The sequence below is a fragment of the Ascaphus truei genome, chromosome 4 (genome assembly GCF_040206685.1).
Source record: "Ascaphus truei isolate aAscTru1 chromosome 4, aAscTru1.hap1, whole genome shotgun sequence".
NCBI classification, from domain to species: Eukaryota; Metazoa; Chordata; class Amphibia; order Anura; family Ascaphidae; genus Ascaphus; species Ascaphus truei.
Genome location: NC_134486.1, coordinates 190,692,877 through 190,837,055, shown reverse-complemented (window position 1 = coordinate 190,837,055; position 144,179 = coordinate 190,692,877).

Sequence of the window (144,179 nt, the reverse complement as noted above, 5' to 3'; positions counted from 1 at the left end):
TTGTAGATCCATAGGATTTCCTTCTTGGCTAGTTTGGTTAGTCTATCGCCTCCTCGCCAGAGGGGTGGGATCTGTTCTATGGCTCTATAGGTGAGGCCGGAGGGGTCTCCTTGATGTTTTATTGAGAAATGCTTGGACACGCTGTGGGTCAGAAGCTGCCTTCGAATGTTCCCAATGTGCTCTAATATGCGAACCTTTAATCGTCGGCTTGTACGGCCGACATACTGTAGTCCACATGGGCAGTTTAATAGATAAACTACGTAATCGCTCTTGCAGTTGATGAACTGTGCAGTTTTAAATTGTTCACCTGTTACTTTAGATGAGAATTTTATTTTGTCGCTGGAGCCCTGTTTGCAAGCTTTGCAGGTGCTGCACTTGAAAAAACCTTTTGCTGTTGCTAGCCAATTGCTCTCCTTCTTTGTGTTGTCTGTTCTAAACAGACTTGGCGCTAGCTTTGTTTTTAGATTGTCAGCTCATTTAAAAATGACCCTTGGTTTTTCTGGGAGGTAATTTTTTAGAGTGTCATCCCCTAGTAAAAGGTGCCAGTGTTTGTTTAGTATTTGTTGAATTCTGCCCGAATCCTGGCTGTATTGGGTTAAGAATGGAGCATTGAAGTCTTCTCTTTGTTGTTTGTGAGATGGTTTAAGAATGTCAGTTCTTTGCAGGAGGCTTGTTTTATTAATGGATTCTTCTAACGTATTTTCATTGTACCCTTTATTGATAAACCTATCCTTTAGGATACCTGCTTGTTCTCTAAAGACGTTATTGTCACTGCAATTTCGCCTAATTCGGCGGAATTGGCCTGGGGGTATGTTGGATAGCCACTTTCTGTGGTGGCAGCTTGTTTTTAGTAGGTAGTTATTGCAATCTACTTTTTTGAAGAATGTTTTAGTTTTGAGTATGTTATTCTCAACATAGATGGTGAGATCTAAGAAGTCTATTGAGATTTGGTTTGTGCAAGCTGTGAATTTTAGATTAAGTTCGTTGGTGTTGATATATTCCAGAAAACGTTTCAAATCTACTTCGCTCCCTTGCCAGATGAAGAAGATGTCATCTATATATCTTCGCCATAGCGCTAGATCTGCGCTGAATTCATGTGGGGACCAGATAGTGTCTTGTTCCCAGATATCCATAAAAAGATTAGCGTAGCTGGGTGCAAATTTTGTACCCATTGCCGTGCCGCATTTGTGAAGGAAATGTTTCCCATCGAAGTTAAAAAGGTTATGTTTTAAAATAAAGTTAATGCTTTCTAAGATAAATGTTTTTTGTTCTATGTGCATGTTTGGGTCGTTGCTGAGTGTCCTATCTATAGCTGAGATGCCGTCTTCGTGATTGATTGATGTATATAAGGATGTCACATCACATGTGCAAAGTATGACATCACATGTGCAAAGTATGAAATCTGAGCTCCATGTTACTTGTTCTATCAAATTGATAGTTTGTGTTGTATCTCTAAGATATGACTTCATCTCCACAACATAAGGTTGTAGGGAGATGTCTATGTATTCTGAAAGTCGTGAAGTGAGAGAGCCTATCCCCGAGATGATTGGTCTCCCTGGAGGCGCTGTCAGGCTTTTGTGTATTTTGGGTAGGAAGTAGAAGATTGGCATCACAGAGCACGATCCCCAATAGAACATAGAGAAAACAGATACGAAAGGGAATGTAGCCCAAGGAGAGAACCAAGGTCACCACCCGCACACTCTAGACATTCGGGGCCTTTTTTAGAGAACGCTCCAGGGAGGAAAGCCCCCCCCCCTAACAACACAGAACAGATACCTACTCCTAGAAGGACAGAGAGAACAAGACTCCCCAAACACAAGGGCCAGAAAAAGACCACACGAGGAAAACGGGGAGGAAGAAGTCAGCAGAAAAAGACCAGCGACACAATAGACAATAGCAATATTTTCAACCTGAGCAAAAAGAGTCTAAATGCCGAGCAGTGTAGCCTCATTAAAAAGGGCCTTAATTTCGCACCTGCAGCTGCGGCAAGTGGTTTCAACCTTTACATAGACGCACACAAATTTATACGACAACTCACACTGAAAAAATTCTTCTTATCTAAAGATGCACAAAGTAGGGAAATCGCAAACAACAGTACACCTTCGGTAATAGAAGAGGACACTTTCAAACACACATCCCTAAAAGAAAAATCCAAATTTTACCCAAGCTGGGCTAAAAGCCATAATATAGAGACGTTTCATCAAAAAATACAAGAAGACTTCGACAAACTGACTAAAGATAACAGAAGTAAAATTAAACACAATTTAACACTCAAGGAGAAGACTGCGCTAAAACAACTAGAAGATGATAAATCAATCACGATCAAGCAGGCAGACAAAGGGGGGGGAGTAGTCATTATGGACACCACTAACTAAAGACAAGAAGCAGACAGGATTCTCTCGGACACTACGACATATGAGAATCTCAAAATAAATCCCCACAAAAACTTCTGCACAGAATACTTAAATCACATTGATAAGGGTAAAACAATAGGGGTTATTAATGAAAAAGAATACCAATATCTAAATGTAAAATTCCCCGTGATGCCAATCTTCTACTTCCTACCCAAAATACACAAAAGCCTGACAGAGCCTCCAGGGAGACCAATCATCTCGGGGATAGGCTCTCTCACTTCACGACTTTCAGAATACATAGACATCTCCCTACAACCTTATGTTGTGGAGATGAAGTCATATCTTAGAGATACAACACAAACTATCAATTTGATAGAACAAGTAACATGGAGCTCAGATTTCATACTTTGCACATGTGATGTGACATCCTTATATACATCAATCAATCACGAAGACGGCATCTCAGCTATAGATAGGACACTCAGCAACGACCCAAACATGCACATAGAACAAAAAACATTTATCTTAGAAAGCATTAACTTTATTTTAAAACATAACCTTTTTAACTTCGATGGGAAACATTTCCTTCAAAAATGCGGCACGGCAATGGGTACAAAATTTGCACCCAGCTACGCTAATCTTTTTATGGATATCTGGGAACAAGACACTATCTGGTCCCCACATGAATTCAGCGCAGATCTAGCGCTATGGCGAAGATATATAGATGACATCTTCTTCATCTGGCAAGGGAGCGAAGTAGATTTGAAACGTTTTCTGGAATATATCAACACCAACGAACTTAATCTAAAATTCACAGCTTGTACAAACCAAATCTCAATAGACTTCTTAGATCTCACCATCTATGTTGAGAATAACATACTCAAAACTAAAACATTCTTCAAAAAAGTAGATTGCAATAACTACCTACTAAAAACAAGCTGCCACCACAGAAAGTGGCTATCCAACATACCCCCAGGCCAATTCCGCCGAATTAGGCGAAATTGCAGTGACAATAACGTCTTTAGAGAACAAGCAGGTATCCTAAAGGATAGGTTTATCAATAAAGGGTACAATGAAAATACGTTAGAAGAATCCATTAATAAAACAAGCCTCCTGCAAAGAACTGACATTCTTAAACCATCTCACAAACAACAAAGAGAAGACTTCAATGCTCCATTCTTAACCCAATACAGCCAGGATTCGGGCAAAATTCAACAAATACTAAACAAACACTGGCACCTTTTACTAGGGGATGACACTCTAAAAAATTACCTCCCAGAAAAACCAAGGGTCATTTTTAAACGAGCTGACAATCTAAAAACAAAGCTAGCGCCAAGTCTGTTTAGAACAGACAACACAAAGAAGGAGAGCAATTGGCTAGCAACAGCAAAAGGTTTTTTCAAGTGCAGCACCTGCAAAGCTTGCAAACAGGGCTCAGCGACAAAATAAAATTCTCATCTAAAGTAACAGGTGAACAATTTAAAACTGCACAGTTCATCAACTGCAAGAGCGATTACGTAGTTTATCTATTAAACTGCCCATGTGGACTACAGTATGTCGGCCGTACAAGCCAACCATTAAAGGTTCGCATATTAGAGCACATTGGGAACATTCGAAGGCAGCTTCTGACCCACAGCGTGTCCAAGCATTTCTCAATAAAACATCAAGGAGACCCCTCCGGCATCACCTATAGAGCCATAGAACAGATCCCACCCCTCTGGCGAGGAGGCGATAGACTAACCAAACTAGCCAAGAAGGAAACCCTATGGATCTACAAATTGAAAACGCTAGCACCCCTAGGACTCAACATTAACATAGATATTGGGGCATTCCTAGAGTAAAGATTGCGTTCCATTCAAGATACACTGTACTAATCATGTTTTCCCTTTTCCCACCTTTTTTCCCTTTCATTCTCCCTTCCTTTTTCCGCCTTCCCCTTCCCCTTTTTCCCCTCTCTTTTCCATATCTTATCTCTCTTCTTTCTTTCTTCACCCTGCATCCCCCCCCTTTCTCTACCTCCCTTTGCACTAGTACCGGCGCAACTATGAGGATCCACCAATACTTGTGACAACTTACCTCCCAATGTACCAGCAAACATGGTTTTAAATATCAGCATCTTTGTAGCCTAACCCACTAAGCACACAAGACATAGAGTGACTATGACCCTGGAATCGAATCACCCACAAATCACATACAAGAACACTCAGGTATTTAAAGTCTACAGATGACTTAAATACTAAAACATCATTACAATTCATACTATTTCCAATTAAAACACATAATTCTGATATCATATGTTTTATTGTTTTAAACCCGTATCTTCTTACATTTTTTGATATATATTATTTTTAAAGTATATATTTTATACCTACTATTTCATTTTTAGAACGCTGTGAAGCATTTTAAATTCAAAGCTCTAGTGAAGAGATGTGTGAAGTGACTTAATTACCACGCATGAACTCTGATAAATTTCTCCATCAAAATTTTGTATGAGATTATATACTGTTTTTTATATATATATATATATATATATATATATTTTTTTTTTTCTATGCCCCTAACTACCAAACTATCTTCTACCAAAGTATAGAGCTATGTGAACCTACATGGGGATTCAAGTACAAGGTTTTAGTACAATATAATTAATTTACAGCACCCATTTTAAAGGAACCTGTGTAAAGAAGTATGTATTTTTTCTTATAATTTCTCTCATGTTTTTCTCTTAAAATTTCTCTCATGTATTTTTCCTATGTATTTCTTATGCATTTTGTATTAACTTTGACTAATTGGCACACTCATATATGAGACAATCAAGCTCCATACGAAGGAGTGATATCACATGTGCACAATTAAATGCTTGACTCAATTTTATGACTGTATAAACTTTATATTCACATTGCATTTACCTTTTCTTTCCCCCATTCGCCCATTACAGTCAATGTACATAATAAACAAGACCACCATTTGATGTATAAGCTGTTTTAATACCGTAATTGCATGAATCATTTATTGATTGTAATCAATCAATCAAGCAGCTTCTTTAAACCTATAAAAAGGGAAGATCCAGGGCATCCGGCAGGAACCTGACGAAGCATCATTGCGAAATGCGTAGTTCCCTGCCGGAGCCCATTACCTGAAGGACCCAGCCAGCCTGTTGACATCCGGTAAGCCCTCCCCTTCCGGTTCCCGCCATCGGACGCGACCACGGGGGATACACCGGTCGGAGGAGCGCCATCGGACGATCGGGCTGAGGCTGGGCTGTTGCCCAAGCTGTATTGTAAGTGTTTTTCCTGTTTGCTGTTTATGCACTTAATAAACTTATTTTTCACCCACTCACCGGTTTTTGGCCCTTTCTTTCTTTGAATCGGGCACCCGGGAGAGAAGTCACTTACATACCACCTCCATTAGGAGGAGTAGGCAGTCACCCCTACACCAGAAACTCTATTTTATCTTGTTATAATATATTATCTTTTACTAAACCAGCACCACATACCACCTCAAGTAGAAGGAGGAGGAAGCTACTGCTTCCGGCAACATTTAAACATAACGAACACTGCCAAACCAGCATCACTATTTTAGCCAGACAGCAGGCTGCATAGTACTGCACTAACAACATCTCCATCCCTGTTTGGCAGCAGGCTGCGCAAGAGCGCGCTGATCACCTGCCCCCACCGTTCTTACATCTTTTATTTCACATCCCTCATCCCACCATTAACAACAGAATTCCATTTTAGAAACTTTTTAAATTTATGAAGTGGTTTCTATTTAGACCTTTCCATCCAAGCCCCAATTCAGGCTTTTAACCAAGGTATATACATTTTCCCTTTTTTATTATCTATATATATATATATATTTTATCTTTATTTTAACAAGATTCATTTTAGACAACCACATTGTATTATTGGTTAAATGTTTTGTCTATTTAAACACTAATCACGTGTCCCCCCTTTTTCTCTTTTCATCCTGTGAGCAAAAAACCCGTGCGCTGACCAATCCACCGATTCTACTGCCATTTCAAGAAGATTCCGGGCTTTATCTTCTCTACAGGTCCAGCTGCAGAAAACAACAAGGGCAAGTATACACTACCCCTTATTTTTGGTTATACATAAAAATAGGCCACACCACAAGCCTAATAAATAAGGGAGCGCCCCAGCCTCTATTCCTTACTGAGAGAGTGAGCCTAGCCTGAGGTAGTGCAACATGAGTCCAGCCTAGATCAGGTACACATGTGGTGGTGCATCTGAGCAATCTTTATTGTACTGGTGTGGAGGCTGCCCCGCAGAGCGGAGCCCCATGTACGATAACTGTTACGAGAGAATGGAGGATCCGTGTGGTGCGGAGAACACAAAATGGCGACCAGAGGCTGATGGGGAAGGCACCCGTGGCGTGCGACCCACTGAAGAGCAAACTGTCGCTGAGTTGTCTTTAACCAATCTGCTCTGGAGTGGAGCGAAGGCCGTGGCTGCCCCGTTTTTATCCTGTCTGGGACACCGAGGGGCCACCCTTGAAGAGTGTGAGGAAATTGGGATAATTGGGGGAGAACCCCGCGAGGAGAGCAAACAAACTGACTTTTTGGGCTTAAAAGCCAACCAAAATGACGGTTCCCGCTTGCTAGGGAAACCGCATGGGACAGTCACAGAGAAAATGGCTGATACAGAACTTGCAAAGAGCTGGCCGGGAATGGCGCGAACAGCAGAGCCCCGCCCTGATGGGGGGCATGGCGCGAAAGCTATGGCTGCGCCTTCATGGACAGTGACTCACTCGGCCCCTGTGCTGAGTCAACCGCTTAGTCTATGGGACCCTCCCCTGATTTCCACCAGGGGGAGTGACTTTCAACTATGGCCTGTGGGAATGCACTCACTACAAGAAGTAGTTCCGGCCGCGGAGGTAACGTGCAAAAAGGAGGGATATTTTGCACGAAAAGCAGCAGCTAGGAGAAGGCGGGAACTAGCCGCAGCCCAAGAATCCCACACTGATGAGGAAATTGGCGCGAAAACGCAGACCGCGCCCACCAGGACTGAGAAAGGCGCGGCCTTAATTAAGGGGCATGATATTCCCCTGTGGGATCCGCCCATAATTGCAACCCCTGGGGGCGGGTTCCAGCTATGTCAGCGGAAGGAGGAGCCGAAGCAGGAAGTGTCTGGCCCAGAAGCTTCTACCGGTCAGTTGCGAGGAACCACTGACCTGGAGAGACCCATACTGAAAGTGGTCCCTACTAAAAGAATGGCCTGCCCTCCCGCTGTGGGAACTATGGTCTCCACACAGCCCTACTCGGTACCTGGCGGGGTACTGGTGGTCAGGGTGGCTAACACCGAGACGGTGGTCGGGCTCTGCCTACAATGCGGGCTGCCCGGAGGCACTGTCAATACGGTGGCACATTGCCCACATTGCGGGACATTATATTTGTGGCCCATGCCCACATTCATACCTATCCAGCCTGCTGACTCCCCGGGGGACACGGTTAAACGCTCCGCCGAGTCCCCTGGCGCACTGTGGATAAACCGTACGAGTCCCGGAGAAAGGGACTGGAGTCGACCAAGTCGGTTGGGTCAGTATCGACCGAGGCGGTCGGGTCGCTCCCCGACCGCGCCACGCTCGGTGACCCCGAGATCCGGGAAGGGAGATTACTCAGATGAGGACCTCAGTGAACTAGCGGTGGCGAAATCGGGATCCAAGAGGGACCCAGGACGGACGACACCCCGTGGGGTTAGCGGCAGTATGGAAAACAGGGCGTCCCCCGCAGATAGGCGAGCCGAGAGACGGAGTCCCGCCGTCCCAGGACCGGGCGGCGACGGGAGAGAGACGCCAACGCCCCTGCGGACTGGTAAGAGAAGCAGCCCCATCACTTACCTTGTCCCGGCAGACAGCGCAGCGGAGGAAGGGCCGTGCCAGGCCCGAGGCGCACGTGGAGAGACGGCATCACTTCCGGTGAAGACGACGGCGGAGCTTCCGGATGTCGTCATCGAAGAAGAGATCCCGAATGGGGATCCGACCCGAGATGGCGGCGTTTCCGGTTCCGGGGAGGACATCACTTCCGGTGGCGACAGCGGAACCGCTGGGAACAAAGCAGCGATGCTTCGGCGATCGGGGGAAGGTCCCCGATCACCTCCAAGGCCCAGAAGTTGGATGGGCGATCCGAGGACTGAGGAGGGTGAGATGTCCTCATTGGACCAGTCTACGGACAGCCAGGAACGGGTCGTAACCCCATGGGGTCCTATCACTCGCCCCTATGCCCCATCCCCTGGCCTAGATAAAGCCCCTGCCCCTGTCACCTGTTCCACGGGATCCCCACCTAGCCTGGAACTTATGGACATACCTTTGGGGGGGGAGGAGAGACGGACTGGGGAAAGACAGTGCAGTGGCGCTACGGAGGGCGATTCTCAGGGAGGGGGAGAGTTGAGAGTGGCTGGGGTAGGCCGGTGGTTGCCCCCTGCAGTTCCTGAACCGGTGAAAAAGGCCCCGGGATCTTATAGGTGGTCTGTCGGGGGTATTTTCCCTGGAAGATGATAGGGAGTCAGGGGGGTCACATAAATTCAGAGAGCACCGTTGGTGGGCCCCACTATTCGAAGGGTACTCCACATGGATGGACCGCACTCGGTTCCTCATCCGGCGAGAAGATGTAGTGGATTACTGGTGGGCTGCGGGAGAGTTCACACCTGAGCAAAGGGATAGAGAGTTGCAGGAGCGGTGGCTGCAGATTGAGCATAGGGAGATAGAACCCATGGGTCCTAGCATCCTATCAGACCCCGTGGACCCTGATGAGCCCCTATCATGGGTGTTACCTGGGAGGGCCGGTAAGGCTGACCTGACCAGAATAAGTAGGGCCGAGCGGACCATAATGGCTCGGTATAAATCATCCCACGGGTTGGAGTACCCGTATGTCCCTGAGCCTCTTATGGATGAAATAGAGGAAAACAGAGAGAGGTGGCTTAGGGAGGCCATTGAAATGCATTTAGTCGGAAGAGGAAGTGCAGTGGTAGGGAAGAAGGCCGAGGAGCGGATAGAGCACTTAGTACGCATATGGGGCATAGGAAGGAACATTTACAAACATAGGGTGACATATAGGCCCGAGAGGGGACTGCCTAGGCACTATCACGTCACGGTCCTAGACATGGGCGGTAGAGAGGTTAAGAAACCTGACCCGAGTCACTATTTTTAGGGGGTACTAATGCATTACGCGGGTTCGTGGCTGCTGGTCGGGGCGGGCTTGGCGGAATGTACTGTAGACATTTTGTTATGATACCATGGAAATTTGTATGTGAAGTTAACCTAATTATGTGTTGTATTTCAGTGCTTCCTGGAAAAGGGTATACAAATTTAGGTCCCAGCGAGTGCGATGGGATTCACCAGGGGGAGAATGTAGCGGTCATGTAAAATGGCTACAGTCATCTCTCCTGCTGACAGTAAGGCCTGGTAAGTTGTGGGCATGCCAGCAGTAATTATGGAGGTTTGCCCTCACACCCTGGTGGGGTGCCCTGTGTATGGATGGGAGTGGTCACATGCTCTGACTCCATGGTTAGTGATGTCAGAGGTGTGTCAGCTTCCAGAGTGTACATAAGGCACAGCACTGTTTTCTAAAAGTAGTTCTAGTACAAGTTCAGCTAAGAAGAGGAGGAGTTCAAGTTCTAGTCCTAGCCTGAGTTACTGGAAAGTTCTGGTTATGTTATAGTAACTGAAGAGGAGACTGTGTCCAGGGACCTGGCACAGGGCAGTGATCCCTGCGGGGATAGGGAATCCCTATCTAAGGAGAGATACACCTTTTAAAGGGAGGCACTGACTGAACATGAGTGGCTAGATATCTACTGCGAGGGGCAGCTAGCCCACTCAGACAATAAAGATGTTCTCAATCACAAACCCTCTCGTGTACATGTGTGGAGTGAATGTACAGAGAGGAGCACCACGAAGGAGTTCCTCAACAGGATCATCCCCATGCGGACGCAGGGACCCTGATGAGGTGGAGGCGCTGCACTGGAACTAGGTGAGACTCAGCACACTACCTCAGCTGCCTGTCTGGACGGGTCCTCCCCACACACCATCATGCGGGAGACTCAGGAGTCCTGTTGCCAACAGGTGCACCACCAGACACTACCACACTGTAATGGGGGCCGGTTAGACCACAGGGGCCAATGTGAGATTGGGTGGGTCAGGCCGGTTCACAAAAACCGTTACACATGTTATGTATACTCTGCAAGATTCCGTTAGTTAATCTCAATAGTAAAAGGTCGCCTGTTGCACAATACCGTTGTTATGTTTCTTGCTCAGGGTAGATCCTCTAATATGGGGATCCTGGGTAAGTGGAGGCGCTGCACCATGATAAGTAAGGGTATGACCCCAGGCTCCCCAACAGCGGAGGCTCAGAGCTCCTGAAGCCACAGGTATACACAACACCAGTAGTTCCTTTAAAGCAGGGATTCACAAAAAGGGCTACATAAGTAAATACTGTATATGTATATTGTATAGGCATTGAAAGTATTGCATTCACATCCTTGTATTTATTCATCATTTTTGTAACTCTTTGATGTATCTTATAGTGCTAAATGTCAGCCACTAAATTGCTCCAGATGTCGACCATTCATTCTTTTTTTAAACATATTTTTTACATATTTTAATACTATATACCTCTCATAATTATTCTATCCATTAAACACAGTTAGTGTTTTCAAACAGTATGTTTTTCAACAATTAGTTATAGAATTAAGACCAACCCGTGTTTTTTGCAAACAGAGATGTGAATACAATTAATTACCAGTTCCAATTACCCATTGATGATTAATCACAGATATTAGAGATTTTTTAGTTGCGCATGATATTTAAAGTTGAGATGAGGAAGGGGGCGTCATACTCCTGACGAAGCCACGTTCTCTACTGGCGAAACGCGTAGAGTAGGACTGCCCAGAGGAGGAGAGGCGAGTGCCGAGTGACTGCCTATCCCTTAAGCTGAGCCGGAAGTGATGCAGCGATGTGGAGACCGCGACGGAGCAGTGCTCCGGAGAGCAATTGCGAGGCAGCTAGCCGAACGTGGAGGAGTCCCCAGAGTGTATCAGACTCTCATCGGAGGCGGGGGGTCAGCCACGGCACGAGTCGATCCTTCATATCACAATTGGGATTCATGCGTATTTTATACGTTTTTATTGTAAGTGTGCATTTTTGAATTTGTCATAAATTTCTACCTTATACTATTGATCTGCACTATGGGTATCTCCTTTAATTTTACATCCTATGATCTCGCTGATACTGGAGTTTAATACCACTTCAAACTCAGAAGACCATCTGTGATCCACACCACCTGAAGCTATTTTGATGTTGCCTGATTACCACTGAAATCCTGTGAGTAGGCTGCACATTGGAGCCAAGATTACCATTGAGTTATTTCACTCAACACTATTGTCTGCACTTATATTGTTGTGTTTTGTCTCCCTTTATGCTCCCCTGGGTTACGAGACTTCAATTCTTCAATTTGGGGACCAGAGAAGACAGGCCCTGCCAGAAGGGTTTGAGCAGGGAGTTACAATCTTTATTTATTTACTTATTCACTTGACACGTTAATTACATGTTTATTTATTGTTCACAGCTTATATTGCTTTTATACTGTCACGTTATTATAATTAGTGATCACTTGTAGTGTAGCGCCTGTTTGTCACTATCACAATATCACAAATAAAATTGTCTTACATTCCTTTTTCTTTTTTCCTTCCCCCTTCTTTGCAGGAAAAATTATTATCTTTCACTTTGGAAATTGGCTTAACCTATCAGTAGGGTACTGTCTATAAAGTCGTATATTATATACATCTTGGGTGATATCATTATATGGTCATGACGTTTGTTAACGGAAAATGATTTTGTCACTTTGGGTGCATAAACTTGATGATAAATAGTGATTCATATGGTATGAAATGTATAAATTATGGGATCGCCAATTTAAAAAAATATATATATAAATCAAAGAATGTAATAGGTAGATAACTTGTGGGTAATATGGGATTTAGTTCCAATGGATTCAATGTTTCTATTTTGTTTTGTTTTGTATAATTTTTTTGTTTTAAATACTAAAATGTTATAAATTATGAATATATAAAAATGTATTAAAAAAAATATAAAAATGCTTTCTTAAAAGGGTGATTTTAAGTATGTAAAAAACAATGTTTAAATAACTCGTAGATAATAAAGATGATTAAAAAATTCTTCTCTACTGCTCGATAACCCTGCTCGTGATTAATGCTGGTATACAAAGAGACCATATCACATGTAGCCCATATGAAATTGTCCTCCCAGTTTAATCCTTCAAATATATTAACTTGTGTCGCGTCCCTAATACACTGGCGACACACTTTATTCGAGCTCGGCTAGTCCCACGAATTCGGGTATACCCGGGTGTATTGAGGTTTGTGACTGTTTTCTGCCCGAGTGCATTGGGTTATTTTCCAGGCAGGGATTGAAGCATTTTATTCCCGCTGGCTGCAATACTGCACAGTATATATATATATACTGCATTACAATTCATGAATTTATGCCATCTGGTAGACACGCGAAGCATTGCAGCCTATTAAATCCTAATCATTATCATTTAACAGATCAGCCGCCCGTCAGCCAGGCATGAACCCAGGCTGGGAAGGCAAACGCAACGGGGCTTGTCAGAGGTGAGGAGCGGCGCATTCCAGGTATCTGCCAGGTACATACTGGGTATTTGCTCGAATAAAGTGTGTCGGTGCAGTATATGATGGTAATTTAGTAAAAGTGTTTCTAAAGAAACTGATCAATGTAGTGAGATAAATACGCCTTCAATCAGTTCATCCCTGATTATAAATTGGTCATGCTAGTGGGGATTCAATATTTTTACACACTTTGGGAAAAAAATAGAATTCTGGAATCTTGAATCTTGGCATTTGAATTAAAAATTAAATTGAACTCGACGGAGGCGCATGCGCGAGGTGCTGGAGTATGGCAGTAAAAGCCTTTAGCTCAACTAAAAATACTAAAATGAATAAAAATATACATAAATCAAAACATACACCTCCCTGAATACCAGTTCAATGGCGCCACGGAGCCTAAAGGCAAAAAAGAAGGCCATTCCGCCGCTAAAAAGATTCTTTAGCGGCACCGGTGCGGCGAGAGTGGGGGCTGACATGGTGCCGGTCTCAAGTAATGGCTCTGAATCAGAGCAGGAGGAGGATAGGGGGGGAGCGGGGAGCCAGGAGCTTTTGCCGGTACGCCGGTGTGATTTCACCCGGCTCTACAATGATCTCAAGTCCCTGCTCCAAGAGGAGATTAGAGAGCTCAGGGGAGACATTAATGACCTGGGGACCAGGATGGTGGCAACGGAGACAAAGCTAAACCAGACGGCGAAGGCGGTCAAAAAAATTGAAAAGAAGTCAACGTCCCTGCAATCCCAATTGAAGGAACTACAAGAAAGCAGGAGGATGCCGAAAATAGGGAGTGCAGAAATAATGTGAGGCTGTTGGGGTCCCTGAATCAATTCTGGAGCTGGAAGACTTTGTCATGAGGTGGATGGTGGAAACCTTACCTGAGACTCCGAAGGAGGAACTCCTAATGGACCGGTGCCATAGAGCGCTCAGTGCCAAACCCCTCCAATCGAAGCAACCCGGGGATGTAATCATAAGGCTGCACTACTACAAGACCAGGGAAAAAGTCATGCTGCAGCTAAGAAACCAACCGTCTATCGAATTTGATTGGGTAAAAATCCAGATATTTCAAGATCTATCCCCAGTTACACTGCTGCGGCGAAGATCCCTACAGCCAATCACCAAGACACTTAGAGACAACGCAGTCCAGTACCGTTGGACCTTCCCATTCAGCCTGTTGGTAGTGAGGAATGGGAAGACGGTGTCTATGAGACAGATTGAGGAAGGGGATGAATTCCTTCATAAACTGGGGCTCAAGGATTCGTCTCATAAGCCCAGAGAGGCACAAGTAGCTGCGAAGCCTTCATGGCAGAAAGCAAAGTCCCCAGGGAGGTAAAGCCCAAGGGCAGACACCTAAGCCACATGAAATAAAATAAAATGGCTGCATTTCAATAAGTTCCAGAGTTCCTGTTAAAAGTTTTTACGTTCTGGTTTTAATGATGAAGTGCCGTAGCCCTGCGGTACACCTAAGAGGAGTTTCAAAATCTCACTTACCTGATTGAGGAGAACGGGGAAGATAGCGAGGATCCAGGGCAAGATGGCAGCAGCAGCATGAGGAGGTCCTGCAGCCTGGAACGCAGGACCAGGAAGTAAGGAGACGGCGGGAGAATGAGGCGCGAACACGTCCTTCCGTGGCAGGAACCTGAGCTGGAATTACAGGTGCCGGAAACACGTCAGCAGGACAGAGGTGAAAGATCACGAGACTGGACGCCATCTTGGAAGTGGCAAGTGGAATCAAACAGGAAATCCCATGAGACCACCACGGGAAGATGCGGAGGTGCCCCTAAGCTGATGGTGCCACAGCAGAGGGAGGGTGAAGCGGCCCAAGAGGACGGGGGAGTCAAGGGAAGCAAAGACCCGTCCCGGCACCAAAACTCACCCGAAAGTCGCGATAGGGACTACTGCCATACCCAACCCCCCTTAGCGCAATATGAACAGTGCACCCACCACATTCGGAGTGAGGGAAAGAGGGGGAGGGAAGGTCCCACAGGAATAGGAGGAGCAGAGTAATAAAATAGTAAAATTGGATCCGTCTGGGAAAAGGGGTTACAGGGAGAGATAGGGAAGAACGGTGTGGGAGGTCAGCCTGAGAGGAAATAGAGGGAAGATAGAGAGAAGACAGAAGGGTCCACGGCAGATAGGACATAAGTCAGTTTTATAAGGATACAGGCATTAAGGGGAAGGGGCAAAGAGGGGATAGGGGGAGGGGAAGCAGGGGGGCAGTGGCGGTAAAGTTAAGGGATGGATACGTCAGGTAAGTAGCTCAATAAGACTGGGCAGTTAAGGGCAAATGGACATCAAGCACTATGGGAAATTGTCTGAAAAGCCCTAACAATGCGGGAGGGTAAGGATAGTTAGGCATAGGTAAGGTAGATTAGTTGAAAGTTAAGAGTTATAAGGCGGGGGGGGGGCTTGGTGGTGGAGCCTAGTTCCAGCCCCAGGATGCGCCGAAGCCTGAGCCCTGGAGAGCCTTCTCTCCAGCAGCTCAGGAAATACCATTGGGAGGGAGGCAGAGGAAAAGGAGATGGGAGAGGAAGATTGGACGGGGACTGGCAGGAGGTCACCCAAATCCCAAGGGCGATGGAAGTAGGTCCGGGGAGGAAGTGCCCGGGCGCTATGGACACTTGTAAATACGTGTATGTGTGGTTTTTCCCAATGTTTTTCCCTTGAGTTTCTCCCCATTCCCTTCCCATCCCAGGTTCACAGCAGCACTGGAGTCGGAAGAACAAAGACGCAGTAGGTCGTTGAGATAGAGAGAGAAAGCTCCTTGTTCAGGGTAAGCCAGAGGTGGAGGAGAGAGCACACACAAAATGAGTAGGGACATAGTTATACTTTCACACAATGTGAAAGGATTTAATAGTCCGAATAAACGCCGCCTGGCACTAAGAGACTATAAGAGGAAGAATCCGGACATCCTAATAGTCCAAGAGACACACTTTACTCAGGACAGCTTTCCCAAATTTTTCGATAAAGATTTCAGAGGTTATAATCTAGCCTCAGGTAAGATAAAAAAGCAGGGAGTAGCCACACTTATCCATAACAGACTGCCCCTGACAATAGAACAGACTATAAGAGACAGGGACGGGAGATACCTAACACTAATTGGCACGCTACAAGGACAGTCCATCACATTAGCCAATGTATACGCGCCATGCGAACATGATAGAAACTTTTTTAATTTATTCTTTGCAAAATTACAGAGAGTGGCCAAGGGCCACATAATACTAGCAGGAGATATGAATAAGGCTCTTGACCCAGTACCAAATAGATGCACGACAAAAAACAAGACGCGGGGGCAGGACAGGACGGGACTGACCCAGTGACTGAAAACTGTCAGCTCATTGACAAATGGCGAGAACAACATATAGGGGAGAGAGACTACACATTCTATTCCCACCCCCATGACAGTTACAGTAGAATAGACTACTTCTTTGTATCAAACAGACTGGTCCCAATGATCTCCCACACGGGAATACACAACATTTTGTGGTCAGATCATGCACCAATCGAGCTGCGGTGCGCCCAGATTTTGGCAGCCAGACCCGGAACGAACTGGAAATGAAATGAACTGCTCCCAAAAATGCAGGCGCCCCCCTCCCGGCACAGATGCTCCAGGCGTCGATCGCATTGATATATAAACAGGGCAAAGACCCAGCAGATTGCAGGTGCTACAGACCTATATACATAGTTACATAGTAGTTACATAGTAGATGAGGTTGAAAAAAGACGTAGTTCCATCAAGTTCAACCTATGCTAAATTTAGACAACAGATACTTTATCCTATATCTATACTTACTCTATACAGCTCTTCTCTGCACTCTCCATAATATATTTTCTTAGGATTGGTGCCCAAAATTGTACTCCATATTCAAGGTGTGGTCCTACTAATGCTTTGTAAATGCTTTGTAAAGGGGCATAATTATGTTTACTTCCCTTCCATCCATTGCCCATTTGATGCAAGATAAGATCTTGTTTGCCTTTGCAGCTACTGCATGACATTGGGCACTATTGCTAAGCCTGCTGTCTACAAGCACTCCTAAATCCTTCTCCATCAAGGATTCCCCCAATATATCTCCATTTAATTTGTAAGTCGCCTTTTCATTCTTGCATCCCAAATGCATAACCTTACATTTATATGTATTAAACCTCATCTGCCATTTACCTGCCCACGTTTCCAGTCTCTCCAAGTCCTTCTGAAGAGAAATTACATCATGCTCTGATTCTATTACCTTACACAATTTAGTATCATCAGCAAAGATGGAGACTTTGCTTTCGATCCCAACCTCAAGGTCATTAATAAACAAGTTAAAAAGCAGGGGTCCCAGTACCGATCCCTGAGGTACTCCACTCACGACTTTAGCCCAACCTGAAAACTATTGAAGTCAGGCTTACAGGTCTGTAATTTCCTGGTTGTGATCTAGCTCCCTTTTTAAATATAGGCACCACATCTGCTTTACGCCAATCTTGTGGTACTGAGCCTGTGGAAATGGAGTCCTTGAATATTAAATATAATGGTTTGGCTATTACTGAGCTTAACTCCTTGAGAACTCATGGATGTATGCCATCGGGGCCAGGTGCCTTATTTACTTAAATTTTTTCAAGTCGCTTATGAACTTCTTCCTCAGTTAACCAATTGTTCATTAATATGGAGGTTGTGGCCTCCTCCTGCGGCACTACTATTGAACGTGATTCTTCCCTGGTAAACACAGAGGCAAAGAATTTGTTTAATACCTCTGCTTTTTCCTTATCTCCAATAATCTGCCTACCCATCTCACACTGAAAGGGTCCTATATTTTCTTTTCTCATTTTTTTGTTATTAAGGTACTTAAAGAACGTTTTTGGGTTGACCTTACTTTCTATTGCAATCCTTTTTTCATTTTCCATTTTTGCTAATTTGATTGCCCTTTTGCAATTTTTGTTACATTCCTTATAATTCTGATACGATGTCTGTGTCCCTTCTTACTTAAAGAATCTAAACGCATTCCTCTTCTTGTCCATTTCCTCCCCTACCTGTATATTTAGCCACATTGGTTTTTACTTATTTCTTTTATACTTATTACCCAAGGGTATACACTGATGTGTGCTTTTCTAACAATGTTTTAAAGACTGCCCATTTATCTTCTACATTTTTCCCTGCAAAACCATCACCCCATTGTATTACTACTAGATTAGACATCAGTTTATTAAAATCTGCCTTTCTAAAGTTTAAAGTCTTTGTTGAACCCAAGTAATCTGTTTATTGATCATTTATTTCAAATGAGACCATGTTATGATCACTGTTACCCAAATGTTCCAGGACTTGAATATTTGTTATTACTTCTACATTGTTTGATATGACCAAATCCAGAAATGCTCCTCTCCTGGTTGGTTCCTCAATAATTTGCGTCATATAATTGTCTTTAAGCACCCCCAAAAACCTGTTTCCTTTTGTTGTAATGCTAATCTCATTGCCCCAGTCTATGTCTGGATAATTAAAATCCCCCATTATGCAAACATGACCCAGGTTTGATGCCTTCTCCATTTGTAAAAGTATTTTAGCTTCCTCAATCTCACAGATATTTGGTGGTTTATAGCATATTCCACAAACAATTTCTTTATACTTTTACCTCCACTGCTAATTTCTATCCACAAAGTCTCTACATTTTCATCATTCCCTTCATAGACATCATCCCTTATAATAGGTTTTAGATCCGGTTTAACATATAACATACTCCACCTCCCCTTCTATTTGTTCGATCCTTCCGAAAAAGAGAATAACCCTCTCAATTAACTGTCCAGTCATGAGTTTCATCCCACCATGTTTCAGTAATGCCTATGATATCATACTGCTCCCTTGCAGCTATTAATTCAAGCTCCCCCATTTTATCTGTCAGGCTTCTTGCATTAGCAAGCATGCATTTAAGTTTTTTTTCAGCCTGTACTATTATCTCATCTGCTCCTTCCTTTCTGCTCCCACTTGGTTTAGTCTTTAGAAGTTTTCTAGTATTATCTGTATTTACTATGGGTGTCTCACTGCTTGTCAAACTTGCACTTGCCCCCATTCTACCTCCATACCACCTTGTATCCTCATCTATTCCATTTAGTTCATTATCTGTTTCATTCCCCTTCCCCCTCCATCCTAGTTTAAAATCTCCTCCAAGCTTTTTAGCATTCTCCCCCCTAGCACAGAAGATCCCTCTTCATTGAGGTGCAATCCATCCCTAGAATATAGATGGCACCTCTCAGAAAGGAGTACTAGTGCTCTAAAAACCCAAACCCCTCCTTCCTGCACCACTTTCTTAGCCATGCATTAACCTCCCTGATCTCTGACTGTCTCCCTGCGGTAGCGCATGGCACTGGTAGTATTTCAGAAAATACTACCTTGGAGGTTCTTGCCTTAAGCTTTTGGCCTAGATCCCTGTAATCATTTTTTAGGACCCTCCATCTTTCTCTAACTTTGTCATTGGTGCCAACGTGAACCAAGACCGCCGGGTCAATCCCAGCCCCCCCAACAATCTGGTTGGAAGAAATCACGCACCATCACATGGGTATTCTGAGGTATACACCGCATGAAGTGTTCGAATAATGGCCGCTGCATCTGTAGTATCCCTTGATATTCTCATGGACTTTTCATGATAATATTCCCTGCTCACAATTACAGTCCCCTCCTCCCCCTTTTTAGTGGGTTTAATATCAATTTGTTTATTCTTTTCAAGTTCTTCCAATGCTATATTTTCTTCTTTAGTTCAATTATTTCTGTTTTTATTTTTAGTGTTTGTTAATTTTTCAAAATCATTTAACACTAAATGATGAAAAGTGTCAATGAAATTCCCTTTGCACCTAGTATAGGCTCAAATGCGTTTAAAATGTTCATAGACGCTAATAAACTAACAAAATGTTAACTCCTAAAACGAATTTCCTAATGAGGAAGTTTTATATGCCAAGAGAGGGTGAGAGACTGCACTACAGATAATTTTATACATACTCAACTGAAGAAAAATCTACTTTCTCCCCCTACCAAGAAAAAGGGAATTTCATTGACACTTCATCATCTAGAGTTGACAAACTTTCTAGAATTAGGCAAGCAGAAATGTATTATTAATAACGGAGTTCAAAAATTACTAATCAACACTGAAAACACATTGTAGTACTAATTATCATCATCATCTCTTTATTTAGTATCCATCTATGAAACAGGGGCTAGGTCCAAAGCTCACTCCCACCAAAATCGGCATCACCAGGGTAAAAAAATAATTATACGATTGCGACCCTTTTGTAATATAGTTTATTTATAATTGTGATATGTAAGCTAACACACTTTTTATTTTGCATTCATTTGTGCTCTAAAAATTGGACACTGTATCTCTAAGGAGGGTTTTATGCTTACATTGTTAATCCATTTGGAGAGAAAAAAAGTCAACTTGAGGGCTGAAAATAAAAATTCTTTAAAAAAAACAACAACATTATTTATTTATTTACTAACTCATTTCTGAATGTTCTGGAGACAAAATCCCATACATTTTGCAGATTGTTTGTTGTACAGCAATGTATCCTTTGTTTGCCTTGCTGACACGACAAAATATGTGAAGTAGATAGAATTTCTTCTTCCTTCCATAACTTATTTAATGTGTGGTTGAAACCTCTTCCAGCCTCACATTGCAAAGCCAGTATAACCAGCATCACACTGATGAGACTCAAAAAGTCAATAGCTGTCTAAGTAGATTTACTGTCTACAGTCTGTACTTCTTTAACCCAAACTGTACCAAGAAGCTGTGTAATGTAGCAGGCATAAGCTTATTGGGGTCCATGTTAAAATAGACATGAAGCAAAAGGTAACTCTGTGTGCTCATTTGCATGTCATTACCCAGAATCCATGGCTGCAGTGATAGCATTGTATGCTAAGAGATAATGGGGAAAGATAGGATTGCAGACCTGTCTGAGACATGTGAATGCACCAGTAGTGGTATTTTTAATTTGCTGTATACTGTACTGTAGAGGGTTTTTGTCACTTTTTTACCCACCATAATTTATTTAATCCATCATCTAAAACTATATACGAGTAATCTGAGCCTTACATCCTTTAGAAAAGCCCCTTTAGCATGCACTCAGCTACCAGAGAAATAATCCAATTCATATCATAATGAGCAATAAAAGTACAGAAGGGAAGATAAAAAATATGGTTCCCTGACAAATGGAAGTAAGGATGGATCAATTAAAATTGCAAAATGTAATAGGTCCTTAGGCCGATAAAATATAGGGGACACTAACAATATGAACAGAAAAATCCACCGTGTGACACAATGATGCACCAAACAATGGTGGATACTAAAATTGAACCCTAACCCTAAGGGAATAATTGTTAAGTCAAACAAATACTATGCTAAACAGAGAAATCAGTCCTCGGCAGATAAGTGCAATATAGGCTCAATGTGAGGAGTCACGGATCGCGGCACCTGCGGCCCGGCCCCTCCTCATCTTCTTTAACCCCCGCTGCTGAGGTGCGTGCTCCTCGCTGGTCCCACTTACCTCTTGCTGCTCTGGGGGTTCCCCGTCGTCCCCGGCGGTCTCTCTCTCCTGCTTGCGCTTCCCTCTCCCATGCGGCTGCCGTGTGTCCCGGCCGCGCGCGTGAATAGCGCGCGCTGGGTGAAGATAATTTATTCACTGCTCTAGCAGTAAAACCACGCCCCCAGCAGACGAACAGGACCTCCTACCAAAACAAGAGTCAGCACCTGCCTGCCAATCAAGTGGACCTATCCAGGATAGCTCCACACACTCCTCCAGGCCTGCCTCCACTTCTGATTGGTCAGCCGCACTTTATATTGCCTGTCCTCTCACTCACTCATTGCTCGACATAGTTTCCACTAGGATTACTACTCTGGCATTCTCTCTCTTATTCTCTCAGATTACGACTTGGCTTGGTGGACGTCTATCTCTGGCTCTCGACCCCTGCTTGGACAACGACCTTCCGGAATTCTCCAATCCCTGACCTTGGCTTAACGGCAACGACGACGGCACTTCTTCACCGGTACTGGCAAGTATTGCTAGCTAACATCACCTGGCCTGGCAACGCCTAAAACACCACACTCTGGACACGCTCCTTTTGCTGCGGGTGCGTGCCCATATACGTTCCTCACCTCAGTAGAAGGGACGGGTCTGGTCTGCGGGGAGTACCGGCGTAACATTATGTCGAGCCCACAAGATGCAGACCAGACAGATGTGGACTCTATGATGATGGCCATGTACCAACAAATCCAGGCCTTAACGGATCAAGTGGCTCTCCTCTCCCAACAGGTACAGGACCTTTCTCTACAGGCACCACCTGCGGCTGCACCGCCGGCACAGTCAGATTCCACATCCACTTCATCCTCAGGTCTGAAGATTCCGGCTCCGAAACCCTATGTAGGGGATCCCCACGCTTGTCTTGGCTTTCTCAACCAATGTGAGATCCAGTTCGAGATGGCTCCACAGCTGTATTCTACTGGTCGGAAAAAGGTAGCTTATGTGTACAGTCTGCTCACAGGTAATGCACTGGCATGGGCCTCCCCGATCTGGGAACTGCGCCCCGATATTACTCAAGATTACGCAGCCTTCAGACGAGACTTTTGACAGGTCTTCCATACCCCCGCACGACAAGAGACTGCTTCTGATTCCCTGCTGCAGCTTACACAGGGACGTCATTCTGTGGCCCAATACGCCTTGGAATTCAGGACCATTGCAGCTGAAACTCGTTGGGTCCATGAGGCCTTAGTCTCCAGTTTCTGGAAAGGCCTATCGGACTCCCTGAAGGATGAACTTGCTTCTCGACCCAGGCCAGGACTTCTGGAGGACCTCATCACCCTGGCCATTTGTATGGACCAGCGTCTCCAGGTACGCCGCGCTCAGCGTCAGCAGCCCCGGTCTACATCTTTCCGTGCTCCTTTCTCCAGGTTCTCTACAAACTCAAGACCGTTTTCTCCCCGCTGCCTGCGCTGGAAGCCCCAGAGCCAATGCAAGTCGGAGTCCAGCACCCTCGGGCACCCCTACGACAATTTCGCTCAACCGGAGAGTCGTGCCATCATTGCGGATCTTCTGAGTAGCGTACCCATGACTGCCCACCATCTCTGGGAAATGACCAAACCCAGTGAGTACGAAGGGGCGCTCCCTGGGTGCTAAATCTCATTGTCCCCTATCCAGAAGGGAACTCCCTAAAAAATTGACCATTCCCGTCTCCCTTTCTGGCCCAACCTTCCACACCTCCACAGCAGCATTGATCGATTCCGGCGCAGGAGGGAACTTCATGGATCAGACCTTCTCTGAACTAAATCAGATCCCACTCTCTAAGAAGAAGTCCCCCATTGCCTTGGTCGGGATTGATAATCGGCCTCTCACTCCGGCATTTATCTCCTTGGAGACCTGACCTATCACCCTTTCTACTCACTCTTTGACGTGATTCATGCCCCGGGTACACCGGTCACGCTTGGCCTGCCTTGTTTGCAGAAGCACAATCCGCGCATCGATTGGGTATCCCCTAATCCCATTGACTGGAGGTCAAGGTCAGAGGAATCTTCTTCATCTACGGAACATCCGTTCCACCTACTAGCTAACACATCCAATCATAAGAGGGAGTTACCTTCCCCTTACGCAGAATTTTTGGATGTTTTTAGCAAGACGCAATCTGAACTCGTACCCCCTCATCGTTCCTACGATTGTCCGATTGACCTGGTACCTGGATACACCTTGCCAAAATCCAAATCTTACCCCCTCTCGTTGCCCGAGACAGAAGCCATGGATGAATATATTCGTAAGAAATTAAACCGGGGCTTTATACGTCATTCCAACTCTCCCACGGGGCTGGATTCTTCTTCGTCAAGAAGAGGGATGGTACTCTCAGACCGTGTATTGATTACCGGGGTCTGAGCCATATTACAGTGAAAAATCGTTATCCACTCCCACTCATCTCCGAACACTTCGACAGACTTCAGGGGGCCAATCTCTTTACCAAACTTGACCTCCGTGGGGCATACAATCTCATCCGTATCCGAGAGGGCGATGAATGGAAGTCTGCCTTCAACACCCGTAGCGGGCACTACGAATACCTAGTTATGCCCTTCGGTTTATGCAACGCACCTGCAGTTTTTCAGGACTTTATCAATGACATCTTTCGGGATGTTCTTAATTGCTTTGTAATTGTCTACCAGGATGACATCCTTATTTTTTCCCAAAACTTATAGGACCATATCATCCACACGAAGTTTGTGCTTTCACGCCTCCGAGAGAACCGGTTGTTTGCCAAGATGGAGAAATGCCTTTTTCACCAGTCCACTACTTCCTTTCTTGGGTACATTATCTCCAACAGAGGTTTGGCCATGGACCCAGAGAAACTGAAAGCCGTAATGGATTGGCCACAACCTAATTCCCTCAAATCTATTAAGCGATTTTCAGGATTTTCCAACTACTACCGGAAATTCATTCGCAACTTCTCCACCAAAATCGCTCCTATCACGGCACTAACTCAAAAAGGTGCAGATCCTGCATCTTGGTCACCCGAGGCAGCCACGGCTTTCAAAACACTAAAACAAGCCTTTGTCTCTGCCCCCATCCTTCGACATCCGAACACTAATTTTCCATTCACCCTAGAGGTTGATGCTTCTGGCTGTGGGGCTGGTGCGGTTCTGTCTCAGAAATTTTATCCCCAGGACAAACTTCACCCTTGCGGGTTTTTCTCTAAAAAAAATTCTCCAGCGGAAAGAAATTATGATGTGCGCAATAGGGAACTTTTGACTGTCAAGCTGGCTCTTCAAGAATGGAGGTACATTCTGGAGGGGTCAAAAGAGCCATTCACGATTCTCACGGACCATAAAAACCTGTTGTACATCGAGAATGCCCACCGTTTAGGTCCTCGCCAAGCCCGCTGGTCGTTATTTTTCTCCAGATTTAATTTTATTCTGTCATATATTCCCGGCACAAAAAAACGTCAAGGCGGATGCCCTCTCTAGACAATACTCTTCTGAAGAGAGACCGGAAAAGACCACCGAGTCCATCCTTCCTAAACAAAGGATCATAGCGACTGCGACGTTCAAGAATCTTGAGAAGATCATCAAATCACAAAAACATCTTCTGACCGGTCTTGAGGTTCCGAAAGACACCTTGTACATAGAGCCCAAATTCGTTCCTGAGATACTCGACTGGGGACATGCTGCCCGTTTGGCAGAGCATCCAGGATTCAAGAAAACGTTGGATCTCATCCGTCGCACTTTCTGGTGGCCCAATATGGCCAAAACCATTCTCGAATTTACATGGTCCTGTCCGATATGTGCACGTAACAAGATTCCTCGTCAGAAACCTCAGGGCCTTCTCTTACCCTTACCTATTCCGGAGCGTCCCTGGTCACACATATCGATGGACTTTATTGTGGAGTTGCCTAGGTCGAATGGCATGAATACCATTCTTGTAGTAGTGGACCGGTTTTCCAAGATGGCACATTTTATCCCTCTTAAAGGATTACCCTCCTCACCCTCACCCAAAAGTCTGTGGGTTTGCAAATAAATGCGAGGGTTTAAAATGGCCACCCAGCCGAAGATAAAATACAGATGCTATGACTGAAGTCTGTCCCACTGTGTATATCAGTTGTGCTTCTAGCATACACAGAGAATGTGCGAAGTGTGGATGCAATAGCACCCTGAACCCAAACAGAAAACCAAAATGTTTTGCTGAAGGAAAAATTGCATCTAGCAAGTGCTGTTTGTAAAGCTAATAACAGAAAAGACACAGCGCACAACGCTCATAGTGCATTAAATGATATATTAGCATATACAATAAGGTAAGGTGAGTATTGTGCGTACATCAAAATAATTGAACAAATGCAGTTAGGGATAATGTTACCCAACGCCTCAGGAAACCGGAACAAGTGTCCTCACAGGGGTTTTGGCGCTGGTACCTCGGATGCAGGATCCCAGTAGTTGAAAGGTAAGTATAGAGTCTCTACACAGTTCTTTTACCCACAGGGCACGAGTCCAACGTCTGCTGCTGCCGCATGCAGTTGTTTGCCAGTCCACAGCTCCACGCCGGCTGGATTCTCTCACTCCCCTCCGTGCACAGCACTTCCGGGTCAATGACGTCACCGCGGGGGAGATGGCTGGTATTAGCGCCGTGTAGACTCGATCAGCTCGCGTAATGGGGTGATGGTTAGAGGTAGAGGTTAGGATTGCAGTTCTTGACCAGTCATCCAACGCGTTTCGAAACCCGTAGGTTTCTTCTTCAGGGAATAAAATAAAGTGGTTCCGGATGGATTCTAAATACTACACAAACGTGCCTCATTGGCTGAGCTATCTACACTAACAGCCAATGGGGAAGTAGTGGAGGCGGGTCAAAAGGTCCCGGTTTCGCGCGTCACTGATTGTCAATAGCAACAGAACATAAACATACAAAAAACTTTATTAACAACGACAAATCAAAACAAACGCGATTGATGGTAGCTAAAATACAAAGAAACAGTGTTAAAACATGATAAAAAACATAGTGCACTTGTGCATCAGTGGCCAGGCAAACTAGGATGGCTATCCTAATATATAATATAAACCACAGATGAAAAAGAAAAACGAAAAGTATACAAAGCCGATTTGTAACTAAAGAGCAGCAAGGTGCAGCAAGGTGATTCAGAGCAACCATAATTCGTAATAAAAAAAGCTTCTCATGATAGGTGACTAAAAAGACAAAGAGATAAAAATTAAAACTTCTAGACTAATAAAATTATTAAAATTATGAGGTAGTATGTAGGAACTTAATACAGGGACCAAATGTCTATATCTTCATTTAAACCCCCCGGATACAAGGTATTTAGTTTATGTATCCAGAAGGTTTCCTGTCTTGAAAGTTCTTTTACTCTGTCTCCCCCTCTCCTATTTTGGGGTATAAACTTAATACCTTTGAATAATAGAGAGGAGGGATCACAGTTGTGGGATTGTGCATAGTGCTTTGAAATGCTGTGCTTCATGAACCCTATTTTGATGTTGCGCAGGTGTTCTTGGATGCGCACTTTCAAAGGGCGCTTAGTGCGTCCCACATAGAGAAGGCCACACGGACACTCTAATAAGTAAACCACATGGTCAGTTTTGCAGTATATAAAATCATTAATATTATGTACTTCTCCATTTGTACATTTAAAAGTTTTTCTATCAGGGTGCAAATGTTTGCAAACTGAGCACTTCCCACACTTGAAATTCCCAATTGGTTTAGTACTTAACCATTTGGTATCCACACTAGGATGTTCAGTTAGTTTTATATCACTTGGTGATAGTGTGTTTTTTAAATTTTTGGCTCTTCTGTAAATAAATTTTGGGAATTCCGAGAGGTGAGCACCCAGTAGCAAATCGTTTGATAAAATAGACCAATGTTTTCTTATGATTTTCTCAATTTGCCCCGTCATTGAATTAAAGTTAGTGATAAAAGGGACGTTACATTTACCCTCATCTTCCTGGGGGGTTTTACTTTTTTTATGTTTTGTTAATAGCATTGTTTTTCTATCAAGTTTTCTTATTTTGTTCAGATCTTTATTTAGTTTCTCTAGACGATAGCCCCTCTCTAAAAATCTTAATGTCAATTTCTTAGCTTGTTCCTCGAAGTCCACTTCCGTACTACAGTTCTTCTTCAACCTATAATATTGACCGCTGGGGATGTTCGATATCCATGTTTTTTTGTGGTTACTTGTGGCAACAAGGAGGTTGTTGCAATCAACCTCCTTGAAAAAGGTTTTTGTTACCACAGTCCCCTCAGCTGAGGTTATAAGGTTAAGGTCTAGGAAGTGGACTTCTGTCTCATGCTCTACATGTGTAAAAGTGAGATTTTTATCATTGTTATTTAAATACTGTAGGAATTGGTTGGTTGAACAATGGTCGCCGTCCCATATGCACAGGATGTCATCTATGAACCGACGCCATACAATGATGTTTGCCTTGAAAGGGTTGTTGTTATAAATGTATTCCTCTTCCCATCTTCCCATGTACAGGTTTGCGAAACTGGGGGCAAATCTCGTGCCCATTGCAGTTCCGCAAACCTGTAGAAAGAATTCATCAAGGAACATGAAATAATTATGCTTCAAGATGTATCTGATAGAGTCGATAACAAATTGGCTATTAAGGGGATTTAGAGTAACATCATTCAATAAGAAGGATTGAACAGCATTTAGACCCTCCTCATGTGGGATGTTAGTATACAGGGCCTGCACATCACAGGTAAGCCACCTATAGGAGTCTTTCCACACAAAACCTTCCATCAGATTCAACACTGATGTTGAATCTCTCAAGTAGGAAGGGAGTTGTGTTACAAAAGGTTGGAGGAAATAGTCCACATATTGGGATAGGTTGGATGTGAGGCTCTCTATTCCCGAAATAATCGGTCTACCAGGCGGGTTTGTCATACTTTTGTGGGTTTTTGGGAGATGATAAAATACGGCAATTTTGGGACAGCTACAGTATAAAAAATCATATTCTCTTTTTTCGATTACAGTATTGGTTAGGGCTTCATCAAGAAGATATTTTAATGAGACAAGAAATTCCCCTGTGGGGTCCCTTTTCAATCTTTTATATGAGGTGGTGTCGTTTAGGAGTCTGAGGGCTTCCCCCTCATAGTCCTTCCTATCTTGTAACACGACACCACCCCCCTTGTCAGCTTGCCTAATAATCAAGTTTTTATTTTCTTTTAGGAGTTTTAAAGCCAATGCTTCGTTTTTATTCAGATTATGTCTAATATCACTACTTTTAAAATTATTGGTTAAAAAATTAAAATCTTTGTTGACCATGTTAAAAAATGTCTCTATGTGATGACCTTTAGAATGTGCAGGGTAAAATTTCGACTTTCCTCTAAAGTGAGTGTGCGTGCAGGTTAAATCATCGTCCATAGTTTCTGGCTGAGTTGATTCAACAGTACTGATGTCAGTGATGCTTAAGGATGGAGTATTTTCTATATCGGATTTGATAAAATGCCTCTTCAGAGTTAGATTCCTAACAAACTTCTGAAGGTCCGTGTATAGTTGGAAAGCATTAGGGCCGCAGGACCGGGAGAAGGTAAGGCCTCTGTCCAAAACCTTTTTCTGATCATCCGTTAGGATGACAGTGGACAGATTAAAGATCCCTTTAGGGGATGTAGTTTTTATGACATCTCGCAGTCTCTTTTCTTGAGATCTGGCCCCCCCTCTTGTTCCTCCCCATTGGCTGTTAGTGTAGATAGCTCAGCCAATGAGGCACGTTTGTGTAGTATTTAGAATCCATCCGGAACCACTTTATTTTATTCCCTGAAGAAGAAACCTACGGGTTTCGAAACGCGTTGGATGACTGGTCAAGAACTGCAATCCTAACCTCTACCTCTAACCATCACCCCATTACGCGAGCTGATCGAGTCTACACGGCGCTAATACCAGCCATCTCCCCCGCGGTGACGTCATTGACCCGGAAGTGCTGTGCACGGAGGGGAGTGAGAGAATCCAGCCGGCGTGGAGCTGTGGACTGGCAAACAACTGCATGCGGCAGCAGCAGACGTTGGACTCGTGCCCTGTGGGTAAAAGAACTGTGTAGAGACTCTATACTTACCTTTCAACTACTGGGATCCTGCATCCGAGGTACCAGCGCCAAAACCCCTGTGAGGACACTTGTTCCGGTTTCCTGAGGCGTTGGGTAACATTATCCCTAACTGCATTTGTTCAATTATTTTGATGTACGCACAATACTCACCTTACCTTATTGTATATGCTAATATATCATTTAATGCACTATGAGCGTTGTGCGCTGTGTCTTTTCTGTTTTTATCTGTTAGTTTAGGGGGTCCCTGAGCCCCCCCTCCATCGCAGCTGCAGACGCTCAAATTAAGGTCACGTTATTTTATCTAATCACATTTTATCACGTTATTTTACCAGTAGTTGCGCACCTTATTTTCTTTTCACTCTCTTTGCTCTGTTTGGTGCTGCACTCACGTTTCTAATTTTACACCCCTTAGTGTGGTTAAATATTGTACCCGAACCATGGTTTGGAGCCTGGTAGATTGCCGGAAAAAACGTGACGAGCATTTTGACTCACTGTTTTCTGAGGAAATTACTGTTGTTCCTGACAAGGGAAATGTTAAGGGATCTATTGAAAAGAATTTTAAAGTACTAGAGCAATTACTCCTTACCGAAGGAAAAATCCACCTTGAAAAAAGAACTATTCAAAAGTACGTGGAGTGTGATAGAGTCCCTAGGGGCCTGCGTTTTCGCAAATCACCCACCTTCGGTAAGGATAATGACCATTTTTTAAAAGAGTGGAATAGGATCTTGGATGACTGTTCTATATCACTAATGAAACTCATCATTTATGAAAGAACAAAAACATTAAAAATGATGGATAAAGAGATTTCAGATGTTATAAAAGTGTTGGAGCCCCTAGTAATTGAATACGATTGCTCGGAGCTCGAACACGACCTCCGCATGAAACTTGAACATGCGGAGGAAGAAATCATGAAGAAGAAACATGAAAAGTTTTTTAGAGACAAGGCCGACTACGATAATAATAGGCAAAGGAATTGGGCGAAAGACACTGACAGAAGCAGGTCTGTTAAAACTAATCAAAAAGGAGGGGGTTTAAGAGACTCCTCCCAATCCCTAAATAGAACTAACGAGCAGCAAGGAAATTTTACACCTTTCCCTAATCAAAGAGGTTGGGAAAATTGGAATGTAAGAGGTAGGGATACCCAAGTATATGGAGAGAGAAGGGGCTTTACCCCAAATAATGGTTACCCCCCCCACCACAGACAGGAGGGACAATTCAGAAACCCTAATTATAAAGGGAAGAACTATATTCCTAATTTTAGATATGGGCAAAGAGAATATGTTAATTATGATTCGAATTTTAACCAGAGAGCTTTTAAACCTAGTGCTAGACAGAGATCACCGGCCCAATCCTCTCCCTCGGGTTTTTTAGACTCAGTCAAAAACAGGCACATAGACCCGTTGAGGAAGGGAGAGGGTCAGGGTGCAATACAAAAACCAGAGATAAAAGAAAGGAGGAAAAGGGTCCTGTCAGGAGAGGAACAAGAGGGGGGGCCAGATCTCAAGAAAAGAGACTGCGAGATGTCATAAAAACTACATCCCCTAAAGGGATCTTTAATCTGTCCACTGTCATCCTAACGGATGATCAGAAAAAGGTTTTGGACAGAGGCCTTACCTTCTCCCGGTCCTGCGGCCCTAATGCTTTCCAACTATACACGGACCTTCAGAAGTTTGTTAGGAATCTAACTCTGAAGAGGCATTTTATCAAATCCGATATAGAAAATACTCCATCCTTAAGCATCACTGACATCAGTACTGTTGAATCAACTCAGCCAGAAACTATGGACGATGATTTAACCTGCACGCACACTCACTTTAGAGGAAAGTCGAAATTTTACCCTGCACATTCTAAAGGTCATCACATAGAGACATTTTTTAACATGGTCAACAAAGATTTTAATTTTTTAACCAATAATTTTAAAAGTAGTGATATTAGACATAATCTGAATAAAAACGAAGCATTGGCTTTAAAACTCCTAAAAGAAAATAAAAACTTGATTATTAGGCAAGCTGACAAGGGGGGTGGTGTCGTGTTACAAGATAGGAAGGACTATGAGGGGGAAGCCCTCAGACTCCTAAACGACACCACCTCATATAAAAGATTGAAAAGGGACCCCACAGGGGAATTTCTTGTCTCATTAAAATATCTTCTTGATGAAGCCCTAACCAATACTGTAATCGAAAAAAGAGAATATGATTTTTTATACTGTAGCTGTCCCAAAATTGCCGTATTTTATCATCTCCCAAAAACCCACAAAAGTATGACAAACCCGCCTGGTAGACCGATTATTTCGGGAATAGAGAGCCTCACATCCAACCTATCCCAATATGTGGACTATTTCCTCCAACCTTTTGTAACACAACTCCCTTCCTACTTGAGAGATTCAACATCAGTGTTGAATCTGATGGAAGGTTTTGTGTGGAAAGACTCCTATAGGTGGCTTACCTGTGATGTGCAGGCCCTGTATACTAACATCCCACATGAGGAGGGTCTAAATGCTGTTCAATCCTTCTTATTGAATGATGTTACTCTAAATCCCCTTAATAGCCAATTTGTTATCGACTCTATCAGATACATCTTGAAGCATAATTATTTCATGTTCCTTGATGAATTCTTTCTACAGGTTTGCGGAACTGCAATGGGCACGAGATTTGCCCCCAGTTTCGCAAACCTGTACATGGGAAGATGGGAAGAGGAATACATTTATAACAACAACCCTTTCAAGGCAAACATCATTGTATGGCGTCGGTTCATAGATGACATCCTGTGCATATGGGACGGCGACCATTGTTCAACCAACCAATTCCTACAGTATTTAAATAACAATGATAAAAATCTCACTTTTACACATGTAGAGCATGAGACAGAAGTCCACTTCCTAGACCTTAACCTTATAACCTCAGCTGAGGGGACTGTGGTAACAAAAACCTTTTTCAAGGAGGTTGATTGCAACAACCTCCTTGTTGCCACAAGTAACCACAAAAAAACATGGATATCGAACATCCCCAGCGGTCAATATTATAGGTTGAAGAAGAACTGTAGTACGGAAGTGGACTTCGAGGAACAAGCTAAGAAATTGACATTAAGATTTTTAGAGAGGGGCTATCGTCTAGAGAAACTAAATAAAGATCTGAACAAAATAAGAAAACTTGATAGAAAAACAATGCTATTAACAAAACATAAAAAAAGTAAAACCCCCCAGGAAGATGAGGGTAAATGTAACGTCCCTTTTATCACTAACTTTAATTCAATGACGGGGCAAATTGAGAAAATCATAAGAAAACATTGGTCTATTTTATCAAACGATTTGCTACTGGGTGCTCACCTCTCGGAATTCCCAAAATTTATTTACAGAAGAGCCAAAAATTTAAAAAACACACTATCACCAAGTGATATAAAACTAACTGAACATCCTAGTGTGGATACCAAATGGTTAAGTACTAAACCAATTGGGAATTTCAAGTGTGGGAAGTGCTCAGTTTGCAAACATTTGCACCCTGATAGAAAAACTTTTAAATGTACAAATGGAGAAGTACATAATATTAATGATTTTATATACTGCAAAACTGACCATGTGGTTTACTTATTAGAGTGTCCGTGTGGCCTTCTCTATGTGGGACGCACTAAGCGCCCTTTGAAAGTGCGCATCCAAGAACACCTGCGCAACATCAAAATAGGGTTCATGAAGCACAGCATTTCAAAGCACTATGCACAATCCCACAACTGTGATCCCTCCTCTCTATTATTCAAAGGTATTAAGTTTATACCCCAAAATAGGAGAGGGGGAGACAGAGTAAAAGAACTTTCAAGACAGGAAACCTTCTGGATACATAAACTAAATACCTTGTATCCGGGGGGTTTAAATGAAGATATAGACATTTGGTCCCTGTATTAAGTTCCTACATACTACCTCATAATTTTAATAATTTTATTAGTCTAGAAGTTTTAATTTTTATCTCTTTGTCTTTTTAGTCACCTATCATGAGAAGCTTTTTTTATTACGAATTATGGTTGCTCTGAATCACCTTGCTGCACCTTGCTGCTCTTTAGTTACAAATCGGCTTTGTATACTTTTCGTTTTTCTTTTTCATCTGTGGTTTATATTATATATTAGGATAGCCATCCTAGTTTGCCTGGCCACTGATGCACAAGTGCACTATGTTTTTTATCATGTTTTAACACTGTTTCTTTGTATTTTAGCTACCATCAATCGCGTTTGTTTTGATTTGTCGTTGTTAATAAAGTTTTTTGTATGTTTATGTTCTGTTGCTATTGACAATCAGTGACGCGCGAAACCGGGACCTTTTGACCCGCCTCCACTACTTCCCCATTGGCTGTTAGTGTAGATAGCTCAGCCAATGAGGCACGTTTGTGTAGTATTTAGAATCCATCCGGAACCACTTTATTTTATTCCCTGAAGAAGAAACCTACGGGTTTCGAAACGCGTTGGATGACTGGTCAAGAACTGCAATCCTAACCTCTACCTCTAACCATCACCCCATTACGCGAGCTGATCGAGTCTACACGGCGCTAATACCAGCCATCTCCCCCGCGGTGACGTCATTGACCCGGAAGTGCTGTGCACGGAGGGGAGTGAGAGAATCCAGCCGGCGTGGAGCTGTGGACTGGCAAACAACTGCATGCGGCAGCAGCAGACGTTGGACTCGTGCCCTGTGGGTAAAAGAACTGTGTAGAGACTCTATACTTACCTTTCAACTACTGGGATCCTGCATCCGAGGTACCAGCGCCAAAACCCCTGTGAGGACACTTGTTCCGGTTTCCTGAGGCGTTGGGTAACATTATCCCTAACTGCATTTGTTCAATTATTTTGATGTACGCACAATACTCACCTTACCTTATTGTATATGCTAATATATCATTTAATGCACTATGAGCGTTGTGCGCTGTGTCTTTTCTGTTTTTATCTGTTAGTTTAGGGGGTCCCTGAGCCCCCCCTCCATCGCAGCTGCAGACGCTCAAATTAAGGTCACGTTATTTTATCTAATCACATTTTATCACGTTATTTTACCAGTAGTTGCGCACCTTATTTTCTTTTCACTTGTAAAGCTAATGCCTTTTGCTAAAGTGCGTTCATTTGCAGCTAGCAAGTGCTGTATGTAAGTTGCTGAAGTGAGTGAAATTGCAGCTAGCAAATTGTCCCTGCCGGGTTTCTAAAATGGCCAACGTGAAATGTTTGTTTTGTAATGTACATAATCATGCAAAACAGTGTCCCATCAGGCCATACGATGATGATGATGATGATGATGATGACAACGATTCGTATGTGGCCCCTGGAAGAGAGCCGTATCTACAGATGAATTTAGTATGCTGGGCCTGTCGTGAAGTAGGTCACATGGAAGATGTGTGCCCCAAAATTTTCAAAGACAAAGAGCTGCAAAAGCAAGCAACGCCCTGTGAGTGCAAGCAAGATGTGGAAGCTGATACCAGTGAGTGTATGCCCAGTACCACTGATATCTCTGGAGCTAATAAAGCAAAAAGAAAGAAGAAGAAAAAGAAAACTGTTCCTCAAGTCACAGGGGAAGTGACCGAGCCACTTGAACCTGCGCTGTCAGGACATGCGTCAGAAAGGCGCCGAGATGTGCTGCAGACCGGAGGGACCGGCAGAATTGTCACGGGAACAGTGGCAAAGGAAAAGGAGGAGCAAAGGGAAGCTGAATCCTTGAACCAGGATAAAGAGGCTTTGGTTTCTGCACTCCAAGCTGCCCGCCATGATTATGAAGTCCTGTGGCAGGATTTGGGGAAGGAGCGAGAATGTTATAAGAAGGTGCAAGAAGCAAACGCAGAGTTACAGAGGTGTATACTCCCAGCTTTACAAGAGCACGAGGCTTTGAAGAAAACAGAGTCTCACTTACGGAGTGAGCTGGAAGAGGTGACGACTAGTCTGGAAAAGGCCAACACCGTAATTACTATCCTAAAACAGAAATACGGGAAAGCTCTACAAGAGGTTCACGCACTCAGCACAGAGGTGCAAAACTCACGCCTGGAGGGCCACGGTCTGAACACAGAGCTGGGAATGTTGAAGCAAACCCATGAGGTTTCCCTAAGTGAGTTAGAAACTGTAAAGCAAGATAATGAGAGTCTGAAATTGGAAAATTCAGATTTGACTGTCCAAGCAGAAAAAGTAAAGAAACAGTTGACTCAGGAAAAATTAGAAGTGCAGGAAGCACTACAGAATGCATTGATGCACACTCAGAGCCAGCACCAGGAAGAAATGGACGCTCTGAGAACAAAATTGCGACATGTATGCACAAAACAGAATTCTCTCGTGGAGGAACTTAACGTTTTGAAAAAGGAGTAAAGCATTAGAATAATTCAGAAGCACTGCAAAGCTCTTATCCAAGGAAGAAGGGAAAGAGAAAATTATCGGCGTAAACGCGCTGCAAATATCATCCTACAGGCTGCCTACAGAGGGATGAAAATTCGTCAGTTTAATCGCCGGAATAAAGCAGCCTGTGTTCTTCAATCATTCTACCGTGCCCGCATGGTACGAACCAGGTTCCTCATTATGAAAGGAGCAACTATAAAAATCCAGTCTCTGACTAGGATGACACAGAACAGGATTCGCTATCAAACCCTGAGAAATGCGTCACTGGTTATCCAGCGGTACTTCCGCCTGAATAAATGTAGGCCTCAGGAAAAAGAGGCCCAAGACTACATGCCTGCCGGCTGCAAAGGTAAAATGCAACAGGGTACAGCCGGAGTTAGTGAGAGCCCCATCAAGGTAATCAGTGCTTCATCTTCTAAGTACCGTATAATTGCCCCAGAGGGGAAATCCCAAATCTCTGAGAGTGATGGTCGTGAGAAAATACATGGCAGTAAGAAGTACCATAAAGGTTCAAAGGTTGCAAAGCAAAAGTGACGAAGGTCAACGCTGGCCTTGAATTTTCCGGATCTCGCCACCCTGGGCCACAATATAAAGACAAAGACTATACGGCCCCAGAGTTCAGTCAGAAGCTAAAGAAACATTCCAGTCATTTGCAGGTTGCAGCGGCCTATGAAATAAAGTCAGGAAATGTAATGGACTGGAAGTCAAAGAAAAAAAAAAAAAATGTGTTTGGGGAATTGACCGATATTTTTTTGTTATTACACGTGTGGACTATGTCACGGACACTTAACTATGCAAATAAGCTATTGTAGTTAAGGTATATTAGGCCTCTAGAATAAGCATTTTGTCAATATTACAATGTTATATTGGTTCTCTGTGTTGAAAATGTAGCTAAACTACAAATTAATATACAGGGTTGATGGCCCTTAAGATTACAAGGCTGTAGTATAAGGGAAAAAAAATAGTGGTAGCTTACAATATAGAAAAAAAAGGCCCTTTTCGGTTGGTAAATATATAATGAAGTTCATATTCGTGTCATGTGAATACTTAATGTTGTACTGAGGAGTTAGCGCAAGTATTTCAGGTAGGACGCTCACCCCAGTGAGGTCCATGGCCGCTCACCCCAGTAGGTGTGAGCTGGGGAGGGGGATATGTGACATACTCCAAAGATGTTAGGCAGCTTTCTGCCCAATTTTAGGTCAGAAAGTACAGTACAGGAATAGTTAAAAATTCCATTCCACAGCTTCCCATTAACTCAGGCAGCTGGATGGAAAATCCAGACCACAGATTACAATGACTCTAGTTCTCCCTCACCTGCTCTTCTAATCACATGCACAGGTATTTAGAGCAGAGAGGTTTTGCATTTCACTCTCTCTCCTTAGAGCCTGGAGGCTGGGGGTATCGCTGCTCCCCGGTATGCAGTTTCGGGGTGGACGGCCCCTCCAAGTATCACAGTACCAGAGGATTTGCCTGTACACTTGGGACAGAGTTCCCACCACGAACAGATAAGACAAAAACAAATGTTTACTGCTGTTGCTGAAAGACTGTGCTGTATCTAACTGACCCTAAATGAGAGGGCATTGTTTAAAGCTGGGGAACCAGGTTAGTTGGCAAGCAGCTTTTAGAGAGACTGATTCTAATGTGTAGTTAGTTCCCTGAAAGGGATAGGATTTTGTTTATAATTTGGTTTCTTTTTACTTGAAATAACAGTGTGGGAAATACTATAACACTGAAATGAGAACTGCTGAATGAAAGTATCTGAGTACCTCTAATCTACACTTGTTAAAGCTGCAGTACCTTACTTGGATGAAAATAAAGCAGGCAGAAGCCTGAGTTAAGCAACGTAATACATTGCATGTTCCTGTTTGTTGTATAATTAACCCTAGAAGACTGTGTCGGGAAGAACCCAGACAGACGTCAGCGTTACAAAAGAGGGGGCGTTTGTCACAATATATTCACAAAAATTCACGCACAGCAGCCCCACAATTAATAAATAAATCTAAATAAATAAATACATGAATATAAATAAATATATATATGTATATATTGTGACATAGTCCAAAGATGTTAGGCAGCTTTCTGCCCCATTTTAGAGCAGAAAGTGCAGGAATAGCTAAAAATGATCCGTTCCACAGCTTCCCATTAACTCAGGCAGCTGGATGGAAAATCCAGAGCACAGATTACAATGGCTCTAGTTCTCCCTCACCTGCTCTTCTAATCACATGCACAGGTATTTAGAGCAGAGAGGTTTTGCATTTCACTCTCTCTCCTTGGAGCCTGGGGGCTGGGGGTGTCGCTGCTCTCCTGCATCCAGTGTCGAGGTTGACGGCCTCTCCACGCATGACAGTACCAGAGGATTTGCCTGGACCCCACGAACAGATAAGACAAAACAAATGATTACTGCTGTTGCTAAAAGACTGTGCTGTATCTTGTGTCCCTAAATGAGAGAGCATTGTTTTAAGCTGGGGAACCAGTTTAGTTGGCCAGCAGCTGTTAGAGAGACTGATTCTGATGTGTAGTTAGATCCCTGAAAGGGATAGGATTTGCTTATATGATTTTGGTTTTATTTCTTGAAATAACAGAGTGGGAAATATTGTAACACTGAAATGTGTGAACTGCTGAATGAAAGTATCTGAGTACCTTTAACCTACACATGTTAAAGCTGCAGTACCTTAATTGGATGAAAATAAAGCAGGCAGAAGCCTGAGTTAAGCAGCACAATACTTTGCATGATCCTGTTTGTTGTATAATTAACCCTAGAAGACTGTGTCGGGAAGAACCCAGACAGACGTCAGCACTACAAAAGAGGGGCGTTTGTCACATATGGTGGAGAATACGGGTCGACACTAAAAAGTCTGTGGGTTTGCAAATAAATGCGGGGGTTTAAAATGGCCGCCGAGCTGAACTAAAGTACAGATGCTATGAGTGAAGTCTGTCCCAATGTGTATATCAGTTGTGCTTCTAGCATACACAGAGAATGTGCGAAGTGTGGATGCAATAGCACCCTGAACCCAAACAGAAAACCAAAATGTTTTGCAGAAGAAAAAAATTTTTTTTTGCATCTAGCAAGTGCTGTTTGTAAAGCTAATGCCTTTTTGCTGAAGTGAGTGAATTTGCAGCTAGCAAGTGCTGTATGTAAGTTGCTGAAGTGAGTGAAATTACAGCTAGCAAATTGTCTCTGCCGGGTTTATAAAATGGCCGACATGGAATGTTTGTTTTGCAATGCACGTAATCTTGAAAAACAGTGTCCCTTCAGGCCATACGATGATGATGACGACGACTCGTATGTGGCCCCTGGAGGAGAGCCGTACCCACAGATGAATTTAGTATGCTGGGCCTGTCATGAAGTAGGTCACATGGAAGATGTGTGTCCCAAAATTTTCAAAGACAAACAGCTGCAAAAGCAAGCAATGCCCTGTGAGTGCAAGCAAGATGTGGAAGCTGATACCAGTGAGTGTGTGCCCAGTACCACTGATATCTCTGGAGCTAATAAAGCAAAAAGAAAGAAGAAGAAAAAGAAAACGGTTCCTCAAGTCACAGGGGAAGTGACCGAGCCACTTGAACCTGCGCTGTCAGCACATGCGTCAGAAAGGCGCCGAGATGTGCTGCATACCGGAGTGACCAGCAGAATTGTCACGGGAACAGTGGCAAAGGAAAAGGAGGAGCAAAGGGAAGCTGAATCCTTGAACCAGGATAAAGAGGCTTTGGTTTCTGCACTCCAAGCTGCCCGCCATGATTATGAAGTCCTGCGGCAGGGATTGATGAAAGAGCGAGAATCGAACGCCGAATTACAGAGGTGTATACTTCCAGCTTTACAGGAGTACGAGGCTTTGAAGAAAACAGAGTCTCTCTTACGGAGTGAGCTGGAAGAGGTGACGACTAGTCTGGAAAAGGCCAACACCGTAATTGCTGTCCTAAAACAGAAATATGGGAAGGCTCTACAAGAGGTTCACGCGCTCAGCACAGAGGTGCAAAACTCACGCCTGGAGGGCCACGGTCTGAACACAGAGCTGGGAATGTTGAAGCAAACCCATGAGATTGCCCTGACTGAGTTAGAGACTGTAAAAAGAGAGAATGTAAGTCTGACACAGAAAAATTCAGACTTGACTGACCAGATCAGTGAAGGTGATGAGAAGCTTCACCAAGCAGAAAAAGTGGAGAAGCAATTGATCCAGGAAAAGTTAGAAATGCAGGAAGCACTGCAGAATACAGAATCAGCGGCGATCCAGGCGACACAAACTGCAGAGCTCCAAAAAATGGAGGCGCTGATGCAAACCCAGAGCAAGCACCAGATAGAGGTGAAGACCCTGAGGGAGGTCTGGCACGATCAGGTTGAAGAGCTGCAGAAGCAGATGGCTGAGCGCGAGATACAGTGCGCCAAGAGAGAGGAGATCTCCGTCCATCAGGTGGTCTGCCTGACATTGCGCTATGAAAGCGAGATGGCCGATATCTACAAGCAGCTGGACCACACGGCAAATGAGCGGGCCCGGCTGCAGCTGGAGCTGGACAAGACCCAGAAGGAGCACCTGCAGCTGCAGGTCAAGAATAGAGAAAATGAAACAGAGTTAAACCTCTCTCTGAAACAGATGACGGACATGGGAGAAGCGGCTAAAGTGGTTCAGTCGGGCTATCAATCCTACCTCCTAACCAAGCAAGCTGTACGTTCCTATACGTGTATCTTCAATGCTGTTGCAATATTACGATTTGCTATAAAGATGAAGTTGGAGAAAGAGATTCCAAGGCTAAAAGAGACACGGTCACAAAAGGAGACCAGGGAACGTAAACTCAATGCCCTCACTGATGACAAAGAGGAAGGAGAAAGAATTGACTTTGATTGTGCTGCTGTTATTCCAGAAACAGATAGGCACCCTCCTGAGAATATTCTCCCTGATCTGGGATTCAAAAATCCAGATCCTCAAATTCATTTACGTTGTCCAGAAGATTATCAAACTAGTGGACACACCCAGGACACCACAGAAGATGTTTTAGCCAAGTGGGTGGCAGTTCCTGAAAACACAAACTTGTTGACAGATCCTGATGACGTGGTTAATATGGACTACGTTTGTACAGAGGCAACTAGGTCTCCAAAACCCAAAGGTCTGGTAATGGCCACAAAAGGGAAATCAAAGATTGAAAAGAAAAAACAACGAAGGTTAACACGGCGCCTGAATAGTTCCATATCTCACCAATCTGGACCACACCGTGGAGCCAAGGAGAATCCGGTCCAAGGGTCTCATCAGAAGCTAAAGGAACAGTCCAGTCATTTGCAGGTTGCAGCGGGCTATGAAATAAAGTCAAAGGATGCAATAGACTGGAAGTAAAAAAAAAAAAAAAAAAAAAAAAATATGTTTGGGGGAACTGACCGATTTATTTTTTTTATTACACGTGTAGACTATGTCACGGACACTTAACTATGCAAATAAGCATTTTGTCAATATTACAATGTTATATTGGTTCTCTGTGTTGAAAATGTAGCTAAACTACAAATTAATATACAGGGTTGATGGCCCATTAAGATTACAAGGCTGTAGTATAAGAGAAAAAATATTGGTAGCTTACAATATGGAAAAAAAAATGCACTTTTCGGTTGGTAACTTTATAATGAAGTTCATATTCGTATCATGTGAATACTTAATATTGTACTGAGGAGTTAGCTCAAGTATTTCAGGTAGGACGCTCACCCCAGTGAGGTCCATGGCCGCTCACCCCAGTAGGTGTGAGCTGGGGAGGGGGATATGTGACATAGTCCAAAGATGTTAGGCAGCTTTCTGCCCCATTTTAGAGCAGAAAGTGCAGGAATAGCTAAAAATGATCCGTTCCACAGCTTCCCATTAACTCAGGCAGCTGGATGGAAAATCCAGAGCACAGATTACAATGGCTCTAGTTCTCCCTCACCTGCTCTTCTAATCACATGCACAGGTATTTAGAGCAGAGAGGTTTTGCATTTCACTCTCTCTCCTTGGAGCCTGGGGGCTGGGGGTGTCGCTGCTCTCCTGCATCCAGTGTCGAGGTTGACGGCCTCTCCACGTATGACAGTACCAGAGGATTTGCCTGGACCCCACGAACAGATAAGACAAAACAAATGATTACTGCTGTTGCTAAAAGACTGTGCTGTATCTTGTGTCCCTAAATGAGAGAGCATTGTTTTAAGCTGGGGAACCAGTTTAGTTGGCCAGCAGCTGTTAGAGAGACTGATTCTGATGTGTAGTTAGATCCCTGAAAGGGATAGGATTTGCTTATATGATTTTGGTTTTATTTCTTGAAATAACAGAGTGGGAAATATTGTAACACTGAAATGTGTGAACTGCTGAATGAAAGTATCTGAGTACCTCTAACCTACACATGTTAAAGCTGCAGTACCTTAATTGGATGAAAATAAAGCAGGCAGAAGCCTGAGTTAAGCAGCACAATACTTTGCATGATCCTGTTTGTTGTATAATTAACCCTAGAAGACTGTGTCGGGAAGAACCCAGACAGACGTCAGCACTACAAAAGAGGGGCGTTTGTCACAATATATATATATATAATATATATATATATATATATATATATATATATATATATATATATATATATATATATATACAGTATATATATATAACAACAAACCCTATACATATAAATATATATATATATACAGTATATACACACACATGATGAACCAATATACAAATAAATGTAGAAGGATTATCAAAATCATACTTTACTACAAATAACTCTTCTCCATACAGGCACACTACATTACAATGAATTTCCTTTAATAATCCTAACTGATCTTAAAATCTAAATCATCAAATGCCAATGAAAAACCTCACATTCCAATCAATACATTGCATTTACATTGTATTTATGATGCATAAAATCTATGCACCATATACATTCTGCAAATGAATGTGAACAATATCATTGTAAGCAAAATACAAATACTGTTCTCCAAACAAGTAAACTATTTTAACCAATCAAGTAAACAAAAATCAATATATAAGTACCAACCAGAATACAAATTTAAAAACCAAGGCTAACCCTTACAATACCAAGGATTACATCTATCTAATTGTAAAAAACATTATACTGTACACACATTGAAGCATTGCAATAAACAACATACAGTACAGTACATCCCCTGTATCTCCCTGCCTTGAGTGTAATCTGTGTAAGGCCCCCTCCCCCTAATGTTTCTGTTAAATTTCCCTGCCTTGAGTGTAATCTGTGTAAAGCCCCCTCCCCCTAATGTGTCTGTTAAATCTCCCTGCCTGTGTTGCTGTGAGTGCAGTTTATGTAAATGTGGAGAGGGGGAGTGGGTTATAACCCCACCTCCTTGATTGTGATCTGTGTAAAGCCCCCTCCCCCTAATGTGTCTGTTAAATCTCCCTGCCTGTGTTGCTGTGAGTGCAGTTTATGTAAATGTGGGGAGGGGGGGGACACCCGATGTGCATACTGTGAGGTCTAACCACCCTCACCCACTACCCACATACCATTACCCCCCCCATCCTGGCCATGGCCCCTCCGCTTCTGCAAAACAGACACAAAAATTAAAACATCTAAAGTAATGTCCCCTAACCCCTTAATCACCATAGCGGTTATAACCGCTACAGTCATTAAGGGGTTAACCCACCCTCACCCACCACTCGGGATGCCTACATACCCTCCCACACTAACCCCCCTCCCCGTGAGGCCTAACCACCCTCACCCACTACCCACAAGGGAGGCCTACCCACATACCGTTGGGGAACCCCCCCCACCCCCAGTACCCACAATAAAAACAATACAGTGACCCACAATAAACATCATTATATTTATTAAATACATTACTCACCCCCTGTGCCCCCCCATAAATACAAGATTTATCCTTTTACAAACAGGGTTCATAACGCTGCCCCACGCGAGTCCCCGTTGGGCTGGCGAGGCACCTGACAGACCTACAGGTACCAGCAGCCCTTTTCAAACAGGTTCTGGAGGCCTGCTGGTGGGTCCTGCCAGCACCATGGCCCCCAGGTGGTCTCCTTGAGTCACCATGGGCCACAATTGGGTCCCCACGGTAGGCCCAAGGATGTCTGGGAGCCCCGGGTCAGACCCATAGGTGTCTGCGGGGCCTCGGGTGGTTCCCACGGGGGTCTGGGGAACTCATTTGTGCTCACTACGGGTCCGCGGTGCCCCCACAGAAGTGGGACCACACATCTTCATCCCCGCACCTACGGGTCGGCGGTGCCCCCACAGAAGTGGGACCACACAGCTTCATCCCGCAGACTACGGGTCCGCGGTGCCCCCACAGATGTGAGGCCACCGCTTCATCCCCACATGTGTCACCCGTGGAACCACCAGCCTGATACCCTGGTGGAATGGTCCGTGAGTAAGGTGCGCAACGGGAGTCGGTGGGGCCAAGTAATGGTAAGTGAACTAAAGAAATGTATTTTATTTAACTTGTTAATTTTTTTAAAAGCTTTTTTAACATGTGTATTTTTTTTTTTGTGGTTTATCATTTCTTGCAACTGTATGTATGTATGTATATATGTCTAGAGAGATATATACATACAGGGTAAGAAATGATGTTGTTTTAAAAGCTTTCTTTCAAGTGTTTTAAATTAATTTGTCTATGCTGCTATGCTTTATTGTGTGTTTAAAGTATTTTAAAATTAGATAGATGTAATTGTTGATATTGTATTGTGTGCTTGTGTTCAGGGTCAGCCTTGGTTTTAAAGTTTGTATTCTGGTTGGTACTTATATTTTTTCACATGCTAAATTGTTCTGCTCCAGGCGTGAATTAATTAATTGTTTCATTGTTCAGGATGGACTGTCAATTGTTTAGGGATGTAAATAATGATTGCTAATTGATTTTTGTTTACTTGATTGGTTAAAATAGTTTACTTGTTTGGAGGTACTGTATTTGTATTTTGCTTGCAATGATATTGTTAACATTCATTTGCAGAATGTATATAGTGCATAGATTTTATGCATCATTTATACAATATAAATGCAATGTATTGATTGGAATGTGAGGTTTTTCATTGGCATTTGATGATTTAGATTGTAAGATCAGTTAGGATTATAAAGGAAATTCATTGTAATGTAGTGTGTCTGTATTGTATGGAGAAGTGTTATTTGTAGTACAGTATGATTTTGATAACCCTTCTACATTTATTTGTATATTGGTTCATCATGTGTGTATATATACTGTATATATCTCTCTCTCTCTCTCTCTCTCTCTCTCTCTGTGTGTGTATATATATATATATATATATATATATATAGTTGCATGATGAAGCCACTGTACGAATTCATGGGTGAAGGGTGGGTATCGGGCCAGTGTGGCTTAACCCCTTAATTACCTTTGCGGTTATTATCCGATAGGGTGTTTAAGGGGTTAATTGATATCTGAATGTAATTGCAATGTATTGGCTTTGTTTTGGCAATGTATTTTGTGTGCAAGACAAGAATGTTGCTGGCGACGGAGACTTCTTCTTGATGAGGTCAGTAGCACTTTAATATTTATTTGAATATGCTAGTTAATGTTTTTAATAATGGGCGATTAATCTATTATCCATATCTGGATAATAGTTATTTTGCACATTATTGTACTGTAGATGTTGGGGGGGGGGGGTGTATGTATTGAATGTATAGTCCAGGTTTATTTTTTTTACATTCAGGGTTTGTTCCGTGGTTCCGCGTGGTTCCGTAGTCTGCGGGGATGAAGCTGTGTGGTCCCACTTCTGTGGGGGCACCGCCGACCCATAGGTGCGGGGATGAAGATGTGTGGTCCCACTTATGTGGGTGCACCGCGGACCCGTAGTGAGCACCCGTGAGTTCCCCAGACCCCCGTGGGAACCACCCGAGGCCCCGCAAACACCTGTGGGTCTGACCCGGGGCTCCCAGACATCCTTGGGCCTACCGTGGGGACCCAATTGTGGAACACAGTGACCCAAGGAGACCACCTGGGGGCCATGGTGCTGGCGGGACCCACCAGCAGGCCTCCAGAACCTGTTTGAAAAGGGCTGCTGGTACCCTGTAGGTCTGTCAGGTGCCCTGCCAGCCCAACGGGGACTCGCGTGGGGCTGTGTTATGAACCCTGTTTGTAAAAGGATAAATCTTGTATTTATGGGGGGGCACAGGGGGTGGGTAATGTATTTAATAAATATAATGATGTTTATTGTGGGTCACTATTGTTTTTATTGTGGGTACTGGGGGTGGGGGGGGGGTTCCCCAATGGTATGTGGGTAGGCCTCCCTTGTGGGTAGTGGGTGAGGGGGGTTAAGCCTCATGGGGTGAGGGGTTAGTGTGGAAGGGTATGTAGGCGTCCCGAGTGGTGGGTGAGGGTGGGTTAACCCCTTAATGACTGTAGCGGTTAATAACCGCTATGGTGATTAAGGGGTTAGGGGACATTACTTTAGATGTTTTAATTTTTGTATCTGTTTTGCAGAAGCGGAGGGGCCATGGCCAGGATGGGGGGGGGTAACAGTATGTGGGTAGTGGGTGAGGGTGGTTAGACCTCACAGTATGCACATCGGGTCCCCCCCCCCTCCCCACATTTACATAAACTGCACTCACAGCAACACAGGCAGGGAGATTTAACAGACACATTAGGGGAAGGGGGCTTTACACAGATCACAGTCAAGGAGGTGGGGTTATAACCCACTCCCCCTCCCCACATTTACATAAACTGCACTCACAGCAACACAGGCAGGGAGATTTAACTGACACAATAGGGGGAGGGGGCTTTATACAGATTACACTCAAGGCAGGGAGATTTAACAGAAACATTAGGGGAGAGGGGGCTTTAAACAGATTACATTCAAGGCAGGGAGATTTAACAGAAACATTAGGGGGGAGGGGGCATTACACAGATTACACACAAGGCAGGGAGATACAGGGGATGTACTGTACTGTATGTTGTTTATTGCAATGCTTCAATGTGTGTACAGTATAATGTTTTTTACAATTAGATAGATGTAATCCTTGATATTGTAAGGGTTAGCCTTGGTTTTAAATTTTGTTTTCCGGTTGGTACTTATATATTGATTATTGTTTACTTGATTGGTTAAAATAGTTGACTTGTTTGGAGAACAGTATTTGTATTTAGCTTGCAATGATATTGTTCACATTCATTTGCAGAATGTATATGGTGCATAGATTTTATGCATCATAAATACAATGTAAATGCAATGTATTGATTGGAATGTGAGGTTTTTCATTGGCATTTGATGATTTAGATTGTAAGATCAGTTAGGTTTATTAAAGGAAATTCATTGTAATGTAGTGTGTCTGTATGGAGAAGTGTTATTTGTACAACAGTATGGTTTTGATAACCCTTCTACATTTATTTGTGTATTAGTTCATCATGTGTGTGTATATACTGTATGTATATGTATATATATATATATATACAGTATATATATATATAGGGATTGTTGTTTTATATATATACTGTATATATATATATATATATATATACATATATATATTTATTTATATTCATGTATTTATTTATTTAGATTTATTTATTAATTGTGGGGCTGCTGTGCGTGAATTTTTTTTATTGTGGGTAGCGGGGGTGGGTGAAGGGGATATTTGGCCCTTGGTGTGAGTTTAGGACTTGCGGGGGGGTTGCGGGTGCACTTATCCCCTTCACGACCGTAGCAGTTAATACCGCTACGGTCGTGAAGGGGTTAAGTGCACCCGCTACCCCCCCGCAAGCCCTAAACAACCACCGTTGGGGCTAATACCCCTTTCACCCACCCCCGCTACGCACAATAAAAAAAATTCACACACAGCAGCAGCACAATTAATAAATAAATCTAAATAAATAAATAAATACATGAATATAAATAAATAAATTTAAAATACATTTTTATTCATTGTGTAGATGTGCAGGGGGTCTCCGGACCTGAACCTCTTTGGTTTTAGGTCTGGGGACCCCCTGCTTCCCGAGATACAGGCCCCTTTATGGGGTGCCGGTAACCCTCTGCTTTGTTTACATTCCGCGGTCACGTGATCGGGACCTTTAAATGCAGAGGGATACCGGCACCTCATAAAGGGGCCTGTATCTCGGGAAGCAGGGGGTCCCCGGACCTAAATCCACAGCGGTTCAGCTCCGGAGACCCCCTGCACATCTACACTATGAATAAAAATGTATTTTAAATGTATTTATGTATATTCATTTATTAATTTATTTATTTAGATTTATTTATTTATTTTTTGGGCGGCTGCTGTGTGTAAAAAATTTTTATTGTGGGTAGCGGGGGTGGGTGAAGGGGGTATTAGCCCCAACGATGGTTGTTTAGGGCTTGCGTGGGGGGTAGCGGGAGGGGTTAACCCCTTCATGACCGTAGCGGTATTAACTGCTACGGCCGTCAAGGGGTTAAGTGCACCCGCAACCCCCCCGCAAGTCCTAAACTCACACCAAGGGCCAAATACCCCCTTCACCCACCCCCGCTTCCCACAATAAAGCTGGCACGGTGGGTTAACCCCTTCATTGCCTTAGGGGGTAATAGCTATGGTAATGAAGCAGCATTTCTGTATTTTAATAATATTGTGCAGGAGCAGGGGGTCCCCTGAGCTTTGATTTGTGGCTCAGGGAACCCCCTGCTCACTGTACAATATTATTAAAAATACTGTCATGCTGCTTCGTTACCATAGCACATAGCCGCAAAGGTAAGGAACGAGTGTTTATTTATATATGTGTTTTATTCATACTGTAGATGTGCAGGGGGTCTTCGGAGCTGAACCGCTGTGGTTTTAGGTCCGGGGACCCCCTGCTTCCCGAGATACAGGCCCCTTTATGGGGTGCCGGTATCCCTCTGCTTGGTTTACATGCCGCGGTCATGTGATCGGGACCTTTAAATGCAGAGGGATACCGGCACCTCATAAAGGGGGCTGTATCTCGGGAAGCAGGGGGTCCCCGGACCTGAAACCAACGCGGTTCAGCTCCGGAGACCCCCTGCACATCTACACTATGAATAAAAATATATTTTAAATTATTTTTAATGTGCCGATGTTTGCGCAGAGAGAGCAGCGGATTTCTCTCTGCTGCAAACACATCTCGCCAGGGGACGGCCTATAGTATCATTGATGTGCATATACAGTACTGTATGTGTATGTTAGGGGTTATAGGGGTTGTTGTTATACAGTATATACTGTATATATACAGTATATACTGCATTACAATTCATGAATTTCTCGGCTTCAAAGACAACAGCTCGCAAACGCCCCCATGAGTTTTTACACGGCATTGCAGTATTGCAGCCAGCGGGAATAAAATGCTTAAATCACAGCCGCGAAAATAACGCAATACACCCCGGGAGAAAACGACACAAAACCGCAGATAACCGGGATAATCTGAAATTCGCGGAGCTAGCCGAGTTAGAATAAAGTTGGTCGCCACTGTAAGTATGGCACAGATTGTTTTATATGCACTCATTTTTTCTTTTCAGAGCTGCTGCATTAAAAAATGAAGGGTGGGGGGATGGGGGAGGGTATCATGTGTAAATGTATTGCACTCTGTGTACTGTATATTGTAGCAACAGTCATTCGTTTACACCCCCCCTCTCTTAATTAAAAAAGAACTCCTGAATGCAATGCAGCCAATAGAAAAAAGATACTGTAAAGGCAAGATTGTACATGTGTATTATTCATGATTACAGTACAGTATGTGTTTTTGTCATTTTTAATGATTATCCAGATTAAATAAAAAAAAATTCTTTAAAGTCACGAGAATCATTTAACAGATTAATTTGGTTTGTTTGTAAGGCTTTGTGTGTGAAGTGGTGGGGGGGGGATGTGTGGGACATACACGCATGCGCATAAATATGATAACACACTCGGGAAGATTAAACTATAAAAGTAAGCCACAAAGTCACCCATTACAAATTAATGGTTTGGGGGAGGTGTCGATAAGAAGTAGAAATACTTTAGCCTCGTGTGTGGGGGGAGGAGGGTGGAGAGGGCCGTATACTGAATTATTAGTTCAAATAAATATTTTCAACAGGTCATCATAATGTTTTGAGCCCCACACCCCCAAATAAAAATCACAGTATGCCACCCACCTCATAAAGTACGTACTTGACTAGTGTATTATTAAAAAGCTACAGTAGTGATTGATTTTCAGAATAGCAAAAATTGTTATGCAATTGTTATGCAATATGTTTTTTTTCAGACTTGAAATTCACATTGAATGAGAAGTCATATACGCATGCGCCTAAATGTGATGACACGCATATGCGTTTTAACAAGGTTCCAATGAGACGTACACGCATGCGCATAAAATAAAAACAGTATGAAAAGAAGAGCAAGCCTAGCAAAAGCATTGATTAATAAATAATACATATAGAAATGTGATGACACGCATACAGTATGTGTTTCAGCAAGGTTCCAATCCGCATGAGCGGAAAAAATATTTTATATTCGGAAGAAGACGCAATGTTAGATCTTTGTAATACTGTACACAGTACAGTATATGTCCTCATATTTTTTGATGTATGGCTTAGGAATATCAGACTACTGTATACAGTATGAACTCATAACGTTAATCTCTGCTTCAAATATAAATCTTCAAATTACAATTACTGTACACACACACACACACACACACACACAGACTTGCAGAACTGTACAGCTGTACAGTAGGTTGAATTGCTATTTGACTTTTAAGACAACAGCTCGCGATCGCCCACTTGAGTTTTTAGACTTCGCTAAAATGCAATTTTCTGCGCCCGATAGATGGATTCTGCACCCGATAGAAAACCGATAGAACCCAGAGTCAATTGCTATATGGTTGGAAAACATAGCTCGTCATGACCCGGTATTCAGAGCGGTACACAGGGCGAGGTTTTAGAATAAAGGCTGGCGCCTCTGTATACTACTTAAAAAAGTGCTACTTTAAATATGGGCTGCTTTACATGCAGGCTGCTACTCAGCAATGGCTGCTATGTCTGTAGTTATATAGCACTAACAAGTCACCTGACTGAATTAAGTTCAGCCGAGCCAGCTCAATTAGCACATGTGAGGCACATCTTAGTATTGATATTTATCCCTGTTGTTCTGCAATTCACAATCATTATCCTTCCATTTGGTAGCTAAAAGTATAGAGAAGTAACTCTATAAATTATAAGATGGGGGCTTCATAAGAAAAAGCCAAGATTGAGAAACAAAATCTCATCAAAAAAGATTTGATGGAGCCTATATGATAATTCTCCGCTGCACAACAGAGTGACCAAATGAAAGGTTGTATTTAATCCAAAAACCTGTCTCTCAGGTATCTTGTGCTTCCGAATTGTGCATAATTTTCAATCTTAAAAAATAAAACACCAACGTATTGGTTTAAGATTTTTTACTACAATACATTATTATCTTTTGGAGCTCTTGAGAAGAAATATAGGGTATTACAATAAAACACATGTTGGAAAACACACAGAAGTTCAGCCTGATCTCTGTAACCTGGTTGAGCAAACTTACATTAGCGGAAGCAGCCAAAAGAAAGTAAAATTGACATAGTAGTGTGGAAATAAAAATGTGATCCTTTTCAAGCCTCAATGTTTTTTGTTTTTTACTACAATGGTAGCTTTAAATATTTTATAGATTTTGTATTCTTAAGGCTGGAAAATTTACATAAACAAATGGGAGCACTATTAAAACATTGTATTTAATCATGTAACAGGCGATATGGCTTAATGCATAACAAAGTGGGAGTGGAACTGAGCAAAGCACATTGAATCTGTTCATTTCAATTGACTTGAAAAAAAATAGGAGAGCAATCACTTATTCCTGAATGTGGTCATAATTGGCAGAGGTCAAGTTGGGTGGAATGGAAAAATATTAGTGTCAAAATAATAATTTTGGGATCCTTAAAAGAGCTACTATAATTCATATTCTTTATAACTCAGTCAAGATCGCCTAAAACATTGGACATGCTACGCCATTATTTTCACAATAGTTTAGGTTCAGTTTTGGACTATTTTTAGATTAAGCTTTTGTTCCTTTCCATTTAGACATCTCATGAATAATAAAATATTGACTTTTTTAGAGGTATTTTTTGGCTTTGCAAACGGCACATTAAATCTTGTGGTTTTTTATTTACAAGGTTGTGGGTTACATTTCCTCATTGGTCACCATCAACAATATATTATTTTAGGCAAGTCAACCCTGTGCCTCAATTTACCCGCATTAGTAATAATGCATTGGGCCATACAGAACAGATCACCAGAAATAGTCTGTCAGGATTCCACCTCACAAATATTTCACTATATAAGGACAAGCTATTATGATTTTACATTTTGTTCTGCCAAGGCCCTTTCTTGGCTATAATCTTTACTTAGGAAAGAAACAAATGAGTAGAGCTACATTAGAGGACATTTGCAATTGAAGGCTATTTAGAAGAAATTCGATTAGTTTAGAAAAGCTTCAAATGTAAAGAGAACAAGAAGCTTTAGCAGTCTGTTTAAGAAGTGGAGAAAAAAACTGACAGAAAAATGAAAGGAATTCTTTACATTAGATACGTTTCAAGAGCTCCCTTTTTTTTTGCTGCTCATGTGTTGTTTTTTTTTTTTAGAGAGAAGTATGTGTTACGAGAAGAAAATCTGAAGTCTGAATAAGGGAAGAAAACTCATGCAAATAATTAAAAATAAGTGTCATGGCAAATTGTTTCCACCCTGCATTGGAAATAAATATAATAAAAATTATCAAAGAAGTTACATATGAAAATTGTTTCTTGAGTCTTTCAGTTCCTAGTTGGGCTCTAATGAAATTCAAACCAACTGCATCTGCCGCACTACACTGTTAATTAGTTTTCTATTTATTTAGCAGATCTAGAAGTGGAAAGCAATCTATTGCCACTGAATTGTTTGACTTCCATGCTAAATAGAATGCATTCCAATCATGTGATGTTAAACTAACATGAGCCCAGCTCTCACTTCATTGCCATGTTAAATTAGCACCCAACCGCAGAGAACTTTTTTCGCCAGTTTGGAAAACATCAGTTCATAGAAGTCAATAAACAAGTTTTGAAGGGTTTTGCTTTAGCCATAGTTTGATATTTACTTATTTCTTGCACAGAATAATGAAAGAGCATACAATTAATTAACATTGAGTAAAGGCCATTTTATCTTCTAAGTAAGTACACAAAACTGCTAAATTAACGTCAATATCGAGGAAGAAGAAGTTTAAGTCAACCTGAAGTTTGCAGATAAGCAGGAATATAGAATTTTGAAAATATCTATAATTTTCAAAATGTTCCATATTTTAAAAGGGAATTCCTTGTAAAATTCCCTCCAATTTATTTTTACGATTGCTGGACAGCAATTTTTTTTAAGTTACAGTTTAATTTCAATATAAAAACAGATAGTGATGCAGCTATTTTCTGTTAAATAAAACACACTACTTCACAGTTAAGATATTCAGGGGAATATATGTTAAGGGTCGTTTAGTGTTTTAAATGCACACAAAACCTTAAAGTTGAATGTAAGAAATTACATCAAAGACAAAAGGTTTCTTGGATAGCTGAAGTATTACAAAATAAAACGTGCTATAACACACAAACATTCCATGATCATCAATACCAATCATGCATACAGTACAGCAGAGATGAGTGAGAATGGATTGTTGAATTTGAGCAACCCCTGTCCCCCTCCCTAAACTTCAGTGGTGAGAAGTTAGTCAACGGCTGAGATCTGTCTGCTTGGCCTGGACTGAAAATGAGGTTACACCTCATTTTCGTTTTCCAATTGTCTCTGATCTTGCAGTATTTCCCTCTTCCTATAAAGCTGCCCCACCCTTTCCCTATGTAAGGGTGCTGCGTCTCCTACCTGCCGCAGCGTCCCATCCCTCGGCTCCGACGCTCGCCTCCTCCACTGCCGGGGCGCGCAGGATCCGGCCCCGCATCACCTCCTCCCTCCGCCCATCACCTGCTGGACATGCGCGCCACCTGGGCAGACCCCCGCGCGCACCAACATCTCTCAACTGCCTTCGCGGCGTGGTCCCGTGCAATCGCATGAATGTCCACCTCCATTGCTTCTAATAATTTTGATCCTCCCACACCTTCCCTACATCCAGCCTCAGCCTACCAGCGCTCTACCTACGTCTGACCTCACTGCTGGTAGTTTCCTATTGGCTCCTCTCTGTGTAGAGAGCAACCAGCCCTGAGCTGGTTGCTGAGCATAGTCAGTCTTTGGTTGTGTTTGCTACAAGCCACTTTGCAGTCTGTTCCTTTCTCCTTGTTATAGATCCTGCTCTGTATCCAGACTCCTGACCTCTGGCACCCTTGAACCCTTGCTCGCTTATCGGACTTCTACCTTCTCCTCTCCTCGACCTCTGGCATTGGACTTCGACTACTCTTGACCTCTCCAACCCTGATCCCGGCAAGTACCTCTATGACCTGACACTCTCCTACCCTTACCCAGGCTATCCACAACTACTCTGCTTACCGGACCCGCCCACACGGCTGTAGGGTGGTGGTTTACCTGTATCCCCACCTTGGCCTCACGGTCCAGTCCGGTTTGTGGTGAGCACCCGTGACATTCCCGTGACACCCTGGCATTGATACCATGATCCACCATCTGATCTCTCTACTCCTTCTAATACATACATTCAGAAAACAAATATATATTATATAATTAATTATATCACAGTCAACCAATTGCAGGTGGGTTAACATCGGAGAAGGGATTTTTTTCTCCCGATGTTACATTTATGTCTTAATGCCCTTATCCTATATGTATTATTATTATATGTCCGGTATTGTACTTACTGTATTGTAAATATACTGTACATACATATTTACATCTTTCCTTAGTATATATCTGTTGAGCACTTGAGTAACTATTCAGGTGATCCGAGATAAACCACTATCTCACCTGTCTCCTACTCTCCCATTATATATATATATATATATATATCACCTTTATCCCATTATACCACCTATCACCTCACATCACCTTGAGAAAGTTCCCGCTTGTGGACCGAAACATCGGTATGGTGTCTTGTGAACCACAATATTTTTTTTGACTACCATTTGGAGTGCTGCCTTTGATTTAATCTCACCACGGTATCGTATTGCCTATTTTACCATACAGGATTTGCACCCACCTCATTGACTTACTAGACGGAGTGCCTACTGTTCCATGTTATACATATATACACAAAAGACAGGGGTGCCCAATTCTACAACCAATTGATAAAACATATATGGTAATAAGTACAAAGTTCAAATACTTCAAAAATAATTATAATAATAGTTATTTGGTTATTTAGTTAAACCCTTTGGCAAAGCGTTATAAGCCTACATACCAAATGTCAAGGTATAACCAAAAATGCAGGTCCTACACTACACTGTGAACCCTTCCTTTTACCTCTGTATGAGGGGAAAGAACCATAATAGGTCCTGTTCTTGCAGCAAAGTGAAAAGACTTCCCAAGTTAAAAAGATGAGGAGGAGTGAGCTCTGGGGGGAGATGCCACCATCCTCCATTACAACTGTTACCAGTCAGAAAATGATTAACATACATTCCCAGCTAGCTCAAACTCCAACACCCACCACATCATGAATATATATTTATGTCAAAAAAGAGTGCAACTGGGCTTTGCAAATGTATACAACAAAAGACATGGGTGCCCAATGCTACATCCAATTGACAAAATATATAAATATAGATATAGATATATAGATAAAATCAAAAACGAATCGACGATACCATTCTGTGGCTAACACAATGCTTTTATTTGTGCGAGCTTTCAAGATACACTGATTTCTTCTTCCGGCGATGTTAAAATGGTTACAGCAAGAAAGATTTAACTTAAAAACAGAGCATCTTGGAATGTTATCTGTGACTGAAACCTATCCGCCCCCCCTGTACTTTATGCAATTTAACTTGAGGTGTTAAATGGTCCCTGAATGTTAGTGATGTAAGAGTGAGTGTGTGTGTGCGTGTGTAAATATACATTTAAAAAGTGCCCACAGTGTATACAGCACTTTACAAAAGCTGTGTGTGAAGTGGGAGTGGATACCAATGGTGTGGGTAAGTGTAGAAATGTAAGAGGGTGTTGCAATACAATGTGTTCCTATTGGTATATACCAGTGGGGATGGAATTACATTGAGTATCGTATTGCCTATTTTACCGTATGTATAAGAGACAGCTGAGGGTGCATTCATATAGCGAGTATGTATAGACATGGCCTTTAGCATGGGAAGAGAGTTCTCGTGTCAGTAGTAACTTGTGAAACTGCGGTCTCGGTTTAGGCCACCGCTAATTGTCCTGAACAGTTGCATAAATTTGTATTCATGCAACCGTCTCTTTTTTGGTGTTAAAAGATTAATTTTGAGTATGGCCGTCTTCAGATAATTCATCTTATGGCCAGTCAGAGAAATGTTCGCCGACAGGACTGTCTCTTGTTCCACGTGTGATGCTGTGGCGATGCAGATTAATTCCCTTGTTTAGCCCCTGTCCCATCTCACCTATGTAGTAGCAGCCCCCCTGGGCATTTCATGCACATGATGAGGTACACGACATTGCTGGAGGAACAGGTGAACCTTCCTCTGATTTTGTACTCCAGATTCCTGTGTAGTATTTGTATTGTGCCTGCTGTGGGGAGCATTGTGCAGGTTTTGTATCTTGTGTCGGGGCATGGTCTTGTCCCACATTCTGTTGTAATGTTGAATACTTTACTCCTCACCATAATTTTCTTGAGATTATGAAGTTGTCTGTATGATATTAAGAGTGTTTCAGGGAAGACCTGTTGCAGTCTTGTATCTTCCTGGAGAATGGGTTGTAGTTCCTTGACAATCTTGCATAGGGCTTCTTTGTGTGGGTTATATGTGACCACCAAAGGTACCCTGTCACTTGTCTCTTTCTGATCTGTATTCAAGGAGATCACTTCATGGTATTCTGTTAGCTTTGTGGATTTGCTGGTCTACAATTCTGTGGTTATATCCACGGTTTATGAAATCCGATCTCAAGGCTGTAATCCACTGGCCTCTGTTTGCTGTGTCGGAGCATATCCGGTTGTACCGTATGGCTTGGTATATGGATGGTTGCATGCTTACTGTGTGTCGGGTGGAAGCTGTTGTCCTTCAAATAGCTGGCTCTGTCTGTAGGTTTGCGGTATACAGAAGTCTGTAGTTGGTTGCTCTTTATTGTAATGGTGGTGTCTAGGAAATATATTTAGACCGAGGAATGGGTGAGTTTGCGGTTGATGGTGGCATGGAACGAATTGAAGAACTCATGGAACTGTAGGAGGTCCTGTTCACCAACGGTCCAAATCAGGAGGAATCAGAATATATATATATATATATATATATATATATATATATATATACACACACACACACACACACACACACACACACACACACACACACACACACACACACACACACACACACACACACACACACACACACACATATATACAAATGTAAATACAACTGTATGCTCATCTGCATGTCTTAGGCAGGTCTGCAACCCCGCCTTTCACCATTATCACCCAGCACACAGCACTTCCACTGCAGCAAGGGATTCTGGGAAATGACATGCAAATGAGCACACAGTGCCACTTTTTGCTTCAAAAACCATTTTTAACATGGTTCCCTATAGGCTTAAGCTTGCTGCATGGTCACAGCTTTGAGCTGTATATACACATATACAGTTAGGTCCGGAAATAATTGGACACTGATACAAGTTTTGTTATTTCGGATGTGTACCAAATTAAATTCTAGTTACAGTTAAATAATGAATATGGGCTTAAAGTGCAGTCTATCAGCTTTAATTTGAGGGTATTCTCATCCAAATTGGAGGAAGGGTTTAGGATTTACATCTCTTTAATATGTAGCCCCCTCTTTTTCAAGGGACCAAAAGTAATTGGACAATTGACTCAAAAGCTGTTTCATGGACAGGTGTGGGCTATTCCTTCGTTATTTCATCATCAATTAAGCAGGTAAACGGTCTGGAGTTGATTCCAGGTGTGGCATTCGCATTTGGAAGCTGTTAATGTGAACCCACAACATGTGGTCAAAGGAGCTCTCAATGCAAGTGAAACAGGGCATCATTAGGCTGCAAAAAAAAAAAGAAAATCCATCAGAGAGATAGCAGGAACATTAGAAGTGGCCAAATCAACAGTTTGGTACATTCTGAGAAAAAAAGAACGCACCGGTGAGCTCTGCAACACAAATGAGCCTGGACGTCCACGGAAGACAACAGTGGTGGATGATCATAGGATCCTTTCCATGGTAAAGAATAACCCCTTCACAACATCCAGCCAAGTGAAGAACACTCTCCAGGAGGTAGGCATATCATTATCCAAGTCTACCATAAATAGAAGACTTCACGAGAGCAAATAAAGAGGGTTCACCACAAGGTGCAAACCATCCATAAGCCTCAAGAATAGAAAGGCCAGATTAGACTTTGCCAAACAATATCTAAAAAGCCAGCCCAGTTCTGGAACAGCATTCTTTGGACAGATGAAACTAAGATCAACCTGTACCAGAATGATGGGAAGAAAAAAGTATGGAGAAGGCTTGGAACTGCGCATGATCCGAAAGGACAAGGGAGTGTCATCACGTAAGGCGCATAGACATTACGTCATCACGGAGCGCGGGGTCAGACCGATTCGAGCGCCAACATCCATGAGGCTTGTCAGCAAGAAAAGACACATCACTATCTTTGGAACGTGTTGCTGAACTATCCACTGGCCCTGGACATCTTGTAGGACTGTGGTTGATAGAATCTCGAGATCTGGGATTTCCAAGAACCGGGTGCAGCTACCGGATGGTGGTGATTATTATCACGGAATGCTTTTAAACCTTTTACCCTTGTGAGTGCATTTTTTCCCCCCCTTCCCTCCTTTCCCCTGAATAAATATATGGTTTTACACTATGGGGCGTGCACTCTCTCCTCTCTTTCCTCTCTCTCTCTCTCTCTCTCTCTCTCTCTCTCTCTCTCTCTCTCTCTCTCTCTCTCTCTCTATATATATATATATATATATATATATATATATATACACTGGCGACACACTTTATTCGAGCTTGGCTAGTCCCACGAATTCGGGTATACCCGGGTGTATTGAGGTTTGTGACTGTTTTCTGCCCGAGTGCATTGAGTTATTTTCCAAGCAGGGATTGAAGCATTTTATTCCCGCTGGCTGCAATACTGCACAGTATATATATATATACTGCATTACAATTCATGAATTTATGCCATCTGGTAGACACGCGAAGCATTGCAGCCTATTAAATCCTAATCATTATCATTTAACAGATCAGCCGCCCATCAGCCAGGCATGAACCCAGGCTGGGAAGGCAAATGCAACGGGGCTTGTCAGAGGTGAGGAGTGGCGCATTCCAGGTATCTGCCAGGTACATACCGGGTATTTGCTCGAATAAAGTGTGTCGGTGCAGTATATATATAGCAACTGTAAATATTCCTGTATATTCATTTGCATGTCTTAGACAGGTCTGAAACCCTGTCTTTCACCATTATCACCCAGCAAACAGCACTTCCACTGCAGCAAGGGATTCTGGGAAATGACATGCAAATGAGCACACAGTGCCACTTTTTATCTCATGCTCACATTACATGAGCAACCCTTAGTCAATGCATGCTGCTTTAAACACAGCTTTTAAGCAAGGACTTGGGAGATGCAAAGTCAGTTAACCCACTCACAGACATGTTTCAACCTTGATGGGTATCATCAGTGTGAGGTTGGCTTGCTGACATTTGCTCAATACATATATATATATATATATATGTATTTTACTGTGTATCTGTGTCATTGGAAGTAGCATTGGGCTCTGTCTGTGTTCTATGTTCTGTCCTTGATTTTAACTATATATTGTCATGCCCAGTAGCACTCCGTTTTAACACTCATATGCAAATATATATTGTGGTTACTTTGGGGGTACATAAATTAGGAGCTTACTGGTTTTCTCTGCTTTGCAATCTTGTCCAGCTGGTCACAGCTGATTAAGGGAGGATGGCTCCTCCTTCCCATTTTCCAAACTCACCCCCATCCCACTATGCTCCCAAATGGTTAAGGATCATTCATTTTCCACACACGCAGGTCCATGCATGCAGTTTGGTTGCTACAAATCTAATTCAGAGTGCTTTTCCTGGTATTATACAGGTAAATAAGAGCTTCAATCAAACTAAGAACTATGCAGCTAATCACAACAGGTTTATTATAAAGTTTTCTTCCTGGTATTATACAGGTTATTAAGAATTTGATTAGTGTTCGGACCTGCACAGATTTGGTCTATCTTGGCGTTTGGTGTGCAGGCTTAAGATACTTTGGCCAAAGAATCAAACTAAATGACCATATGTTTTTAGTTTAGACACACGCACACACACACACACACACACACACACACACACACACACCACACACACACACACACACACACACACACACACACACACACACACACACACACACACACACACACACACACACACACACACACACACACACACACACACACACACACACACACACATATATATATATATGTACTTTACTGTGTATCTGTGTCATTGGAAGTAGCATTGGGCTCTGTCTGTGTTCTATGTTCTGTCCTTGATTTTAATGGCGTACAGAGTGTCCAATTTTTTCCGGACCTAACTGTATATGAGTCATGAGGACTCCCCCACTCTCTACCCTCTGATGAAGTCATCGTTACCATAGCGACGAAACACATAAGGTGATTACGCTATTGTGGCTCAGCCTGGTACCTGTCACTACTGACTATCACGGAAGGGAAGTGAATTGCGGAAAGCAGAACTAGGAGAGCAGATACCAGTGTGCCGGGGGACTATAGTGTGGACGCACACCTTGAAGTCATCTGACTGTGCATACGGGAGATCAAAGCACATTTCTAACCACAGGCTGCAATCTCCGTACCGGCAGATGAAAGACAGGATTCTGAGCTTTTGTCCAAGGTGTTTTTGTGACTGAGATTCTGTGAGTGAACTGATTTTAGCATTGTGATAATAAACCATTTACTTTTTACACTATGGAGCCCGCGCTGTCCCTTTCTGTTTTGTAGAAGTATCGAGGAGGGTGGTTGATCCTGCGGATAGCTGTCTGGGAGTTCCAGTGTTCTTTATTTTTATTTCATTTACAAGCTTTATTATTATTTTTATTTGGCTTCACTTTTCCCTTCCCCTATTTTTTCCATTTGTGTCCATCCCTTTTTCAATCCTCTTGTTCCTTGTCTTATTTGGTGTATGTCTGTATGTCTTTTGTGGTTTGTCATTTTGGTACAATTTTATGGTGCATATTTCTTCACTGATATTTACCGTTTAAAACTTGTATGGTGCTGTAAAAATGTTTTTGATTTATATGCGTATGTATATACACACACACACACACACACACACACACACACACACACACACACACACACACACACACACACACACACACACACACACACACACACACACACACACACACACACACACACACACACACACATATTGTGACAAACTCCCCTCTTTTGTAGCGCTGACATCTGTCTGGGCTCTTCATGACACAGTCTTCTAGGGTTAATTAGAGAAATAACAGGATAACACAGAGCATTACGTTGCTTAACTCAGGCTTCTGCCTGCTTTATTTTCATCCCACTAAGGGACTGCAGCTTTAACAGGTATAGGCAGGAGGCACTCTGTTATTAAACTTCAAAGGTTTACTCATTTAAGTGATATAATATTTCACACACTGTCACTTTAAGAAATCAAAAGAAATCATATAAATAAATACTATCCCTTTCAGGGATCTAACTACACAGTAGAATATGCCTCTCTAACTGTTGCTGGACCAACTAACATGGTTCCCCAGTTTAAACAATACCCTCTCATTTAGGGTCACTAGATGCAGCATAATAATATAAACAGTTTTTAGACACAGCTTAACTGATAGATGGGGGACAGCGTCCCCAGAGTCCAGGCAATGCTTCCAGACAGCGAAGGTCATGAAGGGGGTGTCCTCCCCGAACTGGATACAGGGGAGCAGCGTGCCCCAGCCTCCAGGCTCTAGAAGAGAGAGTGAAAAAACAACCCTTTCTGCTCTAAATACCTGATCAAGTCATTAGGTGAGCAGGTGAGTGAGAAACCAGAACCCTTGTAAATCTGGTATGGATTTCCTATCCACCAGCCTTAGGGGCCTATGCAGAAAGGGCCGAAAAATTGCATTCGCCAGGGTTTCAATTCGCCAGGTTTTTGGCGTGTTAACCTCGCTGTATGCAGGGAGGGCCGAATCCCTGGCGAATGAATGCGCCACCTCCCTTTGAAATAATGGCTATTAAGCGATGGCAAGATGGCTGCCTGGCGAGAAACTGCTGAGAAGCCGTCCCCTGACGAGTTATGTCTGCAGCAGAGAGAGATCCGCTGCTCTCTCTGCGCAAACATCGGCACATTAAAAATTATTGAAAAACCATTTTTATTGATATTGTACATGTGCAGGGGCTCTCCGGAGCTCAACCACGTTGGTTTCAGGTCCGGGGACCCCCTGCTTCCCGAGATACAGACCCCTTTATGGGGTGCCGGTATCCCTCTGCATTTAAAGGTCCCGATCACGTGACCGCGGCATGTAAACCAAGCAGAGGGATACCGGCACCCCCTAAAGGGGCCTGTATCTCGGGAAGCAGGGGGTCCCCAGACCTAAAACTAAAGCACTTCAGCTCCGGAAACCCCTTGCACATCTACAGTATAAATAAAACACACATATCAATAAACACTCGTTCCTTACCTTAGCGGCTATGTGCTACATTAACGAAGCAGCATCAAAGTATTTTTAATAATATTGTACAGTGAGCAGGGGGTCTCTGAGCCACAAATCAAAGCTCAGGGAACCCCTGATTCTGCACAATATTATTTAAATACAGAAATGCTGCTTCATTACCATAGCGTATAGCCGCTAAGGCAATGAAGGGTTAAGGCAGAATAGCATGTTTATTTGGGACAATTGCCCCCAATAAACATGGCAATAAACAACATACACCCCCTGTGTATTTAAAATACAAAAACAAGAATAAAGACATTAAATACATATAGCACTTGCCCATTACCGGTTGCCACGATCAAGGCCATCCTCATCTTCATCCTGCCCATGCCTCATCCGCTGCTGAAAAACAGACACAAGTATGAAAACATCCAAAGTAATGTCCCCTAACCCCTTAATCACCGTAGCGGTTATTAACCGCTACAGTCACTAAGGGGTTAACCCACCCTCACCCACCACTCGGGACGCCTACATACCCTCCCACACTAACCCCCCATCCCCGTGAGGCCTAACCACCCTCACCCACTACCCACAAGGGAGGCCTACCCACATACCGTTTGGGAACACCCCCCCCCCCACACCCCCAGTACCCACAATAAAAAAAATACAGTGAACCACAATAAACATCATTATATTTAATAAATACATTACCCACCCCCTGTGCCCCCCCATAAATAAAAGATTTATCCTTTTACATACAGGGTTCATAACGCAGCCCCACGCGAGTCCCCGGTGGGCTGGCGGGGCACCTGACAGACCTACCGGGTTTCCAGCAGCCCTTTTCAAACAGGTTCTGGAGGCCTGCTGGTGGGCCCTGCCAGCACCATGGTCCCCAGGTGGTCTCCTTGGGTCACCGTGGTCCACAAAACCATTTTTAACATGGTTCCCTATAGGCTTAAGCTTGCTGCATGGTCACAGCTTTGAGCACAGCCAGGGTTAAGGTGCATACCCAGAAAACCACTCACAGACAGCTGTTTCGACCTTAATGGGTCTCATCAGTGTGGGGTTGATTAACTGGGTATGCAAAGAAGCTAAAGGATGGGCCAACCATAATACTGTGTTAAGTTATGGTGGTAACTGAGTTATGGTGAGTAAAAAAGTGATAAAAACCCTCCACAGAAAGCAAATATGCAATATATATATATAGACATACTGTACGTTACCGTTCCAAGGTCTGGTAAAGCAAGAGACAGCACTCAATTGTAGAAAACTTCACAAAATGTATTGGTGAAAATAGTGGTACATCAAGAAACCCAACGTTTCGGACCTCCAAAATGGGACCTTCCTCAGGGGATACAAGGAAGGTCCCATATGTGTGTGTGTGTGTGTGTGTGTGTGTGTGTGTGTGTGTGTGTGTGTGTGTGTGTGTGTGTGTGTGTGTGTGTGTGTGTGTGTGTGTGTGTGTGTGTGTGTGTGTGTGTGTGTGTGTGTGTATTAGGACATAGGTACATAAGCACTGAGAATGAGATAGACAGGCCCAATTGGGCTATCTTCTCAAGTCAAGTCATTACTGGACAGTTAATTTAGAGGGTTATTCTCTTTTTCGGAAGGTTCGAACAAATAAAGGGTGGGGGGAGTATGTTTATATGTTAAACCGGATCTAAAACCTATTATAAGGGATGATGTCTATGAAGGGGACGATGAAAATGTAGAGACTTTGTGGATAGAAATTAGCAATGGAGGTAAAAGTATAAAGAAAATGTTTGTGGAATATGCTATAAACCAACAAATATCTGTGAGATTGAGGAAGCTAAAATACTTTTGCAAATGGAGAAGGCATCAAAACTGGGTCATGTTTGCATAATGGGGGACTTTAATTATCCAGACATATACTGGGGCAATGAGATTAGCGTTACAACAAAGGGAAACAGGTTTTTGGGGGTGCTTAAAGACAATTATACGACCCAAATTATTGAGAAACCAACCAGGAGAGGGGCAGTTCTGGATTTGGTCATATCAAACAATGTGGAAGTAATAACAAATATTCAAGTCCTGGAACATTTGGGTAACAGTGATCATAACATGGTCTCATTTGAAATAAATTATCAAAAAAAAAGATTACTTGGGTTCAACAAAAACCTTAAACTTTAGAAAGGCAGATTTTAATAAACTGAGGTCTAATCTAGTAGTAATACAAAGCGATGATGTTTTTGCAGGGAAAATATAGAAGATAAATGGGCAGTCTTTAAAACATTGTTAGAAAAGCACACTTATCAGTGTATACCCTTGGGTAATAAGTATAAAAGAAATAAGTCAAAACCAATGTGGCTAAATAAACAGGTAGGGGAGGAAATGGACAAGAAGAGGAAGGCGTTTAGATTCTTTAAGTAAGAAGGGACAGAGACATCGTATCAGAATTATAAGGAATGTAACAAAAATTGCAAAAGGGCAATCAAATGAGCAAAAATGGATAATGAAAAAAGGATTGCAATAGAAAGTAAGGTCAACCCCAAAAAAATCTTTAAGTACCTTAATAACAAAAAAATGAGAAAAGAAAATATAGGACCCTTTTAGTGTGAGATGGGTAGGCAGATTATTGGAGATAAGGAAAAAGCTGAGGTATTAAACAAATTCTTTGCCTCTGTGTTAACCAGGGAAGAATCAAGTTCAACAGTAGTGCCACAGGAGGAAGCCACAACCCCCATATTAATGAACAATTGGTTAACTGAGGAAGAAGTTCATAAGCGACTTGAAAAAATTAAAGTAAATAAGGCACCTGGCCCCGATGGCATACATCCAAGAGTTCTCAAGGAGTTAAGCTCAGTAATAGCCAAACCATTATATTTAATATTCAAGGACTCCATTTCCACAGGCTCAGTACCACAAGATTGGCGTAAAGCAGATGTGGTGCCTATATTTAAAAAGGAAGCTAGATCACAAACGGGACATTACAGACCTGTAAGCCTGACTTCAATAGTAGGGAAACTACTTGAAGGTTTAATACGGGATAATATTCAGGAATACCTAATGGAAAACAAAATTATTAGTAATAGTCAGCATGGATTTATGAAGGATAGGTCCTGCCAAACTAACCTTATTTGTTTCTTTGAGGAAGTAAGTAGGAATTTAGACCAGGGTAATGCAGTTCATGTGGCCTACTTAGATTTTGCTACGGTTTCACACAAGAGGTTGGTATACAAAATAAAGAAAATTGGACTCAGTAATAATATATGCACCTGGATTGAAAACTGGTTAAAGGACAGACAACAGAGGGTTGTCATAAATGGAACTTTTTCAGGTTGGGCTAAAGTCGTGAGTGAAGTACCTCAGGGATCGGTACTGGGACCCCTGCTTTTTAACTTGTTTATTAATGACCTTGAGGTTGGGATCGAGAGCAAAGTCTCCATCTTTGCTGATGATACTAAAATGTGTAAGGTAATAGAATCAGAGCAGGATGTAATTTCTCTTCAGAAGGACTTGGAGAGACTGGAAACGTGGGCAGGTAAATGGCAGATGAGGTTTAATACAGATAAATGTAAGGTTATGCATTTGGGATACAAGAATAAAAAGGCAACTTACAAATTAAATGGAGATATATTTGGGGAATCCTTGATGGAGAAGGGTTTAGGAGTGCTTGTAGACAGCAGGCTTAGCAATAGTGCCCAATGTCATGCAGTAGCTGCAAAGGCAAACAAGATCTTATCTTGCATCAAACGGGCAACGGATGGAAGGGAAGTAAACATAATTATGCCCCTTTACAAAGCATTAGTAAGACCACACCTTGAATATGGAGTACAATTTTGGGCACCAATCCTAAGAAAAGACATTATGGAACTAGAGAGAGTGCAGAGAAGAGCCACCAAATTAATAAAGGGGATGGACAATCTAACTTCTGAGGAGAGGCTAGCTAAATTAGATTTATTTACATTAGAAAAGAGGCGTCTAAGAGGGGATATGGTAACTATATACAAATATATTCAGGGACAATACAAGGAGCTTTCAAAAGAACTATTCATCCCACGTTCAGTACAAAGGACTCGGGCCATCCCTTAAGGTGGAGGAAAGAAAATTTCACCAGCAACAAAGGAAAGGGTTCTTTACAGTAATGGCTGTTAAAATGTGGAATTCATTACCCATGGGGACTGTGATGGCAGATACAATAGATTTGTTCAAAAAAAGGTTGGACATCTTTTTAGATGGGAAAGGTATACAGGGATATACCAAATAAGTATACATGGGAAGGATGTTTATCCAGGGATTAATCCGATTGCCAATTCTTGGAGTCAGGATGGAATTATATTTTCCCCTTAATGGGGTTTTTTGTTTGCCTTCCTCTGGATCAATAAGTAAGTATAGATATAGGATAAAGTATCTGTTGTCTAAATTTAGCATAGGTTGAACTTGATGGACCTACGTCTTTTTTCAACCTCATCTACTATGTAACTATATGTAACTATGTAAGTTGGGAGGGGGGGTTATGACCATTATCTGTTACCTTGTGGCTTGGCAGATAAGCCTATTGTTTATTTTAGTTTGCACAGTTTTGTTGTGATCTTCTCTTTTTCCAAATATTAATCAGTCTATTGAACAACAGCATCTTACAACTAGTATTAAAACAACAACCAAAGACCAATGCGGGTCTCTCCATCAAGGAATTGAAAAAATCTCTTTCATGTCTGGAGAGAAAAATTGGTATTGATTTTTAATTTGTGAAAAGGAACATAACCAACATTCCATATACCCCACGCAGTGGCAAGGAAAGACTCAATATTACTAAATGTACCACTGCTTCTAGTATTAAAGGGCCTAGTACTGAAGCCTGTGCCCTAGTTCATTCACCTTCTTCTGTCTCTGATGATATTAAGTTTAGGTCTTTCAGCTCCATGTTAACTCTAGACCATTTAGAATCTAAGACTGAGATCAAAGAATGAGCACACAGCTAGAGTTTGTTCCTGTACTATACCTTTAGGTAATAAACATTGGAGAGTCTAGAAATCATGAGTACTGACATTTCTGACATGGTGAAGCAGCTTGCATCGCCTTTCCGGTCCCATTCCCCAATCTCCCAGCCATTTTAGAAGATCGCTATTATCGAAGATGCTTCTGTTGAAGTTAATATGTATATGGAACTTGAAGTGTTTGAAGATGATGAAGATGTTTATGATGAAGATGATGATGTTATTGACGATGATGTTACTGATGTTGATGTTGATCATGAAGCAGAAAGGGAAAACCAGCCAAAAGCCCCACATACTCTTGTCAAATACATAATCATGGCTTACAAAAAGACAAACAAAGTGTTTGCAAAGTATTCTTCCCTAACCCAGAAAATATTTGCCTGGCAATCTGAAGCCTTTGTCATGTAAAAATATGCAGAGGCCGGTACACAGACCACCTTGGCATGCCCTCCATGTTACACCATTTACAGCAAAGTCATTCACTTTCAAAATTACCTATTATCGAGGGCCATAGCTATAGCCCGGGCAAATACCGGGGCCCGAGTTCTTGGGGGCCTCTCTATAGTGTGAACAATGAATATTTTTGTGGCAGCATGGAGTGCAGGATCAGCACTTGCCGGCTGCTTGTGCGATCGGCACTTGCCAATCACACATGCGCGATCGGCAGTTGCCGGTCACTCATGCGCATGCGCAGTCAGAGCTTGTCAATCCCGCATGAGCAGCCAGCAAGTTCCAATCATGCATGTGCAACCATCTGGTGCTGGTCGCGCATGAACAGTAGCACTTGCCTAGTAGGCAAGTGCCGGTCGCGCATGCCTAGTAGGCAAGTGCTGGTCGCGCATGCACAGTAAGCAAGTGCCGGTCACACATGCATTCTAATTGACTGTTTGTCCTTAAGCACAAATAAATTCTATTTTTATGAGGTTTTCCTCTGTTGCGCTTCCCTTTTGAAACGCAACAGAGAAAAACCTCATTAAAAAAGCATTTAATTGTTCTTAAGGACAAACAGTCAATTAAAATGGGGACAGTCAAGAATAAAAGAAACAAATGCTTATCTGGGCTATATCAAAAGTTCATGTGGATGCCGAAACCTCTGAATTGTCTCCCTCCGGTGTCCTATAGAGCACAAGCTGGTGGTAATAAGGGGGGCTCAGAGTAAAGATGTTCCACGGCTTGGTGAGCTGAAGTAGCTGGTGTTGAAGGCAATAGAAGGCAATAGAACTCCCTCCTGTACCCTGTGACCCGCAGACTGATGGTAAAAGCAGGGTGCCGACAGAAGATGCAAGACAATGATTCAGCTCAATCAGCTGTTCTTGCTGGCTATATGGGGCAATGCCTCCTGTGTGTCTCCGATCATGGAGCAAAATGATAGAGATAAAGCTCCAAATGCAGCAAGTGCTGAATGTCTGCTGCAGCAGCTGTTCCTAGAGCCAAAACACTGCATATGGCTCAGAATAGAAGGTAAGCAGCTGTGGAGTTAATCCTGTCCCTTCAATCATTTAGGATAGCAGCAGCACAGGACAATACAAAAATTTTGCCTTGGGATCCACGCATTCCTTGCTACGCCGTTGCTATTATCACTAAAACCTGACCTTACTGAGGAATCCCAAGGAGACGCTTGAAACACAATAGTATAGAGGTTCAAGTTATTACTTGTCTAAAACAATAATTTTAGTGCTCAGAAATCGTACTGTAGCGAAGGGTAAAAGCTACTCGTCATAGTGGTGCCTTATTAATTTCTGCATATGTCAACCGAGTACTGTACATTCACAGTCATGATATTACTTAGAGTTACACAGAACATAGATTATTTTTATTCCTTTTAGCCTGTAATGATAAAACCATAATAAACCTTAGCTAACCCCTTGGACTTGGGGTTTTAATGATTTTCTTATGATTTTCTTATGATTTTCTTATGATGGTCTTTAAAGCCCAGCACAAGATCACATTAACACATTTGGAGTGTCTGTCAAGGCTCACTCTACCCCTGCTGTCGACTAAGTTATAGCATCTAGTTTTGGAACTGCTGTCTTGGTAAAACAAAGTATTTCCCTAATGGTTTAATAATTACTTGTAACACAAAGTTACAAAAAAGGTCTAAAAAAGATTAACCTCTCTCTGCTGGAGGAGGGCAATTACATTTTTGATGGTTAACCCCTTAGTTAATACCACAAACGAAATATAACATTTTCATGGCTGTGTAATGAAACATATATTTTTAGTATTAAAAATAAAAAAAGATGGTGGGATTATTTATATCAGCAATGAAACAAAATTGTGAAGATGGCTTAGTTGAAAGATCAATTTAATAAGCTAGGTTCCTATGAGACAGAGAATCAACTAATGAGGGTAAAAGCAAATTCTATGCCTCTGGAGAAAAATCTAACAAAATCCTGGTTTGGCAACTATGCAAAGATCAAGCAGCAAATAGGATTATTAAAATTAAATTAGCAGAGGAGCAACTATTAACTGATCAGAAAGAAATTAATAATGCATTTCTTCAATATTATAAAATCTTACATTTCATGGGGATGGAGCCAGGATTCTTAAAATCCAGAACCCCAAATTATGGAAGCTCCGACAATAGCATTAAATGAAAAATGACATGTGGGGAAATTAAGCAGTAATATGTAAACTATCTTCTGAGTACAAAGGGGGAGTAGAAGAGCACACAAGAAGCCCCTAATAGTGTTAAATGGATCATTGCAGTTAATGTAGCAATATGATATGTAATTACCAGTAGGATTCCTTAAAAAAATATGTATTGTATTGTATGTCTTTATTTGTATAGCGCCATTAATGTACATAGCGCTTCACAGTCGTAATACACGTGATAATCATATAAATAATAAATAAAAAATAAATATAAATAACAGGTCATGGGAATAAGTGCTTCAGACAAATGTAACATTTAGGAAGAGAAATCCCTGCTCCAAGGAGCTTACAATCTAATTGGTATGTAGGAGGAACGTACAGAAACAGTAGGATGGCATTTTGGTAAGTGCTTCTGCAGGGGGCCAAGCTTTATGTATCATGTGTCTAGTAATATCTACGGTGCTTCTCATATGCTTCTTTAAGCAAGTGTGTCTTAAGGTGGGTCTTAAAGGTGGATTGAGTGGGTGCTAGTCGGGTATTGAGGAAAAGGGCTTTCCAGAGGTGTGGGGCAGTCAGTGAGAAAGGTTTAAGGCGGGAGAGGGCTTTAGGTACAAATGGAGTAGAGAGAAGATATCCTTGAGCAGAACGCAAGAATCGGAATGGTGCATAGCGAGAAATAGTATAAAATATATCTGTGGGTTATCTAGCGGGATGGATCCACAGCATCTGCCGGTCTCCTCCCCTTTGCAGCATCTCGCTTCACATGGTCCGTTATTTTGATGATGTCAGCTTCACCGGCGTCTGTTCCTTTTGGTGACGTCGGAATGATGTCACGTCCGGAATCCTGAGGAGCAGCCACAGAACTTGCTTCAGTAAGCAGCCGATAGCTGCGTCCGTCTTTACCTCAACCCATTTCGCAAGTGTAATTCTTGCTTCCTCAGGAGCATATGAGCTTCAGAGTAAGGTTTAGGGCAAACTAATATACCAATGGGCTTCTACCAAAGATTCTGCAATTTAATTACCCCACAATTATAGATTATTGTTGATAAAATCCAAAACATGTTTGCTAGAAACTTGACAGAAACAATCAACATTATGGATTACTTTATAGTCTAACTAAATCATCTCTAACATACAAGGACTACGTAAGGCAACAGTGACCAACTTTATCGCTACATCAGTATATGTTAGGGATTAAGGGAGGTTTGCGAAAGTAATCAAATACATTATACTTCTATATACATTTATTTTACCATTAAATGCATATTTTAGAATCACTCTTCATATATAACAAAGTCAGAGGTCTGAAATGGAAATGGACTCTTTCAAGCTATATTAGCTGATTGTTCATTTTAGATTAATTCTAGAAATGTGTGTTGCATAATTGTAGTGTTATCTCATCTGAAGATGTTAATGATATAAGGGGATGCAAAGTCTCACAGGACTTTGGGTATCATTAACAGCTCATAAAACTGACCATTCTGAAAGTCCATAAAGCATTGCATTGGGATTTTATTATTATTTAAAAAAAAAACTTATATATTTTTGTGTAGTTAATTATTAATTCAGTAGAATCTGAAAAAAAAAATCCATTATATCACTGCAAACCACACGCTAGAACACAGTAAATCAAAGAATATAAATAAACGAATTCTATTTCTCATCTGGGGTAGTGACGACTGAGTTTGTATCAGTGGTACATATCTGCCTTAATTAGGTTTTGTGTGAGTGTAATGTAAATGTTTCGATGCAATATGCAATTATTAAAATTAAGATTAATATATGATGTGTTCATTATTTTTCTGTTTTATGCAATTTAAACTAATACATTTTTATTTTTAATAACAAAGAAACTAGAATATAATCCAGGAAAAAAGAACAACCCACAGTAGAGATGAGAGAATCAGTTAATTGGAATTTCCCAAGCTGTCCATATAAAATTTGTTTTGCGGTGTAAAATCCATCGGTGGATTGTTCCAGTTTCAATCCATGTGGGATTAATCCAAAACCTTAATTGTATACAATCCGCATGGATTCTGCAATCTGTTGGAGGATTCTAAGTGTACAATTTTATAAAATACGTGTATTGTAAATCCGCATATTGTACTCTTAGATTCTTCCAACGGATAGCAAAATCCACAGATTGGATTGTCAGAAATAAAAAAAATTCTGAAAGACTGATTCACAAAAAGGACCCGTCCAATTCACCGCGGCTCCAAATCCGCAAAGCACCCATCTTTACTCAGAGGTTGAGAAGGAAACAATCCACCACTCAAGTCCACCACTCAAGAAGGCTCACGGTCTGTAAATTCCTTCATACCAGATAGACAAAGTCAATTCTTAGAATATATCACCATTTTACTTCTCAGGAACATGCAAAAAAAAATATTTCAGGCTACACGCAGCCTTCTTCCGAAGAAAGACTTGTGTAGCCTGAAACGTTGTATTTTTTGCATGTTCTTGAGAAGTAAAATGGTGTTTTGAACTAAGAATTTACTCTTCGTTTATACTGTGTGTTGGAATCTACAGACAATGAACCTCTTTGAGTGGTGTGCTGTGTCCCTCTCAACCTGTGGGTTGTTCTTTTTCCCTGGATTAATTTGGTGTGGCCACACCTATGGACACTAGCACCCTTAAATATCTTAAACCTATTTACATATATGCCCTTTATGTACTTTTTCTCAATTGGGATGTATGGTGTAATCTATGTCAAGGGTGCGCAAATTTACCTACATGCGCCCCCTGTCTCCTCCCCCCTCTGGCTCGCGCCCCCCCTCGCACCCGCTGATGTTACATGATGCAGCAGCATCATTTGACGCCGGTTGCCATGGAGACGCGTTGCTGGAACTCCAGGTAAGTGAAAAGTTACAGGCTTAATTTTAAATGCCTTCGGGGAAGCGAGGGGCCTTTATAATAGCCGCACCCCCCCGAAAATCTCAGCGCACCCCCCACTTTGGGCATCCTTGATCTATGTTACAGGCTTACACTCTACATCCTTTCCTCAGGTAATTAAATTCAATATAATTCATAATTGGGTAATTATAAAAGTGTAGTGATTAATAACATTTGCCTGTAAGGCTCTATAAAGGTTAGCGCACTTAATATAAAACGAGTCATTCATTTTTAGCAAACATATCCAGCTGTTTATTTATTTATTTATTTACTTGCCAAGTGTGTTGCAGCGGCAAAAGTCAAGATACAGAGTTTACCAAAAAAATTCTCTCCTTGCTTTGGAATCAAATGAACTAATTTAAACAGCAGAGTCCCCAAGTGAAAATCATAAAGTGAGAGGCCTAATAATAAGACACAGTCATGTATAATCATGTCTTTGATTATTAAGCATCAACCTCTCACAAATAGGAATCGTAATAGGAATAGTAAATAAATGTCCTGCTGTTTGTATCAGACAAAAATAGTTCCTGCATACAAATATCTGTTTGAAGGTGTAAAGGTGTATAACCCTTGGAATTATTTCTTCTGTTTAACATAAGAATGTTGCATTTGTTTTGCCATTGTATTTCTGGGTTTTATTGAAATTTCGGCATTTCTCCTTATTATAATTACTATTTTCATAGTGGGGTAAAAAGGAAAAGTTGATTGCTCCTTAAAGCTGCAGTATGCACTGCTTGTTATATTTTTTGTTGGGTGTTTTTATATTACTTGAACTAGGAGGTCCCTCTGTGAAAATCTCATATGCTTCAACCTCTGGGGCCATCTACTTCTCAAGATACCCAAGATTGCCCAGTGGACACAATATGGAAACAAAATTATTAGTGTTAAAAACTAATACAAACCTTTAAAAATGTGCATCATATTTATGAAGACTTCATACATATGATGCACAATGTGTTATTTGAAATCATTTTTGATGCATCCCTCATGTTGATTACCTGTTTGATAACATTTTTATTAAAATAGAATTATGTTTATTGTTTTTATTTAAAACAAGTATAAGTAAATCTAAATTATTAGTGTACTATTATTTATATTAGCCATAATGTGAGAATCATATATTTTTTTAACCTACTGTATATAATGAAACATCAGTGCTGCGTCAAAAAAAGATTTAGATTGATACATAGCAACTTAATTCTGCGTTATTAACAGTATTTTCAAGATTTGCATCGAGTTGAATTTGGACAACTATTATGCACGGTCTCTTTTTTCTTTCATGCACAAAAACATTTGTTTTCAGTACATACTACTAACATTTGTATGTCTAGCACAGTTTATTTATGTGCACCCAAAAAAAAAAAGTACATAGGCACACACATGCAATTTAAAGAGGCAATGCAAGCGCTTTTTTTTACATTTATGTTTCTTTTGTTACACAGGATTTAAGCAGGGGGTCTCCGCCGCTCAATCCTATTAATTTCAACTCTGGGGGCCCCGTACTTCTGAAGATACATACCCCCGTAAGGGGTGCCGGTAGCCAATCTGGCTGGGTAGCAGGTTTCACATCATGGCTGCTTTTCAATGCTCCTGCATCTTGCGGGCCAATAGAAAGCCGTGACATTGTCCGGTATGGCTTCCTATTGGCTTACTTGAGGCAGAGCTTTAAAAAGCAGGGAGATACCAGCACCCCATTGGAGATAAGAGTCTCTGGAAGCAGGGGGTCCTGAAGCTGAAATGAATGGAATTCAGCTCCAGAGAGCCCCTGCTTCAATCTTGTGTAATAAAAGAAAAAAAAAAGAAAAATCGCTTAGTTTGCCTCTTTAAAATGGGATTTTCCTGCTTCAAATTTGAAACAAAAAGTCATTGGTAAACATGTCTACATAGGCCCTATAGTCTGCCCATTTTCCTAGATGTCAAAAATATCCATTCCTATTTGATTCTTGGCTTTCTTGAATATTTAGGATAATTTCATCTAGCTAAATCATTTTTTTAAACCGTAAAGTGTATTACCCTTTACCTCTGTTAAGAGTATTTTCCACAAAAGCTATTCATGAAGAAGTACTTCCTCCTGCCTGCCACCTTTCAACTTCAGAGCATTATATAGCTTCTTCATTTTTGTTTACAAATAAAAAAAATCTGAAATTCAGCAAACAGCTGCTTGTGACCACATACCAAACGTAGCAATAAATGATAAGTTATAAAATCTTTAAAAGCTTTATAAGAAATTCAGAATTTCAGCAAATTTCCTTGTTCTCTGTCTGTTTATTTTTGATCAACTGCATAAGGAAAAAAACTTGCTTGAGCATAAAATTCCATCTGTTAAGGTACTGTTATGAAGTGTGTATGGTTAGACAAGGGGGATTTGAAAAACAGTCCAACTTTATTGAGTTCCTTCACATTATCATTCCCCAAATTATGTGGTAGAGTGTCAAGCTCTTTAAAATAACTAAAGTACATGGCCAATTCAGAATGTAACCCTTGAAAGGAAGTATACATATGCCACACCCATAGCCACAGCCACAGGTGAATGCACCTAATGTACATTTGAACATAATTTTGGTTGCTTGCCTCAGAAACCTAGTCTGGCTCAGGATCCCGAGGAGAGGTTTGAGAACCACGGATATAGTATATTTTCTTCATGTTGTTGATCTAACCTATTATCTCTGTAAAATACATGTAATTGTTTATCTTTTCAGCTCGTTTACCGTATCACTAATAAATGACGCGTTTACATCTCTCAGGCCCTTTTGTTATATGATTAGTTTGATTCAGTCCTGATTTTTAAATCCACATCCTTTAAAATTCAGGCATTTGTAGGTAGGTACAGTTGGAGTTTAAAACTAGGCTTGAACCAAACTATCTGGAAATTTGGAGTTAATTGAGCATATGCCCTTTCCTATAACCTATAGATCAATAATTCTCATTCTAGTAGCTTCGGTAACCAACTCATAAAGGATTTTGAGCAGTTTTCACAAAATTTGCAAGATTACTATTCAGTAAGCCTCGATGGGTTGGCAAATGCGTACGGGGACTGCATTTTTACGCAAGTTTTCCTTCCTGGCCAAACTCACAGAGTGGGAGCTTCAAATTCAAAATAGCGCCATTTCGAGAAAATAATACTATACTAGTAGCCTCGAGAATCTCATCCGGGCTTTGAAATAGTGAGTTTCTTGAAGATTTAATTTTGCCAATCCTGGGGTGGCGGGATGGGATCTGAGAGTAGAACTTAGGGAAAAAATGCATTTTTCCTGAATCAGATTGATGCTGGGAGTCTCCGGAGCTGATTCACATTAATATCAGCTCCGGAGACCCCGGCTTCTATCCAATGCAATACAAATACATTTACAGGTAGCTTCATTACCTTAGCAGCTAACCACTAAGGCAATGAAGGGGTTGACTACCAGTGCCCAGTTTATTGTAGGTAGCGGGGTTGGGTGAAGGTGGCATTTGGCCCATGGTGGGTATTTAGGCCTTGCGGGGGGTTGCGGGAGGAGTTAACACCTTTATTACCTTATTAACCCCTCCTGATACCCACCCGGTAGGCATAAAAACCCACCGTGGCCAAATACCACCTTCACCCACCCCTGCTACCCGCAATAAACATTAAAAAAGAATACTAGCCAATACACCCATTCATTGCTAGTGTGGTTACCTATGCCCTCAATGAGAGCAAAGATAACCCCAATGGCAATGAATGGGCACCCCATATACCCCCAACAACCATTACAGTTCAGTACAGTAATGGCCAAAATTACTATTTCCCAGATCTGTATAATAGCTCATTTGCCCATTCACAATAAAATATTATCCAGTCAGCATAAAGTAAATAAAACTTCTACTTATCCCTGCCAGGATGAAGGCTGTCCTCATCACCGATCTCTGCGTCCATGTCCTCCATGGGCAGCAACAGTACAATAAAAAAAACTAACACTAACACTAACACAACAATTGGACTGGAGCTGTACCATCTGACACTGAAATGTGACATCACAGACCTTATATAAAGCCTGTCCCATCTCATTTGAGCTTAAGAAGATGACAGGACAACATCCCCCTATGGATTTAATGGATTACAAATACGGAAGATAGAAGAAAGGAGAAAAGAAGAAGTTACCTGAAGCTGAGGATCATTGAGTCGCAGATCGAGAGCTTCCAGATGCATCGGGAATTGGAGGGTGAAGACATATGAAGGTAAGAAAAACATTGATTGTATGTAATTTTGGTTTTTCAGGAATTTTGATTGTATTTTTTAATTAGATTTTTTTTTGCTTTTTTTGCCTATTGACTGCCAATGTATATATCTATGCCCCTTTAGAACTATAGATAAATACAGTGACAAGCAATGCATTTTTTGGCAAATGCTTGTTTTTATTAATTGATTATATATTTTTGTTGATTGTTTTGATTCATTCTTGTGTATTTTTGTTGATTTTTTTATTGTTTATTTTCTGTGATTGTTTTTTTTTTTTTTAAATTCTGGCTTATTTTTGTTGTTTGCTTTGTTTAATTCTTGGTTTTTTGGTGTTTGCGTTGTTTAATTTTGGTTTATTTTTGTTGATTGTTTTTTTTAAGGTTGCCTATTGCCTATTGACTGCCATAGTGGCTAATCATGCCCATATTATATATAAGTAGAAGTTTTATTTACTTTATGCTTGCTGGAAAATGTTTTATTTGGAATGGACAAATTAGCTATTATCCAAATCTGGATAATAGTAATTTTGCCAATTACTGTACTCTATGTGTTGACGGGTGGGGGGGGACTGCTGAAAGGGACTTGGGGAGATGATAAAGGGGGGTTGATGATAATGAGGGGTGCTTTCAACTTATTATGTGAATATGTAAATATGACAAATATTGTTTAACCTATGAAGATATATACCATTTGTGAATGAAGATTGTGATTGTGTAAGATGAAAAGAATTGTGTTGAAGATATTAATGTATGTGTTTGAGTCTGATGAAATATTAACCCTATGTAAATAAATGTGTTTGAAAGTGATTTTTGTAAGATCCACTAAATAACTATTTATGTGTTCTTTACAAAATGTTTACATAAATGTGAATGTATTTAATGAGTTCATTATATAAATAAGAATTCATTGTTAGTATTTTGCATAATGGTATAACTGTGATTGATAATTCGTGAATATAAATGTATTTTAAATGTGAAAAATATATAATATTAAATACTAGACTTTGGACCCACATGAGATAGAACATGGAGGGAACATGTCTAGCATGTTCAACCCAGACCTCTATGTTTCATCCCTGGAGGAGAGAAGTATTTATTTTAAACACCAGTGCTGATATTGATACAGTGCTGATATTGATACAGTCATTAAGACCCTCTGGACTTAGTGTATTTAATACATATATCCAGTATGTTTCTCTTAAACTTAGAAGTTTATGTCTGTCTCCACTTAACAATGTAGATTTGATCGCTTCAATGCCCTTTACTACTAGAGTAGATGGATCTTTATTACAGTATGTCTTAATTTGTAGTGACGGAACAAACTGTGTGTCTGTAGTCCATGTATTATATTTTGTCGATGTTCAAGCAACCGTGTGCTTAAGGCACGTGCAGTCCTTCCAATATATTGAACACCGCATGGACACAAAAAAGCATATACCACAAAAGTAGATAAACAATCTATATGTCCCTTAACTTAATGTTTAGATGCATTAAAATGTGAGCTAAGAGTATTAGTTTTTTTCAAATGTTTACATGAAAGACATCTGGTTCGTTCACATGAAAAATTGCCATTTCTTAATTTTATATTGTGTTTATGACTGTGTGACAGGGTGAATTAATGTCACCAGCCATATACCTGGCAAACCTATATTTAGGCTTGTAGTGCAGCAGTGATGAGGTTAAGTTTCAGTTGAGAAGGGCTGCTTAATTAGTCTGACCCCAGCTGCATAATCAAGGTGTTTTAAAACCCCCAGGCTGTACACACATGCAAGCTAGCTGGTCAGGAGACAGGACTGAAATACTGAAGAGATTACTGCTATAACGTCTGTTTTTCAAAGTACATGTGTGATGTACTGTCTGTGTCCTGCATGCTGAAGAGAAGCTGCCTTGTTTTCTATGCTGAAGAGAAGCTATTTTGTTTTTGTCTGCTGAAGAGAAGCTATTTTGTTTTTGTATGCTGAAGAGAAGCTATTTTGTTTTTGTGTGCTGTATATTTGTAATGCTTAATAAAGAAGCCTTATCAAGAGAACCCGCATGTGTGGTTGCATGTACCCTGCAACATATGGTGTCAGAAGTGGGATTTTGAGAGGCCCCTGCAGTTGAAGGGCCACACACACACAAAAATGAGAAAAATTGAAGAATTTTTAAAAGAGTTTCTGTGCGAGCAGACCAGACAGCCGAGACTGTTAATGCAGGAGCAGACCAAACAGCAGGGACTGTTAATGCAGGAGCCGGCCCAACTACTATTGCAGCAGCAAACCCAGCTCCTAACCCAGCAGCAGGAAGCACAGGATGAACGGATGGCCAAGCTGCTGACCCAATTCCAGGGGTCTGCCAGTCCAGAACTTGCGAACAAACCCCTGGTCCTCCTGAGGATAATGGCCCGAACGAGGATCTAGAGGCTTTTCTACTGACATTTCAAAGGGTTGACGAAGCTCAGGGCTGGGCTACAGATCGCTGGGCAACTGCTTTGGCCCCGCTCCTCATAGGAGAAGCCCAGACCTCATATCAGGGCCTCCCTGCAGATCAGGCAATGGACTACCAATGTACTCGCTGGATACAACCCGAGGAGCGCACTAAGGAGGCAATTCTTGAGTAAGTGGTTTTGGAATAATTCCTACAGATAATACCCCCTTCTGCACACTCGTGGGTAAAACGCCATGCTGCTGAAATCCTAGCTTTGGCGGTCCGACTCATTGAGAACTTCCTTGGGGCCGAGGATCAGGCGAGTGCCCTGGACCCGACAGATCTAACTTCACCAGCACTTGCGGAGACCCAAAGAGGGAGATTGGAACAATGGGGAAACTATGGCCCCTCCATGCTCAACTGCCAAGTGCCATGAAAGGAGGAGTCCTTCCAACAAGGAAGAAGTCAAAATGCCGGGCACCGCCAAAACCCTCATCCCCTTCCTGATGTCGGCTTGTCGCCAAATGAGAGGAACGTCTGAGGACGTCGTCCACAGGACCCACTGGGTGCCTGGTCTCAAGTATCCGGTCCAGCGGAGCGCTATCAACGGACCCCTCCTGCGAGGGAACTCTCTCCATGCTCGCCAGCGGAGAAAAAGGCCACCAGCATGTGGACTTTCCACAGATGGATTGTTCCTTCAGCAGGACCGTCGCCTCGGCCTTCACTGGAGAAAATTACAAGCCCTGGCTACTTCCAGCCCAGGTTGGGGGAAAAACCGTGGCCCTTGTAGATTCGGGCTCTGGGAAAACTCTGGTCTTCCAGGAACTGTTACCGCCTAATGTGTGTTCTTTTGACTCTCCATGGAGTATAGAATGTATACACGGTGATGTAAAACGGTATCCGACGGCCAAAATCCAGCTACAGGTAAAAGGTCAGGAGGCCTACCTCGAAGTAGGAGTCGCTCCTTTGCTCCCTGCCCGCGTTTTGCTCGGCCAGGACTGGCCTTTCTTTTTGGACCTAATGGCTCCAGTCTCTCACGAGGAGCCTTATTGTATGGCTCAGAAGAACCCTGGCAAACTGTTCCCCTTCTCGGCAGACCTTTTTCCCAGTAGACACCAGGTTCCAAAGACTCGGAAGCAAAGACGCTCTGAAAAACAGGACTGGTTGCAGAAATTTGGGTCTCAAGGTGACCATTCTAGTAGCCAGAAGTCACAAGTGATGGCTGGGGATGGTCAGAGGCAGGGGGATATGGTCCCTGGAGATTTACCAGACCTATACCTCCCTGATTTTCGCCCGAGCCAAAGGGAAGACCCAGTCCTTGCTAGACAGTATGACAAGGTGGTAAAAATTGATGAGCAGATATTGAATGCACAGGGGGTGATAGTATTCCCCCATTTTGAATTATCAAATGATATCCTGTATAGGGTGAATAGGCAGACACAAACAGGGGAGGTCACCAGACAGATATTGGTTCCCAAAGCGTTTGTTAAATCTGTGTTCACTCTAGCCCATACTGTCCCTTGGGGTGGTCACCTGGGCAGGGATAAAACATTGGACCGTATTTCGTCCCGATTCTATTGGCCAGGGATGCATAGTGATATTTCTAAGTTATGTGCGGCATGTCCGGAGTGCCAGCTAACTAGTCCGAAGGGACAAAAACCAGCCCCTTTGGTTCCTCTACCCTTGGTGTCAGTTCCCTTTGAGAGGATTGGGGTAGACTTGGTAGGACCTTTAGAACCTTCTATGAAAGGACACAGGTTTATTCTTGTAATAGTTGACTATGCAATAAGATATCCTGAGGCGTTCCCCCTGGGAACAGCAATGGCAAACCAAGTAGCCAACAAGTTGTTGAAGCTGTTTTCACAGGTTGGACTTCCCCAGGTTATGTTGACAGACCAAGGTACAATTTTATGACTATACTGATGCAGGATGTCTTAAAATTACTAGAGGTCAAGTCTGCTCGGACATCGGTCTACCATCCACAGACTGACGGATTGGTGGAAAGATTTAACCGAACTCTAAAAGGGATGCTGAGGACAACTTTAATCAGCCCAGTACCTGCTGTGTTGGCCGTGGAGCGGATGCTGTTTGCTGTGAATACTTTGTCTGACCCTGTGACCCAGTGTGGTCTGAATGCTCTCAAACAAAGGCACTTATGTAAGTGGAAAACTTTGTGTTTTTAACAATAATAACAGTACAATACTATTTTGCTTTTCCCCTCTTTTTGTATATGGATTTTCCCCCTCTCAATGTGGTTCTGGAGAACCTGTCTGGAGACATAAGTTGTTAACTTTGAATAACCACAACGCTCTGATTTCACGTTAAACACGTGAGTGCAAATTTTATAGAACTTCCACCATTGAAGCTAATTTGCTGAAGAAGACAATATTGCACTATTTGGTGTTTTTACTCTCTCTTACATGTCCTGATGTGATTTGCGCACCTGTTTCTCCTTTGTTTGCTGATTGAATTTGGTTTGAATTCTACGTCAGGAGCTGCACTCATTAAGGATAGTATATCCTCTGTGTTACCTTTGATCTGTTGTGATATTATTTGCGCTTGATTTTTCCTTGCACATTCACCCAGAATCCATCCCCTGATGAAATCAGTTATCTGATGAAACGAATAGGGCCACATGTGGTGCTGATATCCAGGAGTTGATCCGCAATATACCTGCATTGCTAGGCCGGTGCTAATAGCTGTTACACTGAAGTTACTCCACGCTCGGAACCAAACACACCAGAGTATTTGTTTCCGGAGGAAAGATCTGTTGGGGACTGATATCGCTAGTACCTGCTGGACAGAGGCTCGTGAAAGTCAGTCTGGATGCTTGGAGCAGTGGAAAAAGAACGGAGTTCCAGCTGTCGGATCGGAGCATGAGTATATCTCATAACATGCTTTATTATTAATTTTGTTTGTGAGTTTTAATTTGTGAGCTTTGGGTGCTATTAAATTTGTATTTTTTATACAGTAATGCACTAGGATTGGACGCTTTTTTCTTTTTTCATACATACATACATACAAACATACATACATACATATATATATAAATAAACAACATGTATAGTAGCACCAAACACTGAGTGATAAACAATCCTAGTAAAATACTAGTCAAATAAAGTAATATGTGAATATGCTTGATACACAAATAATTATACTTTGTGCAATTAATAATAAGTGTGAATACCTATGTAGCCAGGTCCCCTCCGGTCCCGCGGAGTAATTGTGTATTCCCTTTACCTCCGCTGACATAGGGGGTTATGCAGGAGGCGTGGGGGTGCTGCTGTGGCGAGCGCATCGACAGGGGCTCCGGGGTGGCTGAATCTGCAGGGCGCCACCATGTTAGGTTGCGTGCGCTCACTCGTGGAGGTTCACGCATGCGTAGAGAGATTCGAGTCAGCCATGGCAGTCGCGCATGCACAGTAATGTTGGCGCACGCGGCTGCAATAGAAAAGGGTTCAGTGGAGAACTACAACTCCCATGCTGCTTAGGGAGATGGCTCCATGTGACCCACGATGGCCAATGAGACTGCTGTTTCCCCTGGAAGGGGAAGAGAGAGATATATTGCATACTAGGAGTGCAGAGGTCAGTGAAGATCTGGACAGAGAGGGAGCAGGTAGGGTCCAAGGAGCTGTGCTCCATTGGGCTAAGCCAGAATTGTCCCCAAGTTCCCAGATAGTCCCCTGAGCCACAGTAGAGGACTTGATATGTGAGTGCTGTAGGGAAAGTCCTCAGATAGGAACCCTTTTCACTGTAGAAATAGTGAGAGAGATGCTGCAGGACATTGCCTGAGGGAAGTGCCGCCTGTTGCAGAGGAACCTACCCAGACTCCTTGATAGAGACTATTTATAGGTTGTACACTCCAGTGGGAGAACCCTCCAGAGGCATCCGCCTGAGGATCCATCCAAGAGAGGAGCATCAAACCGCGCCACAGAACCATGTCGCTGATCTGCAGATTGCTGCTGTTGTCCTGGTCTGGACTGAGACCAGGGAGGTATTAACAAGTGCACCAACGGGCCCCAACACACAGGGAAGTTTGCTATCCCACACACACACTCTTTGGGGAGGAACTTTCTGGGTGGACACTCAGGGGTTAAGGGCCCAGGCACTCCAGTAATTTGGGGTTCTCAACAGTGAGGTGTTATTGTGGGGTGATAATATGCTAGTGCTTTTGTATTTGTTTTGTTATTTAGTTGCACTATGATCTTTTTCTTTTGTCTTTTCTGTTTTTGTCTTACATGTCTGTTTGTCCTTCCATGAGACTTCATTGAAGATCCCCCCCAGGATTCCTCTCCATTCATATTGGACTTTACATTTGGTCAGGTTTTATTATTTCCATTTGGAGGCGCCGGTTTTTTGTTTTTATGGTTCCGGTGAGGGACCACTCCCACTACGCTGGGATCCCTTATTGGTGGAGGCGGTGCACCATGAAATAAGTGTAATAAGTGTATCCCAGGCTCCCAGTGGCGGAGGCTCAGGCTTCCTGGTATCCACACAGGTGAAAGCAGCATGGGTAGTTCGGTACCAAAGGGGGTACAAGGGCTAAATTTGGAGGCGCTGCTGAGATTCAGACCTGGGGTGCCCTATTCTGCAGCTAATTCAGCTAGACAAATTCCAGCATGTTCTCTCCGTCCAAGCAACAGGTCCGCGATTGGGCCTTAGAACTCAATGAGTCACCCCGCCACATAGTCGCGGTGGGGGATGTGCCATTCGACATTAATCCGCAAGACGTCATAACCCAACTTAGACCCCTGCCTGGTTTTGCCCATGCCAGACAGATAGGTCGGACGTGGGGCTCTACTTTCCACTGGTACATCCTCATCCTGGCAACCCGCCATGAGGTCCGTGAAGACGATACTCCTAGAGCCTTACATCTTCCTGGAGCCCTGCCTCCAGGCTGTCCCCTCATCTTTCCTGAATTGTCCTTGCCAGTGGCAATTTCTGCTCCTACACCCTCGTACACAGTGCCCTCTTGTAACGCCTGTATGCCCGCAGACCTGGCCAGTCCCCAGTACTGAGGTGGGTAAGGGTATAACACATACCCACAGCAGTGAGGGCATGCCCGGAGTGTGGTAAGTTGCGTTGCCGGGCCTGGTGAAGAAAGGGTTAACGTTTATACTTGCAGAGTCCGGGGTGCCAAAAGTAGACGGGTAGATGTCCAAGAGCCAAGGGTCAGGGGCAGGAGAAAGCAGCGTAGTGAGATCCAAAGCAGAGTCCAGGTGTAGAGAGGTACACGTAGTAAAGCCAAGCCGAGATCAAACCAGGGAAATCCAAACAGAGGCAGGGTCAGGAACAAGGAGCTGGAACAGAGAGCTAAGCACAAGTTACTTCACACAGGAGCCACAGAGAAGCTATGCTGAGCGATGACGGAGAGGGCAGACTGTGGTTATAAAGGGCGGAGAGCCAATGGTAGCAAGGGGTGGAGCGGAGGCTTGGCTGAGTGTCTGCAGTGATAGGTCCAGGTAAGCAGGAAGGGAGACAGGGGAGAGATACCTGGTAATAGCCTGCAGCCAATGAGGGGAGGAGCCAGTAGCACAGGAGGGCAGGTAAGAGGATCGGGTGCGCGCGCCTTCTGTAAGGCAGCCGTGCGTGCGCCCCGATCGTGTGCGCGCAGATGCGGCGTGTGCCGCGGAGGAACGGCCTGGCGTGGAGGAGGTAAGGTGAAGGAGCGGGGCAACGGGGCAGGGAGCCGCCGTGGGACCTGAGGTGATGGGGACCCGCTGAGAGGCGTGTGTCCCCCGATCCATTACAGAACCCCCCCCCCTTGAGGATCGGACTCTGGACGATCCTCCCAAGGCTTGTGAGGAACTTTCCGACGGAATTGTTTGAGAAGAGATGGAGCGTGGATATGATGACCAGGTACCCATGAGCGTTCCTCTGGGCCATATCCTTTCCAATGAATGAGGAATTGGAGCCTGCCCTTGACCAACACGAATCGAGAATGGACTGAACTTCGTACTCCTGTTGTCCTTGTATGGTGACAGGATTAGGTCTCTGAGGATGGTCTGGAAAGTGTACATTTTGGACAAAGGGTTTCAGGAGGGATACGTGAAACACGGAGGGTATCTTCATGGTGGGAGGAAGCGAAAGTCGATACGCCACCGGGTTAATCTGTTCGAGGACCTTGAAGGGACCCAAAAATCTAGGAGCCAGCTTCTGAGAAGGAGTTTTGAGTTTGATATTTCTTGAGGAGAGCCAAACCCTGTCTCAAGGTTTGAATACAGGCCCCACCTGACGTCGCCGATCTGCTTTCGACTTTTGTTTTTGGATGGACCCTTGCAAGGCTCTTTGAATCTTTTTCCAAGAATTCTGTAGATTGTAGACGTGAGTGTCTGCTGCAGGAACACCAGATGGGAGGGAGGAGAGGGGAAGACTGCTGGGATGATAACCATAGTTAATGAAAAAAGGCGACTCTTGCGTGGACTCGTTCTTCAGTGAATTAATAGCGAACTCTGCCCAGGGTAGTAGGTCCACCCAATTGTCTTGAGATTCTGATACAAAGCATCTGAGATACTGCTCCAAGGTCTGATTCATTCTTTCTGTCTGGCTGTTGGTCTGTGGATGATAACCCGAGGAGAAGAGCTGGGAAATGCCAAGTCTTTGTGAGAACACTCGCCAAAATTTATAGATAAATTGCGTACCTCTGTCAGAAACAATGGAAAGTGGCACACCATGTAACCTGAAAATCTCTTTAGAAAAAGTGTCAGCCAAGGTGGCAGAATTAGGAAGACCCTTGAGGGGTATAAAATGTGTGTGCTTAGAAAACCTGTCCACTACCACGAGGATCGGATTCATCCAGTGAGAATTGGGAAGTTCTACAATAAAGTCCATAGAAATATGCTTCCAAGGCAGCTCCGGAACGGGAAGGGGAAGGAGGAGACCAGAAGGGTTGTATCGGGCGGACTTGCTCTGAGCACATACTGGGCAAGCCCTGGTGAAGTAAAAAATGTCCTTGTTCCTTTTGGACCACCAGAAAGTCCGTTTGATAAGGTCTAGTGTTCTCTTGAAGCCTGGATGCCCTGCAGATCTCGAAGAATGCCCCCACTCAAGGATTTTGTGGGGCGAAAACGTGGAGCAGTGTACAGACGTCCTCCTGGCACCTTAAGTCTCCTAGGAATATGAGCCTGGGCTTTATTGACTTCATCCAGAATATCAAAATTATTAGCAGAAATTATGTGTTTTGCGGGAAGAATCGTCTCAGAAGATTCATTAGATCCTTCCTCCGTAGAGAATTGTCGAGAAAGAGCATCGGCCTTGATATTCTTGGTACCGAGAATATAAGAAATCGTATATTTAAAGAGAGAGAAAAACAATGCCCAACGTGCCTGGCGGGATCCTAGGCAACGAGCCCCCTCAATATATAATACATTTTTGTGATCGGTGAGAATGGCTACTGGCTCCTTGGTACCCTCAAGGAGATGTCTCCATTCCTGCAGAGCTAAATTGATAGCTAAAAGTTCACGGTTCCCGAGATCATAATTTCTCTCGGCAGAAGAGAATTTCCTGGAGAAGAATCCGCATGGGTAGAGTTTTTCTGTGGAGAAGATCTTTGTGAAAGTACTGCCCTAGCTCCCACGTCAGAAGCGTCTACCTCCAGGGTGAAAGGAAGGGTTGTATCCGGATGCCGAAGGATGGGGGCGGAGACAAAAGGCCTTTTGAGGAACTCGAAGGCTTTGATGGCTTCAGAAGACCATTCTGTGGGATCAGCACCTTTCTTGGTCAGGGCCGTAATGGGTAATGCGATAGTGGAGAAATTACGGATGAACTTTCGATAGTAGTTAGCGAAACCAAGGAAACGCTGCACGGCTTTCAGAGAGTTCGGCAGCGGCCAATCCAAAACAGACTTCAACTTTTCAGGATCCATGGTGAACCCCTTATCGGAGATTATGTAGCCAAGGAAGGCTGTGGAAGATTGATGGAAGAGTCATTTCTCCATCTTCGCGTAGAGGCGGTTAGCACGCAGACGTGAGAGGACCACCCTGGTGTGATGAATGTGTTCATTCAGGTTCTTGGAGAATATGAGGATGTCATCTAAGTATACGATGATGAAGATTCCCAGAATGTCCCGGAAGATATCATTCATGAATTCTTGGAAGACAACAGGAGCATTGCAGAGGCCGAACGGCATCACTAGGTATTCATAATGACCAGAACGCGTATTGAATGCAGTTTTCCATTTGTACCATCTCGTATTCAGATGAGGTTATAGGCTCCTCTCAGGTCAAGTTTAGAAAATATAGAGGCTCCCTGGAGCCGATTAAAGAGTTCGGAAATTAGGGGAAGAGGGTACCGATTTTTGACTGTAATCTTGTTAAGCCCACGAAAGTCGATACAGGGTCTCAGAGAGCCATCCTTCTTTTTCACGAAGAAGAAACCGGCCCCAGCGAGGGAGGTGGAATTACGGATAAACCCTTTCTTAAGATTCTCCTGGATGTAGGTCGTCATAGCTTCGGTCTCAGGAACAGACAAGGGATATGATTTAGACTTGGAGAGAATGGTTCCAGGAATTAATTTGATGGGACAGTCGTATGAACGATGAGGGGGTAAAACTTCAGTCTGGGTCTTGTTAAAGACATCCGAGAAATCGTGGTATACCTCAGGCAGGGAGGAAAGAGAAGGAGAAGAGGCGTTGAGACCGGCGAGCACGGTAACTGGAGGAGGAACCATCTTCTCCAAGGTAGAAGCCCTCTGGATAGGTAGTTCGTTGGTCCAATCAATCCAAACGTTGTGAAGCTGGAGCCACGGCAGTCCCAAAATGACCTGGACAGTAGGAGAGTGAAAGACATCGAAGATGATGATTTCAGTATGACCATCCGTGGTGGTCATGGTGAGGAGAATCGATTCCCAAATAATGAAGGCAGGTTGAAGCGGACGGCCGTCGATAGCCTCCAGGCTGATGGGCGAATTCTTCTTGACTAACAGGATACGATTATTGCAGGCATAGTCATGATCCAAAAAGTTGCCACCAGACCCGGAGTCAATGAAGGCTTCAACCTCTACCTTGATATTGGGACCAACGAGAGTTATGGGAAGAAGGATTCTTTTCGGTAGCTCTTTAGGAAAAGAGGGGGAAGGAGAGATTGTCCCCAGTAGAAGCCCCTCTACCTTTACTGGGCGTTCTTGTTTCCCGGTCTCAGATGACAGTGACGTAACTGGTGTTCCTGGGGAACTGCAGTAGTAGCAGAGTCCCTCATCTCGGCGGCGGGTTCTCTCAGCGGCCCGAAGCTGTTGGCTACCGATTTGCATTGGTTCAGGGGCATCCAATGCAGGAAGAGCCGAGGGAGGAGACCTAGGAGAAACAGGCAAAGGAGACAGTAAACGAGGACGCTGGCGCTCGTGGCGTCGCTCTTGGATGCGCTGATCCATCCGGATGCTGAGAGCAATGAGTTCCTCCAGAGATGAAGGACGAACATGGGGTGCGAGGTCATCCTTGAGGGATTCAGACAAACCCTTCCAGTATGCAGCAGCGAGAGCCTCATCGTTCCACTGGGTTTCTGCAGCGATGGTGCGGAACTCCACCGCGTATCTTGCAGCCAGCCTGTGACCCTGGGAAAGACGAAACAAAGAAGAAGCGGCAGTCTCCCTACGTGCCGGCGTGTCAAAGACTAGCTGGAATTCTTGCCGGAACTTGGGATAATCCTGGGTTAGGTCTGGGCAGTGTTCCCAGAGGGGAGAAGCCCAAGCGAGCGCGTCATTTTGAACTGCACGTCACACTGGTTCAAGAATCCCTGGCAAGTAAGGGGGTCTCCGGCATACCGATTAGGAGGTGGAATACGTGGTTCCAAATTGCCCATAGGCAGTGGGGCAGGAGGGGACGGTACAGTTGGAGAATCCCGCAGGGAAAGAGTTGAAAGTTTTTGCGCCACAGCGGTAACTTGGTCACTCAAAAATTGCCAGTGATCCATAGTGACACCTTGGCCCACCTCAGGGGGGTCTGCGTTTGTTGGACTCAGCATAATGTAACGCCTGTATGCCCGCAGACCTGGCCAGTCCCCAGTACTGAGGTGGGTAAGGGTATAACACGCACCCACAGCAGTGAGGGCATGCCCGGAGTGTGGTAAGTTGCGTTGCCGGGCCTGGTGAGGAAAGGGTTAACATTTATACTTGCAGAGTCCGGGATGCCAGAAGTAGACAGGTAGATGTCCAAGAGCCAAGGGTCAGGGGCAGGAGAAAGCAGCGTAGTGAGATCCAAAGCAGAGTCCAGGGGTAGAGAGGTACACGTAGTAAAGCCAAGCCGAGATCAAACCAGGGAAATCCAAACAGAGGCAGGGTCAGGAACAAGGAGCTTGAACAGAGAGCTAAGCACAAGTTACTGCTCACAGGAGCCACAGAGAAGCTATGCTGAGCGACGACAGAGAGGGCAGACTGTGGTTATAAAGGGCGGAGAGCCAATAGTAGCAAGGGGTGGAGCAGAGGCTTGGCTGAGTGGATGCAGTGATAGGTCCAGGTAAGCAGGAAGGGAGACAGGGGAGAGATACCTGGTAATAGACTGCAGCCGATGAGGGGAGGAGCCAGTAGCATGGGAGGGCAGGTAAGAGGATCGGGTGCGCGCGTTTTCTGTAAGGCTGCCGTGCATGCGCCCCAATTGCGTGCACGCAGATGCGGCGTGTGCCGTGGAGGAACGGCCTGGCGTGGAGGAGGTAAGGTGAGGGAGCGGGGCAACGGGGCAGGGAGCCGCCGTGGGACCGGAGGTGACGGGGACCCGCTGAGAGGCGCGTGTCCCCCGATCCATTACACCTCACCAGCAGAAACTCCAAGTTCTTGTTCAAGTATGACGCTTTACTCATGGGGTGTTCACTACTCTATTATGACCTGCTTGCCCAGAGTGATTTTCAGCCCGGAGACCCCGCCGGAAGCCCTTCCACGAACTGAAGCCCTGCGGTCACCTTACTCTCCCACAGAAGGTTGAGCCAGTCTAGAATTCACCCCTACTTCTAGACCTGATTGCCATCCAGTCCTGCCCCCAGGGAATGCAGTAGGAGGGCCAACAATGCCCCAATTAGTGGAAGCTCTAACCATGGCCTCACAGGCGCAAAATTATAGGAAGCTGAAGGCATTTTCAGGGACACATCCTATTCCTGTGGGCGAAGAGGGAATAGAGTCCTGGAGGGAACACACCCTAAAGGTGATTGACGAATGGCCCTGCTCTGAAGCGGTAAGATGTCAGCGGATAATAGAGAGTCTCCGACCTCTGGCCTCCACCATAATCAGTGCGCAGCGCAATCAGGACCCTGAGCTTTCAGCTCATCAGATGGTGGATCTACTAACACAGATCTACGGCAAGGAGGAAGAAGAAAGTGAGCTGTGGTTCAAGTATTATGGCCTTAGACAAAGAGATAGGGAAGACTTGTCTGACTTTCTACAATGAATTCAACTGGTGTTGTGGAAGATGCGATTGCGGGATCTCATCCCCGCCTCAGCGGTGGACGAATACCGACACAAGCAATTTATTAGAGGGGCATCGCCACTCATCACATCGTGATTATGATCAGGTGCTCCCTACTAAAAGGACCCCCACCTACATTCCAGGGCATCTTGGGATTGGTAAAGGGCCATGAAGCGTACACACGGCTACATACGTCCCCGAAGGGCAAAGACTCCTGCAAGGAAGAGACCAAAGAAGTACCAGCGTCCAAAGCCAAGGGAAACAAAAGCGGAAAGGACACACCCACCTTTGCGGTGTCTGGGTCCGCTCCCAGGTCACCTGGCGGTTTGAGTTCTCGCCCAGAGTTTCGCTGCTTCAACTGTGGTGAAACGGGTCATGTCGCAAGGGCCTACCCACACCCCAGAAAACCTCCTACAGGAGCCAAGTCCCTCACTGTACAAGTACAGCCATCACTCACTTCTTTCCCGGCACTACCCGAGGATGGCGAAGAAGATTTGGAGGCCCCCACGAAAGAGACCCTCCAACCAGATGTCTACTACCGAGTAGGAACCATACACTGGCGACACAGTTTATTACACTGCGGCCAGATCCGCAAGCCGGGAGATTTCCCGGCTTGCTAGTGGCCGCCCCTCGGCGTGCCGCGCGTCATAGACGCGCGGTCACGCGTCTTCGGGAGCGTGCGCCCCCTGCACGCGCGTCCAGGGGCTCCCCGAGGGAGCCCTGGTGTCCCGCGATCGCGGGACAGCGGCAGGGGGTTCCGGGGGACCCGGCGGACCCGGCAGCGGTAGGGAGAGCGCCCCGATCGGAGGGCGCTCTTCCGCTGCTTCGGCGCGCGCCCGTCACTCTCGGGCGCGCGCCAGGCTACTGCTGCGGCACAGAACGGGCAAATGCTCGAATAAACTGTGCCGCAGCAGTAACTATAATAGGAGTCGTCGTGGAAGGCATCTATTCCTCAGTATTAATGGACACTGGGTCCCAGGTGACCATTATTTATTGAGCGTTCTACGACCAACACCTCAGCCATCTACCCTTACAGTCGGCCAAAAATATGTAGTTGTGGGGCCTTAGCAAGGAGGATTATCCCATCGACGGGGTAGTAGCCGTGCAGATTCATATATTGCAATTGAACACCAATCGGACTCACCCAATGAGAGTGGAAGCCCTGATCTGCTCCACGGACACCCGAGTGCTCCCATCATATTGGGAACTAATGCTGATGTAGTGAGGTCGGTGATCCGCGCCTATCTCCAGGAGACAGGTGAATTACCCCTGTCTAAACTGCAGCTCCCTCTTCCCTTAAGGATGTGTTTAAAAGTCGCCTCCCAGGAAGAATATGGGGAGATCTTCTATCACGAGAAAGGATTAATATAGATTCCACCAGGGGGAGTGAGGTCAATGACCGCCGTGGTCAAGTACTGGGGGCGAGACGCTACAGACTCATTTCTCTCTGGAGACCACCCTGCGGAAGATCTCAAGAGAGGATACAAGATGGTACCAGAAATAAGGGAATGGACTTCAACTATTCCTGAGAAAATTACGGTATCCATTCAAAACATCTCCAAACATCCGGTGCCGTTTGAATTTGGGCAGACACTGGGCAGGATATACCCGGTCACGACCGTGGAAACTATAGTACATGTAAAGGCTGCTACTGCACAAGAAGTGCCCGAGGGGTTGCAGTTTGGTTTTGGGGACTCGACCCTGTCTGAGGACTGGAAGAAGCGGCTAAGTGTGCAGCTGGAAGAACTCTGAGAAGTGTTCTCTACTAGCGAGATGGATGTGGGCTGTAGCCGTAACACCTAACATACGATCCGTCTGAACGATGCCACTCCATTCTGAGAGCAATCGACACGTATTGCCCCCAGGGATGTGGACGATGTGAGGAATGTCATAAATGAAATGGAAACAGCCGACATAGTGACTGAGTCACGAATTCCTTACGCCTCTCCAATAGTAATAGTAAGAAAGAAGAACGGGTCCGTCCGTCTGTGTGTTGATTATCGACCGCTGAATCAACGTACCATCCACGATCAGTATACGCTACCCTGGATTGAGGAAATCCTCAATGCGCTGTCGGGAAGCCAGTGGTTCAGCGTACTTGACCTGCGCTCAGGCTACTATCATGTCCCCATGGGCTCGGAGGATCAACAAAAAACGGCTTTCATTTGCCCTCTCGGGTTCTACCAGTTCGAATGCCTCAAGGTATTTGTGGTGCTCCTGCGACGTTCCAGAGGCTGATGGAGAAGACGATCGGGGACATGAACCCACGTGAGTGTCTGGTCTACCTGGACATAATCGTGTTTGGAAAGACCCTTGAAGAACACGAGGCCCGTCTCCTGAAGGTGTTGGATAGATTGGTCAAAGAAGGCCTGAAGCTATCCCTGGATAAGTGCTGGTTCTGCTGAACCTCCGTCACCAATGTGGGCCACATAGTGTCCGCAGAAGGAGTGGCCACCGATCCAGCGAAAGTAGAAGCTGTGATTAACTAGCCGAGACCCGACAATGTAATGGAGTTGAGATCCTTCTTATGGTTCTGTGGCTATTACCGTCGATTCGTCGAAGGATATTCTAGCAAAGCCAAAGCTCTCAATAATCTACTCAAGATTTACCCAGAGGAACCTCGGCAGAAAACTACATCTCCAAGAACACCCTTTGGTGATAAATGGACATCCGACTGTGAAAGGGCTTTCATTGGACTGAAGAAAAGATTGACGGAAGCGCCTGTTCTGGCCTATGTTGACCCGAGAAACCCTATGTCTTGCACGTGGATGCTAGTTTCAACAGGCTGGGAGCGGTGCTACATCAGAAGTACCCTGCTGGTCTGCGTCCAATTGCATATGTGAGCCGAAGCTTAACTCCTAGTGAGAAGAACTATCCGGTTCACAAATTGGAATTTCTCGCCCTCAAGTGGGCAGTAGTGGAGAAACTCCATGACTATCTGTATGGGGTCTCCTTTGAAGTAAGAACAGATAGCAACCCGTTGACTTATATACTAACCACCGCCAAACTGGATGCCACTGGTCACAGGTGGATGGCCGCCTTATCCAACTACCAGTATCCAACTACCACAATCATCCTTATCGACGACAATTGTTTCCCCCCAGCATCTGCAACGCCTTGTCTTGCGATCCTTACACGATGATCACGGACACCTTGGGGTGGATAAGACCCTTGGATTAATAAGAGATCGATTCTTCTGGCCTAAAATGCGGGAGTCCATAGAACAACATTGCAAGAAGTGCCTATGGTGTATTCAAAGAAAAACACTGCCCACCCGTGCTGCCCCAATGGGCCATCTCAAAAGCTTTGCCCAATGGACTTAGTCTGCATGGACTTCTTGTGTAGAGAGCCAGACTCAAGAGGCATAGGCAATGTGCTAGTAGTGACAGATCACTATACCCACTATGCACAAGCATTTCCAACCAAAGATCAGAAAGCTACCACAATGACCAAAGTGCTGTGGGAAAATTATTTTGTGCACTATGGTCTGCCAAATCATAAATGTCATAAATGGAACTTTTTCTGGTTGGGCTAAAGTCGTGAGTTGAGTACCTCAGGGATCGGTTCTTTTTAACTTGTTTATTAATGACCTTGAGGTTGGCATCGAGAGCAAAGTCTCCATCTTTGCTGATGATACTAAATTGTGTTAGGTAGTAGAATCATAGCAGGATGTAATTTCTCTTCAGAAGGACTTGGAGAGACTGGAAACGTGGGCAGGTAAATGGCAGATGAGGTTTAATACAGATAAATGTAAGGTTATGAATTTGGGATGGAGAAGCATTTAGGAGTGCTTGTAGACAGCAGGCTTAGCAATAGTGCCCAAAGACATGCAGTAGCTGCAAAGGCAAACAAGATCTTATCTTGCATTAAACGGGCAATGGATGGAAGGGAAGTAAACATAATTATGCCCCTTTACAAAGCATTAGTAAGACCACACCTTAAATATGGAGTACAGTTTTGGGCACCAATCCTAAGAAAATACATTATGGAACTAGAGAGAGTGCAGAGAAGAGCCACCAAATTTATAAATGGGATGGACAATATAACTTATGAGGAGAGGCTAACTAAATTAGATTTATTTACATTAGAAAAGAGGCGTCTAAAAGGGTATATGATAACTATATACAAATATATTCCGGGACAATACAAGGAGCTTTCAAAAAGAACTATTCATACCACGGGCAGTACAAAGGACTGCTTAAGGGACCATCCCTTAAGGTTGGAGGAAAGGAGATTTCACCAGCAACAAAGGAAAAGGTTCTTCACAGTAAGGTCAGTTAAAATGTGGAATTCATTACCCATGGAGACTGTGATGGCAGATACAATAGATTTGTTAAAAAAAGGTTTGAAATCATTTTTAGAAAGGAAAGGTATACAGGGATATACCAAATAAGTATACATGGGAAGGATGATGATCCAGGGAGAAATCCGATTGCGCCAATTCTTGGAGTCAGGAAGGAATTTATTTTCCCCCTTATGAGATATCATTGGATGATATGACTCTGGTTTTTTTTGTTTGCCTTCCTCTGTATCAATAAGTAAGTATAGATATGGGATAAAGTATCTGTGTCTAAATTTAGCATAGTTTGAACTTGATGGACGTACGTCTTTTTTCAACCTCATCTACTATTTAACTATGTAACTATATGTAAGGGCCTCAAGCACTAAGCGCCGAAAAAGTGCAATCGCCAAGTGTTCCCTATTGGCATGATTTTACCGATTTTTCCTCGCCGTATACAATAAGTGCCGAATCCCTGCCGAATCAAGCTGAAAACACTTGTTCCCACTATACTGGAAATCCTCCCAGGGGAGGTGTAGATGCCGCACAGCCGTGGAGTAAGAACTTCAGAGAAGGCTGATCAGTGATTCATAAAAAACTTTAATGAAACAAAGTGCAAACGGATCCTCTTGACGCGTTTCGGCCCGTCAGGCCTTTGTCAAAAGAGTGATCCGTTTGTAACAGCATGATATATATATAGCCAGTGCAAGTTACAACACCTGTGAACAAGCCCCAAACAAATGGGTAACAGGTGTAACCCCTAACACAGCAAATAATAATCATCAAATTAAAAACAGTGCTGTAATAAAATTGACCAATCTTATCATTGGATAGGAAAACATATACAGATAATTAAACATAATATGCTAAACCAAAATCTCTGATGAATTGGTCAAAAAGACTAAAAATATGTGAGTTAAAAGAAAAGAAAATGCACAAATGTAAATAAAGTTTATAATGAAATACAACATTGATTCTATGAAGTCTACCGGACTAGCAAGATAAAGTTTCACCAAAGATAGTAGAAAGAGCTATCAGTCACAAATCACTTGATATTAAATCTGTGTGTAATAATGCTTTAAATGATAAAACAATAAAGAAACAGCATATGATAAAGCATGTTGGACCATGTGAAAAAAAGAAGTGAAGCAAGAAATTAAGAGGAACAGTGGGGGAAAAGGGGGAGTGAGAAGGGGACAAAGAGAAAGCGTGAAGAAAAAAAAAAAAAGAAAAAAAAAGAAAAGGGAAGAAAAAGGAAGAAAAGAAGGGGAAAGAGAGACAGGACCGGGCGGGGGGAAGAAGAAGAGAGGGGAGAGAGAGCGGAAAGAGAGGGTGAAAAACAGAGAAAGGGGGGTGGGGAGAGAAGGGAGGGGGGGGAAAGAGGAGAGGGGGGCAGAAGAAAGATATGGGGGAAAGAACAAGGAGGAAAGAGAAAAACAATGCTATACACATTGGTTGTTAACAGATAACTCTTGCATACCCTTCCAAGATATAGTATTAATTCCTTGAATGATTATACCTAATAGATTGTGTAGTCACTTTTTGAATATCAATTAGACTAACTCCTGTGATCCTTATGTATTTTGCACATTGTGATAGATGTGACATTATGTATTAAAGTATGTAATGCATTGTTCACTTATAGATCATGTGATGTGATATAAGCACCTAATGTACTATTAATTTGTGAAATAAGTGATGTAAATGAAATGTCATTCTCCATTCAATTTCTAATATTTAATATTGAACTATAAATCTAAATTGACATATATATATATAGGAAGTTGCTATCAATATTAGCTATTTTGTATATTATCTGCCACTGCAGTTTTACTTAAGGGGACTTCACACACACATATATATATATATATATATATATATATGTGAAGTCCCCTTAAGTAAAACTGCAGTGGCAGATAATATACAAAATAGCTAATATTGATAGCAACTTCCTTATTATCTCTTTATTATAGAATTGAGCAATTTGAGCACAGATATTTGTTTTAATGTTGGTGCATATTAAATATTGCTATAAACTATGGCTGTATTGTGAATCCCATTCTTAGAAGTCTAAGTGAAAATATAAGCACCTCTCTTCCATAAGAAATGCTGACTGACAACAGCTACTGCTAGTACCACTTCTATAACTAATCTTTGCAGTATTACCTCTGCATACTCACCTGAATCAATTAATCCCAATTAGTTAGATCCTACTCTAGGTATTATTATCTCATATAACATATAGTATATATATACCAAGTGTTTTAGAAAATCATCATAAATCTATGAGAATTATGTTTCATAATTAAGTTAATAATGTTAAATGAATTTTCATGATGTGATCCAGTTGTAACTTAGTTCCGATTATATATATATGATTATTAACCATAGCGCTGAGATAATTGTTTAGATCGATTGTTTAATTAGACAGGATAGGGTATATGGCAAGTGGATCATCAGGAAGCGCATACCATGTGGGAACATATAAAAGAAAATGCTTTTGGTGCAATATTGTGCAAACAGTGGTGGAGTAAAGTTGCTAGCACAGAATGTATACACAGAATACTCACAAACGTGAGATGGGATGAAGGCACATAAAGGTATCTTTAAGAGCTGGTGTCAATCTGTGGAGTATGGTGTTGCCAGAATAGTGTGGTTCCCAGCTGACCTTAGGACAGGAAAACACTGGACATAGCGTAGACCGTATAACAATTTAATAAAAGAAGTAGTTAAAACTAAGAAAAAGTTCCTACTGAGGACAAATTCAATGCATTTGATTAGAAATTCTACTTGAGTAGTGGGAATATTTCCCTCTTTTTCCAAAAACAACTTAGCGGCTCTGCACCCATCCCCATGTCTGATGGATGTGTACAGAGCCGTCACATCTGTAGTGACCAATATGAAGTTCTTTCCCCATTGGATATCCCTCAGCAGTAGGATCACATCGGTGGTATCTTTCAAATAAGATTTTTGTTCATATTCCTCCAATATTCCCCGTCCTCTACCATCCTCCAGAAGGGACTGCAATTCTTTTTTAAATTCAGCTGTGGGATTGCTACTAAGTTTACGATATGTACTATTGTCCCCTAGGATCCTATTAGCCTCCCTAATATAATAATTATGGTCCATGATGACCACACCCCCTCCTTTGTCTGCCGGCTTTATTATAATTGTCTACCAGCATCTCCCAGTAAATCAATCAACTACTAATAGGAGGGTGTATATATATCATTTACATCTCTCACAACGTCACTCCTGAGGACGCCAAGAACGGTGAAACGCGTAGAGTGACGCTGTCTCTATCCACCGGAACCCTCGGATGCCGATGACGTCACTTCCGGTTGCTGATACGCACTCGTGACACGCACAGCAGAGAAGGAGGGAGACCCGAGAGAGAGGCCCCATCCGGTGGCAGCATCGAGCGCTATTTGCAGAGATCATTGAGATCTAAAATGCTGTTTTTAATTTTTCAACATGTGAGTAGATTGGATTTTAACTACTTCTTTTATTAAATTGTTATACGGTCTACGCTATGTCCAATGTTTTCCTGTCCTAAGGTCAGCTGGGAACCACACTATTCTGGCAACACCATACTCCACAGATTGACACCAGCTCTTAAAGATACCTTTATGTGCCTTCATCCCACCTCACGTTTGTGAGTATTCTGTGTATACATTCTGTGCTAGCAACTTTACTCCACCACTGTTTGCACAATATTGCACCAAAAGCATTTTCTTTTATATGTTCCCACATGGTATGCGCTTCCTGATGATCCACTTGCCACTTTCTATGAGGATTGAGAAAGAAATCCTACACCAGGTCACAGCTGCAATCAACCATTGTGTTTGTCTAAGTATCACCATTATCACTATTGTATTGATTATATCACTGTTATTGTAAATGTATATGAGCGCCAGATTTGGTTAAACACTTCACACACACTAGGATAGGGTATATATAGACATCTATTAACCCCACAACTCACACACTCCTGACGAAGCCATACACAGCTTTCAAGGGCTGGGCGAAACGCGTTGAGTGGTGTTTTGGACCAGTGAGGGATCCGTAGCTGCACCGTCCACTGAGCTGTGACGTCACACGCACCGGAGGACACACAGAGATTGGAATCTCAAGTTGCAGGCGAAGGAGATCCGGAGCCAGAGAGGAGGCGGTGAGAGCTGCGGAGTACCCACTTCATTCACTTTTATTGTGATAAATGCGAATTTTATACTAGCACATTGTCAGTGCACATTTTATATGTTTATTTTTTTTTTTTTATAACTCTCATTTTTATTTGGTATTACAGAGCATACATAATATCACCACCTATTGGCGTACGTTACAGAATACACAATTTTGTCATCAAAACAGTGACACGTAGACAAGACATGAGACAGACGTAACAAACCACACGTAAACCACATCACTAAGACGGACAGGACAAACTAGACTGGGCTGAGACACATTAGGGTGGGTGGGGGTGGGGGGCACCTGTAGCTGCTGCCTCGGAGCAGAGGATCTGTTATTAGCTCTATCTGTACGCTAGGGTGTGTTGTGGATATCCCAGTGGTTCCATGTTCTCCGTCGCTATGTCATCATCCCGTCTGGTCTGCTCTGTCCAAGGAGAACGCATTTATCTATATTAGTGCAAAATTGTGGCGGCGTCCACCCCCGGGATGTCTGTTTGGGCCAGCCATGGGGCCCATACGTTTAGAAATTTGGAGCCAGAGTCGTTGATCCAACTCGTCAACTGTTCCATCTGGCAGACATGCCAAATTCTGTTCCTGATTTTGGCTATAGTGGGTAATTCCTGTTGTCTCCATACTGCTGCGATCTCACACCTCGTGGCGGTTGCGAAATGTGCAACCAATTTGAGTGTCGCGTTAGACACGTCCTGAGGCCGTCTGCCCACGAGGAACAGCCACGGGTCCAGGGGGACCTCCAAGTTGAGGATTCTTTCTAGCCAATCCCTAATAGATTCCCAAATCGGGACCACTTTCGGGCAAGACCACAGCATATGTTTTAAATCAGCCGTTTCCCCACACTGTTTTGGGCAGAGTGGGGAATAGCCCTTGATAAATTTAGATAATTTCAATGGGGTATGGTACCACCGCATTAGGACTTTATATGCGTTCTCCTTCAACGTGGCACAGATTGAGCTTTTGGCAGCTGCCTGTAATATCTGATCCCATTCCTCATCCTCTAGTGTCTCCCCTAAATCTGTCTCCCACTGTCGCATGTATTTCAGTCGGGGGGCGTCGGGAGTCTTCGGACAGACTACCTCCCTGTACATTCGAGAAGTTAGTCCTCTTGTGTCTGTCTCTCTGGAACACAGCTGTTCGAAATTAGTTCATGCTGGGCGAACCGGAAATTTATTATAAAAAGCCCTGACCTGGAGGAATCTAAATAATTCTGTGTTGGGTAGCTTTTTCTCATCCTTAATCATATCGAACGTCTTGATATATTTACGTCCTTCCAGGTCCTTTAATCGTAAGTACCCCGCTTGCGTCCATTTTACAAATTTGTCACCTAACAGCCCTTGAGCAAAATCCGGATTTCCCACCAGGGGGGTCATCAACGACTGTTGTGTGGTCAATTTAGCTTTAAATTTAGATGACTCCCAGACCGCTAGCGAGTTCGCAATTGCACAGAGTGGCATCCCTATTGATTTCTTGCACTGTTTTGGAAGCCAAATCAGATCGTGCAGTTTTACTGGCGCGCAGCATTCTGTTTCTAGGGCCACCCATCTTCTATTTGCTGGGTTCGAGTGCCACTGGACAATTTGGCATAATTGTGCCGCCTTGTGGTATGCCAACAAGCAAGGTACCGCTAACCCTCCTCTTGTTACTGGTTTTGTCAGTATGCTTGTCGCAATTCGTGGGCTTTTTTTATTCCAAATAAATTGAATAAGCGAGCCTGCAGCGTGAGGACCTCAGTCCTAACAAGAGGTATCGGGAGTGCTTGAAACAGATATAATAGTTTAGGCAGCAGGTTCATTTTGACACTGTTGATCCGCCCAAACCACGATATGCCATAGCCCGCCCAAACCCTGAGATCTTCCTGCAGTTTCTTCATTATTCTGGGGAAATTTGCTTTATATAGTGTATTGTAGTCCTTTGTGATATATACCCCTAAATATTTGATAGCGGAGGGTTGCCATTTAAAATTGAAGTTGAGCTCTATCAGTTTTTCGACCGGCTTGGGTAGATTGATGTTAAGCGCTTCCGACTTGGCCTGGTTAATTTTAAACCCCGACACCAAGCTGAAAGTTCCCAAGATCGCAAAGACGTTGGGCAAGGAGGTGAGGGGTTTTGACAGTGTCAAGATTACATCGTCTGCGTATAGCGCTACTTTATGATGCTGCTCCCCTATATCTATCCCTGTTATATCTGGGCTTGCTCTGATATGAGCCGCTAACGGTTCTATGCAGAGGGCAAATATTAACAGTGAAAGTGGGCAACCTTGTCTTGTCCCGCTACGGATGTTGAATATCTCCGAGGGGAACCCTTGGTGTCGCACCCTTGCAGTGGGACCATTGTAAAGGGCTAGTATTGCCTCTAGGAGGCGCCCCCCGAACCCAAACGCCCCCAGCGTCTCCCTGAGGAAGGGCCAGTCAATCCTATCAAAGGCCATTTCGGCGTCCAGACTCAACAACATAGACGGGATATTTTTCTTTTTTGCCAAATCAATCAAATCTACAATCTGCCTAGTATTGTCTGCCGCCTGCCTGCCCTCAATAAAGCCTACTTGATCCGGGTGAATCAACCCCGGAAGGACAATGCCCACCCTGTTAGCTAACAATTTTGAGAAGATTTTAGTGTCCAAATTGATCAGGGATATTGGCCGGTAGCTCTTGACGTCTGCCGGGTCCTTACCGGGTTTGTGGATCACAGAGATAGACGCCTGGAGCATCTGCGCCGGGAGGGGCTCTCCTGCTAGAATCCCATTAAATAGGGACAACAAGTGGGGAGCCAGAATCTTGACAAATTTCTTATAATATAAATTTGAAAATCCGTCTGGACCAGGGGCTTTAGCGGGTTTAAGGGACTTCATTACCTCCGTTACTTCCTCAAGGGTGAAGTCGCCCTGGAGTGCCTCCCTCTCCTCTCTGCTCAAGGTAGGTAGATTTGCCTCATTTAGGAATTTGTTCAAAGTTGCTGCGGTCTTTTGTGTGTGACTGACCTTATCTCCGTCGTATAGTGTGGCTTAATAATTCTTAAACACCTCCACTATTTGTCGAGGATCGGAGGTAAGGTCCCCCCCCTGAGATTTGATGGATGCTATACGGTAATTTGGAAGCTTGTTTCGGAGCTTATTGGCTAATAAGGTATCTGGCTTGTTGGCTTTCTCATAGAATCTGCGCTTTGACCATGCCAACTCCTTCTCGGCCTGAGAGGTCAGGACCAGGTTAAGTTTAATTTTAGTGTCGCTCAGTTCTTTCCAAACCAAATTATCCTTGTGCGTTTTGTGTTGAGCAGTGAGATGTGCCAATTTCTCACGTAGCTCTTTTACTTTCGCCTCTTTTGCTCTCTTTCTTTTTCCTGCTATGGTCATCAACACCCCTCTCATGGTAGCCTTATGAGCCTCCCATAGGGTGGATTGAGCCGACACACTGCCTTTATTGTCCTTAATATATTCTTGGATTCGCTCACCAATCTCTTTTGCAGTTACGGGGCATTTAAGGAGGAGTTCGTTGAGCTTCCAGTTTGCTCCAGGTCTGTCTAAGGCGTCTAATGTGCACCGCAGCTCTACCGGTGCATGGTCGGACCATGAGATTCCATGGATCTTTGTGTGCCCTACCACTGGGACCACTCTATTGGATACCAGGAGGTAATCTATCCGACTGTAGCGATTGTGTGGGTGGGAATAAAAGGTATATTCCCGTGCATTAGGATGTTGTTCCTGCCAGATATCAATTAGCTGACAGTCTTGCATACCCTTATGTATGGTTAGTACGTCCTGTTTGTGGGATGGGTTAGGTCTCGTACATCTGTCCAGGTCAGAGTCTAGTGTGCGGTTAAGATCGCCTGCTATGAAGATATGTCCCTTCGCGACAGTGTGTAGTTTATTAAAGAACTGTGTAAAGAATGTAGCGCTCGTCTCGCATGGGGAGTAGACTGACGCTAATGTCAGAGGTTGACTTTGTACCATCCCCGTAAGGATGATATAACGACCTTCCGGGTCCGCATATTGTTAATTTATATCTAACGCTAGTTTATTGTGTACTAAGATAGCCACTCCTCTTTTCTTTGCCTTGTTAGAGGCCAGATAAAAAGTTCTGTAGTTTTTGTCTAGATATTTCGGGTGATTGGAGTGTGAAAAGTGGGTTTCTTGTAGAAAAAGTATATCGGCTTTCAGGCGGCTATACTCTTTAAATGCGATTCTACGTTTAACCGGGCTGTTAAACCCTTTGACATTGTGTGTAATCATTATTAGCTTGATATAGACAAGGGAATGAACCCAAAAGCTGATGCTACCAGAGTCAAGTATATAAGGGGTTAATGGGAATAATCCATAGTCCGCTGTACCGAAGATGGCTCCTCACCATTGACATGAATGATAAGTCATATAAGAATAATATGAGGATAATGTAACTCACCCGTGGCGGGGGGCCCGTTTTGCAGTGTGGGGCTGGGTCCAGGAATGTGAAGTATCCAGAAACACCGCACTCCTGTGTCCCTTGTGCCGTTAGCTGCTGCCCTTACCCGCCCGGTGTTTGTTGAATCCTCGGGAAGTTGCTGAGTACGTTGAGCTGTGTATCCCGCTGGAACGTCTCCCCTGGCGTCTTTCCTATGACGAGGGAGCTTGCGGTGGCGTCCTAGGTGTTTTTCCGCGCCAACCCAGCTTCCCTGTGGATACCAGCTGATTCCAAATCAGCGCACGCTGTTTCCCTCAGAGAGGAGGAGCCGCTGGTGCGTCCTTGCAATCACTGCGCTCCGGCGTGCCGATGGTTGGGGGGTATGACGTCAGCGCTGTCGGGATGTATCGTGGTGAGGAGTCTGCGTGCACCAGCCGATTAAATGTAGATAAATAGTTGGGTGGAGGCGGTCACAGCACTTGGAGTCCAGTCAAAGGATGAAGATAAAATCAGCTTTATTAGAACATGCTGTACATCGCAGATAACATACTCTGACGCGTTTCGTCTCTGTCCGAGACTTTTTCAAAGAGTAATTTGCCGTTATCACACAGGTTCCCTAAATAGGTCCCAAACAAATGTGATTGGATGTTCTAAATGTGAATATATGGAACCCAATCAGCCTGATGGGCTGATGACCTTTGATGGGACCCATACAAGGAGTCTGTGCGAGAAAATACAATACATGCAGATAAAATATATATATAATAAAGGAAAAAATCATATATATTTTAAAACACATAACATACATTTTAAAAGAAAAAGAAAAAGAAAAAGGCGATCACTGCGATGTAAAGCATGATATAATGAAATAATTGAATGTTACAAATATGGAGTTTAGAATGTGAAGGGATGTGAATTCTTTAAATAAATATATATATAAAGGAATTGTATAAATTGATATATATTTCTTCAAAAAAATAATAATAAATAAAGTCATGGTGATGCTGATAATAATCATCATATAAATCTATAATTATAAGTACAATAATAGACAATACTCAATTGTGCAACAATGTTGATATTAAATAGTTATATAATATTTGTTGATGATGACTATACAATTAATTAAACAAATGGAACAATAAAACATATGGAGTCAAAGAGTTATAAATATAGAGAAGGGTTGATGCACTGGAATACACCCTCCCTACCCCCACTCACATGGGTATCACAGGAAGTGTTTAAGCTCCCAATCCGTGTTGATCCCATGTGGGTGGAGAGTACTGAGGGTGTATCCAATACATCTCCTGTTTGTTTAATGTGTTCTCTCTATTACCCCCCCTGGGGTGAGAATGAACATGCTCAATGGCTGCAAAAGAAAAATTAGCGATGCCTCCTTTGAGGCATCTCGTAAAGTGTCTTGATACCGGATGAAGTAAGTCGCCTTTTCTGATTAGGCGTACATGTTCCGCTATCCTTGTCTTGAGGGGCCTGATGGTACGACCCACATATCTTGATCCGCATTTGCAAAATTCTTCATTACTCATCCTTGTCTGCAGAAGAGGTGTGCTCCATTGGCGAGGTCATCTGGGCCGTTCGTTGGTCCGCATACTCCAACTGCTTCTGGGGATCTGTAGTTCTCCATCTTCCTGTAGTTTGGTGCACTATGGGGGGGAAGATACATGAGGGAGGGGGGGAACATCCATACAGACATAAACAACACATATAAACAGTGGTCTCAGAGTCTCGGTACCAGTACCCCGGCTGTGAGACCATCGCCCTTGGGTACTCAGTGTAGGCGGCCAGGTACTCCCTCTCCCCCTGCCCCCCTCCCTCCCTCACTGGAATCCCCTCCCAAGGGACTTTGCCGGTCATTGGGGTTGATGTCCTTTCCCGCTCCGGCTATCGGTCCATGCAGGAACAAAAGCAGGCTCGAACCCCGCTATCCGGCCTCCCTCCTATAAAATCTTCAAACAACAACTAGCAAACAATGCTTTCCTATGATCATTCCTTTGCCCTACGTACTCCCCTTTACGGTAACCTACCTCTCCCCCCTGTAATACATTATCCTTGTACCCCTAATTGGAGCTAATAATCACGCCTCTGTGTCTCTGTGTGGCGCCTCCGGCCTTTGCTTGGTCTGGTCCTATATATCCCTCCACTTTCAGTGGCTGTTGACCTCAATGAGCGGGACCCCCGCATATAGAGACGAACTGCATCTGGTTAGTTGACTGCATCGGAATCAAGTGTATTTTGTTTACCTGAGGCTTTTTGATCTCTTTCCTATTCTCACTCTCTCCCATCTACCTTCCCGCGAGTGCATTACCTTCTCACCTCTGACTTTCTCCTATTTAATCTCTTCCCCTTCCCTTATCTCTCTCCAGTACTTCCATAAATCCTTCTCTTAAGCTAACGTACTCTTACCTTCCAATATATCACTTCCCCCTCCTTTCGCAGAAACCTACTTACTCCTCTCTGCTTCTCCTCCCTACTCCTCCCCTCTCTGATCCCTCCTCCAACTCATCTACCTACTGCTCCTCTCATCCTAACCACTTGCCCTGAACACCTACTTAACCTACTTACCCCATCCTGTCTCGCCCTATTACCCTTCCCCCTCCTTCCTTCTCACCTCACTTTCCCACTTTCACTTTCCCTCCCCTCCTCTGTATTACCCCCCCTATCTGCGCTACCCATGCCCTTCTTATCTGCCTCTCCGGCTTTCCGATCTCTCACCCCTCTACCCCCCTTAGCTCCGCAATACATCAAGACCACAACAATTTCTTTTAATGTCCTCCGGTGCAGTCGAGCCCTGCGCCATGCTCCGTCGCCTTCTCCTTCCGGCCTGTGTGTAGGTGTCCGGGGTCTCTTCCTCTCGGTGGCCGCTCCCTCAGTCGCTGGCGCTGTTGCATCCGGCTCTTTAAAATGACGTCACCGCCAGGGTTTCCTCTGCTCCGCGCCACCTCCAAGATGGCCGCTCCGGGTCCCGCCCCTTCCGGTGACGTATTTCCTCCGGACGCCATCTTGGATTTGAAGACCCGCCAAGGCAGACGCATCTTCTGCATGGCCTCCCGCTCACCTCGATCCTCCCGCCTTCCTGGTTCTGCGTTCCACGCCGTCTGTGCTGTCTCCGCCATCTTGAGAGCCATGCCACCGCCACGAGGTGAGTCCAAAAGATTTTTTAACAGGCGCCTGACGTCCCGGGCATGCAACATCCACCGGCTCTGTCAACTTTATTAGAATTCAAACTGTGGTGGAACATAGTAATTATACGTTTCTTCCTCCGAGAGTGGCCCCTTCATCAGCTGTGCTTCCGACCGTGGTCCAGGATGGGCCCGGGGCCGGTTCTTCCGTCTCGGAGCCCGTGGGGGTCAGCCGCAGCCCCAGCTTCTTCAGAAATGCCTCACCTTCTCCAGGGGCTTTCATGCTGATTGGGCGTCAATTTTTAATCACCATCAGCCCGAAGGGAAATAGCCAACGGTAGCGGATGGCCTTATCCCTGAGGCATTTAGTTATGGGCCACAGCTCTCTTCTCCGGGCTAATGTAATTGGGGCAATGTCCTGGAATACTGCAATTTTGATGCCCTCAAATTCTCTCAGGGGTGCATTCCTTGCGTGCTGCAGCACCGCTTCCCTGGTCTTATAGTGATGGAGCCGCACTATAATGTCCCGCGGTCGTTCTGTTGGTTGTGGCTTTGACCGGAGCGCCCGATGGCATCTATCCATTCCCAGTTTATCTTGCGGGGAATCCGGGCACATATGGGCGAGCCACCGCGCCACGAACTCCTCACAGTCTCCCACAGTCTCTGGGACGCCCCGTAGGCGGACATTGTTGCGCCGGTCGCGGTTTTCTGTGTCTTCTTGTCTGTCTTTTAATTCGTTAGTTTGCGCCTGCAGGTCCGCTGTCTTTTTTGTATTGCGCAGGCCAACCTTGGCGTTAGCATCCACCCTCACTTCAAGCTCCTGCGTTCTTGCCCCCAGGCTCCCTACCTCCTTTCCCAGGGCTCTAATTTCAGACTGCAATATGGATTTTAAGTCTGTATATAGTCTTTCAAAATCGCAGCGTCTTACCGGCAGAAGACCCTGATCCTCCCCTGTATCCCCCTCCTCCTCTGATTCTGATCCAGTGCGGGAGGTGGGTGCCATTGCTGCCGTGGCTCTGCTCGGTTTAGCTCCGCCAAAATACTCTGGGAGCCCCTTTTTTTTAGGGGTTTTAGCTATCTTTTTTGACATCCTGGATGTTTAGTTAGTATAAGGTGGTGTTTTTATTCAAGTCTTGCCAGTTTTGTTGTTCGTTTTTTTAGAAAAACAGGGAGTGAGGCACAGAGCTCTCAGTTCAAGCTTCCATGCTCCTTGCTTCCCAGCATGCACCACATATGTCTATTTTTTATAAAGTTTATTACATGACAGATTGCGCTATGTAGTGCTGTGTTTCTCCTCTATATATACCATTGTCACACTAACGAGACGAGCCTGGAGGGAATCCCAAACAATACATCATCCTTTATGGGTGGCAGCCCTATCTGCTAACTGCGCATATACCACAAACATCTTGTGAGTAGATTGACCAATTGAGCCAAGATTTCATCATTCAGACCAATCACTTAATCTCAACGTCTGCACTTAAATTTGCACTGTTTGTTTCCTTTTTCCCCATATATGCTCCTCCTGGACTGTCTGAACTAGATCTTAAATGTAAGGCAGGAGGTATTTTTTTTTTAATTCCAAGCAGGAATTACTTGGACATCCAGCTGTGATATGGGTGAATGAGCTTCGGTATTTTTATGACCAAGCCTCAAAGGGCTGTAGTTATTTTTATGGCAGAGCCTCAAAGGGCTCTCACAGATTTAGAGTCCCCCTGTGTAGAAGAGTGTCAATTATGAAAAGACCCAGAGACCCATAATGTATACAATACTGGCATACTGATGCACAGCAGATGTCAGGCTAGTGACACCTTTGAGTCAGAGACCAGACACAGTGGCCCCAAGTTATGGGTGTAGCCCAGGTATGCTAAGTGGCCTGGGCATCAACCTGACCCATGCGCCCTGCCCACCGGACAGCCCTTTTGACCGGTCTTATGAATTGTGGGTCACTTGGCTATTCGTGGGTTTTTTTTGTTCCCACGAGGGGATTGGATCCACATGTTAAAGATAGCTTTGGGCAGTCTATAACTGTGGCACCTCAAGGATCCCCAGTGTGATTCCTGAATTTTAATCCATGATGTAAAGATGGAAGACTTTGTTCCAGTACAGCAGCAACCAGTCCAGGAGTAAAGGGGTTAATAACCACATTACCACAGGACTTTTAAAACCAAGGCTGCATTTCTTGCGCTTGCAAGCAGAGGACAATTTCTTTTGTTTCAAAGGACAATTTATTTCATTCCCTGATTCCCGTAAGTGTTGTTTTCAAGTGTATTCTGTAGATGTCGTGTGTTTGTCTATTAAGGAAATAAATCACCCAGAAATATAAATGTGTTGATAAAAGTTGGTGTCATCGTGACAAGCTTTTAAAAAACTGGTGGCAGCTGGTGGGATATTGATTGAACTTATATTGCAGTTTCCTGCAGACTCTGTAATATAGTGAGGACCTTGTAGCTTGCGTGCTCTTCAGAAAAGTAGCAACTGACACACACTTCTAAAGAGCACGAGAGACTTCACTGTTCCCTTCACCCATACCCCGAAGGCAACATGAGCGATCGCTCAGGAAGGTTCAGGTCATGGACCAGAGAGAAAGTCGTGGAGAGATGTGCGGGGTATGGCTTACCGACAGATCGGCGGTCGAATGCACAACTGGAGGAGGATTTGGAGCATCATGAGGACCGCAGGGTCCTACCAGAGGGGAAAGTCCCCGTAGCTGCTGTGTTGGCTGACGCTATTCAGCCCGGAGTGCATGAGGTCTCTCCAGCTCCGGGGCTGCAAGGACATGAGGAGAGTGCTAGTGACCCCCCGGTCGTGGGTGGCTTGGCACCAGGGGTTGCAGATGAGGTAGCAGCTGCGGCTGCCGAGTGTGCCGTCCCTGGGCTCACTGCACTTCTGGCTACATGGGGAACGGGTGTTAGCACTGCGGAGCGGGTACAGCTCGTGACAGCAGTGCTCGGAAGAGCCCACAACTTCTACCTTGCAAACGTGGAACAAGGTCTTTCCCGGGCAAATCATCACAGCTTCAGCAAGTTCGTGGATGGCACAGATGACCTCGATGCGTTCCTGAATGACTTCGAGACGCAGTGTTCCCGGTTCCGAATTCCAAGAAGGGACTGGGTGGTTAGACTGCGACCACTGTTATCTGGCAAAGCCAAATGGACTGTGATGGGTATTCCATGCGTGGATGCCGATGAGTACGGTCATGTGAAAAGCAAGCTGCTAACCCAGTAAACCCTGACCCCAGAATCTTACAGGGGAAAGTTCCGGACGAGGGTAGTACTCCCCAGAGAGTCATACAGCACATATGCCAGTAGGATGACTTTGCACGGGACTCAGTGGGTGGAGGGGAATGGGGTTACAACATTCCATTCCCTGCTGGACTTTTTCTTTCAAGAGCAGCTGCTGCAGCAGCTTCCCACAGATGTGAGGGGATGGGTCTATGACCATAAACCTCAGACCTATGAGGATGCAGCGAGAATGGCAGATGAGTATGTGGCCAGCCGAGTTGCAATGAAGGACCCTGTAGCACCCAAAGTAGCGGGCCGTGCGGCCCAAGGCGCTAAGACTACCCCTCCGTGGACACACCAGCCTGCGGCTGCAAACAGCTCATCCAAGGCTGCAGAGTTCAAGCATGAGAGGCGGTGTTATTCATGCAATAAAGTTGGACATCTCAGGCCAGATTTTCCGGACCGGGACCGGTCCAAGGGACCCCATCAGGGGCAACGCTCACCAGCTGCGAGGCCGGTCGCCCGTGTGCGACTGGCACACACAGAGGAGCCAAGTAAAGCCATGGAACCAGCCCACAGAGGGATGCCCAGTGAAGAGACTGCACTTGCCACCTCAGGACCAGCAGTGGAGAGCGGGGGACATCAGGTTGCTCTAGTCGGGATGCAGCCCAACGATGTCCGGCAGAAGCATCTGCGGAAGGTGACCATCGGAGACCGGCAGGCGGACGGCTTGCTAGACTCCAGTGCCACCGTGACTCTGGTTCACCCTCATATGGTGCGGCCAGAGGATTTGCTCCCGGGCACCGGGATGCAAGTGACCACGCCAGACGGAGGACCACGGTCACTCCAGGTTGCCCGGGTCTTTTTGGACTGGGGTGCCGGATGTGGCATGAGGGAGGTGGGGTTTTTTCCTGGGTTAGATGCTGAGGTCTTGCTGGGTAATGACCTAGGACAAGTTACCTGTGTTTTTACCACTGAGCTGGCGCCTGTTGCAGCGATCACCAGGAGCCAGTCAGCAAGGATCGCAGCAGAACCAGCCCCTGTCCCCCTGCATTTGGGACCTACAGTTCCAGTAGTCTCTGCAGAGACAAGACAGGTAAGCCAAACTCAGTCGCTTTCTGACACTGACTTACTGTTCCCTGTACCTGTTCCCTGTCCCCCTGACTCAGATGTGACCGGGGGGTGGCCAGAGTTAGGTGCCCAGTTTAGGGATGCGGTGCGATCTGATCCCATCTTTGAGGGCACGAGACTGCGGGTGTCCAAGTCTAAGCCGAGCAAGGGGTCTGATTACTTCTTGTGGCACCGCGGGCTCCTATACATAGAGCAAGGGACCACCAGGTTAGATGAGGTATGGACGGGGAAGAGACAGCTACTGGTACCCCGGGAATAAAGGCAGCAGTTGTTGCGGATAGCCCACTCCATTCCACTAGCAGGGCATCAGGGGGTAGCTAGGATGCGAGCCTGGCTGTTGCAGCGTTACTACTGGCCGGGGGCATCCAGTGAGGCGGCAGAGTTGTGCCGATCCTGTGATGCTGCCAGCGAGTAGGTAAGGCGGGTGACCGTGTGAAGGCACCCCTGAACCTGTTACCGGTAATAGGGGAACCCTTTCAGCGGGTAGCTATGGACCTCGTGGGACCCCTCATGGTTCCCAGCTGGTCAGGAAAGCGCTATATTCTCATGGTGGTGGATTTTGCCATCCGGTACCCTGAGGCGGTAGCGCTTACCAGTATTGATGCTAGGGCAGTAGCTAAAGCTCGGTTAGCCATTTTTTCTAGGGTAGGTTTCCCTAGTGAGATCCTAACCGTCCAGGGGTCAAAGTTCATGATTGAATTGCTCCAGTGTCTCTGGGAGGCGTGCGTGGTGAAGCACCAGCGCACGACCCCTTACCACCCTCAAACCAACGGACTGTGAGAGGTTCAATGGTACCCTGAAGCAGATGCTGCAAACATTTATAGAGGCAGAGGGAAAAGACTGGGAGATTCAACTGCAGCACTTGCTGTTTGCGTACCGAGAGGTGCCGCAAAAATCCACAGGCTTCTCTCCCTTTGAGCTGCTACATGGTCGCAGGGTACAGGGACCTCTAGATCTATTCCGTGAGGGATGGGAAGGGGAGACAACCACTACTGATGCATCTGTGCTTCAGTATATGATAGATCTCAGAGACCAGTTAGAGATGCTCATGGGGTTGGCACAGGACAACCTTAGGGCTGCTCAGACCAAGCAGAAAACTAGGTATGATCAGAATGCCCGTAGCAGAGAGTTTATCCCAGGACAGCAGGTACTTGTTCTCAAGCCCATTCGGGAGAACAAATTAATGGCTGCCTGGTTGGGACCGTATCCGGTACTGCGAAAGATGAACGAGTGCAACTATGTTGTACAGGTAGATGCTGAGACAAGGAGAAATAAGACTTATCACATCATCATGCTGAAGGAGTACATAGCACCGAGTGTGGCATCAGTGCTGGCCATTTGCAGCCCACTGATGGGGGATCCGGCGAGCAATGCTGTGCCTGACCTCCTGGGGGAGGCTAGGCAGGGAGGTACCATAGAGCAGGTGGAGATAGGGGCTCAGCTGAGTGTCAGGCAGAGAGCAGATGCCAGGGCTATGCTAGAGAAGTATAGGGCTCTGTTTTCAGACAAGCCAGGGAAGACACACATTGCAGAACACCCAGTGCTGAAAGGGGATTTGAGACCTCTGCATAAGCACGCTTATAGAGTGTCAGCAGAGGTGAAGGGCAGTAAAGAGAGGGAGGTAGAAGAGATGCTGGCCCTAGGGGTAATTGTACCGTCCCAGAGCCCTTGGGCTGGTCCGGTAGCCCTGGTGCCTAAGAAGGACGGAACCACCTGGTTCTGTGTGGACTACCGGCAGCTCAATGCGGGCACGGTGTCAGATGCCTACCCCATGCCCTGCATGGATGAGTTGTTAGATGAACTTGCGGGGGCAAGGTATCTGACGACTATGGATCTCAGTAAAGGGTACTGGCAGATCCCTTTGACCCAGGAGGCTAGAGAGAAGTCTGCATTTATTACCCCAAGTGGCCTCTATGAATTTCTAGTGATGCCATTCGGGATGAAAAATGCACCAGCTACCTTTCAACGCCTGGTCAATCGCTTGCTGGAGGGTATGCAAGGGTTTGCAAGGGCATACCTGGATGACATTGCTGTCTTTATTAATTCGTGGGACTCACAATTAGTGCATGTAGCTGCGGTGCTAGCCAGGATTAGGGAAGCGGGACTCACGTTGGAACCCACCAAGTGCTTAGTAGGGATGGCAGAGGTATTGTACCTAGGGCACAGAGTGGGTGGTGGGCATCTTAAGCCAGAACCAGCAAAGGTGGAAGCTATAGTGCAGTGGCCCATTCCCAAAACCAAGAAGCAAGTCATGGCTTTCCTAGGCACCGCAGGCTACTACAGAAAGTTTGCCCCTCAGTATAGCGCCATTGCCAAACCCCTGACTGACTTGACCCAGAAGCAACAGTCTGTGCTGGTAGTCTGGTCTCCTGCCTGTGAAGTCTTGTTTCAGGCATTAAAGACTGCACTAGCCAGCCCTCCTATACTTGCTGCTCCAGACTATGCAAAAAAGTTTCTGGTGCAGACTGATGCCTCAGACTTTGGCATTGGGTCTGTACTCAGCCAAGTGGGGGAGGAGGGCGATGAGCACCCGGTAGTATATCTAAGCCGCAAACTGCTGCCCAGAGAGGTGGCATATGCCACCATTGAGAAGGAGTGTCTGGCCATAGTGTGGGCTCAAAAGAAGTTACAGCCTTATTTGTATGGCAGACATTTCACAGTAATAACTGACCACAATCCTTTGAGTTGGTTACAGAGGGTGTCGGGGGGAAATGCTAAACTTTTGCGCTGGAGTCTTGCCTTACAGGAGTGGAACTTCACCATCCAGCACAAGAAGGGAAGTGAGCATGGTAATGCTGATGGCCTTTCCCGCCAGGACAGCCCTCAGGACTTACTAACTTCAAGAGCTGGCAGGTCAGCCCAGCCACCGGACGGGGTGGTCAGGGCAGTACCTGCGTCTTGAGTGGGGGAGGTGTGACGGGTAGGAAAGGGTTAATACCTGATTTTCCATGCATTACTGTTGTTGCCCTGTCCCCGCCATTTTTATTCCCCATTTGCAGGCCATTCCCTGTCTGCGAGGGTAAAAGACAAGATGCATTGCTTGCCATACCCTCTAACCGACACATGATGGCAGATCTTAAATGTAAAGCAGGAGGTATTTTTTTGTAAGTCCAAGCAGGAATTACTTGGACATCCAGCTGTGATATGGGTGAATGAGCTTCGGTATTTTTATGACCAAGCCTCAAAGGGTTGTAGTTATTTTTATGGCAGAGCCTCAAAGGGCTCTCACAGATTAAGAGTCCCCCTGTCAAAAAGAGTGTCAATTATGAAAAGACCCAAAGACCCATAATGTATACAATACTGGCATACTGATGCACAGCAGATGTCAGGCTAGTGACACCTTTGAGTCAGAGACCAGACACAGTGGCCCCAAGTTATGAGTGTAGCCCAGGTATGCTAAGTGGCCTGGGCGTCAACCTGACCCATGCGCCCTGCCCAACGGGCAGCCCTTTTGACTGGTCTTATGAATTGTGGGTCACTTGGCTATTCGTGGGTTTTTTTGTTCCCACGAGGGGATTGGATCCACATGTTAAAGATAGCTTTGGGCAGTCTATAACTGTGGCGCCCCAAGGATCCCCAGTGTGATTCCTGAATTTTAATCTATGATGTAAAGATGCAAGACTTTGTTCCAGTAGAGCAGCAACCAGTCCAGGAGTGAAGGGTTAATAACCACATAACCATAGGACTTTTAAAACCAAGGTTGCATTTCTTGTGCTTGCAAGCAGAGGACAATTTCTTTTGTTTCAAAGGACAATTTCTTTCATTCCCTGATTCCCAGGGGAGCGGTTGTACCTTAAAAATAAAAACAAAATCTACATTTTGCAATGTATTTATGTATGTTCGCCTTTGAATGCACTATCTTCCATGCAAGAGTTGATGAGGCAGTAATGTCCTGTTTATAGGTGTTACATAGATTATCAATCTATTATGTATATATATATATATTTACAGCAACAGTACATATCACTGTATGCTCATTTGCATGTCTTAGACAGGTGTGCAACCATGTCGTTCACCATCATCACCCAGCATACAGCGCTTCCACTGCAGCAAGGGATTGTGGAAAATGACATGCAAATGAGCCACCTTATATATTAATTTGTTATTTTTGTAGGACAACTAGATATAAATATAGATAGATAGATAGATAGATAGATAGATAGATAGATAGATAGATAGATAGATAGATAGATAGATAGATAGATAGATAGATAGATAGATAGATACATATATACAGATATGTATGTAGGAATGCTTATATTGGGAAGCAAGTATAAGTAGCAGCGGAAATATAGATAAGAACTGTAACCTACGACACGCCTAGTACAGTAACATTTGTCACCTGGTGGAAATGGAGCAGAATAAATTCCGATATCTCTGTCCCCGGCCAAACTCTCCACGACGACGGGAAGAAATTTTTCCCGCATCTGTTCCTCCAATGGTGTTAAGATGAGAGCTTGTGCTGGCGGGCCACCTCCAGTGCCAGAAGCATGCATCCGTTGTGCTTGTATTTTTTTCTTTAAGGTTGCCCTGATATCGTCAAATTTCTTCCGACAATTCTTCCGGTCCCTGACATGATTCCCACACGCAGACACAGCAAATGTTATTTGATTCCACATTTCTTTTTTTGATGCTGAACTTGTCCGCCCTTGAAATACATACATCATTTATGACGTTAATTATTATTATAAAAATGAACAGTTTCCTAAACTGCTAGCTGTTCCAAGAGATACCAAACATGCTGGTTTAGGTGTAATATGTGTACCACATGAGCATTTACGTGTAAACATAGAAATGTAAGGAAGCTTGCATGAATATTGTATGAACTTTGGCCAAATTGTACGACTGATTGTTATTGTCGTTCTAAAGCATGATTAAAATATGTAGGTAACAAATAAGTTGAATTGATAGATATTATCGAAGAATATTTTGATATTAATACATCTCACATGACGTAAGATAACATGTCTTTGAAGAATGAATGCAAAGATAGACTTACCTAGTAAATGGCCATACAGAAAGTCATAGTGCTCCAGAATCCCTGTGACAAGAACTGTGTTTTCCTGTTCATTGAACCGAGGATTACGTGGCCGCTCCACACGTTTCTTCCGAATACGTGCAGGCCCAGAGCTAGGCTGCTGCTGACTGGACTCTCCTTGTTCCAATGGAAGAGACTCCAAAAGCGGGCCACCAACAACCACCCCACCACCAGACACCCCAGCAGCACCAGCAACAGAGCCACCAGCAGCACTTGCACTCACAGCTACACCACTCGCACTCTCAGCAACACCATTCGCACTCGCAGCAACAGCACTCCCCTGAACCCTACGTTCACTTAGACGCATACTCGCACGACTACCACTACCACTCACACCAGCATCACTCTTCCCACTTCTTGCGGCCATACTGTACCTCTTGCACTCACAAAGAACAGAAAAGAAATTTAAAGCCAATCGCACTGAACACTTACAAATTGAAAACAAGACAAAGATGTAAACAAAACAAGACAGGACATTCCTCTCATAATACACAACAACTCTCTCAGTAAATATGAAATTATTAAATCGGCCAGCTCTGTGTGTCTCTCTCTCTCTCTCTCTCTCTCTCTCTCTCTCACTCCCAACAACCCAGAGAATGAATAACAATACACGCTGCCTTTAAATGAGCCGCTCAATCCAAAACATGCTTGCTTCGGCAGATTCAGCAAGAAGTTTAATTGTCGAACCTAACAGCACCCCGCCATGCACGCTGATACACCTGTGTGTGATCGGCAAATCATCGGCAGATTGGCCGCAAATGTTTTCGGCTTGATTCGGAAGGGATTCGGCACTTATTGCATACGGAGAGGGAAAATCGCCAAAATCATGCCGGTAAGGTACCCTTGGCGATTGCACTTTTTCGCCGCTTACTGCATAGAGCCCTATGTAACTATGCAACAGTAAGGGCAGTTACAATGTGGAATTCATTACCCCATGCAGGCTGTGTGGCATATACAATAGATATCTTCAAAAGAAGTTTGGACATATTTTCAGAATGGAAAAGTATACAAGGATATACCAAATAAGTAAACATGGAATGGTTAGATGATCCAGGGAGAAATCTGATTACCATTATTGGAGTCAGAAATACATTTATTTTTCCCCTTATGAGGCATCAATGGATGATTTTTCACTGTTTTTTTTGTTTGCCTTCCTCTGTATCAAAATACTGTAAATACAAATATATAGTTGTCACGATGATACCAACTTTTATCAACACATTTATATTTCTGAGTACTTGATTGAACAGAACAAGTTGCAAAATAAATTGTGATTTATTTCCTTAATAGACAAACACAAGACATCTGCAGAATACACTTGAAAACAACACTTACGGGAATCAGGGAATAGCAAACAGACAGTAGATGGCGCTCTAATACTTAAACTTAATGTGTAAATATGTATAAATATACAAAATACAAAATGTGCAAAGTGAATAATAAAGTCAAATTAAACAAGTGCAATATGGGTACAATAAAATCACTCAAACCCTTAGATGGACTGTTTCAAGGTCCAGGGAAACAGTATGCACAGGAAAACCAGGGGAGCGGTTGTACCTTAAAAATAAAAACAAAATCTACATAGTGCAAATATGTCAACACAGTGAAGTGGTTTCTAAGAAACTTAGAAAACTGAAGCAGGGCTATATCACGTATAGCCAGCAAGCTAATATGGTAAAAACCAAAGGAGGAGCTTCGATCTCAAACAGAGACAGATAGACAGAGCCAAGGATAAAAACAAGCACTTTATCCACACGCGAATAAAATGGAGACTTACAAGATCCAAATGGATAAACAGCATTGGGAGTAGGTGATCTTCCGATCACAAAACGTCGCTGCTGCTGCTGCACGCCACCTGACTCTGTCTCGAACAGCCGTCACATCACTTCCAGGATTCCGGCCGGTTGGAGATGACGTCACGGGCTCAGTGTTCTCTCTCCCTCTCAGTCGTAGGGTCACGCTCTACGCGTTTCGACGTTCTAAATGACGTCTTCATCAGGAGTAGCTGTGACCTGCTCTAGGGGTCTTTTTATACCCACTCGAACTTACATTAACCCCTCCTCCAAAAGGTTAACTGTTAAAACACCCTAGCTTATGGGCAGCTTATATATCTCCCCCATATGTCTAGGTTTTATACTTAGAACAAAAATTTATACAATTCTTAAAATGTCCACAATAAAAAGATTCTCCTTTAAACTACATTAGGGAAGAATCCTACTTTTAATATTACATACAATTTTATTGTTATACACAAAAATTAAAAGTCAAAATATTAAAACATATTCCTATACTTAGATTTTGCTAAGGAACGACGATTGATGTATCTTAAAAGTATGAAACAGAAAGGAATTAGGTGAAGAAACAACTTTTAGAAACAGGAATCTTATAACTCATATATCAATATACCCAATATACTGTACACATACAGAGCAGATGATACAAATGTAAAAATTTTCAAATTTTATAAAAAAGGTTTCCTATAAAAGTTTTAAAAAAATTCTTATAAAAAGGCACCCAATTCAAAGTCTACATTTAGGCCCTGAGGAACTAAAGTTCTTAATGAAAAAATCCAAAAGCTTTCTCTTTTTTTTTTTTTTTTTAAGTGCAGTATTTCTGTCACCACCTCTCCAATGGGGCAGTACATGCTCAAGGACAGTGAACCTCAGGCCTGATGGGTCACCATTGTGTTTTAGAATAAAATGATGGGAAAGTAGGTGGGTGGTTACCCCTCTTCTAATATTACCAACGTGTTCTAAAACACGTGTCCTTATGGGCCGAGTGGTTTGACCCACATATTGTAGCCCACAAGGACATTGTATTAGGTAAATTACATGGTCAGATTTACATGTGGTATGCTGTTTAATCTGTGTAACCTCTCTATACACGTGCATCAGCCACAGAGATGGGCACGAGGCTATAGATAGAGCTTTGTCGAGAGATTCTACCATGCCCCATGAACAGGCTAACTTTATCCTGGATGGTATCAAGTTTATTCTTGAAGATAATTATTTTTCATTTGAAGGTACATATTATCTCCAGAAGTGTGGCACCACCATGGGCACGAGATTTGCACCCAGCTACGCAAATCTTCACATGGGCGCATGGGAGGAGGACTATATTTGGTCCATTGCGGAGCTGGGTGCTGACTTGTGCCTATGGCGGCGCTACATTGACGACATTTTCTTTATCTGGAGAGGAGATGAGGAAAGTCTGGTGAGATTTATCCACTATCTAAATGACAATACAGTGAACTTAAAATTTTCCTGTGAATATAGTCAGGAAAGGGTTAATTTTCTTGATATAACTATCATCATTGATGGTGGATCAATCAACACTCAGACTTTCTTCTGGCACTGGAGGTGGCCCGCCAGCACAAGCTCTCATCTTAACACCATTGGAGGAGCAGATGCGGGAAAAAATTCTTCCCGTAGTCGTGGAGGGTTTGGCCGGGGACAGAGATATCGGAATTTATTCTGCTCCATTTCCACCAGGTGACAAATGTTACTGTACTAGGCGTGTCGTAGGTTACAGTTCTTATCTATATGTCTCTATCTATCTATCTATCTATCTATCTATATTTATATCTAGTTGTCCTACAAAAATAACAAATTAATATATAAGGTGGCACTGAGTGCTCATTTGCATGTCATTTTCCACAATCCCTTGCTGCAGTGGAAGCGCTGTATGCTGGGTGATGATGGTGAACGACAGGGTTGCACACCTGTCTAAGACGTGCAAATGAGCATACAGTAATATGTACTGTTGCTGTAAATATATATATATATATATACATAATAGATTGATAATCTATGTAGCACCTATAAACAGGACATTACTGCCTCATCAACTCTTGCATGGAAGATAGTGCATTCAAAGGCGAACATACATAAATTGCAGTAACACATTTCGTTATGTTTAATAAAAGGTCCTTTTTTGCTTCATGTCATATACAGAGAGCATAATTAGGAACATGTAGCATATGTTATTTAATTGTGGTCATATGTAGGTCACTTGAGATTATTATTTTGCTCATGTACCAGTGTGTGAAACCAGCTGCAATTAATATGTAATCACAGCATAGACGAGAACACAGGGGGTGGGGTTGGGCACCCAGCCAGATAACAGGGTCATGTTACGGTCAACTTTTTTGAGACGCCTTACAGCTGCTATAAACAAATAAAAGGTCAGGGTGCTGTCACATCTTGGGGGAGGGACTACAGTTCTTAGAAGCTGCCAAGCTAAACAGAAGTTTATCACATTCATTTGAAATGGTAACTCTATGAAAACTTTCACTCACCAGGCCACTATGTATGAAAATGTACATAACTCATTCGTTCACTCATATGTTCTTTGTACCTTATATAATTGGCACATTATCACACCAGTAGCATCTGTGAGCAACACACTGCATGTGTTGTTGAGTGTCAGCCACATTGAGCGCTACACCTGCTTCTATTAATTGTTCACACATATCCCTAAAATAAATCTTTCACATTTCCACTATTACGTAATGAATTATAAGCATAGTCAACTTTGCTGTCATGGTAGTGATGTACATTATTATTTTTATATTACTACACAAGATATGCAGTGTATGTCCAATAGAACACTTAATTGTACAACGCATTCCTGCATACACATTGTATGTTGTATGGTATTTACCAAAAAAGTGCCAAGTAGCCTCACATGTACATTGATGTTAAAATGGATAATGTACAGCTTGCCAGAAACATCTTTTCATTTCATTAAGTGATGCTGTTATTTTGCCATAAATACTCCAAAAACACAAACTCTATGTTAATTATGTACACATGTCAATTCAAATCTTATGTTATTCTTCTATATAGTTGCTCCTGGAGCTCATGTGTCACCTCACACTGAACAAGTCTCATCACCTGGCTCATCCAGCTCCTCATCAAGGCTGGAAGAAGAGTGTATGAGGTGCAGGACATCTAATGTGTACATTTCTAGATGTTATGTTGCCATGCTAAATAAATGCCTTTCACATGTAATTAACTTCACATAAGTTATTGTCACATAAAATGTAGTTTGTAATGATAACATGTATTGTGTGTGATGTAAACTATCAGCTAGGAGTTGTGAGGTTACACCAGCCTTTCATTCATTCTTCTTTCACACTGAGTCGAAACATAATTGTTACTTCAAGCTACAGTTTAATTTGACACAACAGAAAACTTATGGAAACATGTTATGTGTTACACTGTGAGAACAACTCTCATTATATTAACAAACAACAGAAAGTTCCATGTCAGTTCATAATGTCTTCATTTATTTGTAGAAGCTGATGTTGCCAATGAAAGACAAACTCAATCAAGTGACCATGAAGATGTTCCCACTCGACGAGTAACACAGCATTCAAGTCCTCCTGCTCGTGAAACATACTCAGCTATTACAGCTTCTGAAGAAAGAATCTTGGTTGAAGAAAATCGTCGCCATTCAGAAATGATGTCAGTGCTTGAAAGGATGATATCACAGCAGGAAAGGATGATATCACAGCAGGAAAGGATGATATCACAGCAGGAAAGGACAATATCACAAATGTCACAACTAGAAAGAGTCATCATCCAAGTTCCTAAAGAAATACAAAATGTAAACAGGACATTACAAGCAATAGTTGTTAATCTAAGCCAAACTAATCAGTTGAGAATTACTGCAAGAGAACAACAATTCCACTTTACCCCATCTGAGGATGGATCTTTACATTCTGCAAGTTTTTCACCCGAATCATCAGTTCTTCATTCCCCAGTTCTGGATGCTACCGGTACAGTAGGTGCAAGTTCTGTGCAGGTCCCTGTCAACATCCAACCGTTTACATCTGTTCAAAATCAGGAACGGACACCTACAAATGAGACACGAAAAAGAAAGTTAAGGCAACAATTACTACTAACCAGCTTTTGGAACAAGATTAAAACACCAAAACAGGAAACGGCTCCACCATCAGTCGTGCAATGTGTACGAACTGGTTCACAACTGCCACAGGCCACACCCAGTGCCCCTGAAGTGTCACAGCCCACCCCCAGTGCCCCTGAAGTGTCACAGGCCACACCCACTGCCCCTGAAGTGTCACAGCCCACACCCACTGCCCCTGAAGTGTCACAGCCCACACCCACTGCCCCTGAAGTGTCACAGCCCACACCCAGTGCCACTGAACTGCCACAGGCCAGTACAAGTCGTACAGTTAAGGCCAAAGTAGTTGGCAAATGGAAAAGGCTAACACAACAGCCAACAAGCAGGCCTGTGACTCAGTCTCAAAAGGATTAACAAAAATAAATGATCACATTCACTAAATCTGTAGTTGGCCTTGTGGTGTTTAATGCAGATTATTTAATGAATACTGTATGTATGATCAAGTCGTGATGCTCCAAAACATTCAAGTATGTCCTTGTACACATGAAGGTTTTGAAATGTTCACTGTCTGAATTAATGCATAATTTATAACATATATGTATGTATTAATCATCAGTTGATTAATGGTTCAACATTACACAGTTGCCATGTTTATAGAAGCTGACATTCACTTAGCTGTTAAACATTTTATGTATGTGTGTTTGTTTGGTAATGTAGATAGTCATTGCATGCTAATATTATTCACATCCAACTTTAAGTAACTATCTATATAACAGCATACATCTTAAATTTGAGTTTTCTGGAGTATTAACTCTGTAACACATTACTTACCTTCACCTTCTTTCATACTTCTTAATGTTGGCATGTCATCATGTTTGAGTAGTGGTTAGAATAACATATCTGTTAGTGTGTATTAATATATCTTTAGTCTCTATGGATATATGTACACATACACTATATATATATTTAATTTGTTAAATTGATTTCAACCTAACCACAAGGATGTCTTTGGATAAGGATGTTTCTACTACAAATGCATGTATTCATACCTTACTAAGCAGCCATTGTGCTGTGACAATCTGCTGCCAGGATGATATGAAAGGCTACTGTGTATTGTATGACACATTGAGGGCATTAAGGATACCTTATCAAAGATGGCCACCGTATCAGGCATGCTACAGTGCACATGTGCGGGATTTCATGTGCAATCCTCGCGGGATTTTGTGATGTCATCATACTTTCGTGATGTGTGTATAAAGATCATAATACTGTACACTGGACTCATGTAGGAGGTGTCTGTGGGCTCCAATGTGTGCTACCCATGTGTAAGGTGTAAATATATCGTCTGCCTATGAAGAATATGATGCTATTGAGGGCAATGAGAATACCTTTTCAAAAATGGCCGCCGCAATGGGCATGTAACAAGTGAGCATGTGCAGGATTTCATGGACAATTCTCGCGGGATTCTGTGACGTCACTGTGCTTCCTGGATGAGAATTTTAAGATCACGGTCTGCACTATTGATATACAACAGTTTCACCCAGCTGTTATAGTGCTCTACAGCCAATCATCATTATAATCTAAGTGAGAGACTATATGCATCTGTGTTTTAGGGGTGTTTTTGGTGCGAAATTTGAAATCATTAGCTGCCTATTTAAGTGTTTCTGCTCTATGGCCCTAGTACCACTCGTGAAGAAGGCTTAGCTGCCGAAACGCGTTAAGAAAAAATAGTGGGCTATTTTAATTTTTGCTGCTGCTGACCCTGCCTGTCTATGTCTATTTTTGGACCATTCTAATGTCCTTTACCTATGGATGTTATTTTGTGGACTGTGCTGACCCATGATTGCAGTGCCATCATACTAAGGAGCTGAGTATTATTGTGTATCCCTTTTTCTTTTTTCCCATTTACTCTGATTTATGTATTTGGGTCACTGAAATAATTCATGTATATGTCTCCTCTGTTATATAATCTTATTAGTGGCAATAGGCTGACATATTGTTGTTAACCTATATACTGCCATGGCACAGCACATATGATGGTTTTTTTGTATGTTTGTATGAGTTGTTTTTTTTTTTTGTGTAGACCTATGATATTTTGTATCCTAGTTTTTTTTCATGTGACCGGCCGGTCTGGTTTGCTTCATTGTGGGAATTTTGTTCCCGCAATGATGCTACCACTTTAGGATATTTTATTATACATTTTTGGGTCTATTTAATTGCATATAATTTAATTATTTATTTTTCATTCTATATTTTCTTTTCATTTCTGGTCAGGCAGGTTCTTCAGTTAGTTGTTTGTATGTCTGTTATTTTTTGATTAATAAAGTTACCCTTTCTATTTTTTGCTAACATTTGTCTGAGTGCTCTTTAAGAGGTTTCTTTTCTCTGTGTTTTTATATTCATTATTTTCCTCTAGCACCACCTAGCAGTTTATCTTTTCTCTGCTATTACTTTTTCAGATTTATTTCTCTGATTTAGGAAGGTTTAGACACAGCATTATTTATTGGTAGTTGATGCGGTATTCATTTTTGGTGTAAGATATATATATATATATACTGCTGCGGCAGAGTTTATTCGAGCATTTGCCCGTTCTCTGCCGCAGCAGTAACCTGGCGCGCTCCGATCGGGGCGCTCTCCCTACCGCTGCCGGGTCCCCCGGAACCCCCTGCCGCCGTCCCGCGATCGCGGGACACCAGGGCTCCGTTGGGGAGCCCTGGACGCGCGTGCAGGGGGCGCTGGCACCCGATGATGCGTGACCGCGCAGGGAGTGCGGCTCGCAAGCCGGGACATTTCCCGGCTTGCGGAATGAGCCGCACTCGGATAAACTGTGTCGGCAGTGTATATATATATATATATATAAATATATAGTTTTTTTTCCTATCCCAGTTTTGTCAGCAAACAGGCCTTGTGTTAATGACATATACATGTTAGGATACTTGTATCAACACTAATATTATGAAGGCAATAATTCACTCACCTGTATGAAACTTTCACAATGATTTTAACAAGGCCTACTTACACACATAAATGGCTTCAGTTTAGAACTATATTAAATATATATATTATCTTATTTAACAGTACAGGCCTTCATGGCTCAAAAAATGCCTTGTTTGCTGTTAACTACTACTTATATGCAGCTGACTCTAATAGGCCCTCAAATATACTCACCCAGTAATGTTATAAACTTTAATGAAGTCTGAAGATAATAACGAGGCATGTTTGCATATAAGGCCTTAAATGGAGAGAGAGAGAGAGAAAGAGAGAGAGAGAGAGAGAGAGAGAGAGAGAGAGAGAGAGAGACTATCCGATTTATTCGATTTATTCGAACTGGGGTAAGATACCAGCGAAACAGTATTTTATATATGTTTTCTTTGATTGTGGTACAGATTGACGTTCCCGAGGCCTTTTCCCAAATACTTTCCCAGTCCTCTTGGTCTATGGGCCTCATGCAGTAAGCCCCGATAAGGCTTTTTCGGCATTTTATAGCCGTTTTTTGCCCTCCTGATTCAGTAAGCCCCGATAAGTGGGAATTATCGGCAACTTTTCTTCCGAAAAAAAATTTTTCGCCACCCGGCTGCCGATAAGCCACTTATCGGGACTTTTTTTTCCCGCCTGAATTCAGTAAGCCCCGATCAGCTTTTCGGTGCTGATCGGCAGGCCAGATTGGAGATTTTATGGCCAATCCAGCCCGCCAACTAAAGTTGGCAACTTGCTGAAGGAGAAGCATCGGCAAGGGCGACACTTAGGAAAAATCAGCCCTTTTTCCTGCCTGTGATTGATGCCGGGGGTCTCCGGAGCTGATACCCGCACCGGAGCCCCCCGGCATGCATCCGAGGCAGGAAAAAGGCATTTAAAAGCCACTTCATTACCTTAGCGGCTAACCGCTAAGGCAATGAAGGGGTTAACCCACCGTGCCAACGTTATTATGGGTAGCGGGGATGGGTGAGGGGGGTATTTGGCCATGGGTGTGAGTTTAGGACTTGCGGGGGGGATGCGGGGGCACTTAACCCCTTCACGACCGTAGCGGTTAATACCGCTACGGTCCTAAGGGGTGAAGGCCTCCCGCTACCCACCCGCAAGCCCTAAACAACCACCGTTGGGGCTAATGCCCCCTTCACACACCCCCACTACCCACAATAATAAAAAAACACACCCCAGCCCCACAATAACTACATAAATAAATAATTAAATAATTATATATATATATATATATATATATATATATATATATATATATATATATATATATATATACCCAACAACACCTATACCCCCCTAACATACAGTATAGTAATGGGCAGAATGACTATTATCCACAAATGGATAATAGTGCAGTTGTCCATTTAAAATACTTACACAACAATAAAGACATTAAATACATATAGCACTCACCCATGTCCCACTGCCACGATGAAGGCCATCCTCATCTTCATCCTGCCCATGCCCCATCCGCTTCTGCAAAACAAACACAAGAATTACAACATCCAAATTAATGTCCCCTAACCCCGTAATCACCATAGCGGTTATTAACCGCTACAGTTATTAAGGGGTTAAGCCACCATCACCCACATACCCTCCCCCACAAAGCCCCCCAACCACCCTCACCCAATACCCACAGGGGAGTCCTACCAAATACCATTGGGCCTAATACCCCCTCCCCCAGCACATACAGTACAATAATGTGCCAAATAACTATTATCCACATAGGGATAACACATTAAATACCGTTAAAATGTAAAGAAAATTGTACTAACCTCATCAATAAGAAGTCTCCGTCGCCAGCATCATCCTTGGGGTCCGTTGCCAACATTATAAATAGCCACAACATTTGAATATCATTAACATAACACTGAACCCCTTAATCACCTTATCGGGTACTAACCTGAAAGGTAATTAAGGGGTGAAGCCATCCTGCAATGCCTACAACAGTTATGCATAACATCCTCAGTGAAATAAAAACCAATTGCCTAACCAAATTCCATTTAATCATTCAATCTGTAGGCTCACATGCCTCATAAAACATTGCATTTACAGTGTATACATGTAGCATAACATGTAAACTGCATGTACACGCTGCAAATCAATGTTAACAATACAATAATCCCACTCAAATCGCCATACATCACAAGAAGTATATTATTTAATCCAATAAATTTACCATCAATGAATTACCACACATCACTTACATCCCTAAACAATTAAAATACCATCCATACCAATTACACAATGAACTAAAGCTATCCTAACAGAGAACAACTTCAAAACATAGACAAAAGTACACCAACAATTACAATATACTAAAGCAAGGCTTTCCATATCCTACTGTACGGCCTGGAAGCCCAAAACTTACATCTGTCTAAAAATAAAATACATTTAGCACACATCAATGCATAGCCACAATGATTAACAATACAGAATAAGAAGCTTTAACAACACTATCATTTCTTACCCTGTATATATATCTGTACACATACATACAGACATACATACAGTGGGAAGAAATGATATGCATTATAAAAAATGAAAACATGAAAAAGCAACAAAAAAAAACAGTTACATTAAGAACATTTCTTTATTTAACTTACCATTACTTGCCCCCACCGACTCCCGTTGATCAGCTTACTCACGTACCAATCCACGACACCATCCACGACACCATCCACGACACAATCCAGGAACAAATCCACGAACCAAACCAGGAACCAATCCAAGAACAAGTGCAGGAACCAATCCAGGAACCAAGCCACGAAGAAATCCACGAAACAATCCACGACACGATCCAGGAACAGGAAACCATAAAAGAAAAAAACATAACAAATTAAACATTAAAATAATAAAACATGACAATCAAGGGTTGTACTAGTTTTATTCTTAGTGAATCTGTATTAAAATACCTTGTTCCGGGGTCTTCTTGACGTCCGGTGCCACGCCCTGGTTTTCAATCTTCAGGAGGAGGTCCGTCCTCCTCGGCGTCTGCCTTCAAAATGAGACGACATAGGCTTTTAAAGGCCTATGACGTCACATTTGTCGTCATATGGTTATCACGGCCCTGATTGGGCCGTGAAAACCATGTGTTTTGGCCGATGTAAAAAAATTGATGACGTCACTTAAAGGCAATGCCAGCACAGCCAATCAGAATGGCTTTGCTGCTATTGCCTTTAAGAAAACGTCATGAAATGACACATGGCCGGACTCACATGGTAAGCCAGCCAATCAGAGCGTGGGAACTCCATCCCTACTCTGATTGGTTCAAGTACCATGTGAGTCCGGCCATGTGTCATTTCATGACGTTTTCTTAAAGGCAATAGCAGCAAAGCCATTCTGATTGGCTGTGCTGGCATTGCCTTTAAGTGACGTCATCAATTTTTTTACATCGGCCAAAACACATGGTTTTCACGGCCCAATCAGGGCCGTGGGAACCATATGACGACAAATGTTACGTCATAGGCCTTTAAAAGCCTATGTCGTCTCATTTTGAAGGCAGATGCCGAGGAGGACGGACCTCCTCCTGAAGATTGAAGACCAGGGCGTGGCACCGGCCGTCAAGAAGACCCCGGAACAAGGTATTTTAATACAGATTCACTAAGAATAAAACTAGTACAACCCTTGATTGTCATGTTTTATTATTTTAATGTTTAATTTGTTATGTTTTTTTCTTTTATGGTTTCCTGTTCCTGGATCGTGTCGTGGATTGTTTCGTGGATTTCTTCATGGCTTGGTTCCTGGATTGGTTCCTGCACTTGTTCTTGGATTGGTTCCTGGTTTGGTTCGTGGATTTGTTCCTGGATTGTGTCGTGGATGGTGTCGTGGATGGTGTCGTGGATTGGTACGTGAGTAAGCTGATCAATGGGAGTCGGTGGGGGCAAGTAATGGTAAGTTAAATAAAGAAATGTTCTTAATGTAACTGTTTTTTTTGTTGCTTTTTCATGTTTTCATTTTTTATAATGCATATCATTTCTTCCCACTGTATGTATGTCTGTATGTATGTGTACAGATATATATACAGGGTAAGAAATGATAGTGTTGTTAAAGCTTCTTATTCTGTATTGTTAATCATTGTGGCTATGCATTGATGTGTGCTAAATGTATTTTATTTTTAGACAGATGTAAGTTTTGGGCTTCCAGGCCGTACAGTAGGATATGGAAAGCCTTGCTTTAGTATATTGTAATTGTTGGTGTACTTTTGTCTATGTTTTGAAGTTGTTCTCTGTTAGGATAGCTTTAGTTCATTGTGTAATTGGTATGGATGGTATTTTAATTGTTTAGGGATGTAAGTGATGTGTGGTAATTCATTGATGGTGAGTTTATTGGATTAAATAAATACTTCTTGTGATGTATGGCGATTTGAGTGGGATTATTGTATTGTTAACATTGATTTGCAGCGTGTACATGCAGTTTACATGTTATGCTACATGTATACACTGTAAATGCAATGTTTTATGAGGCATGTGAGCCTACAGATTGAATGATTAAATGGAATTTGGTTAGGCAATTGGTTTTTATTTCACTGAGGATGTTATGCATAACTGTTGTAGGCATTGCAGGATGGCTTCACCCCTTAATTACCTTTCAGGTTAGTACCCGATAAGGTGATTAAGGGGTTCAGTGTTATGTTAATGATATTCAAATGTTGTGGCTATTTATAATGTTGGCAACGGACCCCAAGGATGATGCTGGCGACGGAGACTTCTTATTGATGAGGTTAGTACAATTTTCTTTACATTTTAACGGTATTTAATGTGTTTAATAATGGCCAAATAATGTATTATCCCTATGTGGATAATAGTTATTTGGCACATTATTGTACTGTATGTGCTGGGGGAGGGGGTATTAGGCCCAAGGGTATTTGGTAGGACTCCCCTGTGGGTATTGGGTGAGGGTGGTTGGGGGGCTTTGTGGGGGAGGGTATGTGGGTGATGGTGGCTTAACCCCTTAATAACTGTAGCGGTTAATAACCGCTATGGTGATTACGGGGTTAGGGGACATTAATTTGGATGTTGTAATTCTTGTGTTTGTTTTGCAGAAGCGGATGGGGCATGGGCAGGATGAAGATGAGGATGGCCTTCATCGTGGCAGTGGGACATGGGTGAGTGCTATATGTATTTAATGTCTTTATTGTTGTGTAAGTATTTTAAATGGACAACTGCACTATTATCCATTTGTGGATAATAGTCATTCTGCCCATTACTATACTGTATGTTGTGTATTGCTGCTATGTTTATTGGGGGCATTTGTCCCCAATAAACATGCTACTATGCGTTAACCCCTTCATTGCCTTAGCGGCTATCCGCTATGGTAATGAAGCAGCATTAATGTATTTTAATAATATTGTGCGGAAGCAGGAGGCCCCCTGAGCTGAAGCGCATTTATTTGTGGCTCAGAGACCCCCTGCCTCCCGAGTTACAGGCCCCGGTTTGGGCCATCGGTTACAGTGTGGATGCCATATTTGTTGCGGGGACGCTATAAACATGGCGGCGACACTGCCACCCGATGACACATACCGGGGCCTGTAACTCGGGAAGCAGGGGGTCCCTGCTCCACAAAGCAATGCAGTTCATCTCAGGGGACCCCCTGCTCACTGTACAGTATAATTAAAAAGACATTCATGCTGCTTCATTACCGTTGCACATAGCCGCCAAGGTAAGGAACGAGTCTTTATTGATGTGTGTGTGTTTTATTTATACTGTACATGTGCAGAGGGTCTCCGGAGCAGAACCGCGTTGGTTTGAGGTCCGGGGACCCCCTGTCCCCCGAGATACAGGCCCCTTTATGGGGTGCCGGTATCCCTCTGGTTTGTTTACAGGTCGCTTTCACGTGATCGGGACCTTTAAACGCCGAGGGATACCGGCACCTCATAAAGGGGCCTGTATCTCGGGGGGGCAGGGGGTCCCCGGACCTCAAACCAACGCGGTTCAGCTCCGAAGACCCCCTGCACATGTACACTATGAGTAAATTTGTTTTTAAATACTTTTTTTGGTGCCGATGTTTGCGCTGAGAGAGCGGCTTGTCTCTCTCAGCTGCAAACATCTATCGGCACCAAAGGCTTATCGGGAGCCTTATCGGGAGCCAGGCTGTATCGCCACAGGTCATCGGCAGCTTTGCTTTCGCAGTGCTTCGGCAGGGATCGGAAGGATTCGGCCCTTACTGAATACTGCGAGGGCAAATCGCCCAAAAAAAGCCTTTTCGCAATTCGTGCCGAAAATTTTGTATCGGGGCTTACTGCATGAGGCCCTATATCTGTTTCCAATTCTGCTGCCCAATGCAGCATATAGTCATGCGTAGGAGGATCCATAGCTCTCTCCATTTCTGAGCAAATTTGCGATATAAGACCTTTCTTATGGGCAGTCTCACGACAGAGCCGCTCGAAGCTAGTGAGAGGGGGAAATTCCAACGTTGGGGTTAAGGTTTGAATAAAATGCCGAATTTGTAGGTATTTGAACACATTCAGCCCTACTATTTCATATTTAGATCGTAGGTTTTGGAAGCTCTGGAACTTCCCGAAGCTCAAGAGGTCGGCAATCGCATTGATATTTTTGATTTTGAATTCGTCGAATTGTCTGGGCTCAAAGCCAGGTGGGAATTTCGGGTTTTTGTGAATTGGTGTAAGTTGAGAGTGAGATGTTGTGAGCTTAAATTTGAATTTGCATTTCGTCCAGGTCTCCCATGTGTGTCTCATTGGGCCTAATTTGAATTTGTTATTCTGCATGTCCTCCTTGCTTAGGGACCAAAGGCAAGCCGGCAGCGAAGGCGTCCCGGCATATTGAGTTTCTATGTCTAGCCAGCAATATTGGTTTGGGTTGGCATTCCAGACTACTACCTGTCTCAGTTGTGCAGCCAGGTAGTATCTTGTGATGTCTGGAACTCCCATTCCTCCTCTCCCCCTTGAGGCAAAGAGAACTGTTCTAGAGACTCTTGTTTTTTTGTCCTTGCCAAATAAAGTGGAAGATTAGTTTTTGGATATTTTTCAATTCTGAGCCAGGGATGTGGACCGGGAGAGTCTGGAAGTAGTAAATTAATCTAGGGAGTATGTTCATTTTAACCGAGATCATTCTCCCGATCCATGATATCTGGTAATCTCCCCATTTTTCTAGGTCTTGTTTGATTTTTTGGAACAGGGTTCGGATAGTTATGTTGGTATAAAGATTGGTAGGTCCTCGATATCTTAACTCCCAAGTATTTGATACAAGAGGAGCTCCAACGATAATTAAAGTTTAGTTTGAGGAGTTTCACCTCTGGCTCTGGCAGGCTTAGGTTCAGGGCTTCTGATTTATCACTATTTATTTTATATCCTGAGATTTTTCCGAAATCCCGGAGTTCTTTTTGGAGATTGGGTAGGGAGATTTGGGGTTTTGACAGGGTTATGATGACATCATCTGCGAATAGGGATATTTTGTGCTGCCTTTGACCGATTTCTATTCCTTGGATGTCTGTATTGAGCCGAATTGCCGATGCTAGTGGTTCGATCGTTAGCGCAAAGAGGAGAGGAGATAGAGGGCATCCCTGTCGAGTTCCATTTGTGATCTCGAATCTCTGGTTATTGCCCCCTGGTAATTTTACTGTAGCTGATGGGTTTTGATATAGTCTACGGACTCCCTCTAAGTATGCGTCTTTAAAGCCAAATTTGCGCATAGTCTGGTCCAGGAATTGCCAGTTTATTCTATCGAACGCCTTCTCTGCGTCCAGGCTTAACAGGAGTGCTTTGGTGCCTGTGAGGTGAACATGGTCAATAATATTAATTATCTTCCGAGTATTGTCTGAGGCTTGCCTGCCCGCGACAAATCCTACCTGGTCAATGTTGATTAGTCTCGGTAAGATAGGGTTTAATCGATTTGCTAGTATTTTGCTATATAATTTGAGATCACTGTTGAGGAGGGAGATTGGACGGTAGCTTCCACATTGCATCGGGTCTCTGCCATCTTTATGTATTATAGCTAAGTTAGCCAGAGACATTGTTGGCGGGATTTGGTTCCCTTCCATGAAATAATTAAATGTTTTCAGGAGATGCGTGGATAGAATAGGCAAAAATCTCTTATAATAGACATTGGTGAAACCATCAGGACCAGGAGACTTAGTGATTTTTAAAGATTTGACCGCCTCTTCCAGTTCCTCTTTTGAGATCTCAGCGTTGAGGACTGTGTTTTCCTCCTCCGTTAATGTGGGGAGATGGCATTTGTTTAAATATTGCGTTATCAATTCTGATGCTATTGGTTCAGGTCGGCCGTTTTTAGATCTTAAATTATATAGTTCTGTATAGTATTTTGTGAATTCCATAGCAATTTTGCTGTCACTATATTGTATCTCGCCAGATCTACTCTTGATCGCCGTTATTTGGGATCTCTTTTGTACCCCTCTCAATTTACTGGCCAGGAGTCTGTCGGCCTTGTTACGGTTGTCATAGTATTGTTGGTTGGTCCATTTGAGGGCCTTTTCAACATCCTCCAGCTGGGTTTGTCTAAGTTTTGCTCTGGCTGTTAACAATGTTTTGTATATCTTTTTGGAGGGGTTAGCCTTGTGGGCTTGTTCTATTGTTTTTATGCTATCTGTGAGCTCTTTGATTAGTTTTTGGCGGGCTTTTTTCCTGTGGGATGCGATGGAGATAATTTTTCCTCTAATGGCTGCCTTATGGGCTTCCCACAGGATTGCTGGAGAGGAGACTGTTCCTGTGTTGAAGTAGAAATAGTCCTTAAGTGAGGATCTAATCTCTCTTTCTATCGCAGGATGATTTAACAGTGAATCATTAAGCCTCCAGGAGTAACTTGTTGTTTTCTCAAAAGGGATTGACAGTGTCAAGGTAATCGGGGCATGGTCGGACCAAGTGATTGAGCCAATGGGTAGAGGGGGGAAGGGGGGAGGGGAAAAGGGAGGCCGTGAGTCGGGGTTTAATGGGCTATAATTAAAGTTGCTGGTTGGTATGTTGTGTGTGTCAGTTGCGTGGTCTGGGCCTTTTTATTTGTTTGTTTGTTCTTCTACCGATCGTCTAGAACCCGGTCAAGTTCGGGGTGATATGGGGAGGGTTCTTGTTCAGAGCAGAGAGGAGAAAAGGGGGTAGAAACAGGAGGGGATCTAAAGTACATTTCTTATGTAAACCCTTATCACTCTAAAATTACATACATTGTATTTGTACGTTCTTCTGCATTTTGTTGTTTTCTTTTGCTGGTATCACATGCTAGAGGGGACTTAGGTCTTGGTGAGGGGGGGTAGGGGAGGAGGGGAGGTGGGGGGGAGAGGTCGGAGGGGGGGAGGGGGGTAGAAGTGGGGGGAGGGGGGGAGGCGGGGGGAGGGGTGAGGGGGGGGAGGGAGGGGGAGGGGAAGAGGGGGGGAGGGGGGAAGGGGGGAGGGAGGGAAAGAGGGGGAGGGGGGAGGGAGGGGAAGGGGAAGAGGGGGAGTGGGGGAGGGGGGAGGAGAGGGGGGGAGAGGGGGGGAGAGGGGGGGGGAGAGGGGGGGGAAAGTTGGGGAGGGGGTGGAGGTAGGGAGAACAATGGGAGGGGGAAGGGGGGCAACTCACCTTGGTATAACAATACATTTTTATGGTTGAGGTTTTTAACATCCCTTCAGTACTGGTAATAGTAACCTTTGTGAAGCATATTTATGAAAGTATGGATCAGTTAGTTGCCGCTTTGGCTCTGAGTAGGCTCATATGGGTTCATGTTCTGCCACTTCTTCGCTCAATGGGGCTGTCTTTCTGTGACCATTGATTTACTCATCAGTCCTTAACCATTTCATTCTAGGAGGGGGGGAGGGGGGAGGGGGAAGGAGGGGGGTAGATGGGGGGGAGGGAAGAGAGGAGGGGGGAAGGAGGGGGAGGGGGACGTACAGGGAGGGGGGAGGGGATACATCTTATCATATCTTTGTAATACGTTTTTATTTTAACATTTGCACAGATCTCTGTAAAGTTGTTCAGCATAGCTTTTGTGGAGCAGTGTTATGGGGATATAAACCAATTGCTTGCAACCTTGATTCTGAATGAGCTTGTGGAGGTTCGTATTATGTCGTTTTTGTTTTGGATTGTTATAGCTGTTTTTCTGTGATCGTTAACGCGATCATCAGGTCTTACCCGCTTCGTGTTCAGAAGGGGGAGAGGGGGGAGGGGTGTGTATGGGGGGGGGGTGAGGGGAGTTTATGGGGAGGGAGGGGGGGGTATAAGGTGTCGGGTGAGGGGGGGGAGTAGGCCTCCAGGACTGGGGGGGTAGGTAGAGAGGGGGAGGGGGGGAATACATCTTTTCATAATATAGTTTAGGTTGTCACATATTTTGGGGATTATCTGTAGCATTAGATCTCTGTGGGTGCCTATATACTTAAGCTTATGGTTGTTTCCACGCTTGTCCTCGTGACTTAATTGCCTTGGCCGTGGTAGTCGGGGTATCTAGTGTCCCCGGAGGGGGGGGGGATAGGTGGGAGGGATCAGGGGGGGGGGGGGTTTGGGGGGTGAGGGGGGAGAACCAGACGGAAGGGTTGGGGGGGGAATTGGGAGGTATATATATAATATAGTACTAAACAGTATAATAAAAGATTCTCAACTTTGTACAATGTTCCCAGTCTTTATATATATCCGCCTATGAGACAGATTTTGTGAGTCTGCACTTTTTTGCACTGTATCTGCGCCTAGTGTCCTGACCCAGGCGGATATGCGGCCTGCGGCCCTTCTCGCTTTGCGAGGGCAAAAGTACTCACAGTTACCGGATACCTCTGCTCTCTGCCCGGGGGAGGGGGGGATGTAGTGGAGAGTGGGACATGGAGGGAGGGTCTGCGTGTCGGACTTTCAGGACCCGCCAGCGCTGCTCCTCTCGTGGAATGCTTGGCCTCTCTCCTCTCCCGGCCCGGGCAGTGCGGGCCCGTGCGGATGGTAAGGGGAAAAAAAAAGGAAAGAGATATGCACATCCGCCTCAGCGGAGACTGATTTCTGCGCCCCATCTCCGTTCACAGATTTCTCCGCGGCTGCGGTTCGTCTCCTCCGGTACTGATGCTCGCTGCTTCGCCCGGTTTCTTTGTTGAGCTGCGGTTGTTGGCGAGGTGAGGTAAGTTACAGGACGTCCGTTGGCAGTTATCTTCCTTTTCTTTTGTGGTGCGTCCGCTGGGCTGCTTTTCTGTGGCTTGCGTCTGGGGTTCCCGCTTCTCCGGCCTGCAGGGTTTGTGGATGTCTTATCCAGGATTGCGTCGCCTCATGGGCCAGGAGTGACTTTGAAGGGGAACTTCTTCAATTGCTGCTCAGTTCAACTGGGTGAGGGAATGAACTTGGAGGTAACTGTTGGTAATTGGTTGCTGCGGTTCCTATCTAGGTCGCGGTTGTTTTTGGCCTGCCAGCCTCTCTGATGTTCTGATCTGGGGTTCCTCTGTATGCTGCCCCTGAGATTGGGGGGGGGTCTTGGATCCAGTCGGCAGGGAGGTTTAGATCCAGGGCTTTTGCAAACCACGGGATATCCTCTGGGTGTCTGATTGTGAGGTATTTACCATTTTTTTGTACTGACAGCTTAAATGGGAAACCCCATTTGTACTTGATCTTTTTCTCGCGGAGCAAGGAAGTTAATGGTTGCATCTCTTTTTGTGTCGCATTATTGTGCGTTTTGACAAATCATTATAAATTTGGAGGTGGGAGTCCTGAAATTTGATAATCTCCCTGGTTCTGCATGCCTCCATTATTTGTTCCTTTATAGTACACTACCGACACACTTTATTGAAGTGTGGTCGGTACCGCAAGCCGGGAAATCTCCCGGCTTGCTAGTGGCCGCCCCTCGGCGTGCCGCGCGTCATAGACGCGCGGTCACGCGTCATCGGGAGCGTGCGCCCCCTGCACGCGTGTCCAGGGGCTCCCCGAGGGAGCCCTGGTGTCCCGCGATCACGGGACAGCGGCAGGGGGTTCCGGGGGACCCGGCGGACCCGGCAGCGGTAGGGAGAGCGCCCCGATCGGAGGGCGCTCTTCCACTGCTTCGGCGTGCGCCCGTCACACTCGGGCGCGCGCCAGGCTACTGCTGCGGCACAGAACGGGCAAATGCTCGAATAAACTGTGCCGCAGCAGTATATCTGTGAATGCGGGCTATTATGTCCCTTGATCGGTTTGGGATCTTCAGAGCGTTGCCCCAGGGCACGATGGGCTCTATCCATCTCTATGTCCTTTGGTGTAAGGTCAGGGCACATTGAGATGAAGTCCTGGAGATACGGCCTGAGCTGACCAGGTAATACCGCCTCAGGGACGCCTTGAATTATAATGTTCTGGCGCCTGTCGCGATTCTCCTGGTCCTCAAGGCAGTCCCTCAGGCTGCTTACCTCTGCGCCTAGTTGAAATATTTCGTTGGCTGCCTCCTCCTGGGATTGTGTAGTTTCGGCCATTTTAAGCTCCAGGGCCGTGGTGCGCTCCGTTAGGCCCGTTATTTCCTGTTTAAGTTCTTTTACTGCGGCCCGCAGGTCATCTTGCAGCGAGGAGTGAAGTTTATTGAGCATTGTGGAGATCATCACCTGCATAAATGCTCTCGTAAGTTCTTCCTCCGGCGGTGGTGGGGTAGCTGTATTGCTCCATTCGGTTTTTCTCTGCTTGGGCCCACGTGTGCTCGCGGAGCCGGTGCCATCTTGTGACATAATACAGCTTCTGAACTCTTCTGGGAGGGGGAGAAGTATTTAGCGACTCCTGGGGTGGCCTGGGCTTGGATTTGCTCGAAGATTCTTGCTGCAGGAGTATTAGGGGGGATTGCGGCAGCGATTGTGAGCGTTTTTAGGGGGGGAAAAGTGCTTATTCTGGTATTATTATATAAGGGTCTGTGGAGCTCCTCTTCTACACAGCCTCTCTCATCGGCGTACTGGACATGCCCCTGTTTAATATCTCTTTTAAAGTATCATTTCAACATGTTACACTAACTGTAACACACACACCTCATTGTTTAGCATGCAACATAGAAAAAAAAAGTGTCTGCCACATATGACATGGGACCCTTGTCATGTCCCAAGGCGTTCTTAAAAAGGTTTACGGATGGAAGCCCCACCCCCAACCGACATGCGCGCGTGAAAGCGTATTGGCTGTGCCCGTTGCTTATTGTTACGGTCAGTGCACTGTGTCATGCGCGCGCGTCGGTGTTTCGGTGCGTGCACAGCGCTGGAGGACAATATTAATTCAGTGGGAGGAGTGTTTGCGTGCATTTTACGGTGCCTTAACATGACGTCACACGTCTTTTGTTCGCTCATTGGCTGATCGGCTGTTGTTTCCGTGCACACACGTCCGTTTACAAAGTTTATATAAGTACGTGTGTAGAAGTGAATTAGTTTTGCTTCCATAGCATAACTTCAAAACATGATATGCTTACTGCTAGCAGCACCATGGGGGGACATGTATTCAACGCACAGCGTACACATTGTTTAGCGCATGCGCTAAGACTTAGTCCACACAATCGTGATGTGCGCGCACAACTAAAGTTGTGCGCGCACATTATTATGTATACAGGCACCGGAAATATCATATCCGTAGTAATGCCAGCAACGCCATAATAAAAATGACAATTCAGTATCTGTGGTTTGATCCTTGCACTTTCAACATATATGTTACTTATGCGTGAATATCCACAATCATATAGAGATGTGTTACGCATTGTCATGCAGAAACATATATAAATGTGCCATCGTTGACCATCATATGTTTGCTGTATTTCACAGATGTTTTTTGGTGATTTTCTACTAACATTATATGTCTTGCTCTGTTAAATATGCAACCAACATTCTCACTCAGCAAACACATTTGTCTACTATATTGTATAATGTGACGTGTGACTTGTGAAAGAATGTAAATGCTACATAAAAACACATAGACATTCTATCTGAAAGTACACAATAAAAATAGGGAGGTGATATAAACTGTTTATTGGTGTGAAAAGTTATTTTTCACCTAAGTTGTAGTGCTAACCTAACATGCATGAGCTATTGAATATTAGTTAAAGATCATGAAAAGATTAATATTTGTGTGTATATTTTATTCTCACGACTAACTATAGTTTAGTGTTTTTAGTAAACTTTCAACACATACAGAGCGAAGTGAGTCTGAAGATACAATCAACATTAGTATGTTACTTTATATCATTTGACGTTGAAAAACATGCATCACACAAAAAGTGTAACACACACAAACACTGCTGCTGAAATGTGTGCGTATGCAAATGTCCACGTCATTGACGTTCATATGTTGACATTAGTTGTAAAGGATCATGATAATAATGAATAACTTACGTGAATGAAATTAAAATTATATTAACAAGATTGTCATTGGGTCGAATGAAGTATGAAAAGTTGAGAATGCAAATAAATAACATTTTGCATGGTGTTAACATTTTGACACATGTTACATGTACGTCAAATCAACACACGTGTGACTTATACATGCACATGTGACAATGTTGTAATCAACATGAAGATGCATTGATACAAGAACTAACCACATACATTGCAATGTAAATGATGTACAAAACATTGGTGTGTTTACAGGCAAACATGCATTGAGTGTTAAGATCACTCATGTGCATCCGTGGATGTTATCCTCCCATAATAAATATTTGTCCAGGGTTTATCCCCTTCTCTCCACCCACCCCTATATTACAGGAATGGAATTTGGAACGTTTGCAACATTAAATGTTATGTAATGTCCCTAATGCTTTTCAAATACACTGCACATTAACCACCAAGTGTAGCTAAATGCACGTACACTATACAGAAACGACATGTTTCAAGAGTCACATCTTTTTCAAAACGTTGTGTTTAGACATCCTGTAACTATACATTTATAGAGGTTGGCATATCTTATGACAGATGTGAGTTGAAATACATACCATGAGCAGTCATTGACATGATATACCTTGAAAAAGAAAACATGAATGAATATAAAACATTGTCATTACATGTTCATTAAGGTAAACAACACACCAAAGTGTCTATTTTGTGTTACATATGAAACACCATGTAGATTTCGTTAAATATAATATGAAAAGCACACTGGTGTACACATCATTGTGATGCACATGTCACACTGCAAAAATAACATTGTATGTAACCATACTGCACTAACTAATGACTATGGACATAGTAGGTGTATTGTGTATGCATAACTAAAAAGAGCATGTACATAAAGTATTAATTTGTAACACATTTTGTATTCACATACACACAATAACTTTTCATTATAAGATGGATTATAGAACCTGTGGATGAATGACATACCGGTGCCACATGCATTTGTCCACACAGCAGAGAAGAGGAAGGTATGCGACCCATATTCATCTGTTTCCTAAGTGAATGATATTTGGACAAATGTATTTATCATAAAAATTAATGAATATATGTATGTAGTACTATGAACATATATGTATTTGCTTACATGAAAAAAATGTAGTTATGACATTCAGACGTGTCTCAACACCACTGGCTGTTTGCTCAGTGTCAGCTGGTAAATTGACGGGTTGCTCCTTCTCCAAACCCTGACGTATGTCTGTTTGTACATTATTTCTGAGTGCCACATTTTATCAGGCTTATATTGAAGTGCCCCACCAGTTCTATCGAGACACCTAAATCTTGTCTTGAGAAGCCCAAATGTCTTCTCTATAATGGATCACGTAGATATATGGGCAACATTGTACCTCTCCTCTGCTTCACTTTGAGGGTTTGGCACCGGGGTCAACAGCCACGGCCTAATTCCGTATCCTGAGTCACCTATAATCCATGGTGCACACATATGGAAAAATTAGTGATAACATTATAACATACAACAATTCATAGAAAAACAAGAGTTTTGTGTTACCACATCATAATATGTACTCACCCACCAGCCAACCAGGTCCAAAATAGCCTTCTTCGAAAGCATGGAAGACTGATGAGTTTCTCAGGATAGAGGAATCGTGACTGGAACCAGGGAATTTGGCTACCACATGCATAATCTTCATCGTGGCATCGCACACCACCTGTACATTCATGGAATGGTAGTGCTTACGGTTGCGGTAAGCATGCTCACTCTGACTAGGCGGGATCAAAGCAACATGGGTGCAATCGATTGCACCCAGCACACATGGTATCCCGGCTATGGTATAAAAGCCATTCCTGACTTCCAGCCACTCTGTGTGCTCTGTAGGAAAATGAATATAATTCCTAGCGCGTCTATTGAGTGCACATAGAAACTGGGTAAAGGCCCGCGAGAATGTAGATTGCGAGACCCCGCCCACTATGCCCACTGTTGTCTGGAATGACGCGGAATCAAGATAATGTAATGAGCACAGCATTTTAACAAGCCCAGGGACTGCACGACCTCTGGCTGTCACAAAATCTAAATCTCCCCGTATCTCTTCATAAAGAGCTAAGATTGCTGCTGAACTCAAACGATAGCGACTTACTATCTCCTCCTCACTCATCCCATCTAACAGGGTTCTCTCCCTGTACAAACGAGGACGAGCCACAACTTCTCTCCTCTCTCTTCTCCTCTCATCTCCTTGCCCTCTCCCTGTCCCTCTCCTGTCCACATGTCCCTGTCACTGTCCCTGCCACTGTCCCTGCCTCTGTCCCTGTCCCTTCCTTGCCCTATGACATCCTCTCCATCAGCAAGCCTCTCGTGCAATAGAATGTTCCTCCGTCTCCTAAACATTCGCATCATTTTGAGGTCTGTAGCTGTGAATGAGCAGGTAATTGCCGTCCTTTAAATACCTATGTGATGATGTCAGGTGACTTGCTAAATTTCAAGTTGTTACATTAACATATCCAAGTAGTTGACTCCCAACCTGTATCCATTTGATATAACAAGTATTATTTATGTGTTTTCAGTAGCCAATCATGATATTTCACAATGATGTAAAGTGAAGCTTTGTACAAGCATTTATTGGAAATTATTTGTGGAATGTGTAATGAATGTACCACTTCTGAACGCAACACTCAGTAATCTAATTTCTAATTAGGATACAACCATGACATTGAAGTAGAAAAATTTCGCAGCAACATGTATAATTTGCCATGTTATTGTCACATGTTCACATCAATTAATTATACTGTGCATATGCATAAATTTATGACATCAGGATAGTTGCTATTGAATCAGTTTCAAACGTGTAACAATAAGTAACTATTATAGATGTGTGTATAAGTTAGCATGAAGTGCTATAAATGCATCGTGTACAATGTAAACATGCAATGTGATTGAGTGTCCAATTGCGGACGTCATCAAAAAAGGGAGGACACAAAGTACATGTAAACATGAAAACAAAGATCTACATTAACGTTTGATCATGCATTACACATTACAAGCATTGTATAATGTATAGCAACATTACTATACGCTGGATGTGTTAGATGTGTGAAATGTGTAACATCATATAATAAATTGAAGCACACTTCAGTAACATGTTTGATATGATGTGAGCTGCTCCTTTAAGAGTTGAGTATAGGATTTTCCCTTGACACATCATCACATGATGAGTAATGTGACACGCAAATCATGATAACATTTAAAAGTACAATGTTATGCAAATAATAAACGTAAGGGGTGACACAATGAAGTGAATGACCTCCACACTGTAATGCTAAGCACATTTGTATTCTGAGCAATATAACGTAAACACTACTATAATGTTATAAGCCCCGCTCCATTGACTCCATTGATGTAGAGATGAGGTTTTTTTTCTAAGTGCCGTTCCGGCAACCTTACCGATCGTTCTCCCCTCCAACTTGCCAACTTTAGTTGGCGGGACCAATTGCCGATGAAATCTCCATTTCTGAGTGCCGATCATCACCGATAAGCTGATCTGGGCTACTTGAATACAGCCGATTTTAAAAGTGCCGAAAAGTACGATAAGGGGCTTATCGCCAGGCGCATGCCGAAAAAGTTTTTTCGGGAAGAAGAAATGCCGATTTATAGCACTTATCGGCGCTTACTAAATCTCAATCCAATTTTGGCGGGAAAATGCCGAAAAAAGCTTTATCGACGCTTACTGCATGAGGCCCATAGTTACAGTACATAGTAGAAAATGTTGAAAAAAAGACATTCATCCATCAAGTTCAACCTATATTAAATTTAGACTACAGATACTTTATCCTATATCACTACTTACAGAGGGGGCTATGCTCTAAGCAGCGAGCTATTGCGCTGGCCTGAAAAAAAATAAAACGTCGCTAAAAAGTGAAGCCGGAGGCGGGATTCACTAAGGAGATCAGCCCATTTTGTATTGTACGTGTTCAAATTTGCCATATCGTGCGTGTTGTTTTTTTTCCACCTGCTATTGTGCTTAAAGTTCACGTACGATAGCTAATAGGAAAAAAAAGCCGCCTGTAACATTTGCATGGAGATTCTGCATCTCCCTGCACGGCTGTTACAGGCGATCGTGCATTAACAAAATACATTTTAATAATAGTGTACATGAGCAGGGGGTCTCCGGAGCTGAACCGCATTGGTTTCAGGTCCTGGGACTCCCTACTTCAGGAGATACAGGCCCTGTTATGGGGGTTATGGGGTTATGGGGGTTATGGGGTGCCGGTATCCCCACCACTTTAAAGCTTCCGCGTCACGTGACCGGGACATTTAAATTCTGCAGGGGATACCGGCACCCCATAACGGGGCCTGTATCTACTGAAGTAGGGGGTCCCCGAGGCTGAAACCAATGTGGTTCAGCTCTGGAGACCCCCTACACATGTATACTACTGTCAAAACACACACAACAATAAACAATAGTGGCTATCCGCTATGGTAATGAATGTACAGCATTAATGTACATTTTAATAATAGTGTGCGGGAGCAGGGTGTCCCCTGAGCTGAACCGCATTGATTTCTGGCTCAGAGACGCCCTGCTTCCCGAGTTACAGGCCCCGGTATGGGGCATCGGATGCCAGTGTCGCCGCCATCTTTATAGCGTCCAAGACACGACGTGGATGCTATAAAGATGGCGGCAACACTGGCACTGATGCCCCATACCGGGACCTGTAACTCGG